General features: G+C 40.5%; 1 protein-coding gene and 1 long non-coding RNA gene across 3 annotated transcripts; one reads left to right on the top strand and one right to left on the bottom strand.

The window, feature by feature from the left end:
- Window positions 1-7,949: 7,949 nt before the first annotated feature.
- Window positions 7,950-9,992, bottom strand: LOC134485864 (uncharacterized). Its single transcript, XR_010064153.1, has 2 exons — window positions 9,854-9,992; window positions 7,950-8,234 (listed from the first exon to the last, which is right to left on the bottom strand). It is a non-coding gene; the product is annotated as an uncharacterized LOC134485864 (long non-coding RNA).
- A 458-nt stretch (window positions 9,993-10,450) lies between these two features.
- Window positions 10,451-111,822, top strand: Marchf11 (membrane associated ring-CH-type finger 11). Of its 2 annotated transcripts, NM_001101828.1 has the most exons (4): window positions 10,519-11,247; window positions 12,391-12,546; window positions 91,495-91,687; window positions 111,336-111,821. In NM_001101828.1, exons 1-4 carry the CDS (start codon window positions 10,723-10,725, stop codon window positions 111,656-111,658), a joined length of 1,197 nt encoding a protein of 398 aa, NP_001095298.1. In that variant the 5' UTR covers window positions 10,519-10,722; the 3' UTR covers window positions 111,659-111,821. The 2 variants fall into 2 exon arrangements, with proteins under 2 accessions (XP_017446509.1, NP_001095298.1); XM_017591020.3 differs by lacking the exon at window positions 91,495-91,687 and having other exon boundaries at window positions 10,451-11,247; window positions 111,336-111,822.
- The last annotated feature ends 32,357 nt before the right edge of the window (window positions 111,823-144,179 follow it).

Genomic DNA, 144,179 nt, shown 5'->3' on the forward strand with positions numbered 1-144,179 from the left:
TGTGGCTTCGTAGAAGGAATTCGGTAGTGCTCCATCTGTTTCAATTTTGTGGAATAGTTTGGATAATATTGGTGCGAGGTCTTCTATGAAGGTCTGATAGAATTCTGCACTAAACCCGTCTGGACCTGGGCTCTTTTTGGTTGGGAGACCTTTAATGACTGCTTCTATTTCCTTAGGAGTTATGGGGTTGTTTAACTGGTTTATCTGTTCCTGATTTAACTTTGGTACCTGGTATCTGTCTAGGAAATTGTCCATTTCCTGCAGATTTTCAAGTTTTGTTGAATATAGGCTTTTATAGTAAGATCTGATGTTTTTTTTTTTAATTTCCTCTGAATCTGTAGTTATGTCTTCCTTTTCATTTCTGATTTTGTTAATTTGGACACACTCTCTGTGTCCTCTCATTAGTCTGGCTAAGGGTTTATCTATCTTGTTGATTTTCTCAAAGAACCAACTTTTGGTTCTGTTTATTCTTTCTATGGTCCTTTTTGTTTCTACTTGGTTGATTTCAGCCCTGAGTTTGATTATTTCCTGCCTTCTACTCCTCCTGGGTGTATTTGCTTCTTTTTGTTCTAGAGCTTTTAGGTGTGCTGTCAAGCTGCTGACATATGCTCTGTCCTGTTTCCTTCTGCAGGCACTCAGAGCTATGAGTTTTCCTCTTAGCACAGCTTTCATTGTGTCCCATAAGTTTGGGTATGTTGTACCTTCATTTTCATTAAATTCTAAAAAGTCTTTAATTTCTTTCTTTATTTCTTCCTTGACCAGGTTATTGTTGAGTAGAGCATTGTTCAAGTTCCACGTATATGTGAGCATTCTTCCCTTATTGTTATTGAAGACCAGCTTTAGCCCGTGGTGGTCTGATAGCACGCATGGGATTATTTCTATCTTTCTGTACCTGTTGAGGCCCGTTTTTTGACCAATTATGTGGTCAATTTTGGAGAAAGTACCATGAGGAGCTAAGAAGAAGGTATATCCTTTTGCTTTAGGATAGAATGTTCTATAAATATCTGTTAAGTCCATTTGGCTCATGACATCTCTTAGTCGGTCTACGTCTCTTCTCTGTTTAATTTCTGTTTCCATGATCTGTCCATTGATGAGAGTGGGGTGTTGAAATCTCCCACTATTATTGTGTGAGGTGAAATGTGTGTTTTGAGCTTCAGTAAGGTTTCTTTTACGTATGTAGGTGCCCTTGTATTTGGGGCATAGATATTTAGGATTGAGAGTTCATCTTGGTGGATTTTTCCTTTGACGAATATGAAGTGTCCTTCCTTATCTTTTTTGATGAATTTTAGTTGAAAATTGATTTTATTTGATATTAGAATGGCTACTCCAGCTTGCTTCTTCTGACCATTTGCTTGGAAAGTTGTTTTCCAGCCTTTCACTCTGAGGTAGTGTCTGTCTTTGTCTCTGAGGTGTGTTTGCTGTAGGCAGCAGAATGCAGGGTCCTCGCTGCATATCCAGTTTGTTAATCTATGTCTTTTTATTGGGGAGTTGAGTCCATTGATGTTGAGAGATATTAAGGAATAGTGATTATTGCTTCCTGTTATATTCATATTTGGATATGAGGTTTGAGTGTTTTTTTTTTCTCTTTGTTTTGTTGCCAAGACGATTAGTTTCTTGCTTCTTCTACGGTGTAGCTTGCCTCCTTATGTTGGGCTTTACCATTTATTATCCTTTGTAGTGCTGGATTTGTAGAAAGATATTGTGTAAATTTGGTTTTGTCATTGAATATCTTGGTTTCTCCATCTATGTTAATTGAGAGTTTTGCAGGATACAGTAACCTGGACTGGCATTTGTGTTCTCTTAGGGTCTGTATGACATCAGTCCAGGATCTTCTGGCCTTCATAGTTTCTGGCGAGAAGTCTGGTGTGATTCTGATAGGTCTGCCTTTATATGTTACTTGACCTTTTTCCCTTACTGCTTTTAATATTCTTTCTTTATTTTGTGCATTTGGTGTTTTGACTATTATGTGACGGGAGGAGTTTCTTTTCTGGTCCAATCTATTTGGAGTTCTGTAGGCTTCTTGTATGCTTATGGGTATCTCTTTCTTTAGGTTAGGGAAGTTTTCTTCTATGATTTCGTTGAAGATATTTACTGGTCCTTTGATTTGGGAGTCTTCACTCTCTTCTATACCTATTATCCTTAGGTTTGATCTTCTCATTAAGTCCTGGATTTCCTGTATGTTTTGGACCAGTAGCTTTTTCCGCTTTACATTATCTTTGACAGTTGAGTCAATGATTTCTATGGAATCTTCTGCTCCAGAGATTCTCTCTTCTATCTCTTGTATTCTGTTGGTGAAGCTTGTATCTACGGCTCCTTGTCTCTTCTTTTGGTTTTCTATATCCAGGGTTGTTTCCATGTGTTCTTTCTTGATTGCTTCTATTTCCATTTTTAATTCCTTCAATTGTTTGATTGTGCTTTCCTGGAATTCTTTCAGGGATTTTTGCAATTCCTCTCTGTAGGCTTCTACTTGTTTATTAATGTTTTCCTGTGTTTCTCTAAGGGAGTTCTTCACGTCTTTCTTGAAGTCCTCCAGCATCCTGATCAAGTATGATTTTGAATCTAGATCTTGCTTTTCTGGTGTGTTTGGATATTCCGTGTTTGCTTTAGTGGGAGAATTGGGCTGTGATGATGCCATGTAGTCTTGGTTTCTGTTGCTTGGATTCCTGCGTTTGCCTCTTGCCATCAGATTATCTCTAGTGTTACTTTGTTCTTCTATTTCTGACAGTGTCTAGTCTGTCCTATAAGCCTATGTGTCAGGGGTGCTATATAACTGTTTTCCTGTTTTCTTTCAGCCAGTTATGGGAACAGAGTGTTCTGCTTTCGGGTGTGTAGTTTTTCCTATCTACAGGTCTTCAGCTGTTCCTGTGGGCCTGTGTCCTGAGTTCACTAGGCAGGTCGCTTGGAGCAGGAAGGTTTGTCTTACCTGTGGTCCTGATGCTCACGTTTGCTCCTGGGGTGTTGCTTAAGAGCTCTCTGCGGTGGCAGCAACCAGGAAGATCTGTGCCGCCCCTTCCGGGAGCCTCCGTGCACCAGGGTTCTAGATGGCGTTTGGTGTTTTCCTCTCCAGTCAGAGATGTGGGCAGAGTGTAGTCTTCTCTGGTTTCCCAGGCATGTCTGCCACTCTGAAAGTTTAGCTCTCCCTTCCACGGGATTTGGGTGCAGAGAACTGTTTATCTGGTCGGTCCCTTCAGGTTCTGGCAGTGTCTCAGATGCAGTGGACCTGCTGCTCCTGGGCCCTCCTCTACGGGAACCCAGAGGCCATATACAGTTTCCTCTTGGGCCAGGGATGTGGGCAGAGGTGGGCGGTGTTGGTGGTCTCTTCCGCTCTGCAGTCTCAGGAGTGCCCACCTGACCAGGTGGTGAGGGCTCTGTCCCATGGTGTTTGGGAGCTGAGAGCTACTGCGGGCAGGGATCCGCGGGTTTGGGACTCCCGCTAAACACTGGAAGTGCCCGGTCTTAGAGGAATTTTGCCTCTGTGTGCCCTGAGTTCACCAGGCAGGTTGCTTGGAGCAGGAGGGTTTGTCTTACCTGTGGTCCCGAGGCTCAAGTTTTCGAGGCTCAAGTTTGCTCGTGGGGTGTTGCCTACGAGCTCTCCATGGTGGCAGCAACCAGGAAGCATAAATGAAGTTTTTATAACTCCTGCCTTTGTACAATGAATAGCTAGTATATCTGGGAATGCAGTCTCATGCTTTAGCTTTAGCTGACTGATGGGTCCAGGTGTTGGAATTTGGATGGACAGTAGAAATCATGAATTAGTAAAAGCTACAGGATACATCCAAGAAGTGGGCACACATGGTACCTTTTTATTAGCTATGCAGCTGATGTTCTGGGAAGAACACATCCCTTCCTTTAAGGAGTTGCTATTGATTAACAGCAACTTTGTGTTTTCCTTGATTGGGTCTTCATTCTTTTTCTGAAGCCATGATCTATATATGATAGAGGTCCCACAAAAGAGGTAGGAATTGCAGCAGACAGGATTTACATCCACATGAAAGACAAAAAAAAAAAAAAACCAAAAACTAATATTGCTTTTTGATTCATATCTCCACTCTTCTCTACAAGATCTGATGTCCTGGCTGTGGGATTAGGAATTTGGAGGAAAGTAGATAGGGACAGGTTAAAGAGTAAGGAAACTCATGCAAATTATGGCTCTTGAATGATGATCCCTAGGGACAGAGTCTTCGTCAAAGCTAGTTACAAGGTGGTTATATCTGCATTACCAAGTTCTATAGCTGACTTCTCTGCTCTCTGTTCAAGCATGATGTGATCAATCCCTTTTTAAGTTGTTATTTATATAAAAGTAAAATAATAATTTAAAAATAACTTATTTTAAATTAATGTATTTTTTGGTTTAAAAGTTACTGTTTTTTAATGAATATAAATCTCTCATTAGGGTTTTTGGTACTCATTCTTTTTTTTGTTAAATCTATTTTTTATTAGATATTTTATGTATTTGCATTTCAAATGTTATCCCTTTTCCCAGTTTCCTCCTCTCCCATGCCCCCTTCCTCCTGCTTCTATGAGGATGCTCACCCTCCCACTCACCCACTCCCACCTCAACACCCTGACGTTCTGCTACACTAGGGAAATGAACCTTAACAGGATTAAGGGGCTCTCCTTCTATTAACATTTTTTAATATTAACTTTTAGTTCAGACATAGTTCACATCATAGTAATTATAGCCTTCAGAAAAAATGGGTTGTGTATGCATAGATAGACTCAATTCGAATGGGTTAAAATGTAGAACAATGAGAAAGGCCCAAATAAAAACATATCTAATGCCATAATGCAAGGCATGGCATTCAAGATGTAGCATAAAATCCCATGTAATGTATGAATTTGGTAGAAAACAAGATTAATTTCAGCTGAACGAACCCAGAAATGGCTTTATTAGAGTTTTGGCTGCCCTGTCAAGTGACATTGATTTTACTGCACTCCATATGACAGGTTGCTTCTGGATGCCCTATGCATGCAGACAACCACAGTGTTTTAATTAGGCACTTAGGGCATTCATCTCTCTGATGTGAAGAACTCTTTTGTATTTCCAAGGTTCAAGGCAGGGAAGAACACAAAGATTCCTTATTATTTTAGTGCAATATAATCTTTTGCAAATCAACACGCTCTTTAAGAGACCATTTTCTTGTTTAGAAGGTCCAGAACATTTGGAAAGTGGGCTGAAGTGGGTTGGCTTTGGTGGCAATCTGTAAATTTTGGTGGCCATTGTTTGGTACAGAGTTTAGGTACCCTAGAGCTTTTAGAGAAGATACCAACTATCTTGAGGACTATAGGTCAAATTTATCAAGTTGATGAAGACCAGTGAACACAGTAAAGGTAGCAAGGACCTAGTTATTTTAGATTTGGAAACCTTTAAGAGTGAAAACACTACTAGGGATAGAAAAGTGTTGAGAGTTGTAGGAAGAAATGCTAGAATGATGGAGGGAAAGAATGTTCTTAAACTATGGGTAGAGTTGTCAGATACTAAAAAGTCAATTCATGTAAAATCAGAGGACACAGCAGGTCTGTAAGAAGATTAATTGGACTGGCCGTTATTTATTCTTTCTCCTCCACTTTGGTTCCTTAAGACTAATAGTGTGAATTTTAAAATCAGTCATGTGTCTTTGGTGAATATGATGAAATATCCTAAGATTTTGATTTCACTCATACCTAGTAACAGAAGACTAAATAGACAGTAATAAACATGACTGAAAATAGATTAACTCAGTTAAGAAGTGGAGAGGAATAGCTTGCATGGAAGCCAGTGGGAGCTATTGGAAGCTCTGGAAGAAGCATATTTCTAGAGGTGATTGCATTCCCACCTGAGAATTTCAACCTAACCATCCACATAGTGCTTTAAACACAGAAACTGATGAATACTTTCCCACACAACAGACTTTTGATTGATTGATTGATTGATTGATTGACAGTAAATATTTGCTGTCCACTACTCTGTTCTAGATACTGATAATAGAACCCTCAGTAAGACAGTTTCCTATAGGGCAAGAGTGTCAGTCAAAGATGCTAAGTGAGAAAAATATGAACAATATGAATATATGAGTGGATGTTGGGTAGTGGGAAGAATGTGTGGATGTTGGGTAGTGGGATAAATGAGTGGATGTTTTGTGGTAGGATGAATGAGGGAATGCTGAGTAGTGGGATGACTGAGGGAATGTTGCATGGTTGGAAGAACGTGTGGATGTTGGGTAGTGGGATGAATGAGGGAATGCTGCGTAGTGGGATGAAAAAGAACAGAACTAAGGTCAGACCTATAATGACAGTACAAGATCTTATTTCATTTGGAGGTGGGTGAAGTGAGACAGGACTGAGTCTTAAAGACAGGAATAGGGAAGAAAGAGGTCCTAGGAAATCACAAGCTTGTTACTATTGCAAGAGTTAATAGGAAGAGGTAAATTCTGGGCAGGGTATACACAGATGTCTTCAGAGGTGGAGGTGGGGCTGGTTTGACAGCATGATGGGAAGCTTAGTCAGGGTTTCATTGCTGTGAACAGACACCATGACCATGGCAACTCTTATAAAGGAAAACTAATTGGGGCTGGCCTACAGCTCAGAGGTTTAGTCCCTCATTGTCATGGCAGGGTACGTGGCAGCATACAGGCAGACATGGTGCTGGAGAAGGAACTGAAAATTCTACAACCAGATCAGACCAGCCAGCACAGGAAGAGAATGAGCCACTTCCTCCAACAAGGCCACACCTACTCCACAAGCTTACACCACCAATTGCACCACACCCTGCGAGCCTTTGGGACCACTTTCATTCCAAATACCACAGAAGCCATTGGTGCTACCAAGCAGGGAGCTGAAGTGTTGAACTCACACTCGCATGAAATTGTATGGCTGCTGCAGGGAATGGGTTTATGGTGAGAAACAGAGACCCACCCAGGAAAGCATGTTGATGATCCTAGTGCCTGAGATGGCAGTCTGAATTGGGACAGTGGGTACAGCAGTGAGGATAAGTAGTAGGATATGGTATGTATTTTGAAAGTACACTTGTAGGACTTTTTTTTTTTTAATTTCATACACAAATGTGAGAGATAAAATGCAAGGATGGTGTAAAAGATTTTGGCTTGAACCACGGAATGAGTGAGCAGCTGGCTGCTGGCATGATGGGAATGATGTATCTTGGTATATGATACAGTTTGATATACGCAGCTAGAGTTAAGAGAACAGGGAGGAAGCTGTAGGTTGTGGACCTCTCTGCACATGGAACTGTGCTGACACGAGGCTGACTGACAGACACCGTTTCTGGTACCTGACAAAGCTCTACTCCACATAGGCAAGTGCTGGGTATGATGCTTGCAGCTCTCAGCTATCAAGTACAACATAGCCTTGTTGTTGTACAGCATAAGGCAGGGAAAATGACTCCTGGATGAAGTGTAGGCTGGAGTCTTAGTTCCTTTTCTTGGGTATGTGAAGACAACTGGTAACACTTATGTATTGTATCCTGTCTCCATGGAGTTATCCATGTATTCTAAATGGGCCAATGGAATAATCTTGGGATATCTGTAAGAGCTACAATTAAAAGTTTGGTTTTTTTTTAAAGAGCAATTCTAAAGAGCTCTCCAGCTTTCTTTATTAGTTTGAAGGGCATATCAAGGTCATTGTGCCTAGTTTAGATTCCTGATAAATCTAAAGTCTCTCTCACCTACCATAGCCTGCCTTAACTGCTGTCTAGCTCCATTTCCCTTCAAGTGATTCCAACATTTAATCCCAGGGTTTGTGAATTTCAGGGAAGCTTCAGGAGAAACTCTTAGGGTCATACATTGATGCCACCGAAGGACATCTGGGGTGGACGCACTTGCCTGGCTCTTTATCATTTTCCCCATCATTCTTCCATTCATTGACTCATATCTAAAGGGTCTGCACATCATAGTGAAACAGCCCACGTAGTGAAGTATGTGTGTGAGGAGTATAGAAATGGGTATAAACAAATCTGTTGTTTAGCTTTCTCCTTTATTTCTGTACCACATACATGTCAGCATTCACTTGGGTTTGACAAAACTTGACTTTTCAAAACTTCAGTGGCTTCTGGCGGCTGCTGGAAGTCAGATGTCTTTCCTTAGCCCTTCTTTATGTTTCCCTCCTCTCTTCCATTTGGGTGTTGGCAGCCTGTCGGATACACTCTTCTTTCCATGCCTCTCATTACGCCACACTTTTACAGTAGAGGTCAAGATTTAGTTTCTACTGATCCATTGAAGACTTAGTAAGTAGGTTGAAGCCTTTTGTGAATGGGGACAAGAGATCAGCCTCCAAGTTCAATGAAGCTGGGAAACAATGTTTCTTTCATTCTTTAATGTGGTTAGCCATCATATTAAGAAATGAAAATTTCTATTATTGGAGTTATTTTTCCAGAAAAAAGCAACTGAAAGGACACACCCACTGCAGTTTACCTGGTTAACTACCTGCACTATCTCTGCTGTCATTTTGCTCTCTAATAACATATTTTGTCATATCCCATAGTTATTTATTAGCAACACATTGAATTACCTGGGATTATATATAAAGTTTGTCCCTTTTGAAGAATTTATGATTCAAGCATTTGAGTATATGAATAGTTATAAAAATCTTATGAATGGGATATATACAAATGCATGCTGTTTACTTTTGACAGGTGAAGACCCAAACAACCGCTATCTACCATCACATTTCTTCAGTGTGGTAAGTTGCCAGGGCCTGCAAGGATTATTTTAAAACTGTTTGCTGCCCGCCACTGTGCTACCAAAAATAAACTGGTCTGAGAGAACTATGTGAGAGGACATTCCTGGAAGCTCTGAAAAGCCTTCAGCCTCCTCCTTCTCCTCCTCCTCCTCCTCCTCCTCCTCCTCCTCCTTCTCCTCCTCCTCCTCCTATTCCTCCCCCTCCTCCTTCTCCTCCTCCTCTTTTCCTTCTCCTTCTCCTCCTCCTCCCTCTCCTCCTCCTTCTCCTCCCCCTCCTCCCCCTCCCTCCTCATTCTCCTCCTTTTTTTTTATTTTTGCAACTTCATCCAAGCTACACTGACATATGTCAAAAGACCTGAGCCCTTTTGTTTGTTTGCTCCTCCCTTCCTCCCCCTCTTTCTTTTTCCTTTTTAAAGAAGGCAAAGGTATAATTGAAAATTCTTCTTAAGCTTGTATTTTGGCCCAACTACTTCAGAGACACAAAACAAACCACATACTACAGAACTATTTTAAAGAAGATGAAGAAAGGATTGAGTGTGAATGCTGGCATATGTTTATGTGCCCCCCCACCCTGTTCCGGACAAGTGCTCGCACGCGCACGTACACACACACACACACACACACACACACACACACACACACACACACACACAGGTGTCAGATCCATGAAAGCTGGAGTCAGTTAAAAGTCCTTTAATAGGCTGGTGACCTTGAACAATTTAGTTTGCCTATCTGGTCCTGGGTCTACAGCTTCTATAAAATGTAGCCCCAAAGGAATGTTTTAGGGCCAGTCATGTCTGTCAAAGTCATTAAGGCTCCACTTCAGTCGCAATTGATTTGCATAGACACCTTACAAGGTATAATTCCAACAATTTAAGAGTTCACACTGCTGTGTTTGGAACAGACAGGACTAGAGCACAGGAGCACAGATTTCTGTCCAGCACCCTACTAGAAAGGGGGTGGGGGAGAAAGAGGGAGAGGAAAGGTAGTGAGGAGGAAGGAGGGAGGAGGCCAGGGGGAAGAGAGAGGGACACAGGGGGAGAGATGGGAGGGGATAGGGAGAAGGAGGGTAGACGTCTGAGTCAAACTACCTTTTACTGCAAGTAAGAAGGAGACCCATGAGCCACAGAATGAGGCATTGAAACCCTCCAACCTCCGAAGCATAGGAAAAATTTACAAACCCAGGATGTATATTCAGGAGAGGGGGACAGGAGGATTGAAGCATTCGGGGATGACAAAGGTTTCAGAGATTGCTTGAAGACTTTTGAGATGCAGAGTCCTCTGAAGGTGTGAGGATTGGGATCACCAAAACAACAGTGCAGCAAAGAGCAGTTACATCTGTCCCCAAGAGTCCTTTCCTTCTTGCCTCTGTTCCATGGGTTCTTGCACCACAGGGATACCTGCCTCGCCCTCTTCCTTACTCCCACGCGGGTCTCCGCTTGGCTCACCACGCCACCGCCCGGCCAGTGTCTCGGAATTCCCCCAGACCCACCCAGTAACGGTTTTTGGATCGGCAGCTTCCGACCCCTCCCCCCTTTCCTTTCTCACTGGAGCCGCAGTGCCGCGCGCTTCTGAGAGGGGCAATCCGCCCCGGAACCGACGTGAGCGGCCCGGGGCGGGGTTAGAGATAGCGGCTCAGGGATCCCCCCAGTTCCAGCAGGGTCCTCTCAACACCCCACACCCTCCCTCTCACGCACGACTTGCCCACCACAATTCCCTAGTCCCGCACTTGTATCCAGCCCCCTTGCCCAGCTCTGCGCTCCTCCCCGCCTCCCACTCCCCCCCCACCCCCCGCGCGCCTGGCACGCTCAGCCGAACTCGGCGCCGCCTCCATCAGAGCCGAGCCGGCGGCTCCGCTGAACAGCCGCCTCTGCCGCCGCCGCGCCGGTCCTCCGCGTCCTCTCCTGGTCCCGCCCTCCTAGTCCCTGCGTCCCGGTTCCCCTTCCCGCCCTCCTCCCACCTCCCTCTCCAGCCTCCCTTAGCGCTCCTCTGGCTGCAGTCCGCGCCCGGCCCGCCACCGGGCGGGCAGGAGGACGGCGGCGACTCCACCATGAGCGACGAGGGCAGCAAACGGGGTAGCCGGGCGGACAGCCTCGAAGCTGAGCCACCTCTGCCCCCGCCGCCCCCACCCCCGCCTCCGGGAGAGTCCTCCCTGGTCCCCACCTCCCCACGCTACCGGCCGCCGCTACCCGCGCCTCTGGAGCGCATCGTAGGGTCGGGCGAGCCGCCGGTAGAACTGGCCCCGCGGCGCAAGGGTGAGCCGCTGCCACCGCTGCCGCCGTCTCGGTTGCCCGGCGACCAGGAGGTGTCAGCGGCGGGCGACTCCTGCGAAGGTCCTAGACGCCTTCCGGAGGTAAAGCTCCCGGAGGCTGCGGCGGGGAAAGGCAGCCCGGCGGAGCCCGAGGCCGGCGCGTGCGGGGAGGGCGAGCGGCGAGGCACCGGAGACCAGCCTGAGACACGCTCCGTATGTAGCAGCCGCAGCAGCAGTAGTGGCGGCAGTGGCGACCAGCGCTCGGGACATCAGCACCAGCACCATCAGCCCATTTGCAAGATCTGCTTCCAGGGCGCGGAGCAGGTAAGGCCGGAGGGACCCGGAGTCTGTAGGCGGTGAGCGCTGGGCGGACCGGGCCGGCAAGGGTAGAGCTTTCAGCACCGCGGACAGCGCACGCCTCTCAGCTGAGCTCTCCTCTCGTTCTCTTTCTGAGAAGGCAGATGAAGTGTCCCAGTGACAAATACAGAAGTAAATTAACCTCTGCCTTTTCTCTCTACCTTATTTTGAAGTCAAGTACTCTCGGGTACTATAATGGTAACATAATTAAGCGTTTCTTGTGAATTACTCACAGGATTTTAGTTTGTAAGTAGAATCAAGCCTATAGGATGCAAAGGTGAAGTCTGTTTTTTGTTAATGTATCCAGAGAACTTAGTCTCAGAATACAAATGAGGTGGGGGATAAGTCATTCTATATCAATACCAATGAGATATGCAATAGAGGGTGTTTTTTATTGCAAATTTTTAATGAGAAAGGTGCTATGGTCCTTGCAAAGGGAAGTACTTGAAAAGAAAGGGTTTAGCCAACTGGTGTCCTTGACGATTTGTAAGAAATACATTTTAAAATTATAAACATCATTAGAGGCACATGCAAACTTCCACGAGAATCATCACACAGGGGAAATGATAGTGCATCTCCCTTGCAAAATGTGTGAAAACATTAGCTTTAATGTCTTTGAAAGTTAGGAAGTTGCATAAGAATATGCAGGCTTTCAGGAAATAGTGCCCTGAGTCAATATTTATGATGCTACATTTAGAGAAAGTAAAAGCACAGGCTTCTGTGAGTTGCTTTCTGCCGTGCACTTCTTTAGCAATGATTAAGAGTAACTGCAGAGGAAATGCATCTGACCATCCACTTAAGTTATTAAAGAGATTTAATAGTGGAGCTTTCCCCAAGGGCACTGGGGGCTATATCTTGCAGACATTTTGTATGTCAGTAGAACGTTTATGTCATAACTCAAAGCACTATTTTAGAAATAGTTTTTTTAAGACTTTAGTATCATTCCCATCAGAGATATAAAAATTTAATTTGGTTTTCTGGGATAGAGCTTGATGCCCGTATCCTTCTTGGTAGACTGAGTAGACGGAGAAGAAATCAAGCTTAGGGCTTTTAAGTAGAGGCAGAAACACAGATGTCCACAGTGGCCTGCTTTTGTTTTCTCTTCCCCAGGGTGAGTTGTTAAATCCTTGCCGATGTGATGGTTCTGTTCGGTACACACATCAGCTGTGTCTTCTAAAGTGGATCAGCGAGAGGGGCTCCTGGACCTGCGAACTGTGCTGTTATAGATACCACGTCACAGCCATTAAAATGAAGCAACCTTGCCAGGTAGACACAATGCTTACTCTTCTAGGAACAATTTTGTTAGCATGGGCATACTTGAATTTCATTTTGGCTTAAACAACCTCCTTATTGCTATGCAAGAATGTTTAATGCAAGCTGCAGTAAGACCAAGATGTAGAATCTGTAGGTTGTGCTTAGAGAAAGCCTTGACATTCTATCTGAGAGATCCCAAGGGCATTTTAACCAAATGATTTCCTTTATAATTTGTTATTTACTGATTAAATTATACCCAGTCCTGTTTCTTAAAGGCTTAGTTGGTAGAGATGAAACCATGCGAGTCTGTTTTATTAATAGGAGATGCTATACAACTTATTTAGTAGACATTTTTACATTTTTAAGCCATACCCAGCTCAGTTTATGGAAAAGAGATGCAAATGAAGTGGCTGATTACCAGTGTGGAAACTCCCGGTTGAACCTGTCAGCTCAACTCTGAGCATTCTTGCTGCTTGAAGTTTTCAGTTCTGTAAGAGTTTTTAAAATTTTGTTCGCATTAATTTTTGGTGCCCTTCAGTTACATACCGGATGCAGGCATTTTCCCCACAGCACGGCTGTTCTCTGCAATACTGTTGAAGTTCTACATAGTTTCAAAGCTTTGTGTAAAACCACAGTGACACAGTATCATAAGTAGTTAAACGCCCCCTTCCCTGCCCACTGCAATAGGCCTCTTTTTCCCCCATCTCCTTATTTTTTCTGGGCGGAAGTGACTCAAGTTCTTTGAATAGGCTGATAGAATATCAAATACAGTATATTAAGATAGCTTAGAGGAAAGTGGGGAAATACATAACAGAGATCTGGTAGGAGATGAACCAGAGGTACAACAACTATGAAAAGGCAATGGAAAACTTGAAAGGAGAAACACAATGGAACCCAGTGGCCCTCACCACTAGGCTTGCCTATGACCATTAGGCTTGTTCATGACCATTAGACTTGCCCACGACCACTGGGTTGCTAGGCTTGCCCATGACCACTAGGCTTGCCATGACCACTACTATTAGGCTTACCCATGACCCCAAGGTTTGGCCATGGCCAAACTCAATTTACATTGAGCTATATAACATTCCTGGCACTGTAGTGCTTCTGAAGGAATACACTTCATGAGTTATTGTTGCATTGAGAATTTAAATTTCTTAGTATTCACTTGGTACCTTATATAAAATTAATTGACATTGCTGAAATTTGCATTTATTAGCAATCATGAGATGAAAATGGGAACATTCTCCACCTCAGTCTTACAAGTTACCTGAAAAGGGGAAAGAATCTAACAAGAGGTATGGCCACATGGAAGTCAGTCACAAACCTTTTCTGGATCAACTTATAGATAAGGGATCAACTGTCCTGAAAACAGTTGGGGTCATATCCATAGGTCATGGCCTGGTCGACATTGTTGTATCCATGATAATCTTATGAACAGAATACCTCAGAGGCTAGACCTAGGAAGTTTTTCTCACAGTAGTTAGCCTAGTAAGAACAATGTGTGGAGCTATAGCAGAAAGTTAAGTATGTCAAAAACTTTAATTAAGGGCTACTATATATATTCATTCCTTTTGGACATTAATTTTGCAGTAAATAGAAATAGGCTCCTTATTAACACTAAATAGACATAAAAGTCTAGGGCAAATAATACTATTTATAATAATTGTATTCCTGTGGCAAAGGGAATTTATGCATTTACTTTCATTAATTTCAAAAATAGTAGTTATTTTAACAAAAGCAATTCTCCAAACACCGTTTCCACAAAAATTAAAAATCCTCCAAATTGACCCAACATGCTTAATGTATTTAAGATTACGTATATGATATATGATCTGTAACATTGTCTGACCATTACTCTGAGGTGGAAAGTAATATTTAGAAACAAGGTTCTTGCATGCTATGGTAGCATTTGTATCATGGCAGAGGTGAAAGAACCTTAAAGACTACATCTAACACATATAAAGCTTGGTACTCATATTTTTAAGGTGTTAGGGAATGACCCAAGACCACACACATACACAGTGAATACCACTGAACTGTACTCCAAACCCATGCTTGATACCCTTATCTAACTGAACTTGGCCATAAACCCAAAGAATGGGCCCAGATGCAAAGACATAGCTTCGTTCCCAGCCTGTCACTTGTGTTATGAATGACTCTCAGCCTGAGCATTCTCTGGCTTTTAATGTGAAGTCCATGGGAGTCCTCAGTCATCATTTCCATGTTCCTATGGCCTGAAAAAAGTCACATCCTCTTAGGGCAGAATCAAACAGGAAGTCTGTGCATGGCTCCTCTTTTCCCTATTCTGTTTCCTGTGAATAGGGTCCTCTCATTATCAGGAGCAGACAGTTCACTGGCCTCGAACAGAATAGAGAATAAAATTGAACACGGACATTTACTGAGCCGTTGGTCTGTGCCGGCCACTGTTCTAAAGCCTTCCACACAGAGATACCACTGTTTAGTCTTTGTAACATACTAGTAATATGATTGACACTGTTTTCTTGACATTACACAATGTGAAACTGGAACATAGCCAGCCTCTTCTAGGGATATATCTGGATCTGGATCCTAACTCAGTCAGCCTGGCTTCAGGGCCTGTGGTATTAAGTAGGAATGCTCGTAAGTTCTTTTCATCATTCTTCTGCTAGCATGTCTTGATGTCTCAGAGCCTTTTGTGAGTTTCCTATGTGGTATTTGAAGCAAACAGAAGCTAGTGTTTTAAGAGTAGAAAGTCTTTTGCTGCACAACAAACTTTCTAAATTCTTGCTGATTGAAACATCCACTATAACTTATTACCTCATGAGAGTCTATATCTCAGCTGAGGTCAATGGGAGGCTTTGTACCATATAAGGATTACCTGCCACTGTAATCCAGAGGTTTGGCCTTGTCAGTATACTCGATGACTTGCCTGTTTGACTTGTTCTTGGTGGTGGCTGTTCCTTGGGGCTCAGTTCCTCTGGTATCTCAGTTCTCCTCCCATATGCTATGCTTCTAGCACAATGAAATATGGGGTTTTTGGAGGATGCAAGTGGGCACTATGAATGTACTAGGACTTGACCTTGAAAGTGACATGACTTCATATCTGCTGCATCATCTTATTTAAAGCAAATTTAGTCTGAGGAAACAGGCAAACTGACTCTACTTCTGGAGGCTGACTTGCCTTTAAAGAAAGACCATTTCCCCCACACTTCCCAGGAGAAAGTGTCTAGTGTGACTCACATCCCTATCCTGATCTCTCCATTTGGTCTTCATCAGGTCCATGTGGACCAGACTTGTAGACATTGCTGTAACTTTCTTTTTGGAGGCTCTGAACTGAAGGAGGCTGTCAGTCCAGGGAAGCTTGACTCACCCTTGCTGTTAGATGCGTTCTATCAAGCACTTTCCAGGACTCTTTGTTAATATCACGTCTTCTTAATTGTCCACTGGGAGATGGGGACAGTGAAGGGCAAGGAGGGGGTAGGCAAGAAACAGGCACATGTGAGCAAAACCTGCTGCAGGCTGCCTCACACTTTAGTTTTAATTGTTTCTCTCTCATCGAGATTCCCTTCTGTTTCAGTTATGCTCGGTGGTAGAACCTTGGAGAAAGTGAGCAGACACATTTACATCTTAATTATTGCATCATTAGTAGTGGGAATTAAGACACTTGAGGCACTAAAAATGCATTTACCTTCCTCCTTACTTGCAGAATCTACTTCAGTAATCTATCAAATGGTGTAATATTAATTGATATATTTTTATACCATTAATAAGTATGTCATTATATCATTCTTCTATTCTATATATCATTGTTAAATGATACATTAATGGCATTTTAAGAGTAAAAGCTAATTCTGTCTTGAAGCACATAGTATGTCTGAAAACTGAGATGCATGAGCATATAAAATGACATTTACTTCAAGTTGTTGGTGACATTGTAAACTGACAAAGCAACAGTGTATCTTGTGAAATGCTGTGTATGATATGTAGCTTTGAGGGGGGGGTCACATTTACTAAGTAACCTGCTGTGTGGGACACTGCACCCTTGATGTAAAACTCAGACTGCAGTGCCTCCAGATAGGAAAGCATATGAGAAGCCCCAACAATAACATTAAAGTACATACGAATTAACTGATGCCATTCTTATAGAGGTTGGAGGACAGACCACCTGTGGCAGTTGGTTCCCTCCTTCAGGCATGTGAGTTTTGAAGATCAAACTCAGGTCACCAGGCTGGGTAGGAGGTGCTTTTAGCCTCTGAGCCATCTCTCTAGCAATAACTTTTTTAAAAGGGAGATGAGAATGGCACTTCTGCCATATCAGTATTTTGAGGATTTATGTCCTAAATATGCATGGCATGCTTAGAATGGCTCTGCCTCCCCTTGGTCTATCATGACTGTAACCAGTTCATCCTCTAAGAGAATGGGGCCCCTTGTTCCTTCTCTGTACTGTCACAAAAGTGTGATTGCCACCCTCTTTCTATATAGTTAAGTTTTGTTTTTAACTAATAAAAATTGCATAAATATTCAGGGTACTAAGAGATGTTTCAGCGTGTGGATACATAGTACAGTGAGTAAATATAGCTGATGGTTTCTCATCAGATATTTAACCTGTTTTTGTTTGTTGTTGTTGTTGTTGTTGTTGTTGTTGTTGCTTTTCTGCTAGGATTATGTAAAACATGGCATTTTAGCTCTTTTGAAATATACAGAATGTAGTTGGAACTACTCCCTGCATCTAAGTGCAGCTTCATACTCTGTGGCTGCTGTCTCCCCTCTCCCATATTCCACCCCTAGCCTGTCTTCTGATACTTGCCATTCTGCCTTCTACAGGTAATAAATCAGTATCTTGTGGATTCCACACACAAGTGAAGTCATGTGCTATTTATTACCTGATTCCAGGCTCATTCCACTTAACATAATACCCTTAAGCCACACCCATATTGTGGCAAATAACCAAAGTTCTTTTTGTTCTTTTGCCCCCCCACTCGCCCACCCAAGACTGAATAGTGTTCCTTTATATATACACGCCATCTTCTGTGGGCATATAGGCTGTGCATCCTGGTGATTGTGAATTCCATATTCTGTCGTTTCTTTTTTTCTTCTTCTTCACCTTCATTTTTGCTTCTTGTTCTTTTATATTTTTATTTATTTATTTTTTTGGCAAAACTAAACCCATTATCATAAATTATTAACCAGTATTTTGAAAGCTCTCCAGATGTCCCTCCCTGTTAGTCTAATTTATCTCCGTCTTGAGTCTTCTTGTGTTTGGAGATCTGAGATTTAGAGAATTTCCAATGTGGTTATTTCACGGGACAGATCTACTCCAAGTTAGAGTCATCAGGAATTTGTAGTTTGGAGTGGCCGCCGCTGGACGGAGTGCATAGGACCAGTCAGTGGGAAGTTAGGGAGCCTGGCTTAGAGCTTGTGGAAGGGTGATGACGCAAGGTGGTCTGCCAGAGCATTACAAAGCAGCATATCAACAGGTAAATAGACACCCCTCCCTCTACTCTCATTCCTCCTCTACCCTTACTGGAATAGAGGGGAAAGCACTGCCTACCTGCCTTGTCTACCTGGGCTTGCATGCTGGCCAGTTACCTTTAAAAGCATTGGGCCCCTGGCCGCTTTTAACCTACATGTCCTGCTACTTTTCCTTTAAATATTCATAATGTGCTCTGGGCCACAGGTCTTCTCAGAGCTGTTAAGAATAATGAGAATGTCTTCCACAGAAGGTCGGGGACACAGAGTTGTTTTTTAGTTCTAAATCCTTGTTACTAAAATCCTGCAGTTCCTTACAATAGGTACAAAATAGAATTATTTGTACCCATCTTAGACATCCTTTCTCAAGACCAACTTCTAGACAGATTTTAAGGCCCGTCTAGATGTCATTACTTTCTTAAATGGGGTATGAAGGGGATATTTTCATCTTCACGGCACCTCACGGTATAGTGCACTAGGAGAAGCTGATGAATTATCTCTAAAACTGATGGAGATTTTGAAAACTGATGAAGAAAACCTGAGAGTGTGAACCCTATCAGCCTGGTACAGACTCCCTGGGAAGCATCACCAGTGCTTGGTGATGACTTTAACATGTCCATGTGCATGCAACCTCGTCTCGATTTGTCTAGTATTCTAGCTGTTGATCCTGTTGTCATTTCCAGTCAGTTCAACAGTAGAGGAGGAGCTGCAATGAAGCTTTTCAAGAGCATGCCCAGTGACAAAAGTAGATGATGTTCAAATATCATATTTCATAAGTTGTAGGCAACTAAAAATGCCAAGATAGACAGTAAACATGCCACAAGATGGTCTCTGTTCCTTCAATGCTGGTTCTGTTTCATTTATCCACTCATTCTCAAGACATGTGAATGCACATGTCACTCATTAGACACAATCCGTGACTCTGTTGAATGGCATATGTAGATGGGCTTTGTGTTCTGCTACAGTCATCATGCTTCCCGTACAGCACTCAGTTCTGCTGATTCTCTAAATTGTCCCCAAGTTAGCTGGCTCTGAGACAGGAGCAATGGGAAGGAGGTAGTGAGCTTTGGGGGCTTCATGTATCCTCAGATCCCTCAAAGGGTGAGGCCAGGAGACAATGTGCTTCATGTCAACGATACTTTCCAGAAATTTCTCCTTCACATGTCTCTGCTTTTTCATAGTTTATGGCTGTTTTAAAGTGTGTCCTTCCTTTGTTTTGATATGTTTTCCTCCTCTTCTTGTCTCTGTGTGTTCACCTAGCTGCCTCTAGGGGAAAGGATCTAGAGTATAGGTGTGGGCAGATCTACCTCTTGAAACAAGTTTGGGGGCAGAGAATATTTGAGTAAAGACCACAAATATAGTTCCAACATGTCTTCACTTGATACCTGCTTGTTTAAATCAGGAAGCCAGAATAGAAAATTCATGAAGCTCCCAAGGGTCATTGTGACGATTGTGCTAGCGCAGAAACAGCTGCAGACACCATATCGATGAACAGATGTAATACAGGGAAATGACACTGAACAACACTGAACTTTGAACTTCAGTCAATCAGAGTGTTTCAAGAAGTGCTATTCCAGAAGCGCTTGCAGAGCTGGATCTGACCCACCGTGTTCAACAGTAGTTCAAGCAAATGGAAGCCTGATACAGACTTGTATATTTCCTAGAGAATCACGTGGGCAAATGTATTAAGTTTTAATGTTTTCAGCTTTAAGTGAAGCTATGATTAACTTACATCCTTTAGAAGATGCTGTCTGCTCAGCTCCATAAAAGCATTAAATATTACTGTCGACTATTACTAGCTATTCAAACCATTGTTCTTACCAGTTTCTTAGTTGTTTCAGACCCCAGGGATAGTTTCCATCTCATCAGATGGAAGGCAGGACTACAGAAGCCCTCAATGTTCTTGGAGCAAGCTGCCCTCTCATTTCAGAGAGCCCTGCATGCATGTGCAGAGTTCTAGTGGGCCCAACCCTACCCAGATCCTTCCAGCATCTGCTACTCACCAGGTGTATACAGTTCTGACATTGAATTCTTTCTGCTTCCTTAGGGTTTCTAGAATAGAACAGGAATAGTGATGTCTGGAACAAGTTTTATAACAAATCCCAGAATGCAGCACAACATTGCTTGAGATTAGATTTCTTTTTGGTCAGTCTGTGACCATTCTATGAATGTTGGTGATAAGAATGAGTGAATGATTGAGTGAGTGTTTTCACAACACTCTGGAATCACAGAGACTCTGACTTAAGGAATCAACATTGTTTTCATTTCCTGAATACTAGTTTTCTGCTTGGTCACTTCTTGTTTTCCATTTTCTTCTTAGATCTACTATCAATGAGAATCAGAATATGTCTAGACAAATGTTTTCAGATTTCCAGACCATAACAAAAAAAATCTCAAAAGTAATAAAGAGATCAAATTTTAAAACCTAGAGAGGAAAAGAAAGAGAGAAGGAGTGCAAGCTTCCAGTGAAATACATCCACTCTTTTAAAAACATAAAAAGTCATGGAAAAAGACTTAGTAATTGCTACCGGCAACACACTTTAAGATTAGATTGAGATTGTCACTAGTTGCAGGGTTCCACATAGCATCTGCTTGGGGAATTTAAATAATTTGTTGGAAATTTCACTATGCACTCATGGCTGCAGAAGAGCTGCTAAGATAGTCTACTGCATATAAATGTTTGCTGTGGAATTTGCTACCGGACTGAGAACAGGCTACATTATGTTGATGTGTGGTTTGTATCATTATACTGTAACTTCAAAAAATGACAATTTTCGGCCAGCTGGACACCACCGCAGCACGGGGAGCTCCAGCAAAGAGCGGACTCTTTCCTTTTTGCTCATTTCCTGCTTTACCTTGCCTGTGGCTTTGCTATGTTATGACTAAAGGGATCAGAACAAAGGAAATTCAGCTTCCTTCTATTCTTGGACTTTCTAATAGTAGAGAGGATGACTCGGAGGGAGGATAAACTGGGAGTGCATTGGACCATTCAGAATGGCAGGGAAAGACCTGATGAGCAGATAATCACCACGATTACAAGTAAGCATGGCCAGCTCAGAGGTCTCTGCTGAGAACGTCTGTACTGTGGTTTGTGTTTTCTGTATCCTTGGATATTTGACAGCCTTTCCCCAACTCATAACTCAACAGCTGTTCCCAGTGATTTATGCAAATGAGGTTTGATATCAATAAAAGTGGACTATAAATTGTATGGGAGGATATGAGGGAAACCTAGAAACGTGAACTACAGGCAAAGGCAATACAGGGACTTATTAAAGAGATGGTTCTTATTCCATCCATCCCTTAGATTTTGCCTGCTGTGCAAACTTCCATCTAATAACTTACCCTATTTCTTTCTTCCTTCCCTTCTTTCTTTTTTATCTCAAGTCAGCGTATCTGAATTGGATTAGCAGAACTGCTTTCCTTAATGTGCCTTTTGTCTTGCTTCTCTTTTTAGCTAGCTGACTATGTGTAAGTGGCCACGAACATAATTTAGGCACAGGAATAGAGGAGGAGTGGGCTCCTAAAGTGTCTAGCTATTATTCCAGGAGCTCCCTGGGTACTCCTTTGCTATATATGGTCCTGCAGTTGTGCCAAATGGCATCTTCCTCCTCAATTAGCATCATGACACGGAGCTACAGAATAGTGTAGATGAATAGAGAACTATTTCAAGACACACAGGCTCACTGTGGTTTGTTGGACCTGTTGGAAAAAGATTTTAGGAAAGGGTAACATCTTTTATAAATCGGGGTACTTTATATTTTTGTGGAAAATATTCCAAGGCATGGAAACTCTATGTTATATCTACAGATTTTTACATAAGTATACATTTAAATGGCCTGTTAGTTTTTTGTTTTTGTTTTTAAATAAAATGTGTGGAAACTTGTTAGTTGGGTACAAAAGAAGACAGGCTCTCTTTTTATACATACTTGTTTTTCCTTTGACCCCCTCTCTTTCTTGCTTTTCTGAGCTTATCTTACTATTACTTTTTTATGTGGGAAAAATAGCTGGGAATTTTCCAGCAAATGCTCCCAACCCTTGGAGAGAAGGGCACAGTGAAGAGATGTGGTAGAGTGTTCCCCAGCGTTAGACCGGGAGGTTGAGTCAGATGTTGATTGCACAGCACCTTTCTCGCCTCTCTCTAGTGTCTTTCTGTGTCTTTCGTGGCAACCTGTCCAGAGTAGTACAGCAGCTTCTGTGGATTTCACTTCAGATCTAGGTGACTTGAGTAGCTTAAAGAAGTGAAAATAAAAACAAACACAAAAATGCTAGGCTGGCCAAGAGGACTGCAAGGAACTTATTTGAAATCTGTTGGGTTGCCATGGGCTATGTGGTTCTCTAGCTGTGCAAAACACATAGACACTGAAAATTTCTAAGTGATTGTCGAGGAAGAGTGGTGACTCCCCTTTCTAGAATGCTCATCCTGTGACCTGCTACAGATGTGGCTGAAGGTTGTGCCTATGACAGAAAGGACATTTGTAAAAGAATTATGCCAGCTTATTTGGGACATGATTAAGTTCCATTCCTCTAAACTGAAAGGGGAAAATACCAGTGATTTCTCAAGGGTTCTCTATGGACACTTCACCAAGACGGATTATTTATTAATGTGACAGAACAAGGTGATAATTTGGGCACGGATGTGTGAGTATTAATAGTGAGCATGGTGATAATTTGAGAGTGGATTTGTGAGGATTAATAGTGTCAATGTGACAGAATCTAGAATCAACTAGAAAACGACCTGTGTGCATGCCTGTGAAGGACTGTCTAGAGTAAGTTAAACTCTGGGATGTATATAAAGCTGCAAGGAGATGCCAGGATCATGGGACCTCTAAAGAAAGGAACAAACTGGGTACAAGGGTGCTTAAGAGCTTACTGGGTACTACAGGTAACAGCTTGAGGGGTGGGGACACAGATAATTTTACCAGGAACTCAAGATGCTGGACATGTATTAGCTGCAAGATTTGTTGTTTTCCTTACTGGGAGCTAGTCTTGTTTGTGGTCTGACCCTTGCTTTGCTCCATTCTTCCCTTTGGAGCACAGTTGTTACCTCTATGCCACTGTACACTGAAGGATACAATTTGTTTCTGATTTTATAAGAACTTACCATTAAGATATTGCTTTGAGTTCATATGCAAGACTTGTTATTTGATCTGTTAAACAGGGTTGGAAGTGTGAAAGACTTTGGAGGCTTTTGAAGTTGTATTAATTAGTTGCCATTTGCACTGTAAGAATGCTGTGAGCCCATGGAGATGAGGATGTGTTTGAGTTTCAAGTTGATAAAGAGTGGAGTCGTGATGTTGATAACAATCCATTTAGGAGGACTTGGGATAACATAAGAGACAAGCATCTGGGCATGGCTGCGAGGGGCAATAGTGCTTAAGATATTCTCTGGCCATGTTTGTGACAGTAACTGAGCATCTACCTTAAATGTGAACTGAGGTCCTAGACTGCATAAAATAGAAACCGTGAGCTAAGTTGTAACCGTGATCTTGTTCTGCTTTCTGACTAATGATGCAGTGTTTCGAGCTGCTTCAAGCTCTCATCACTGTGGGTTGCCTACCTGTGTGGTTAGTGTTAACTATCAGCTTGACAAAAATCTGGAATTACCTGGAGGGTAGACCCCTGAGCCTGCCTATATGCAGCTAGGCTAAAGCTAATTGATGTATGAAGGCCTGTCCTAATTGTGGAAGGACTACTCTATGGTTAAAGGATTCACAAAATTATAAAGTGGGAAAAAGCTGAGCATTATTAGTGTGTATGAATTTATTACTCTCTGTGTATCAACTGTTGATATGATGTATCCAGATTATTTGAGTTCCTGCTGCCTTGCCCTTCCTGACAGATTGACTCTATCCCAAAACAATAATCCTTTCTTTTTCATCTTAAATTGCTTTTGTCAGAGTATTTTATCAGAGCTACAGGGGAAGAGACTAATCCTGTATTGTCAAACTATAAGTCAACATGACCCTTTCTTCTGCCAGTTGCCTCTGTCAAGCATTTTGTTAGAGTAGCAAGATAAGCAGCTAATACACTTGTGGGGTTCAGGGCCTGGGAGATGGGTGATCTTTCCACGTGCCCCAGAGGTAACCATAGAACATTCCATCATTGCTATTTTCTATTGTGTACTGTATAATCAATACTTCATGATTGATTCTTTTTATTTGTTATTGTGATTAAGCGCGATTGGTCATTTATGTAACAACTGCTTCACTGTATAAGCACTGTTCTAAGCCTTGGAGGTGACAGGTTTATTAAAGCAAGTAGGATTTCTGATTCTAGAACTGACAGAAAATAACCATAAGGCCTGGTTAATTATATATTGTGTTAATAATTCAATGTGAAATAAATCAGGTTTAATGGCTAGTTTTATGTTCAGATGCACTGGACAAATTCTTAGACATTATTCTGGATGTGCTGTGAGAATGTTCCTAGAGAGACTGGCATTTGAATCTGTATGTGGAGTAAAGCATAACACTGTTCTAATCGGGTTGGACCTGTCCTATACATTGGAATCCTAAGTAGAAAAAAAAAGGCTGACCTTCTCTTGGAAGGAGAGGGAATTTCTCCACCTATCTCTTTCCAAGTCAGAGAAATGATTTACTGTCGTATATGAACAGAAGCATTGGCTCGCCCTGGATTGCATCCTGACTGTCCTTCAGATCCAGGGGCTTTCAGTGCTACTCCATCAGCTCTCATTTCTCAGGTCTGCAGATGCCTCCTAGGATTGCAGGGTCTACTCTGATGAATCCCTAGCTGCACTGATTAATGATCTGAGAACTCATCAGCCTCAGTCATATGAACTAGTTCCTGGTCATTAATCTCTCAATACACACACACACACACACACACACACACACACACACACAAAGAGAGAGAGAGAGAGAGAGAGAGAGAGAGAGAAAGAGAGAAAGAGAGAGAGATACATAGAGACATATACACAGAGACACACAAGACACACAGAGACACATAGATACACACACATACACACACACAGAGACACAAACACCACACACAGAGACGAAAATGCACAGACACATAAACACACACACATACACACATACACACACACACAGACACACACACACACACCCTATTGGTATAGGTTCTCCTATCAAATCCTCAATGTAGTTTCTGGGTTTGCTAAAATAGATCATGTAGGACTTGAGTTGAGTGGAGGACACTTAAAGAAATAAATGAACAGACAAACACACAAACAAATGTGAAAGAGGCAAATCTGTCACCAAGAAACAACTTATTACACCCCCCAAAGGTATCACTCCCCTCCTTCACCCTTTGAGTGTCGATTATACTCAGTGGTTTAATATAGGGTGATGTGGCAGTCGAAAGTGGAGAGAGGAATAGATTTATGTTTGCAATGTCTAGCAAATGCTGCTTTAGTCACATGACTAAGGATAACATTGTCCTGATATGAATGATAGCATGTTCAGTGACAGGTCATGTTGATAGCATGTGCCTTTGGTATGCTGTGATGAAACTGTTTCACCTTAATCCCAACACCTTAGTATAGTTATGAAAAACACACAAAAACAGATGAATTGAGAAGCCTACCATGCACTTGAGCTAAAGTTAATGAATGAGACCATATGAGACAATTAGAGACAAAAGAACAAGATGACTAAAGGTAATGAGTTGAGGCTGGAGCCTAGGATAGAACATGGAGACTAAGGAGAACCAGCGTGTTATGAAGTATGGAGACTAGTGAGCAGAAACACCCCGGTGGTGGTTGGTTCATCAGTCGCTGTGAATACGCAATGGCACCATGGAAAGTTCACAAGAAGAAAACTGTATGCAGGGTATGTGGGAATTTTACATTTTGTAAGCAAAAGCATTCTAACTTAAAGTGTGTAAGGAGAAGCAAATCAGCATGAAGTGTAAGTTTAGGGAAGTCAGAGGAAGTGACACCTGAGATTAGATGCTGATGTTGATTTTGAAAACTAGTTGAATTGCATTCTGAAGGGCAAGTAAATGAACAGACAGCATGATGATAATGTAGGTATTTCATAATATGCCCCAAACATACTATTTTATATCAAAGAACCAGAAAATTTGGAGTCACAAGTCTCATATAGTACAGTGTTTTAGATGAGACATTTTGGCCTAATATACACTATGCTCTGAAGAGTGTTCTACGTGGATGATTTTGGTGGTGATGTTAAAGTCTTCTATTTTCTTGTTGATTTCCTTTCTAGTTGAAACGTGATCCTTGATGTTTCCAACTGTTAGTTTTAAATTGTCTGTTTTCTCCTTCATGCATTTTAGAGCTCTGGTATAGAGTACCAATATGTTTCTAAGGAGTTTTACCCTCCTGACATGCTAGCCTTTTTATCATTACAGAATGTTCTTTGTTTAATGTTTTTAGTTTGTCTTTAGTTCTGTAATGAAATACCTCATGTCTAGGGGTTTGAAAAAAATAGAAGTTTATTTCTCATAACGGAGGGTTATACTCTAAGACTGAGGCACATGTAGGTTTGGTGGCTAACTCACTATGGATGCTGTGTTCCCAACACAGGGGCAAAGGGAAGAGAGTAGAACTTACTCCTTCCAGACCTTTGACTAAGTCCTGAGTTCCATGTATGAGGACTACAGTCTCATAATTTAATTATCTCTTCAAAGCCCTGCCTCTTAGTAGCTAAACTGGTGATTCCATTTCAGAAATGTGAATCTGACTATAGTTTGGTTGCATGTTCCCATGATACAGATCCCTATGCATTGTTTACCCTTCCATCCATTTGATCTTCTAATATGAATTTGCTCTCTTGGAGAGACAGTATGTTTGGATTATTAAGTATGGAATTTTGGGTCTATATGAAACTATTCCTATAATAGAAACTTAAAAAACAACAAATACTTCATAGGTTGATTTCTGATTATGAAGCTGTCAAATTAGAGAGTTCAAGAGTCTATTCTCAGGGCTCATATGTGCTGCATTGTGTTTTCTTAAATTCCTAATGGACTTTCTGTAAACTCAGGTTAACTTAGACATTCATCCTGTTGGTTTTCATCTACTATTTGTGAGGAACTGTCTGGGTTCCTCCTCCTCCTCCTCCTCCTCCTCCTCCTCCTCTTCCTCTTCCTCCTCCTCCCCCCCGCTTCTCCCCCTCCTCCTTCCCCCTTCTTTATTTCTCTTCTTCCAATACAGGACCTGGAATGAGGAATTAAGGATTCAGAGATTAACTTTTTACTAGTACATCAATACACAATGCTTTTTACTATTTTCAAATGGCTGATACCCTCCATAACTGCATATTCCAGAGGAGGATAGCAAGTTGACACAACTAGACTTTGCCATTTTTGGCATGCCCTGTTATACTATGCCACATATCTTTAAGAAGGGTTGAGATGCTATGAGGGTTGCTGGAATATAAGTGAAAGAGCATGGACTTCAGTACTGTGTAGATCAATATAAGCTCAGCCACATGCCAAGCTGTGTGGTGAGCACTGATATCATGGCTATCAATTCCTTAATGCCATTAGGTTGATTAAATCAAATTAAACATTTACAGATGCTTAATTATGGTGTACCTTAAAATTACTTTCAATGTTGATTTTATAAGATGGTAATAATAAAGCAAGTAAAAACCAACTTTGAAATGATCTCTTTTTTAGACAAGTGCATTTTTTCTCACTGAAACACAGTTTCTAAGATGAATAGCTTTGGAGAGAAGTTCAGTCGTCTCATCTAATGTCGCCTGGAAACTTGGCTGTTTGGAGAATGAATGTTTGATGCCCTGATGTTCAGCATACTCTAATTGAGATATATTGAGGTGTCTTGAATGACTTGGCCACTGTGAAAGACATGCAATGACTTAGAGGGTGGGGAATGACTTTTTCCGTTGCTCCTGGAGCTGTGCAAATTGATATTTGTCCTTCCAGAACCCATTTGGAAATAAATGGGTTTCATTTATCAGTGCAATGGATTCTGGACAGCCCATATTATTTTTGCATCTCTGCCATTGATAGGGAATGTGAATATAAAAGGTTCTGAAGGGTGAGGATTCCTTCTTTAGAAAACTTTTCATAGCATGGAGGGGTTTTGTATAGTACTTAATTAACATAAATGGAATACTTGCTACCCAAAATTTGGTGGGACAAACCACTAGTAACTTAGCACCTTCACCTTTAAGTGCCCATAAGTATGCCTTGGCTGTTAAGAGTCCTTTATTCAGAAGAAAATCAGCAATCAGGGAATAAGATGTTCATTGCAAGAAGAAGGAGGAGCGGCCATTCATAGGACAGCATTCTCCATCAGCCCTTCTCTAGGTTCCTTGTGTTTTATTGTTTAGATTCACGTTGTAAATGTTTAGGCCACAGTTCAAAAGTTTAGAAACCTTTTCAAATAAATATAAAGCAAGAAACCCCCCAGATACATCTCTTTCCTGTTTGGTGGCAGAAAAACTTCCCTGTGCAACTCTGCCCTCTAGTGTCTCACAGGAACCACGGACATATTCTTGGTATCCTGCTCAAAGTTCCCTGAGTTGAGATTATTTCTGTACTTTTTCCATGTTCCTTGGAAATGAACTTGATCAAGAGTAAATTCATTTGTGTGTGTGTGTGTGTGTGTGTGTGTGTGTGTGTGTGTGTGTGTGTGTGAGACGTATATATGTATATGCATATGTATACATATACGTATAACAAAATATATATACAAATAGAATATATATATATATCTTATTGGTGAGGTTAAACATTAAACTCTTAGGCATTTTTCAAAATAATTTTACAGCAGTTTAGGACTAGAAGGCATGTGAACTCAAACGGAGTGAATTCATTTGCATTTATTTTAGAAAGAGCATTCAATTATGAATGCTTATTATATTTCTGGCTGTGGTCTTGTTTAAAGAGAACATAATTATAACATCTAGCAGTATCAGACTATGTATGTTTGACATACTGAAAAATCAAACCCTTTGCCGAACAAGGAATAAATTTCTTAAGCAACATAATTATCTGGTTTCACGTGTACAAAGGCAACCAATGACGAATAATTACAAAAAAGTTTATTATTTGAAAGAGAAACTGGTCATATGTTTGCTTCTGTTTTCTTACATTTTCAAAGAAAACATTTCACTTTGCTCAGGGCCACATTTCAAAGAGAATTAGATGAGGCACCATTTTTGTGATGTAAAGCTTATGAACTTTATTTGAAAATTAGGTTTTTCATTACTACTGATTATTTTATTAATGGCATGCCATCATGCTTGAGGGGGGACTGTCTTCCAGGCAGCTTAGTTAACAGGCATCTGAACATTAATTAAGCTGTAACTGTTGAGGTTACGACCATCCCAGAGACTCTCTCCTAGGGAGAGCATGTGTGAAGAAGAATATTTTCTATGCAGTTGGGACTCCCTAGTGGCATGTCCTTGAAACAACAAAGAAATCAAAGGAAGAAAGGAGGAAAGACATGAATTTTATTTTCCTAGATGGGAAATAACATTTAACTTTAGAGTTACAGTGTATTTTTAACAACTTGGTCAGTTGGATGCAGGCAAAAAAATGTTTGACTTGGAAACACATATGAACTTTCCCTTTTCAGGTTAAGTAAGCCAAAATTGCTCTTGGCTTGAGACACTAAAAATATGATCTATAATGATGGATGTTCTAAGGAACTTGTGTTGTCCCTGCCCTCACCTTACTAACCCATGTGTCAAGAGGTCTATGGAGGCATGACAAGCAATGGAAGGGATGTTATCTCTGTCAGGGAAAACTACTTCAACTCTGGTTTTCAGAATGCTGTAGGGGAAACTGAGCAAGTGCAGTGAAGTTTAGCAACAAGCTTCAGTTAGATTATATATAGTGTGTTCATAAGTCATTGAACCTATTTCACTTATTTATGTAACTCTTTCAAGATAGACCACTGGGCTTCCATGTTACTGAAAGCATTTGTGTAGTGGAACCACTGCATGCTCAGTAGAACCCTGACAAGCTTACAAACAAACGAGATTCAGACTATGCTTATTTTATTTGGCTCTGACAACTATTGGGGGGTCACCCCCAATCTACTCTTCTAACTGCTGTCCTGGCTACATGCCCAATGGTGGACCCCAGATACTTGCTGTTTCTCCTGGCCATGGTCCATCTCTTCTTGCTGTGTCTTCCTCTTCTCTCATTTTTCCTCTTCCTTCTCCTCTTCTCCTTCTTCCCACCCTCCTCCTCTTCTCCTTCTCCTCCTCCTCCTGTTCTCTTCTCATTCCTTTCTCTTCTCCCCCACAACCAGGTAAATCAAAAGCCATTTATCGCTAATCCATCCAGTAATTGGCTGTAGCCCATTTTATTTAGCCAAAAGTTTTAAATTAAGGAACAAGGTTTACATAACAAAAGCTTACAACTGTGAGAATTCACTTGTAGGTCTAGACCTTTCCTTTAGCATTTAGAATTTAGCATTATTAATTATATCACATGGCAGATAAAGATTACATATGTTTATCTTTTGAAATATATTTTTTAAGATATGCAAAATTATGAGGCTAAATCAAGTGCCAACACACACACACACACACACACACACACACATATATATATATATATATATATATATATATATATATATATATATATACATGCATGCATGCATCACCCTACTTACTTGTTACTTGTTGTGAGCATCCTTAAAATCTACTCCACATTACTCAGCTATCAAAAACAATGACTTTATGAAATTTGTAGGCAAATGGTTGGAACTGGAAAATATCATCCTGAGTGAGCTAACCCAATCACAGAAAAACACACATGGTATGCACTCATTGATAAGTGGCTATTAGCCCAAATGCTTGAATTACCCTAGATGCCTAGAACAAATGAAACTCAAGACGGATGATCAAAATGTGAATGCTTCACTCCTTCTTTAAAAGGGGAACAGGAATACCCTTGGCAGGGAAGGGAGAGGCAAAGATTAAAACAGAGACTGAAGGAACACCCATTCAGAGCCTGCCCCACATGTGGCCCATACATATACAGCCACCCAATTAGACAAGATGGATGAAGCAAAGAAGTGCAGGCTGACAGGAGCCGGATGTAGATCGCTCCTGAGAGACACAGCCAGAATACAGCAAATACAGAGGCGAATGCCATCAGCAAACCACTGAACTGAGAATAGGACCCCCGTTGAAGGAATCAGAGAAAGAACTGGAAGAGCTTGAAGGGGCTCAAGACCCCATATGTACAACAATGCCAAGCAACCAGAGCTTCCAGGGACTAAGCCACTACCTAAAGACTATACATGGACTGACCCTGGACTCTGACCTCATAGGTAGCAATGAATATCCTAGTAAGAGCACCAGTGGAAGGGGAAGCCCTGGGTCCTGCTAAGACTGAACCCCCAGTGAACTAGACTGTTGGGGGGAGGGCGGCAATGGGGGGAGGGTGGGGAGGGGAACACCCATCAAGAAGGGGAGGGGGAGGGATTAGGGGGATGTTTGCCCGGAACCGGGAAAGGGAATAACACTTGAAATGTATATAAGAAATACTCAAGTTAATAAAAAAAAATCTACTCCATAGCTACATCCAGAATCTACCACTGTAGTACTGATTATAGTGCCCATAGAGCGTATAAACTTGATTCTTCCTAACTTAAAATTAAATCCTTCAGTCAACACTCCTGGCCCATGGTAACTATATTCTGTTTTCTGATTCTGTGTTATATGTCTCCAGACAAGGAGAGATCATACGGTATTTGTCTTTGTGTATGTGTATGTGTATGAGTAAGTGTGTGTGTGTGTGTGTGTGTGTGTGTGTGTGTGTGTGTGTGTGTGAGAGAGAGAGAGAGAGAGAGACTTATTGTCTTCTTGATTGATCTCTATTGTTATAAATGGAAAATTATTTCTCTTTGTTTATACAAAGCTGATTAGTATGGCATTGTTAGATTTTGGAAGCAGGTCAATGATTCAAGACAAAACTGGGATGAAGTACTGGAGACTGAAAAGTTTATTATACGTGTTATTAATGCTAGTCATTATGTGTTGCTGCCCCATTTTCCCTTTCTGTTCCTCTGTAAGAGAGAGACACAAGTGGATTCAATTTTTGGTTGCTGTGAATAATGTAATGGACTTTGGTGGTGCTGGTAGCCCTTGTCGATAGTGAGTTCATTTCCTTTGGAGCATATGCAGTGTTGAGATTCTTGGGCCATATGGTAATTCTATTTTCCATTTATAGAGCAGCCCTCATGCATTGATACAGCTGTGCCAACTTACATCCTTAAACACTGTGGAATTTGCCTTGCCTCTAGATTCTTGTCCACACATAACCTTTAACCGTTTTGATAATAGTCATTGTAACAGGTGTGAAGTAGTAACTCATTTTTTACATTTCCTTGATTACAAAATTGTTGAACTTTTTGTCATATGTATTTTGGCCATTTCAGAAATATTGATTTTGGTCTTTGAAAAGCAGGGTTTACTTCCTTGGTATGGTCCTGCATGGATGCCCAGCTTACAAACGTTTTCTCTCATTCTGTAGATTGTCTCTTTATCCTGATGACAGTTTCGTTTGCTACGCAGGACCTTTCGATATACTTACTATTTATCCCTTCATTTTTGTTGCCTATGCTTTTAGGGTCACATCCAAACAAACCAGTGCTAGTGTAAGCAGCTCATAAATGTAGTGGGTACCACACACAAAGCAGACGTGGAAGTGGAAGAGGGAGGTTGTTGAGAAGAGGCTGTCATCAGGAGAGGGGGAGATGAGAAAGGATGAGGGGGTGAAAATGACTAGAATTCCTTATATACATGTCTGAAACTGTCAATGAATGAAAAACCCTTCTGATAAGTTGGATGGTACCTTCGAGACAGCCATATTTACCCTCTGTGGTACTAAAGGATTTCTTCCTGTGCTTAACCTTTTTAGTGTAGAAGCAGGTTGAATTTTATCAAGTATATCCACGTCTACTAAGATAATCATATTTTTATCCTCCAGCATGGTAATGTGTTGTGTCATCTCTAAAGATCTGTATATGTTGAGCTTTTCTCACATTCCAAAGATAATCCCCACTTCACCATGTTGATATTTTGTTGAGTCAACTTCGCTGGTGTTTTATCAATGATTCTCATGCCTATATCCCTCAGGGATATTGGTAATTTTCTTTCCCATGGTGTCTTTTTATTACTTGAGAATCCCAGAAATGTCAGTGGTGAGTATCTAACATTTGGCTTTTGTCATAGAGTATTAATGGATTGGTAATTGTATAAATATTTGATAGATTCAACAGCCAAGTCATCAAGTCTTTGGCTTGTTTAATTATTTATTTGATTACTGAGGCAATCTCTTTACTAGTTCTTGATCAATTTAGATTTTCTATTTCTCTGTCATTCATTTCTAGTGTGCTCTGACTAGGCACTTACCCATTTCTTGGGTTATCTGTTTGTTGGCACATAATTGCCCAAAGCCATCCTTTAGTCCTCATCCCAGCCATCGGAAGCAGCAATATGTCTTCATATTGCTCTTGGAGACCAACCTGCATCATCTTTATCATTCACTGGCACTCCAAGTTGCAGCAAGAATTCAACAATTTCTGTATGACCAGCTGAGCATGCCCAGTGCAATGCTGTTCTGCTTTCCTGATCAGTTATAGTGGCCAGAGATTTATCAGCCAAAATGCTTTCCTTCAACTCATCCAGCTTCCCGTTGTAGGCCAGGTTACAGATCATGACGTTAGATACACACCCCTCCATTTCGCCTTCCCAGGACCTCCGTGAGACATTTTATTTTTCTGATAGAGAAGTTTATCTCACTATAAACATAAACTGTTTACGTTTCCTTCTGCTGCTCCATACGTATTCATATAGTGTCTTTTGTTACATGTCTGAATTTCACTTTTGATTTCTTATTTGACCTATTTGTTCTTCAGTGGCCATGTATTTTGGAATTTTGCTAAATTTAACAATTAATGATTTCTGGTTCCATATGACTGTGGTTGAAAAAATACACTCGATGCTATTTTAATTTATGAAGATTGCTATATGGCCGAAAATGTAATGCAGTCTGGAGAAAGATGCAGATATCTTTGAGGATTATGTGTGCTGTGTAGATACTATATGGAAATTATTTATTTGTTGGTTAGGCTTATTTTTGTCTAAAATGTAGCTGAAGTCTGATGTTTTCTTATTGATTTCTATCCCAGTGTTGCTTTATTGGAAGTGAGTTGCTAAAGTCCTCAATGAGCGTTGCAGTAATCTAGCTTTCTAGACTTATTAATAGTGTGTGTGTGTGTGTGTGTGTGTGTGTGTGAGAGAGAGAGAGAGAGAGAGAGAATGTGTATGTGTGTGTGTGTGTGTGTGTGAGAGAGAGAGAGAGAGAGAGAATGTATGTGTGTGTGTGTGTGTGTGTGTGTGTGTGTGTGTGTGTGTGTGTTTTCTGGTATAACTGTGTCTATATTCTAATTGTTAAACACTTTGAAGAATTAATCCCCTTTCAATATATGACGACCTCCTTTGTCTTTTTTTATAGTTTTATATTAAAGTCTGTTTTAAACCCATTTAAAGTAGATGTACCCTATGAGAGTTTAGTGAATATACAACTACTGTATTAAACACGAAGAGATATAAGTAATGATTCTGTTTTATTGAGAATTAAAATATGTTTCTAGGCCAATATAAATTTTACAGCCTATTTAGAAAGTTAAGCATAACATTATCATAAATTGATACAGTTAATTCCTAGTCAAATATTCTGGTGGGCATATGTTTTAGTTCAGAGAGCTTGAAAAATATTGTCCATCCTATTTTGATAAGAAAAATGGCATGACACTTAATACACAATGGCTCTTTCTTTCAGTAGCAAACAATAGGTAGTAAATGAAATAAAAACACAGTAAATTGAAGCATGATTTGTGTGGTCAATAAAATGTTTTCAGCAGTTACGCCTTCTTCCCAGTGCACAGCATACTAATTTGTATGGCAATAATATAATATTCCAGCAATTTATGTTGTAATAAAGAGTTTGTGCCAAACTGAGGAAAGTTTCAATGACATAGCATAAAATTTAATTGAACAAAGAAAAGAACACTTAAATTAATGTTCACATGAGTAGCACACTTTGTGTTCTGTATTAAACTTAAATGTCTGACCATTTCTAGGTAGATCAGATCCTCAGTGGCATCCGCACGAAGAACTAGGAAAATGTTACATGTTGGAAAAGGCGGTTTCATTTTATAGTTCAGAAACCAAGCCCTTCAAATAAACTACTAACTATGTGTAGGTGGTAGTTTTATGACAGGAAATTAGTGCAGAACTTCTTATCAGTTCTAAGTCAGAATCTGGTCAATACTTTAGAAGTAAGAGGGCTCATTTCTCATATCCTATAAGAGAGCCCAGTAAAAGAATTCCTTCTCCATGTTTGATCAAAATCACTCACATGCATGCAGATAGTCATGGGTTAATACTTGCTAAGCAGGTGGCAGTGGGATTTGAGGGGGTTAGGCAGGTGTTTGTTGTTATTGGGATGCTGTGTTACTTTTAGGACTGAAAACATTTTAAAAACTACTGTTGAAAGCCATTTGTAGTGAAAGGGTTAGGGCATGTATGTGTATTCCACTTGCTCCAGCAGACTGGGCTAACCTTGGTGACCATGGGGAAGAGGCTCTCAGATTACATACTTTACAATGCAAAAGAACCCCTGGCTCCAGAGGTGTTGTCAGTGGGCTTAGAGAGCTCTCCTGTGCTGCACTTGACTTGGTTAAGGAGGACCAGCTCAGGAATGCTTGCCTTACTTTGTTCCAAGAGCCATAGTACTAGTCGGAAGTTCTGGAATTAAAAGGTTAAATTAATTTGGAGATTCCCATATATCAGTTAGGAAACCACTACCCTAATTCATGAGGCACTGCCTAGCACTATGAGAGCCAGGTGAAATCTTGTAATAGCTTACTAAGCCCCTTTTAACTACACAACTAATTTGAGCCAGTGTAATATTGGGGGCATTTAAAGAACCAAGAAAACAGGTAAGCCCATACAGTAGACATGTAAGACTCCTCTTTCTCTCCCAGGCCCTACCTAACCTATGATTCCTAGGGAAAATTCTGGGGATTGAATGGTCCCTAGCCTTCTCAGACTTTTCAGATACATTTACATGTGTATGTATGCATGTGTGTATGTATGTATGTAAGCATTTACATGTGTGTGTAGGTGAGCATTTGTGCTATTTGTTTCTCCCCATGGGAAACCTCTACTTGCTTTGTTCTACAGCTTTAGTCTCCTGGCAGCTTCTCAGTACATATGTTCCTGATTTTTTCCAACTAATTCACTGTATTATTTTGAATGAACCTGGCAATTTAAGCACTTTCCTATCAGTGGTTTCAAATTTTCACTGTTATAAAGGCAATGTAGTGAATTCTATACACACATGCCGTCCGCTTACTGTGGGACCACATCAGATGCGGGAGTGCTGGGTTTAGCCCAGCAGCAGCAGCACTCTGTGTGCCTGCTTTCTCAGCAGCATTGTAGGACAGTGCTCATCTCCCATATCCTCATGGTCAAGGAAGTCATAAATAGTTAATTATTACCAAATTATTAATGTTGCCTAAAAGTGCTACTATGTCATTTTAGTTTTCATTTCTCTGATTGGAGAGGTTGAATGTTACTTCCTGGGTTTATTGATGATTAGTATATCGTCATTTTGAACACATTTGTATAAATTCCACTCTTAAAAACAATCTTTTATTAAGTTTCTGGTTTGACAAATGTATGTGCATATATCATACTTATGCCTCTGAGCCCACCCTCCTCTCCACAAGTCCCTTTCCCACTTTATGCTTTTGTTGTTGTGTTTTGTGATCTGCTGAGTTTAACAGAGTCTATCTGTGTGAATGTAGGCTATCTCTTGGTGCATGGTGAGCTCTCCATTGGGTACACAGCTGGAGACAATGCCCGCCTCTCTTCCAGAATCCTTACCACTCCTCCATGCTGGACTATTGTATTCTGATGAATTCCATTTTTCTATCATTGTGTGGCATCCGTCCTCAAGTTCATCTTCCTGGCTATCTTGACTGCTTTAGTGCCAGACCCCATATCCATGTTCCTTGTTGAGACATGAGGAGGGTAAAAGCAATACTTCCAGGTAGATCTAGAAATGTCTAGGGAATATTTCCCAGAAATTGCCTATAGTATTTTTAATAAACCATAACCTATTCATACATCATATAGAGAAGATAAGCCTGAATGTGTTGTTTGTTCTGGTTAACACTGAAGTAAACTACTGTATTTCTGCACTAAACATGGGGTGAACAGATATCACACAATAATTAGCTCTCCCCACTATAACCAGTTCTATCAATATGTGTACCCGTCAATTAGCATTTTCCTTGATACCTGCGTCTCACAAGTATAAAGAACACTGCACTTAGCTTTGGGCAGAAACTTTGTCACAGTGCTTATCATTTAGCTTTTCTGCTTCTTTCTTTTTTTTTTTTTTTTTTTTCAGAGCTGGGGACCGAACCTAGGGCCTTGCGCTTGCTAGGCAAGCGTTCTACCGCTGAGCTAAATCCCCAACCCTGCCTCTTTCTTTTTAAATTAATTAGTTAATTTATTTATATCCCAAATGCTGCCCCCTCCCAGTCCCTTTCCCATCCCTCCTCCTCTTTTCCTTCGAGAGGGTGGGTCTCCCTCCCGAGGACCCCTACCCTGGCACATCAAGTCCCTGCAGGGTTAGACATATCTTCTCCCACTGAGGCCACACAGGGCAGCCCTATGGGGAACAGATTCTGCATTCAGGCAATAGCTTTAAGGACAGTTCTTGGGGGACCTACATGGAGACTGAGCTATGGGCCCAGGGCATCAGTCCAGCTGTGTATGCCCTTCTGCATCTTGAAAACTCAGCACCAGGCATCATGCGTATTCCTGTTTTAGATCCTTCAGCTACACTCAGTTGACTGTAGAGAGACAGCCATATTTCTTTTGCATGGTAATAAGGCCTTCACAAAGCTAGCCATATTGAAGCTACCAGGCTTGTGCCTGATCCTTCTGTGCTTCCTGTGACTTGTGATTGGACCAGTCACTCTCGCTTTCCCAGCCACAGAAAGATCCCTGCTTTCCTGAGGAGGCTTCTTCCTCACCGTGGTGCTTCACCCTCAACTCCTCAGCTCTTCATTTCTCATGAGCTTCTTTGTATGTATGTATAAATGTATATATGTATCTATAAATGTATGTATGTGCATATGTATGTATATTTTTATGTGCTTTGGTGTTTTGCTTGCATGTATGACTGTGTGAGGGTGTTGGATCCCCTGGAACTGGAGGTACAGACAGCTGTGAGCTGCCATGTAGAAGTTGGGAATTAACTGCTGGGCCGTCTCTATTTAAATTATGCATGTTGTGGGCTCACATGAAATGCAGGTGCCCAGACAGTACAGAAGGTGTTGCAGTCTTTTGAGCTAAGTTATAGGTGGCTGTGAGCCACCAAAGTAGGCACTCGGAACTGATCCCAGACCTGCTCTTAACCAACAAAGCCTCTCTCTGGCCCCAAGCACTGTACTGTATCTTTGTTTCTGAAACTGGGTTTCATTATTATTATTACTATTACTATTACTATTACTATTACTATTGCTATTACTATTACTATCATCATCATCATCATCATCATTTTAATTTGTGCTATACTGTGAGGCACCTGAGGACAAGATTTGTGCCTGGATTGATTTCCTATTCTTGGCTGTGTGAAGAACACTGGATAGCACCGATAACAGGAGCTGCGAGATGATTTAGTGTGCATAACATTTATTTTATACAACCCAAACAATCATAGTACACCCATGCAACTCACACTATGTGTGGTCCTAATGACATTATTGGTGATTAATCATAATAGTAAATGGGGAGAAACATACATCTCAGAGATAATACAGCCAGGGGCTGGTGGCAGGGGAACAGTGAGTCCCCTCGGAACATCTATATATCTGTGGACGCCTTCTTAGCCAAGTAGAGGAAACAGAACTCAGGAATGATGCCAGCTTCTGCAAACAGATTATCCAGGGCAGATTCTCACAGACTGTGGGAGGGGCTGTTGAGACATCATGGCTGCATTTGTTTCTCCAAGTGGGGTAGGAAGTTGATGTCTGATTCTGCTCTGAAGACATTTGGAGGTGATTTATTGGTTCTCCCGCACCTGTCCTTGCCTCATTGGTGAATAGATGCTTTCAAAACAAAACAGGATCCTGATAAAAACCCAACTGCATCCTGAGGAAATGTGGTTTGGGTTGTTTTTAAAACATGAATTAATCATCAGGGCTTGTAATGATTTATGACATGGGCTGTGATAAAAATTTTTATTCTTTTTCCAAACATATACTAAAAACTCACTTTGTTTGTACTTTGTTCCTTGGCTTAGGAGCCTGGTTTAAGTGTCATCATTCAGCAAGGATAGACTTCTGTGGCACAGCTGGTCACATTGGAGCTGTGTGGTCTGAACAGCGCTGTTGTGTGTAACTAGTCCGGGCGTGTGCACATGGATATATGCAAAGAGTGCATTTGACAGGACTATTCCTTCACAGTAGGATGGGAAAGTGGAAATTAAAAATAAGAGCTCAACTACAAACATCCTCACACTTAATGAATGGAATATGGGAAATATAGCTGTCAGTGCTGGCATCACATTGTTCTGGAAGAGCTAGAGCTAGCTAATAAGGGAAAAACAACAGAGACAGACAGACAGACAGACAGACAATTATAGACTTGGGGAGCCTTCAAAGAAGAAGGGAATGAGGTAGAGGATGAAACCAGGAAAGAAGACCACTGGAAGGCTTGCCTGGCAGACAGGCTGTGGGACCCTGATGGTTGAAGGGGACATCTGACATCAAGGAATGAAGAAAACCAAGGCCATGACAGAAAGAAACGAGGTTTGATGTAGTGTGATTTGAGGACTTGTCCTCCAGCTCCTCTAGCTGGCCTGGCACACTGCTTGTTGGTGTGTACACATGTGAGTGTTTGGGACATTTTCCAGTTGTCAGTGGTGATCTTTGATCATTTAAAACCTGACTTTTATTTTATAGTAGAAAAGACAGAAATCCCGCTTCGGCAAGCCCTTGGATGGGACACTGTAACTAGATACTTTATGACCTTAAACTACTACTAGAACCCAGTTCCTTTCATTGAGTTAGACTGGGGATTCAGTTCCTGCAACAGATTGGTAGAAGGCATCTTCAAACTAAAACAAGCTGGCTGCAATAGTGTTGGTCACCATGAAGTCCTCCCCAGTCCCATGATCTATTCTGGGAAAAGAAGTCAGCATGTATAGTCTGTACTCAAACTAGAGGACCTTTGATCATTTAAAACATGTTAAACTCTCATCCACTAACCTACATCACACATTCCCATTTGAACCCTTAATCCAGCAGTCCTCAACCTGGGGGTTGAGACCCCTGCACATCAGACATTTATATCACGATTCATCACAGTAGCAAAACTACAGTTAGGAAGTAAAAGCAAAAATAAGTTTGTGGTTGGGGGGCCACCACAGCATGAGGAACTATATTAAAGAGTCACAGCATTAGGAAGACTGGGGACCCCTGCCTTATTCTAATTCAGAAGGGGAAACGTCACCATGGGTCTCCCAGGTGGCTTCTTTCCCATCCTGTCAGCTGTCATTTCCAGCTTTGCTTGTTCTCTGTGTTGAGCACATGACGTTCAAAATCCAGATGAACACTGGAAAGCCTCACCAGTTACCCCCAGCTTTCTATGCAGTTTGGATGCTTGCCCAACAGACTGAAAACTCAGATAAGGAACCAAATGCTTTATTCTCATAACACTCGGAGCATTTTGCATTATGAATATATAGACTTTCTTGGGCACCATAAGATCCTCACGTGGCCCTCAGATTTTGATAAAATTTTACCTGAATAAGCACCACATGACTCATCTCTGGGTGCTCCCTCTGGGTGCTCAGGGCACAGATTGCAATGGGTTGCTTTGATGAAGAATCAGGATGCATGCTTTAACTAAACGCTAAAGCCCTCGAATCAATCAAACAGGCTGATGGGAGACAAGAGGTAGGATTAAGGGTTGAGAAAAAGAGAATGCCAATGAGCACATGTTTAATAGTTTAGGGCTGTTGAGAAGTGCTGTTAGAGAGCACCAGGGCTGAAGAGGGGAAGGAAGAGCTGCTGGAGTCTGTGCTTCAGATGGACATCGCCACACTGGGAGACACACATGGTCTGGGCACTATGGAGCAGCTAGCTAGATTTCATTTTAAGAGGCAGTAATGGTCAACTTAATTAATATTTGCAAGTATTTATACACATCCTAGTCTTTTTGTTTCCTAAACTCATTTCACAGCATTTATCTTGAATTTTCTGAGCAATACCCATTAATACTTAATTGGGTTTTTTTTTCTGTGTATAAAGTGCTCTCGCATGTATTGGCTCCATAATGCCTTATGACAATCTGAGCTGTTGGTTTAATCATTATTTTCCTTTTACAGATGGGTCCACTGGGCCTTAGGCAAGCAAATGATAAAAATTGTTTTAGTTTGCTTGGCAAATGACAGTGAACCAGGAAGTTAGCTTGGTAAAATTCAGTTAGTCTTATTAACAAGGGAGAGTGAGCATGGTGGCTTCGACAGCATGCTGGACCCAACTCAGAGCTGTGCTTCTGGGATGGGTTGATTATTTAATAGTAATTAATTTCCACAAGCATGGATATAGTACAATCACAGTGTGGTATCAGATAGCACTATCGCGGATGCTATGGTCCAGAGGGTGGTCCTTAGGTAACTGGAAGTCTGTTCTCTAAAATCTGGTTCAAGTTATGCCCATTTTCTCATGAGGGCCTGCTTTTAACCAAAGGTCAAATCCAAGTGGTCAACTGATCTTGGACTTGAATCACTAAAGTATGAGCCAAATCAATGTTCTGTCCTTTTAAACTCGGCTCTCCTCAGTACTGTGTTGTTATGACACAAAGTTGACTAACCCATGGAAGTGTTAAGAAGTTCCTAGATGGTAACATGTCACACTGCAAAGTGTAACAGCCCATTCAAACTTCAAATTCACTATGTTTACATCAAAATCAATGCAAAACCTGACCCATCCCAATGTCTGAGACATGTTCAGTAGTGACGTGATGGGACAAGTGTGACTCTTCAAAGTACTCACATTGGGTAAAGGTTGTCAACTATTTGCCTTCAGTCTGTGTGTATGGTCTATTTATAAAACACAAACAAATTTGATACGTAATCTTGTGTTTCATGTCCAAGAGTCCTCTTCATGCTCACATAAAGATTCAGGTTGTGAAAGGAAGATGTCAGATCTGAAACCCTATGGGCCTAAACATTTCATTTAGGAATCCTTGGCCTGTATTTCTGAAGCCCCACTTGTGTTCTGAAGAGGTTTCATCAGCAGGCTGTCCAAGGTGAGCCTGTTATTGAGGGACTCACACAAACTCCTTATTATTGTCCTGGCTGCATTGTCCTACCTCTAATACCCCACTCCACTCGGACCCAGACAAATTTTCCAAGTTATTTCCCTTCATGTCTTTGATCTTGCTCCAATTAATAGTTAATGTCTCTAGATTAAAGAAAAAGATTGAATTCAAGTGGAGGAAGCACCTTTATTTATAGAGTGCTGGCTAGGGCTTAGTTTTCTTTCAGACAGTGTTCTTTCAAGGATACTCACTTGTACCAGACAGGTAGCTAAAAGGCAGGAAGCCTAAAGGCACAGGGCAAGAGAAGTCCTTTCTGGAGAGAGAGAGAATATTAATATTTGGTGACATGGAGAGCTGTTTCTTAAAAGGTGCCTAGAAAAGGAGAAATTAGGCTGAGTGGGCCAAGGGCAGCCAATTTGCCCTGCCCAATTGTTATAAAATAGCTAGAAAAGGGCTGGAAGATGGGAGTCAAGGTCAGCTGAGCTGTGTCTCCCCACCTTGCCCTGCCTCCTGGCTACACCTACACATTCATGGGCACTCATCCCTGGCTCCCCATGGGCCTGTGCTATATCAGAAATGAGAAGCCAGTCAGAGCAAAGGATCAGAAGTGCTTGAGTCTGTGTGAAATGCCGAGGAGCAATAAGGGAGCAGAGAAAGGGCATGGAAGGCAGTATGGGTAGAGAGCATTCTGTTCCAGTTAAAGCTGATGCACTTCTCGTCAGTACATTCAAACATGAAATGCAAAGAGTGTAATTAGAGCTTTCCTATAAGTAGCCAAAAAAGAAGAGAGGCGAGGGCAGTGAGAGCCATAACTCTGAACTTGACCCGGCTCACCGAGTTACACTGTGTACCACGTTCCTTTGAAGTGCTGGCATCCAGAATGTGTGAGCAGTGTGAGTCTTGAGGTTAAAGACAAGCTACATCAGAGATCCTCTGTGATCTGTTCTGTCATCTGGTTGCCTTAAAAGTCATCCATTTGGAAACACCACAGTCTCAGGGAGAAGTTTTTCTTTTTTAGCTCTGTTCCATCCATAAGCGAGTAGAGTGGAGTCAGTCTCAGTGCTGTTATATCAATAGGAAAAGGGCCACTGCAGTTACATTATATTACATATTGTTAATACTCCATAGATGATTCAAATAGAGGATTGAAAGGATATTTCAGAGAATAGGTTATAGATCACTAATCCACCATTGTCTTCTGTAAAGAACCCGAGGATTCATAGAGTCTAGTCTCCAAGGAATTGGCACATGTTGGAACCAATCCTCATTGATATCAAGATTGACTCTATGTAGGTTGAGAATGTCTACTATCTGCTGTGTTATTTTTCAGCAGGCACACAATGTCTCCAGTGCATGCTGTGGAAGGTTCGGAGACATCTGCATGATGGCACAGTTGGCATTTCTTCATCTGTTGGTTTATTTAGACTAGATCATTCCTCTATCCTTGAGAGTAAATGGATTCCCTCAGCTTCAGATCATCCCCCAAGCTCCTTCCTTTGCTAGGCTGTGCCACATATCACCATGACTTCAGGACAAAATAGAAAGAATAGTCTTGGCATTGGCACACATCTCCTTACGATGCCAGAAGTATAAGTATCACATAGCCTTAGTCATTCCTGTGGTGTTAGCTCACTTCTCTGTCTCTCTTTCTCTCTGTTCCAGTCTCTGTCTCTCTGTCTCTCTGTCTCTGTCTGCCTATGTGTCTCTGCCTCTCTTTCATTCTATGAAGTTCTTAAAAATCAAGAATACAGCTAGGTAGTGGTGCTGCACACCTTTAATCCCAGCATTCAGAAGGCAGAGGCACACAGATCTCTGAGTTTGAGGCTATCCTGTTCTATAGGATACATTATACATCTGCAGTTACATTATATTATATATAATATAATGATACAGAGTGAGTTGCAGGACAGCCAGTGCTACACAGTGTAATAAATTTTTTCTCAAAAAAAACCCCCAAAAAACAAATAAGCAAAAAGCAAGAAAAACATATTTAGCTAAATTTGCCAAATTCATTCTCGGTGTGAATGGAGAAAATATTGTTTCTCACCTCTGACTTACTAATACGAAGATTTCTGCCTGATTATCTACTTCTAACAATATATAGTGGCTAGCCCCCTTGATACTGAGGACAAGGGCCAGGTATATTTCCATTCATGACTACACTGAGTGTTTTGGATGAAAGGTAACATAAAAGTTATCTTTCAACCTCAGCCCCAGGAGACTTACCTCTCATCATGGGCCTCCTTCTCTTCAGCCCTCTTCTAAGGTTCTGTGGTATCTTATGGCCGGATAAGACTGGCTCCCACCTGGACAGTTTCCTTTAGTGACTGCCCCATCATTCCAAGTCCCCTTGCTGGTCCAAGTTCTTCCCAGAAAACTTCAGTGGCTGTCATATTTCCAATAAAGAGGAGGTCTGTTGCTTCCATGTGGTATCTGCTTCTTGAAAAACTCAAGAAGTTATATTGGCATGTGTGTTTTAACCATTGAACGCTTCTATTCAATTTAAGTTGTAGGTTTAAGGCTTTTTGTAGCTGTAGTGTTCTCTGTATATGTGCATGAGAACACATGTGTAAGGGAACATGAGCACCCACACATGCTGGACGTTGCCTTGGAGACTATGCTGGTGTACAGGAAGACTCAGAGGCTCTCTGCCTCTTCTGTAGCACAGCAGACACTGGCAGCGTCTGTCCTTGAAGGATTTGTCAGACTCACTTGTGTGAAGCTGATGATATCTATTGCATTTGGGGAAGATTATGCCTTGAGAAATCACTGCACCTTCATTTCTAGTAGTTGGCTGTGGACATACAAAATCCACTCATCCAAGGTTCTATAGATCATCAGTTACTTTTCAGGAGCCTAAAGGGATGGTTGGAAGGTTATGAGTGCTTCCGGCTTTTCTGGGTAGCTGAGTTCAATCCCAGATCCACCTCTGGTTGCCCACACCACATGTAACTCCAGCTCCAGGGGATCTTACACCCTCTTCTTGCCTCCATGAGCACCTGACCTCAAGTATATATGCCCTCTCCACACATACATAAATACGACTTTTTTACAATTTGGAAAGAAAACAAAATAAAATAAGGCAAGTAAATTGTTTCATGGGTACTCTGTGATGTTTTGCATTTTCTGACTTTTCTATTTTGGCTACTTAATGGTTTATCTTACTTCTTGACTTGGAAATTGAGTTCTTTTACATAGTCTTAATATTTCATATTTATGAATTCAGTACTGTATGCAGTGTGATCAACATTCTTTCCTATGAATATCTTAGGAGACTGTGGATATTTCTAGAGATATTCTATTGTTGTTCAGTATTATATAAATATTCTGTATGTTTTTATAAGGATAACATTTAATTGGGGCTGGCTTACAGGTTCAGAGGTTCAGTCAATTATTGTCAAGTTGGGAACATGGCAGCATTCAGGCAGGCATGGTGCAGGAGGAGCTGAAAGTTCTACATCTTCATCTGAAGGCTGCTAGCAGAATACTGGGTTCCAGGCAGCTAGAATGAGGATCTTAAAATCCACACCCAAAGTAATATATCTACCTCAACATGGCTATACCTTCTAATAGTGCCATGCCCTGGGCCAAGCACATACAAACCATCACTTTAGATATCTCTATATTTCTACAAACACTTGAAATTTGTTGTTTTTTTACTATTATTTTGAAATTTGATTTCAAATAATAGACTATGTAAGATTATAGAAACACTTGGAAAGCTTTATAATTATAATAAAATTAAAAGAAGCAACAATATAAATGGTATTCCTAATCTGTGGGATTAATCTTGTATATTTGCACATAAACAATAAATTGTAAGAAAACTCTAGAAAGAGGAAACTGAAATGACTGACTCACAAAAATATATTCAGCATCCTTAATCATCAGGGAAATGTAAATCAAAACTATTCTGAGTTTCATCTTACACATGTCAGAATGGCCAATATCAATAAAACAAATGACTGTTCATGTTGGTAAGAATATGAAATAATGTGAACACTCATCATTGCTAATGGGTGTGCAAATATGTACCACTGTGGAAAGTCTTGTGGCAGTTTCTTAAGAGGATGAGAATGGATCTACCTAACGATATGGTCATGCCACACTTGGGCATATAAGCAAAGGATGTTTCATCCTACCGTAGATATCCTTGCTCAACATTGTTTAATGCTGCTCTATGAATAATCACCAGAAATGTGAAACACCCTAGATCTCTGTCAATGGACAAATGGATTCGAAAAATTTGATACACTGGCACAATAGAATATTACTCAGCTGCCAAAAATGAAATCATGAAAATCATAAGTAAATGAAAGGAGCTAGAAAAAAACTAATCCTGAGGTATCCCAGACCCCAAAATACAAATAGGGTATGTGTTCACTTATATGTGAATGTTAGCTTTTAAGTTTTCAATAAGCAGGCTACAGCCCATAAAATCATAGAGGTTAAGTTTAGAAAAAGAGGCTTGGGATGGGGCTATGGATCTCCCTAAGAAGGGAAATGCGATTCCACATTCCTCTCATTGCTAGGGTGAGTGAACTCTGCTCATTCAGTCAGATGAAACACTGGATGCTAGGCTGCATTTCACCATTGGGTGTCAAGCTGGCAGGAAGTGCCAATGCACTGCTCAGGGATGGGAGAACGCAGTCTAAGATGGGGCCCAGCCCAAGTGAGAAACCATGCAGGCTGAGGCAGAAGCTTGGCTACAAGTGTCCAGGAGCGTGGAAAGACCTTCTGCAGGAGACTTAGGCTACCCGGCTCTCCATGAGAAAGGCTTCCCCCTACAGTGGTTCTTAATGGGCTTTCCCATCAAGTGCTTGCTTTTCCAAATTGTTTATTAATGGTGAAAAATGGATGCATACAATTTACTCAGGGTGGAACAGAGATGAAATACCTTTTGCAGGAAGGAATGTACAGGAAGGGAAGCTTTTGGGCTAAAACCTTGGGTCCAGCCCATTTGGATACCTCATTGGCATGGAGAATTCTGTGCTACATGACTACTGGTCATGAACTTCATGTGGGGTGTTGTGGTCATGTACTCCAGGACAGGAACCAGGTTGAAAGCCTACAGTCTTAGATTAGGGAATACCTGGGTTTCTGAATCTGATTCACCTTCCCAGTTTTTGTCAGGTGACACAGTTCAACTTACCCACATGAGAAGTAGAATAGATGGTTATAGATGAATGTGGAAGAGTAAGGAAGAAGGGGTTGGTGAGGGAATGGTAAAACTAAAAGACAATTTGAAGGCGTGTATGGAAAATTCATACAGTACATTCTTAAAATACATGCATGTGTGAAAGAATTATAAATGGAATCACCAAACAATGAGGAACGATAGTTAGAACCAAGCAGTTCTTGTCACCAAATGAAACCCCAATTCTAATTAGATCTAAATTAGATCTAATTAGTTACTGGTTCTAAAGATACCATGGAGAATCTCAGGGAACCCACAATATTGCCAAGGCTATCTGTTGCTCTTCACAAACTGGTGACAAAGCCCTATTATTGCAGGCAACACCTATACAACCCATAGAATATGCAAAAGTATCATTGGTGCCTATTGAAGACCCTACTGACCAATTTTAGCACTCTGCATGCCACCAAAGGAAAAAGCTAACACAAATCTAGCCACAAACCCTTTGATGTACAAGGATGACCTGTCTGCAAGATATTATCAGTGAAATAGTGGCACGAGCTCTAGAAGTAATAAACAATTATCTGATTAGATTTAGGGCTCACACCATGAAATGGAACCCAGTCCAGCACTGCCAAGAACCTGAGCCTAGAGAAGGTGAGGACGAATAGGAAACTATAGTGCTGCAGCTCTGCTAAAGGGGCACAGAAACCAAGTGACTCCAAAAAACGTTCTTCTATGCACATAGATCAATCTTGATCATGCATTATCTGAGAAGCTTTCTCTTTCTGTAGATAGTAACAAAAACAGAGAATCACAATAGGACACTGTGAAGATACTGAAAGATCTTGGAACATTCAGCCCCAAATGGGATCAAATCCCTTCTCACAGAGCACAGGGAACCATGTGGAAGAAGAGGTAAAAGGACCAAGACCCAGTGGAGATGGAAGATACCAAGGATTCAGTCTTTGAAGCTCAGTAAGACTGACACACAGTTGGAATCGCAGAGATTGTAGCACTCTGAGAATGACAGAAAGAACAAAAACATATGCATATGGATGGGTGTGGATTTGGAAAGGATGTTGGAGAAGTTGGGAGGAGGGAAACCACAACAGAATATATTGTATGAAAAAACATCTCCATTTTAAATGTAAGAAAAAGCAGTATCAGTATCTTCTTCCTAATATGATGTGCTTAAATAGTTGTATTAAATTTACTCAGGTATTGACAAGCTATGCGAATTATTTTTATATCATCTATCTGTCTATCTGCCCGTCTATCATCTATTCTCTATCTACATATCTTTATATATACATACAGACATCTTCATAGTATATTCTGGTGTGTCTAAAGTATTCTGAATTTTAAATTTGGATTTATTTTTTGACAACTAAGTTTTGAGAATTTCCACTTTGTGCAGATGTTAGATAGAGTCTTTCTCTCTCTCTAGTTTTATAGATTTTCCATTTCACTGCACTGTGAACAAACAGTATTGTCTTCTTCTATTTTTATAACTTGCTGGGGATTTTTTTAGCCTAATACATAGTAAAGCATTCAGTAGGCATTTAAGAAGTCTCACAGTTGTTTTCTGATATGCAGTTCTATTAATGTCTGTTTGAGTGGCTGTGTAACTTTATTCTTACATCTTGTTCCTCTGAACAAGTTCTCCAGGAGAAGGATTCCTCTCAACTCCTCAAGGTTCTTTGCTCTGTTGCGGTTCATAATAGTTTTGCTACATAAATACCGAGGTCATCTTTGTAAGTGTTACGTACACTGTAGGTACATGCTACAACCTCACAGTAGCTTTTGCTACTTCCTGCTACCTGATGCTACTTGCGATGAGTCCAATGTGTCTCATTCAGATCAACATTACTGAGTCTTTAATTGACAGATACATGTTTATATATACATTTTAGTCATTTTCATGTCCCATTTTCCTATGTCACTACTGCCTTCCCCCACAGCCCTTTTCTCAAGGATTCCTTTCTCCTACTTTTATATCTGAGTAGTCTCTGTATGATATGCTGTTCTCCAAATTTTTATCTTTATCATTTCTCAGATGTATTATTGTGTTTCCACATATATCTATACTATTTTTTCTCATGGGGACAAAGATGGGACTCTTTTTTATAACGGGGATTTTTATTTGTATTTATGTGTCTAGTCTCAGTTCCATAATCACGTTTTATGCTGTCCTTTGTTCCAGTGCTTACATTTTTATGACTGAGTCTGGATTTAGTTTTTCCTGTGATTTGGAAAGGTTATGTTACATTGTAACTCTTCTAGGAACAACCTTTACAACTAAAGTGTCATAGATACGCTTTCTGAGACAGTATTTATTCATTCCCCCTTAAGGCCTGTGAAGAAATAAGTATTTTCCCCATTTAAGTGTATCTTTTCTTTTTACTACCTCACTGTAGCAGGTCATATCCTGCATTTTCAGTATTCTATTGGTACCTTTTATACTTTTACTGTATATAATTTTCCTTTCCCTACTAGATTTATGTTTGGTGTTTGCGTCTCAGCTCTCTTGGTTGAGCCAGTTTTCTGCATTTATCAGAGCACATGCTGCTTCTCTGTGTTTCAGAACCATGGTTCTTGCAGTTGTTTTTACTTTTATTCATTAAGTGCACTCAGTGGCATCCAATTGCTATTTTCTTGTGTGTTTTTTGTTTCTTGATTTTGGCCTGAGGACTTCGGGCTACTCCTGGGAGAGTCACATGGTGACTGGAAGCTCTTTCCTCCACGGGAGGACTACCTTGTTCTATCTTGATATGAAAAGGTGTTTCCATTTTCAGGGAGATCTGCTAATTTTGTGTTTGTTGTTACCATCCAAGCTTTATTAGGAGTGTGGACTCTGGATATTTCTTTTATTTCTCATTTTATTGACTTATGCCTTATTCACTTATTTGTCTGCTCTCTTTGTTCTGCTTTTGTATTCTGGAATACCACTTAGATGTTTAGTATAACTAAGCATTATTGTTTCTCATAAGCTTTTCCTTTTCCTTTACACCCTTCTCTGTGACAAAGTCTTTCTAGGTAGCCCAGCCTAGTCTTGAACTCATCGTCCTCTTGCCTCAGATTCCTGAGTGTTGGGTATCTAAGAACAAGCCAGTGTTTGTTGGGAACAAGTGTGTGCTGGTCTGCTCAGCTGTTCCCTGAACTCAATAGTGTATGGTGTATTTCACTGACCACACCCTTATGTTTTATCTATGAACTGCTTGGTCACAGTTAGAGACACAGGTGGCTAGGACTAAACTCAGCTGGGTAGGCACTGCATTTTCAGCGGGAGACCTGTGCTAGTGTTGAAAAATATTTCCAAGTTACTCATATTTATCTTCTTCCCTCCCCCTCTCTCCAGCTCTTTCTCTTCCTTCCTTTCATCTTGTTGTTTCCTGATACCTTTCACTGTGGTTCATACTCCTCACGCAGAGGAACAAATTCCAGATGAAATACAGTTATCTTTGTGCATGTAATATTAGTGTGGTTTATTCACACATTTTTGAGTAGACATGAAGGATGTTCCATACCTGAAATAATACCCCCTTTCCCTGATCCGAAAGACTTTCGATCTCTTTGACAATGTTTTCCTATTAAGCTATGTGATCTCATCTCTTAAGATATAATTATTTGGGTTGAGGATTTAGCTCAGTGGTAGAGCGCTTGCGTAGCAAGCACAAGGCCCTGGGTTCAGTCCTCAGCTCCAAAAAAAAGATATAATTATTTACAGTGTTTAATATGACCCCCCCAAATTGTGGCAGGCAAAATAGAGAGAATTAATCTCATGGTTTTTTTTTTCGATTTAGGTTTCAATAATGCACTTAATATTTGTGCCTAAGCTTCCTGCTTCTGTGGCTTAATAGGGCATAGCTGCTTTTAGGCTTTTAGAGGCTTCCAGGGCATCTTCTGAAATGTCCTCTGTGTCTGTAAGTTAAATATCATCTTTCTTTTCCTTGGCCTCCAGGCTCACATGCCGCATTCTCTTGTTCTCTGATGCTTTGAATACAAATTGTGCATCTTTGAGCATAGCCCTCATATCTCTGTTACTTGCACCTTTCACCATGTTAAAAATCTCTCTCTAGACAATTACTGCACAATTATCTAAGTCTCCCAGACTGTGCAGATCCACATCCTGTAGGAGAGGTTTCTTTAAGAAAGAATGAAATGAAGACAGGTGTGGAATGGATGTTCTCAGAGCAAAAGGAATGGGATCCTGTTGTTCGGAGTTGGAATGATAAGGATGGGTGTTTCTTGGTGGTCCATTGAGGTCAAGCCAAAGGCTTCCCTCACCACGGCGTCCAGTCTTTCACCACAATGTAGTCCATTACCCATTGTTTCTTCACCATACTTTGCCTTTGGGCTACTCATACCTCTCAGACAGAACTGACCTTATACATGGTTCTGAAGACTATGACTAGCTGTTCCTGTGTGTTTACCACTCAGGATGCGATCCCCTGCATCCTCTGGACTAATTCTTTAGCTACCTGAGCTCCTGCAGTGGCCCCATAAACCTGGATAAAATGAACACTCTGCAGCCAGTCTCTTCTCTGTCTTTTTGTATTTCTACCTTGGCGAACTTTCCCTTATCACAGAGTGCCGGCTACGTGATGACTGGGACTGTTTAAATCGTGCCTGTTCACCAAGATCTAGTTTCTTGGAAGCCAAAACCCAACAAAAATTAGAGCTGAGTGAGTAGTTGATACAGGAGGTATGGAAAGTGGTTTTTGGCACACAGTAAAGTGATTTTTCTGTTTAAGATGTCCATCAAAATCCATCAGTGGGTATAGAATATTAGAACAGAAAGGGATCTGAGACACAACAGTCTAGAGTGAGTAACTGACTCATCCCTGGCTATGGCAGGTATGCTGGGGCCTCCTAAATCACTGCCCTGGTTTCCCTCCTCCTACCCCCAGCTCCTTGCTGACAAAGATATATTTTGTTTTAGAGCCCCACCTCCCCATTTCTATTTGCAAGGTCTACTTTTATACTTTCATTCCAGCACTGCTATTCCACACCGTGTCTATTGTTTCAAGTTTGATTGAAAATATTTCCAGAATCTGTTTATTGTTGTATAAGAAGTAGCATATGCAAAGCTGGAGACCATGGCTTTCCACGTGCTTGTCGCCACAGGATGCAATTCTAATGGACTGTAAGGCCACTGACTGAGCAAACCAGCTCTTGCTATGTTCCTCCTGATGGCTGGTCACTCTCCCGTGAATGAAGTATTATTGCCACTATGGTTGGAGCCTTGATTGCTCTGTTTTGAGCTCATCTTGGTTTTACATGAGTAAAACAAGGTAGATGTGTTAGCTTGCTTCTCCCCGCAGGCTACCACTTCAGACTGACCTTTGGTTAATGGAAAATGTGCAGTGCTGATGACCTTACATATACAATTAAAAGCATGTGTCTGTTTAAAATGGAAGGTCTACCTGAGTTCATCATCCTAATCAATCCTTATAGGCACCTGTGCTAAAATAAGTGTGCCAAATGGGAAAGTCTTAGGAGTGAACTATCTTCCGTGAGGGTGGAATCCATCTCTGATAAAACTGCTATAAGAATGTTTGAATTTCCAGTGTCCACTTATGACACACAGGGAGGCTGATTTGTGGTAATGAAGCTTCTCTCCTACCTTACTTATGCCTCAATTGTGAATCACATCCTGAACATTTTTTGACTCTTTTCAGTAATGACTTTTGTATTATTTTCATGAAATAATTGAGTAGTTGTCTTTTATGCCTGGTTTCTTTATGTGTCCCACCATTGGAACAACTGCTTTTTTCTTTTAAATCAGAAATAAAATTCTTTTCTTTCCAAAGAACAATATGTCATTTCTAGTTATTAGCACTCCACCAGTTATATTGGTTATATTCTATGAGCACCAATGGAGAATTCCTGTAGAGTCTGTGTGACAACACAGCTATATTTAAAATATATAAAATAAGTGTCACCAGGACAGCATTCAGCACTTCAGTATCCCCAGGGTGTTAGCATATGTTGCATAATACAAGTGTTGAAATTCAAGGTCTATGTACAGCCAGTCTTGAAGCACTGGTGATTTCAATTGATTTATGACATGGGGTGACTAAAGTTACTCAAAATATGTCTATGGGATGATATGGGGTTTACCACTTTCCCACTACTACAGCAATCAAGATGTGTTGTTAGCTGAGAGGTTGACCCAGTTTTTCAAAGTTGAATCTGGATACAACATTAAAACTTGTTAAAATTAGATTCCACCCATATTTGCCATTTGAGTTGGTATGAAATCTCAGTAGGCAGTAAACATCAATCTCTCTTTCCCTGTAACTGGTGAAATATGGTGATTCTATTGATGTTTTTAGTAAATAGACTTTGAAACATGAAAAAGAGGAAGAGAAGAAAACACCTATTTTGGATTTCATATCACAAATTTAACTATATACCTGTCCTGCATTCCCTTGTCTCTGTTTTGATTCTTGCTTTATTAACACACGTAAAGGTAAAGTATGTGAGAGCATTTAGAGCCGGTATCAGAAAACAGTCTTAAGCCAGAGAGGTAGATAACTCATTGGAACTCAACTGGGGGCCACTATTAACTGAAACCTGAAACCAGATCCAGAAAGGTGCCTCCCCACTCATCTCTACAGCTACATTTTATACAGCCTTTTCCAGAGTTGCTGAAACTCAGCATAGAAAGAAAGAATTGCTGAGCCAGCAAGTTGTTAATTTTCTTAATTAAGGCATAATGGGACTATAAAATAACTCTAAAATAAATATTTTATTTGACCATCTTATCATTAAATTAAATTAAAGTTGCCAAAGCTACTTCAATAAAACATTCAAAAATAAGTATTTTTTTCCTCATTGTAATCTGTGACCTGATAAGTTGTTTAGTGTTTTATTTTATGGAAAAGAATAAAAGCACAAACTCTCTGCTAGAAGTTTTGCCTAGTAAATGCCAATAAAATGTAACCAATAGAATATTACTGATATTGAGGTGGTGATTGGGAATATCCGTAACCCCTTTAGGACCTTAGTTATCCATAAAATGCTTCTGGAACGTTCCAACATTAACATTTTAAGGTGCTGGTTACTTCAGAAATGAAGGAAGCATTATAACCTCATTCACTGCCAGCTGTGTCAGTCCCATGCTACTTCCATAGCCTGTGTGAATAAGTGATAAATTCCAGTGATGAACCTAAGAGCCCCTCCAAAGCAAAGTCATCTTCTTGTCAGCTTGGGCCTGGCAAGGGGTGATGTCACTTCTTTATATAACAATGCTAGTGATGAGCCTGGAAGGCTCTACTTTTTAAAGGACAGACCTGTTTCATTAATGAAAGGAAGTAGGCATCAAACTCCAAGGCAAGTTCAGTCTCTAAAGTGTAGGTGCCCATATGGTACTCAAATGATTTGTGATTTCCTGGCATGAACAGATGACAAAGTTTGTTCACATATTTTTTTTCTGAAATGTCTTGAACACCAAATGTATTTCTTTCACAGACATGGAAGGATTATCTTGAGAAAGTTGTGTGTGCATACAGTTTGATACATGATCAATGGAGTTCATTCCAATTAAGTTATGTCTTTTCTGAGGGCACAGTCTATGTTCATGGCTCTTTCCCACGCAAGCCTCTCCTAACGATTCTTTCCCGGACATTTCCCTTTAGAGTCACATGCCTGGTGGTGTGTGCTTCTGGTGCTGTGATAAGATATTGAGACAAAAGTAGCTTAAGGTGGAAGTGTTTACTGTGGTCAGCTCAAAGGCATAGTCTATCAAGATGGGGACATCAAAACCGAGGACCTTGAAGCAACTGTTGCAGTCGAATTCTCAATTAGGAAGTATAAAGCAATGAATGAGTACAGCCATTAGGGTATTATAACCCCAACTGATGCAATCATGGTAGTAATTCATAGGCATGCTCAGAGACTCATCCCATTCCACCCTGCCTGGTGGTTGCTAGATTGTACCAAATTAACAGCACTAACTGTCACAGTTGGTAATATAAAGAACATTAGGCATTACTTCTCTGGCTTTCCTTTCTCCATCATTGCAGTGCGATCCTCTCAATTTCAAACTCATATCCTCCCTGTACACTTGGTAGCCAATGGCTACTTATCAGTTTATGAAGCTAAACAAAAGTATTCAGCCATAGCAGTCATCCACAAGGGAACTGCCTACAGACAGGCATTGATGGAGTGCTACTGAATCACACCCACTGTGGTCCTGGTGTGACTGTGTGCTTTTGTGGCCTTAAGAAGCCAAGGGAAGGGGGGAGGGGGATGTTTGCCCGGAAACCGGGAAAGGGAATAACACTTGAAATGTATATAAGAAATATTCAAGTTAATAAAAAAAATTAAAAAAAAAAGCCCACCTGGACTGTATGAAAGCATCTCGCTCCCTCAGGATACTTGTTTCTCCTGTGCTGTTTTCCTGTAGACATTTCCATACAAATGGTTTTAGCCTTTTATGCTATATGTGACTTTCCATCAACCAATGTGGATCATGGATTGTCTGGTGGGTTTTGTCTATGAAGTAGGTAAGACCAAGAAAACCAGCAAGAGTTGGTAGCTGCAGTAGCAGGGCCTAAAAGATCAGGTGCTGTGGCTATGGAAAAGAATATGGGATATAGGGGAGTGTAGAAACAGCCACATTCTTGGGCAGGCAGGGGGGTTTATTGTAGCTCACTACCACGTGTGGATCAATACTCCAATTTTATTGTTTCTGCCCTCTGATCTCCTAAACTCCCCTCAATTGACCCCATTTATTTAGAATCCAGAGGGCAGGTGGGTTCATGATATTGACACCAGAGTAGGAAAGATTGAGACAAAGGTCCAATCAAGAGTATTTAGCACATGACCTCTTCCCTAGATCTTCTAACATAGCAAACATAGTACTTAGAAATTTAATCAGAGTAAAATTCTACAAAGCAGGTGTATTGCTACATGTGGGATAGCCTCTCTCCTCTGTAGAACAATAGCAGATTGTAACTGGTATCGAGACCTTGTCCATATGGCCAGCTACACATGCAAACGCATGTCTGTTGTGCTGACTCATGTGGTTTACAGACCTTCTCAACATGTATTACTTGTCAAGGAAGTATGCTAATGTGAGCAAGCCTCTAAGTCTCAGTGGCTTCGTCAACAGTGACTTCCTCACTCGTCTAGCTTCTGTCTGTTGCTGTGATAAAATGCTCTGACCAAAACCAACTTGAGAAAGAAAGGTTTACTTCATCCTACATTTATAGATCATAGTTCACCAGTGAGGGAGGGCAGGGCAGGAACTCAAACAGGGTACCTGGAGACGTGAACCATGAACTTACACTGGTTGCTAGCTTTCTGTCTGATTCACATTCTGCTTAACTTATTTTCACGTGTAGGCCCAGGACCACCTACCTAGGAATAGTTCTGTCCACAGTGGACTAAGCCATTTCTTATCAATTAACAATGAAGACAATCCCTCACAGTCATGTCCACAGACAAACCTGATAAAGAAAATCCCTCAACTAAGACATCTTTCAGGTGATTCTTGGCTGTGTCAAGTTGACTATTAAGATTGGCCAGTTCACTCATGTCCCTGTCCTCTGTGTTGTAGAGGTGCCTTCTGGAATTTGGAGCCTGAAGGATCATCAGAAAGGGAAGAGATGATGAGGATCATCCTTGTGTGATGACATCTGGGCACTCAGCTCTAGTTGACCAGGTGGTTTCCTTGCTTCAACCTGACTGTAGAGAAGGGCAGGTTTGAAGATTATCGATCATTTGTGCTGAGCATGTGTGTGAAACTCTGCTGTAAACATGACTGAAGTGAGTTAGGACTAATTGGATATTCATCCTATATATTATAATATTAAGTCCTGCTGTCTCGGAAATTTGCGTTATACTCAGTAAAACTTGAATATTTAGATTACCCTCTAGGTATATTGCCTTATCAGTCATCATTTGAACAAATTGGGAGAAATGATTTTTCTCCTGACTGAGCTATGCCAATATAAGTAGGTCAGACGCGTGTTGTTATTAAAGGTTTGACTCTTTAACTACATCTTCCCATTCTTAATGCTTTAATTAAGTCAATGCTATTTAACTTGTTAAGTTAATCTGACTCTTTATATCTAGTCCTTTGAAGAGTACATGCTAAGTGAAGCAGAGCATTTCTTAGGGTCAGAGGTTAGTTTTGTTAGCAATGGACAATGCATAGGATGTATTTATTTAATGTCAGTACCCATTATAGTCTTGACTATGTAGATCTCATTGTATGAGAAACTTAGAATTATTTAAAAACCTTGACACGGGACCAAAGCCCAGAAAATAATGCAGCACCATTTAGCTTTTATTGCCCTAGGAAATATAGCACCTCCATATAGTACTGAATTTTTCTACTATTATGAACTATTGATTCTTATTTTAAAATGTGTATGCAAGGCATCAAAGGTATCTATTATAATGCCAGTGATTAACAGAGATTTGTAGTTAAGAAATGAAGCTTAACTTAATATGCAAAAGTATTAAAACTAGGAACAAGGAACATAATAATTCATGTGTTATAAATTAGTTTATCTGCCAACATAATGCATGACTACATTGCTAATTAGTGGCATTTATATAGTACATTCTTGGCATACAACTTCTTGGAATCAGTAAGCTTTATGTAAGTCAAAAGCTGTTTAATTATTGATTCCCATTCCTTTATATGCTGTATTAATCAATTTTGTGTTGCTACACCAAAACAACTAACAAATAATCAAATCAACAATAAATTTATTGAAGATAGACATCCTTAAAGAAGTACAAATGGCAGATATGCATATGAGAAAGTACTCAATAGTCCTAGCCAACAGGAAAAAGGAAAGTTTAGGCACCCTGAGATGACATTTCACCCCAGCCTGGATTTATCATCAAGATGAGGAGGAAGGACATGGCTCCCCATTACCTATTAGTAGGCATGGAAACTAGTGTAGGCATGGGGAGAAGTCAGTATGAAGAATCCTTAGGAAACCGAAAGGGGGACTTCCACATGACCCAGTAATACCACTCCAGTAGTAAACCCATAGGAGTTCATGTCACATGCTACAGGCATTCCTGTGCACCCATGCTTATTATAGCCTTATTCACAACGCCACATTACATAACCAGCCAAGGTGTCCATTCTATTCAGCCAGAAGGAATGAAATGGTGTCATTTACAGGAAAACATGTGGAACTGGAGATCCTTTCTTTCTTTTTTTTTTTCTCCAGAGTTGGGACCGAACCCAGGGCCTTGCGCTTGCTAGGCAAGCGCTCTACCACTGAGCTAAATCCCCAACCCCTGAAACTGGAGATCCTGATATTGAATATAATAAGCAAGACTCAGAAAGACAAAATTTGCATATTTCACTTGTATATGGAAGTTAGATTATACATGAGTGCAGAGGGGTAGAGGGCATTAGTGGGATGTTGGGTGTAGGACTGGGAATGTGGGGCTGTGTGCAAATGGAATGCACAAGATAAAAATGTAATGAAATCCATCACTCAATAAAATAGAAATGAGCTAGTACAAAGTTAAACAAATCTTAAAAACAGAAAAAGTTCTTTTAGCTCGGTATCTTGAAAGTTCAGGAATGTGGATCCAGAACTTGGTGAGGGCTTCCTTGGCTGCATCACAACAAGGTCAAAGGCATCCTAGATGGAGTACATGTGAGCAGGGGAAATCCTGGTGTGAAATAGAAAGCCAGAGATCCGAAGACATTCCAGTCTCACTCCCCATGCTGTGTTGGGGGAGGGGATAGTCTGTGAAAACAGACAGATGTGCTCTCTATAGGAAAGTCTGATGTTAGTGTCCTCTCCTGTTATTTATCTACCTTATTTTTTCAGACAGGCTTTCTCACTGAACCTGGAATCCATCACCTTGGCTAGCCTAGCATGGCTGCAAGCCCTTCGCCTGGCATTGAGGATACAGGCTTATGTCATTATTCCCAGCTTTTTATATGGGCTTTGGTAATCCAAGCTCATATCTTCATGCTTACGCAATAAGCATATTACCCACTGAGCCATCCCTCCACCCTCAGTCTCCTTTTTATAGCACTGTCCCTCCAGGATAAAAACTTGTGAGATATTAGCAGCAATTCTGAGGGAGGGGCCCCTTCAGCAACTTTATTACCTTGAACTACATGTCTGAGAGGCTTCATCACCATGCTGCATCCAAGCCTCCAGGAGAAAGGGTGTGTGAGCTAACACACTCAAACCATATACAAACCACAGATTAAAGATTGCCTCTTTAATACATCACCCCAACTTCAAATCTTAGTCTTAGATGGTGTTGAGATTGTGAGTCCTTTATTCCCCCATCAATCACTACTGATTTTAGTAATTTGCAATACTGATTTGTATACAATGATTCCTGACCAAAGCAATATTATTTATGAAATCTAAACCAGCAACGATAAATGATTCATCTAAATCCAATTGCATCCTAGAGAGTTTCAAGTAAGAAGCTATGTTCATAAATCAGAATGAGAAAATTCTCCTGACATTGACTAAGTCTCTACAGATTTCGAGGGTAATATATCTTTGCTGGTGTCTTCCTTCTCATGGATCAAAGTGAAAATTGAGGCTCCTTCTTATCAGATTATCTATGAAGGATTTAAGTTAAATTTCTTTGCCCTTACTTGGATGAATTCTCCTTCCTTGTGGTGCAGATACAGTAGGATTTTCTCCTAACTGGGCACTCTAGGCTGCTGAAATGCTTCCTTTTGGTATTATATCTAAGCATTGGGTACCATGAAGCTATCAAAGGCATGGCTAATGACTGGATGGTCTTTGTAGAGAAGCCAGTCCTGTACTTTTGGCAGGTTTTACAAGGTCTGAGTCCTTCCTGGGGCGAGCCTGGAGACTACATTCCTCACAGCAGTGCAAGCATTGCTGGGAAGTTAATCTCATGCTTTGAAAGCCACATGGCTCAAGGCCCTTTGGGGACTGTCTTCATCACAGTGGACTCAAGGATTAGGCTACACACATAAGTTATTGAATGTGAACCATGTGCTCTCCTATTCTAGAACAGCTATGCGTATTATCTCCAGTTCACACAGCATCAGTTCACCAATGTTTAGTTGGTGGATCAGCTTTGGGATCTGGTTCACATTCAAGGCAGATGGTCATGAATATGCTGTGCTCACCCACATGCTGCTTTTCGAGTAATGTGGCCCATCAGAGTTGGGAGAGCCCTGCTGAATTGCTACTGTATAGTACAGCACCTGGTTTACACTCCATGTCACAATCACACACCTGACACAAGGGGGCTAGAGAATACTCCTATAATGAAATTGTTGATTGAAAATCATCTTAATAATCTTAAAACGGTAAGAACATAACAAGGCTGGCATGCTTTGAATGAATGAATGCCATAGTTCTAAACAAACAAACGAACACCCCAAATCAAAAACCACCCCCAACAGTCTATCAGCTCTGATCAACATCAGACAAAAACCAAGAAATAGTTGACGAAATTGCTGGTTTGTGTTGTCAACTCATGTGCATTAACAGATACTCAGGACTGGAGAAAGCACCTCTGTGTCTGTGGAAGCATTTCCTAGGAGGACTGCCATGTGGGACATCGAGAACAGACCCAGACAGATAAGGGCTGGACCCTCAAATGGGCAAAGTGTTTGGGTGAAGAAGGGATATGTGACTATGACTGCCTGGGAGCCAGCAAATTTCTCCCTGTTCTGAGTGGGTCTGTTTATGGCAACTGCTGCCTCTCCTGACATCAGACTTCAGTTTCACCAACACAGAAACTTCCCAGTATACTTCCAAGCTTACAGCACTGGGCTGAAACCAGTGACTACCAAACCATCCTACTTCCTGCCTTCCAAACTTGATTCTTTGACACTGAAGCATGCAGACAGCTGTTGTACCACATAGCACCTATTCCTGCACCTGGCACCATCTTGGTTTTTGTTCCTGTAGAGCATCCTTCCTCAAACAATTGAGGTGAGAAATATAGACTTGTGTCCTCTGTAGTTAATTAACTATCTTGTCTCTAAATGTGCTTGTTTTACAAGATATTAATTAAAGATTCTGTAAATTCCTGGAATCTGAACACTGAGAGTCTATGGGGAAGTATCAGGGAGCTCTGTGAGCTCTGTGGCTATGGTAAATCTTATAGACAGTTCTGTTGGCAGTTGCGGATAACTCGTGCTTCCCCCATTAGTCCTCACAACATCTCTTTCCTCTTGGTCTTCTACCCTCTGAATCACTTCGCGGAAGTTTTCATCAGCATTCTGAACTCAAGTTTCTAAGTAGCAACTCCTCATTTCCTTCTTCCATTTGTTTTTCTTTAAAATTTCACCCTATGGCCTTTTCTGTCCTAAGTCAATTCTTACCTCCATCCAAGGTTAATTTCATGCTCAGTAATTGCAACAAGCCTGCTAGATCCACATTTCATTCTCCTGATCTCCCGTGTTCAGATACGAGCCTAGTTTACACTTGATAGCTCTGTAAAATCCAATACTGACTACGTTCCCAATTCTATTCGTGTAAGAAAAAAGGTCTGGGCTTTCCCCAGGCTGTCCATGCTTCACCCTTTTATCCTGTTGACTCTTGGATGTCTGCCCATTCTTATGCCACATAGTGGCATGTAAAAAGCAAATTTTTGTGCTTATACCTTAAAAAATAAGACCATGTCTTATTTTTTAAGATGACAACAGTACTTACACTTGTCTTTTGTAAATCCCTTTTCATTGGTGTAGATTCTGCCAAATGATGATTCTGATGACAGGTAATATGGGAACAAATGCCTGTGCTAGTTATAAGAACAAATAGCTTCTGATTACTGACCCTGTTGTAAGGGGGAGTCCACATACGGCTTTAGTACAGGACACCATGGCTCCACCATGAAAGCCAGTGAAGTGGAAAATAAAACCCAGGAGTTCACTGACAAAGTATCATGAGGCACATCCCAAGGCTGTGGTTAGCATACTGGTTCACTTGAGCTGCTTAGACAAATTGTTTAGACAACAGAATGTTACTATTTCCAAGTTTAGAGGCTAGACACTTTAGACTAGGGTGCTGGAAAGTTCTTTCAGAGATGTGGGAGAAGAGTCTGTTCCAGTTTTCCTCCTTGGCTTTCAGTAGCCATATTTTCTTCTCTTTACAAAGTTGTTTCTGTGTACCTGAATTCTTTTTTCATTAATTATTCACTTTATAATCCTGATTGCAGGCCTCTTCCTTCTTCTGCTCCCAGTCCCACCCTCATGCCCCTCCCACATTCCTCTTAGGGCATGTGGAAATGAGTGTGTGATCTCACCCCTCTGAACATCTCTGCATCATTCTCCATGGATGAATACCCCTTCTCTTTTGAAGTAAACAGAACCTACCTCTGAACCTGTCTCTGTCATACCTGGTCCCTTCCTGGCTGCCAAGGAGGTGGTGAGGAAGGGTTAGGCGTGGTGCCTGATGGAAATGGAAGTCAGGGAGGGCTACAAGCATATGCAATGGCACAAGGGAGGAGGGAAGAAACAGGGATGCAGGGGTGGGGCATCATACTTTATATAGCAAAGCCATCATTGGGCACACCAGAATACAAATGTGTCAACTTTTGTCATGTGTGTAATTATTCTTATCCAAAAAGTGCTTCCCTTAAATGTTGCTTGTTTCTGCCGGGCTTTCAAAAGGTATTAAGCAGATCTACATGGCTGCTGAGAGCTAGTATGTCAGATTACTGACCAAGAAAAGATCTGGGGCTCAGGCAGTCAGGCAACAGTGGCTGGCTGACTGCCTTTCACTGTGCATGTGGCAAAGCCCAAACCAGCTCTTTCCTGGAAAGAGACTCTTTCCCTGTGCTTATGATTGGGGAAGAGGAAGAACTAATTGACTGGAAGGATCCCCAGGGAGAGCATGAAGCTGAGACATCTGGGACCAGAAGATTCCTTTGGTTGCGATTCTAGATAAGGCATTGGGATCCATGTGAGGGGATACACGTGGGTGGGGAGAGACCGGAGCATTGGAGCTACATTGCCCAGATCTCAAGACATGGCTTTTTATCCATATACCATCATACAGAGTCTCTGAGTTTCTAGGGATTAGTAGAAGCACCAAGTAAAGACAATGGTAGCCTTGATCCAAAGCCACTGTTTCTCCATTTGTGCTTAGAAGAACAGGTACTCACAAGGGTTGACACTGTCCTTAGATGTGTGTGAGCTATACCTGTAAAGATATGGGTAGCAGGACATTGACTGCATCTGGTAGAAAGGATACTGCTTCAGGATAGGTGAGTTCATTTCATTGGGTGTAAAAGCTTTAGTTCTGCTCTTTGGATCTGCCAATGGAGGCTGTCCTCTGAGCTACTGTAACACAATCAAGTGCCACTGTTAACAGTCGCATTGTTAGTGCAACTTGGATTTTCATTATTGAGAAAACCTTGAATTTATTTAAGTATCCGCACCATGGTTACCTCAATTGGTGGCTCCTAATTTCACCTCTAATGAACCCTACTAATCAATAGTTTGTTACCCTATTTTAAATCTCTGTATAGTTGTTACTGTTAATTTTTTTTTTCGGAGCTGGGGACCGAACCCAGGGCCTTGAGCTTGCTAGGCAAGCGCTCTACCACTGAGCTAAATCCCCAACCCCGTTACTGTTAATTTTTATTTATTTGTTTGTTTCATTCATTTTCTTGTTTATGTCACCAATATGTATTACGTTGTTACCACGTCACAGTCATTGTATGTGCTAATGCAGTGAAGGAAATAAAAGGAATTCTTTGTGATTGCGGGCAAGATGGATTGAAAATAGATAAGTAAATACATAATAAATTACTGTGGCAGATGGTGGTAAATCTTATGCACAAAACCCAGGAAGTGTTTATCTGGAATGTGGCATTTAGACTTAAAACTATATGGCCTGCTGTAGAGGGCTTCGCCTCACTGATGGATTGCAACGAGGCAGGAATTTGAAGGAGTGTCTATCTGGGTGACACAGGCTTCCCAGGAAGCATGAGCGCACAGTATATATGTCATGTTCACCTCAAAAATAAGGAGCTCAGCATGGCAAGATCGAACTGTGAAGAGGTGTTATAGTGATTGATTTTGCCAACATGAAAGACCACCACAAAGTTGATGATTCCAGACAACTGCTATTTGTTTAATTCAGTAAACTACGTATTAGCAATTAGTCTGGGCTCAGCCAGGCAGTTCATCTGCTCTTCTCAACCAGGAATGTTTCTGGTAGATGGCAGGAAGCTGGACCCTGGTCAGTCTTGTGGCACTCACTCACGTGGATTGACATACCTGTGGCCCATGTTGATCTGTTGACCTCTAACCACTTGTCCTATATTTGTCCTCTTTATGTCTCTTTTACCATGTTGTCCTGGTCAGAGGAGGCCTTGCAGCAGGCCTGACTTTCCCAGGATAGGAACAAACACTGTTTAGCCTCTGTTCTTTATACCATTTTCCTACATGAGTTCTAAAGCTTCCTGAAGTTTTTGCAGCTGAGCTCTAGCCTGAGATGATGTAATGGTTGAGAAACATTTCCAGGCTGCTCTGTTTAAAAGAGACCTGGAAGCAGAATCTGGATGCCCAGGAAGGAGTCTATAGTTAGCTAAGTGAGAGCTGGCATATAGGCAAGCACTGTCTTACTTTTCCACGATGTTTTCAGTGTGTAACTGGAACATCGTGAATTTTCAATATATATTGGTTATGTAAACGTGTGAAAAGATAATAGCCACTTGAGATTTGAAGGTCATGGGAAGGATTAGAAAGGAGGGCATCTGGGAGGGGTGGAGGAGGGAAAGTCATGTGATTCTATGCCAACTGAAAACATTTGAAAAGGAAGAAAGTGAATGAATCAATGGGAATTTAAATTTCCAAGGTGAACTTGCAGAGACCAAATAGGACCTGGAATTTCTGTAGGAGGTCTCCCATAGTCCTTGAGTGCTGCCCAGAGGCTGGCCTAAGTTTGCTGTCCTTGGACTGACTGCTTAGCAGAAAATGTATGGGCACAGAGGTAAGGAAGTGGGGTGGGAGAATCCACTTGTGGAGGGTTATTTAGTTCTGTGTTTCAAGCTCCTTCTTTTTACACCATTGCGTTCTGCATTGTTTCCTTGAACCCATGGATTGAGTTTTTATCACTGTAAGTAGAAGTAATGTAGAAGTAATGAAACAGAGCTTTGTGCTTTTTGTTCTATCCAGATAATTTGTAGAATAAGATCAAGAACTTGAGGATTCCTAAAACCTAACGAGCGTGTGTGTGTGAGTGTGTGTGTGTGTGTGTGTGTGTGTGTGTTTTCTGTCTGTGTGTGTGTGTATGTGTGTGTCTCATGGGACTTCAGTACCTCCAAACACAGGGTTCACTGGCCTCCTTTTTTAAAAATATTTGACAACCTCAAATATGAAGTCATCTAGGGCTTTGAGATATTAGTCAACCCTCCCTCAAATCCAATAGGATGTTAGACTTGTGGTCCCTGAGTGATAGTTCTCTGTCTGGCACCAGAGAGGAAATGTCAAGTTACTCAGGATCTAGCTTTCCATTTTGCTCCCAGGCTCAGACCAGACACTGCCCCGGGCTTCTGTCCTCTCTTCTCCTTCCTATTTTTCCCACTATCATGTGTCACTCTCTGCTTGGATTATTTTCAAAATCTGAGTTACAGGGACTCACATAGCTTTGCGTCTCTGTTATAGAAGCTGACAACAAGCCTTCTGTCTACCTAGCCACTGCCACACTCTGTCCACAATGAACTGTTTCCGTCTCTTCACTTCCTGATTGTTCTTCACTCCACTCAGTGCTGTCTTGTCCTGCCATTACTATTAGGAAACTGTTCTTGAACCCAGCCACAGCCCCAGCCTGGAAGGGGCTCTGGACATCCTGTGTGACTTACTTCCTGTTGATTTTTCTCAGGAGATCTCTTGGACTCTCGGAGTGCTCAGGTTTATTTTGATTGTATGTTTTGTTTTGTTTCTTAAATTTTGGTTATTCCTCTGTTGCATATGAAAGTTCTTCTTTTATTGGATATTTTATTTATTTACATTTCAAATGTTATTCCCTTTCCAGTGTCCCCTCCGGAAACTTCCTCTCCATCCTTCCTTCCCTATTTCTATGAGGGTGCTTCCCTACCCACCCACCCACTCCTTCCCACCTTCCCGCCCTGATATTTCCCTACACTGGGGCATCTAGCCTTCATAGGACCAAGGGCTTCTCCTCCCACTGATGTCCAACAAGGCCATCCTCCTCTACATATGCAGCTGGAGCCATAGAAGTTCTTTTGTGCTAATAAATAACTACCTATCAATTGACAATTTCCTCTGCATATCTAATGGTATTAGACTGTCAATGACACAGTAACAGAACTCATGGTCTTCCCCCAGAAATGTCCCTGTTTTCTAAGTTCTTCAGTATTTTGCTCTCCTGCTCACCTGGGTCATATACAGCCACCCCTGGTGCAAATCCTCACTTCACCTTGTCCACACCAATTGCATCATCTTCTAAATGGCATTTCTGTTCCTTCTCTGCTCAAGTTCATGTTGGATATAGCAACAAAGGAAATGTCACTTTTAAATTCTTTAGTGGTTGCTTTTCCCCCAGCTTGGGGGAAACCTCAATTCCCTTAAAAGAGCTAAGTTTCTTTTTGATGATGTTGGTGCCCACTTCTTTGAGCTTATTTCATTTTGCTGGTCAGTCTCTTGGTACCTGTGTTCTTCTTAGGCCTTAAAATAGCCCCCAGGACACAAGTGCTCTGGCTTCTGCTAAGCACACAGGGCCTCTGCTCTTCTTGAGATGATTCTTACTGGTTCATCCCTAGTGCTTTGGGTAGAAGATGGTTTGATCTTAAATTTCTTCCATGTGCTAAAGGTGTGATGGCTAATTTATGATACACTGTGAGGTCTTGTAACTTTGTAGGAGGTGCGGTCTATGGAGGGAAGTTTGGTCACTGGGTACATACTCTTGAAGGAAGTATTGGGACTCACTTCCTCGTTCTCTTTGCCTCACAACCATTGTGACATTAAATCATTGTCTTTGCCATATGATCATGTGATGTCTCACTGTCTTGTCCCAGGTCCCAAACCAACAGAATTAAGTACCATGAACCAAAGCCTCTGAAACAGTGGGTAAGGCAAATCTTTCCTCCTTTAAGTTATTTGTATGCCTAATTACTCTTCCTGTTGCTGTGACAAAATGTCATGACAAAATAAAACATAAAAGAGAAAAGGTTTGCTTAGCTCACAATTCCAGTTTACAACCCATTCTTTTGGGGAGGTCAAAGTAGCAGGACCCTGAAGCAACTGCTCACGTTATACTCATAGCAAGGAAGGGTAGTTAGCAATGGGTCAATGCTTGTATATGTGTGCTCAGTTCACTCTCTCCACTTTTATACAGTTCAGAGTCCTCTTCCTAGGGGGTGGTGCCACCCACAGTGAGCAGCTCTTTCCCCCCTTAGTTAGGGTATATACCCAAGACAGTCATCCACAGACATTCCCACGGGGCCAACCCAAATTTGCATGGTATGTATTCATGCCCTCCTCTTAGGTGACTGAGATTGTCAACTTAGACAATTAAACCATGCTCTCTTAGGTACGTTGTCACAGCTAGTAAACAGTGACTGACACCAATACCTTTTTTGGATCAAAGAGGTTCTTGGGATTCCAAACCCTCCCAAGTTTTCCCTTTCCCTTCCTTCAGGTTCACTGGCCTGGACTTGCGTGTGCACTTGACATGAGATGTAGTTACGTCCTGACTTTTTATGCCACTTTCAATCCAGTGTCCATGAGGCTAAGTGCAACGTGAGAGGGCCTTCTGTGACCTCTTGCCTTTGCATCAATATATGAGCAGTGGGACAACTAAGTTGATGCAAGAACTATTTTATTTTGCAAGATAAGAGAGTTTAAATTAAAGCAGCCATAATTTCAGTGCATTTTTCCCCTTCCTGAGGGCCAGACCCTCTCCTGCTTGAGAAGGCTTTCTATTGTCTTTATCTCCCATATATACATGTATATGTATGTATATGTGTATATACATATATGTGTATATGTCTGTATGTTGTATGTGTGTATGTTTATATGTGCATATGTATATATGTGTATGTGTATATATCTACATGTGTACATTCATATATATTTATATATTCATATATCCCATATAGATGTATATATTCCATATACATGTATATTTGTGTGTGTTCATGTGTATATATACATATATATATGTATATATATATATATGAATGATAGCTGTTTGGAATGTCTGCATAAATGAATCAATTTAAGGAAAATTTGTTCCATTTTACCATCCAGCTTTAAAGATTAGTGAATAAACAGGCAGCATAGAGCATAGATAGTCAGAAATAAATAATTCACAGCACCCCTGATGAATCATGCTATAGGAAAGCCAATGGAGTCATATTTTATTCATCTCTGTATTAAAGAAAATCAATCTGTGAATTTCCAGAGTGCTCAGCCCTGATGTTCAGCTTCTTGCCCTGAGTGTGTGAAGTGTGTGTCTCCTGAAGGAGGGCAGCTTCAATGCTTGTCCATTCTTTGCTGTTCTGACTAAGCTGCTAAGATCCCCGCTGCGGTGACCACTGCAGTGTTGGCTCATCTGTTCTCAGTGGATTTCCATCTTGCGACTTAAGTGATCCCTCTGAAATTCCAATTGCTGGAGTGACATTACCATTCATATTTCAGTCTAGCTCTCTACCTCTCTGTTTGTCCTGCCTGGGAAGCACTTTTTCGTCTTGCATTTGTTATACTGTGCTTGTAAAGTGCCTTAGAACATGCCACTGTCCAACCCTATGTGATCAGAAGGAAAGGAATTTCTCCTTTGAAGACACTCTATTTGCCCAAGTCAAGCTTCCTAAGCACCTGTCTGCAGGGAAAGATATTTTCGTGCAGTTATAAAGTGCTATACCTCTAGGATCTTTCAAGTATTCCAAGATATGACATCATCGAGAAGGGTAGGCAAACAATGATTTTTTTCATTTGTTTGCTTACTTGCTTGTTTTGTAGTTACAAGTTTACAGAGTACTGTTGACTATTTTCCAAAACACCTGTACTAGCCATTGTCTGCAATTCAGGAGGTGGAGCGACTCTGCACTCTGAGCCCCTTGAGAATCTGGTTTGATGAAACTGTGAGCTTGGGCAAGGGCCTCTCTACCCCTGTTTAGATGGGTGCAGGAGCAGGGGCTGATATGGTGTGTTGTGCCTTGCATTTCTGCTGAGAGCTAACCGTTCGTGATCAATTTGATTTTATACATGTGGTCCCATTCTACCATGGTATCAGACACATAGAGATAGCTGGGAATCACTGAAATGCCTTGTTTGAAGATACATCCTATGCTAGCTAGTCAGTGCTCTCCCATTGAGCTGTGTTTCTGTCAGTATAAGATTTAACTCTTCCAGAGGCACTTCTGAAAATACTGTAAGCAAAAGTCATCTTTGCTGACAAAGGTAACTATGGGGAAAAGTAAACATCTCCAAGTCTCAATGTAATGGTACATGCCATTTTTGTGGAAATCATTAGAATTAGAGGAATGCATCCCTGCTTCCTGCCCAATATTGTAACAATTCTCTCTGCATGAGAGCATGTGGGCTTACTGAATATGCAATCTTGAGTATCTTTCCAGTGCTCCATTGCTCATTTCTCTGGTTTCCTGGGGTTTGGGGGTGGGACTCTGGGTTCAGGTTTATTGATGAGCTCACTCCCTTCTCCTAAGCGGATGAGGCTGTGAAATCAAGAGCCACTTGACCATGATCTTCAGCTGGGGAGGAAGCTGGCAGCACAAAACGTGAGTGGAGCTTGAGACAGCACAGGAAGAGCAGCTAAGTGCACGGCTAGGCTAATGCAAGTGCTATGAAGGAAATTGACGAATTAAGGAACTGGAGGGCACTCATTACAAAATAATGGCTGGAATTAGACTCACAAATTTTGCCTTAATAAGGAGATGGGCTAAATATTTCATCTTAAGTTATTCTTCTTTCAAAATGCCCTTTACAAATTCCCGTCTCAGCCTCGATTAAAAATATTACTGTAGAATCAAGAGTCATAATCTCATTTATGGGCCTGCCTGATGTTTTCCCGTGCAAATGAAGAAAGCAATCACGGCGGCCCCGAGGCACACAGGACAGTTAAGTGCCGCACAACAGAAATTCTTAGATGATTGCTCTTTTTTTTTTAATTTTCAGGGTACAATTTTAATTCTCAGGATGAAAATTCAACTCATCAAATGGATGTTAACCCATAACAATGAACAATCATGTTGAATTCAATTTTTATATTAATAAGTATGAAGGTCATTTCATTCTGATGGCAAAAGTAAATCTCCTAAGGGCTTGGATCCTTGCACCCAGGCCAGGGGCGTCCCTCAGGCATACTGGAAGAAAAATAGAGATTACCACCTGCACAGGATAATGACAGTTTCTGGGAGATAAAAATCTCTGTGAAAAATAAAGTGTATTGGAGACTGACCTCAAACCTCGTTTCTGTTACGATAAAACCAGGGACATGGCAGGGTTTTCCATAGTATCTATTTTTCCTTTAGTTTTCTTGGTAGAAACAAGATTTCTGCTACTTTTAATTTTGGCATTATAAGCTATTTCTGTTTTGCTTTTTTTTAAAGTCTGATAATGGCTTTATTTTGAAAATAAAAATACCCTTTTGGTTAAAAAAAATCAGAATTAGAGGAATATATTCCACTGCTAATTCCCTGAAGGCAGCAGCCTGATGCTGGGATTCTAATGAGTGTTGTTTTCTCGTTGAGCCCCTCAAGACATACCATGTTTATATTGATATATTTTGTATAATTCAAGAAGGTAGAATCTATCTGGAAAGATTATCTTGCTGGAACTGTCTTCTGTAAAGTCAATGTGTAATAAGCCGAAGGTCCCTCAGTGCTGGGGACAGGTTCTCTGCAGTGTAGCTAGGCTTTTCATAGGTGTACAGGTCAGCTTTGGTGATGACTGTCTTGGTGGCATAATGACATGGACCTTAGGTCTTGGTGGTTTACTTCTGGGATGGGCACTTCCTTCCTCTGTTTTGTCAGAAGGAGAAAATAAATCATGATATGTGTTGGATGTCACCAATCCAATGTGTAAAGGGAATTTGGTGGGTCACATTAAGCTATGCTGATGTGGAGGAAACATTGCATGTACACTGAAGCTCATTTTATTGTAAGTGTATCACACATTGCCATTCTTCTGCTTCCCAGTGTGCATGTTTTTGTTTTTTTCCTGAGCTGGGGACCGAACCCAGGGCCTTGTTCTTGCTAGGCAAGTGCTCTACCACTGAGCTAAATCCCCAACCCAGTGTGCATGGTTTTATGGGTAGCATCACACTGGGCTTTGTATTTCTTTCATTTTCAGTTTGGTAGCTTTTGATGGGTCCTCTCCATCCTCTTGTCAGACCTCAAGAAATACAGTAATTATTGCTTCCCAGACTGAAAAGATCTTGCCTTTTCCCGCATTGTCTCTTATATGACATTTTGGACTAGTGTATTTCTGAACACTAACCTCGTACTTGAACCTCTGCAGTTCAGATACACACCTACCCTATCTACATCTCCTGTTTGTATTGTACCATGATTGTTCTTTCCTGTACAGAAGTGCAATTCCTCCCTCACAACCAGACACCCTTGAGTCCGTGGTAGACACATACCTAAGCAGGTTTGCAGGGCAATTGTCTGGGGTCCACCAGGCCTCCTTTCATTCAGTAACACAGAACAATTATTCCCTCCTAGAAAACAGTTGTGAACACAGAGAAAGAACTGTGTGAGCTTTGTTCCAGTGGCTTATAATAATGGACTCTGCACGGTCACTTATGTCTTTAAGGGATGGGGCTTTTTAAATGATCTCAGTGTCATATGTGCAAGACTAGTTTTGACAGCATGCTTATGGGTCTTGGCATCTCGTACTGATATTTCAAAAGACAGCTTGGAGGGCTGGGAGGTGTGCATGCAAGAGCTCCAGCAGTCGATCCCAGAGAGAGGGATTTGGGAAACTGTGAACCTGATACCAACACTCCATCAGAGACCTTGGGAAGTTAGACTGCCAGGAACAAGGATCATCTGCTGGGGGAAGCTATAGGCAGAATGCAAAATCAGCTTGACAAGCCACTCAGACAGCAACAGGGTATGATGCCCAAGCACTTGGCATCCCATGGCCTAGTGTGGGATACTGTATACCACCTTTACATCCCACACATGTATATATGTGTGTATATGTATATATGTGTATGTATGTGTGCATATATGTTTACACACACACACACACACACACACACACACACACACACACACACACACACACACATACACACACACTCCTTTTATGCTTTCTGAAAAGGCCCACAGTTGAATTTGCTTTGAATCCTCTCAAGGAGATTTTGGTTGCTGAGCAAGGTTGGGACAAATAAGACTTTGGCAACTCTTAAGGATGAGATCATTACATTCTGAGCTGTGAATTGGACATGGAACTTTGTGGATAGGTACAGAATGCTGCAGTTTTGATGTTGATTATCTTTCATTCATTATGTTAAACCCCTGTTAAGGTTTGTCTCTATAGTAGCACTGTCAGGTTAGATGTGGAGCCCAGGTGAAGGGTGTCTTGTCATTGGAGAGTGTGTTCTTTAAGGGGACCATGGAAGCTTGATTGCTTCCTCCTTCTCTGTTTAGTTGGTTTTGGTTTTGCTTCCTGTCCAGAAAATGTCATGCTTCATTTCTTGCCCCACTTCCTGCTCCTCTTTGCAGACCTGTACCTTTATCTGACATCTAAAAGTAACAGGTCCATCTGATCATAGACTGGGCCTCTTTAATCATAAGTAAAAATGTTGTCTTCTTCTTTGTAAGACAGTTGCCTCAACTGTTTTGCAATAGTGACAAAGATGACTAATACAGACACTACATTTAAAAGTCCACTGTTTCTTCTCTGTGTTCTTTACTGCTGACACTCGAGGAGTGTTTTCCTACATCCAGTGCTTCTTTGTTTCTCTGTAGACATGGACTGGCTACCCCATGGCTTAATTCAATCCGGACACTATCTGAATTGACTTTCATGAATTAAATCTGATCAGATTAAGGATCAGGCCTATAAGACAGTACCCACCTTGGCTGTCAGTTTTCAGTCTAAAATAAAAGTTAAATTCTCTCTTGTGTCTCTGGACGCCATAGAAGAGGTTTCCAAACTCTCTATCAAACTGCAATTTCAGGAATTTGCTAGAATGGCTTATGATCTCAGGAAAACACCATAACTACTTTTGCTTAGTGGTATATCAAATACGACTCAGGAATAGTCAGTGAAAAAGATAAAAAAAAAGTCAAGATACAGGGTACAAAGTCAGAACCACTCCACAGTTCTCTCTCTATATTAGATTTTACTAGAAGTATCTTTATGGGGAGAATATTAAGTATTTCACTTCTGCTTCATGGTTAGGTCAGCTTTCAGTTCCTTTTCCCCACTGAAGATCTACGGGCCGGATTGGGAAGGATACCATCCCCTTACATAGTCTGACTCTAGGATCTGATGTGTGAGTTTGTCCCATTTCTCATCCAATGGTCATATTGCTCACATGCACATGTGAGATCTGAAATCAGATGCTGTGTTAGATTGTTGAACTTAAGGAGTTCTTCTCAGTCCCCTAACCACATGGTTTGTTCCCCTGGAGGCAGTTCTATTTGAGGCTACTCAAGAACTCCCAGCCCTCAGTCTTCTTATCAATATACAGAGACATGTGATTCCAGAGAACACAGTGGCTTTAAGAGCATGTCAGGCAATGGGAGCAGAGACTAGGCACTCATATTTGTGTCACAGATGCTCAGAGCAGAGCAGCGAGGTCGGAATTCTTATCTTCATTTCTTTTCAGCTAGGCCATGGAGGCTCTGATGGTCAAGCACATTCCCAAGGTTAAATAGAAAAGGGAGAGTTAGAAATGTTATCGGGGCTTGCTCCTTTCTCCACAGCAGGTGAGGAAGACAGGCGAGTAACTATATCTGTACATGCCTGAGTAAGCATGAGCATGAGTGTGTGTGTGTGCGCGTGTGCATGAATGCGAGCGTGTGTGTGTGTGTGTGTGTGTGTGTGTGTGTGTCGGGGGTCTATGTGTATGCTCACAGATGTCTGCAGGCACATTTTACAAATACTGTCTCCATGATGTCCTCTCTGAGTACAGCTTGGCTTCCAGAGTTGCAGGGAGAAAATACTCTGTGGCTTTCTCAGGTGACTCAGCTCACTGGAAAAATCCTATCCTTGTGTTGTGTTGGGTGTCCTTGGAGTGCAAGAAGAAGGAGATTTCCAGAGAACACTGTGGGCTGTGGCCTCTATGCTCAGTGAATCTTGCTTTGCAGCCCCCCTGGGTTGTCACAGCAGTTTCTTGGATGAACACAGCTGGCCCTTCTTCTGCCCCCTCATCCCACTCTCTACCTGGCACTTGTTCCTACCCTGGCAGCAGTTCTTACCCAGTCACTCTGCTCCCTTCCTCTCAGGGCAGAAGCCATAGTCCATGCCTCCAAGATCATTCACTGACAACTGCAAACAAGCACCTGCCTTCCCCCTCCATTCTCTTGGCTCTGAAATGCCCAGAAGCTCTGGCTTTCCATGGAGGGTGCAGGAAAGAACCGTCACATTCAAGATTGTTGCCTCTATGCCACAGTGCATCCGTGTTTCCAATTTAAAGGTAGTCTGATTTTGCTATTATCACTGCAACCTCAGTCTTCAAAGCGTGGCTTCTTTTTTTCCTCAAAGAAGTTTGTTGGAGAGCAAATTGTCCTTTAATGGGGACATAACTTACTGAAAACCAATAATAGGGTGACCTGTTTTTCAGAAAAAGATCAACAGTGCTCCCTTCAAGCCTCCCTCTCATAGCCAAACCACTCATTTGTTCTGGGCCCTTTTCTCCAAGCATCTAAGCAGAGGGGCATTTCACAGAGCATGCCCCCACATCTGTGGATGGATAAATTCCTGCTTAATAGACTGTTAAAGAGCCAGTTACCAGGCAGAGGGCTTCATATTCATTTTGTTCTGTAAAGTTCATTACTTTGGAGTGTTTTTCAAGATAAGCAAAGCTTTCCCAAGAAATAATACACTACTCCCTCACTTGCAGCCCAAGTCCTGACTTAGGGGCTCTCCTGAAGCCAACTTTGATGTTGATGATGCAGGTGCTTTCTGTCACTGCCAGCTCCCTGGTGTTGACAGGAAAGAGCTACAGATAGAATGGAGCAAATGCATTTTAAGTTCACCCAGAACTATGGTCAGGATTCAGTACTTGTTATAGTCCTAATTTGTGGCAGACAAGGAAGGAGTTTCTTACACTTGGTATTCTTGATAGTATGGTTTTGCTGAGAGGTCTGTCTTGTGTGTCACAAGGTAAAAAGTCTTTGTTGATGGTGGTATCATCATTTCTAGAAATGTCAACCAAAGACAACTGTTGAGTAAAAATGGGCTGTTGGGTAGAGCCCAGGCAATACATGCTCATCTGAGAGAGGGGGTTAGGAGCTAGAGTGACTCTGGAGATACTTTCACGCTGTCAAAGTCAGGTCCTCAAGGAAAGCAAGTAAGACGAAACTAAACTTCCCTCCCTGACCGAGGGTACCTAAGTTCTGATGCTATTCCGTATCAGGGTATGAAGTTACAAGGTCTCAGCACTGATAAGTTATTGTCCCTGCTCAAAGAGTTTATGATGCTATGGGGTCAGGCATGGGGATGGATAATCCTGTGGCAATGGCAATTACAAGAAGATATTTCATCCTGCTGCTGATGCCATGGAAACCAATATTAAAACCATCTTGTTGACTGTACTTTTACTGTTGAGGTGGCTCCTTTGGAGTCCCATGGCCTCAGGTGTGTTTTAAATGGGGCAGAGCAGAGCCAACCACCTACCTACCTACCACCACCTGCTTACTACCTTTCTCTTACCACACCACTCACCTACCACCACTCACCTACCACCACTCACCTACCACCACTCACCTACCACCACTCACCTACCACCACTCACCTACCACCACTCACCTACCACCACTCACCTACCACCACTCACCTACCACCACTCACCTACCACCACTCACCTACCACCACTCACCTACCACCACTCACCTACACCACTCACCTACCACCACTCACCTACACCACTCACCTACCACCACTCACCTACCACCACTCACCTACCACCACTCACCTACCACCACTCACCTACCACCACTCACCTACCACCACTCACCTACCACCACTCACCTACACCACTCACCTACCACCACTCACCTACCACCACTCACCTACCACCACTTACTTACCACCATCTACCTACCACCATGCACCATTTCTTCCTAATAACTTGAGCTTGTGTTAAGTTAACCCAAAACTAGCCATTATACCTTCTAATGTTTTAAAACTCTACATCACACGTACTTCCCTGTGTTTATGTGTCTTCTTCACTTCTTCTTCCCCTCCTTATGGGGGAGCAATGAGTTGCCTTTTTACACATGGGAGGTTTCAGTGTTTGTGTTAGTGAAGGGTACTTCCTTGGGTTCAACTACAAGTCATATGATATCAGCGAATGGAATGTAGATTGAGGTCTACCTGGAAGCTGGATGGTGTGGCCATCACCAGGCCTAACAGTTATTACTCTTTACCAGATATTATCTAGAAACAGGGCTCAGGAATTTCCATTTTTCCAGAGGTGTAGTATGGAACCAAGTGTAGCTAAATGCAGCCCCTGCTTCTGTGTGTGTGTGCGTGTGTGCGTGTGTGTGTGTGTGTGGGGTGCGTGTGTGTGTGTGTGAGAGAGAGAAAGAGAGGAGAGAGAGAGACAGAGACAGAGAGACAGAGAGAGACACAGGAGAGAGAGATTTTACCTCTCCTTTACTACAACCATATGAAATATGTTGCTCTTTTGTTTTATATGTTTTTTTTTCTTTTTGTAGTATCAGAATTGAAGTCTAGGTTTTATGAATGCTATGTAAGAGCTCTATCACTGAACCACACTCAAGTCTCTACTATTATTCCATTCTAATCGTGAGCAAAATAAGGTCCTTCGTGCTCAAAGTCATTCAGCAAGAGGGGAGGGAACCTTAGATTCCAATCCAACCCATAGTTCCAATCTGCCAAGACAGAAGCAGAATGCACTGTGCTTAGGCCAATGGTTCTTTTCTTCAGTTTCTGCCAGGAGACTAAGTGTACTTCAAATATTTTGCAGTAGAACATAGCACACACCAACTAGGTTAGTAAGTTGAAAATTTCACATGTTTTTCTATTTTAAGGACATACATTTATTTCAGACTCTGAAACTGTTTTATCAGATATAACTTGCGTACCTCCGTTTGTGTGGGTCTCTGTCATTTATAGGCTGGTGTAGCCACCGTCTATTTTAAACACTTCTGTCATCCATGAAGCATCTCTACTGCTTTTAAGAGGTTTGTTTTGTTTTTATTGTTATAGAATTGCTAAGGTATGGGTAAAAGGAGATGGGGAAGAAAAATCAGGTTAAGTAGTAAGTTAGTAAACTCCTTGGTACCAAGGAAATTGTGAATCAAAAGTTATGAATTGGGATCTCCTATAAAAGCAAAGAAGGGGGTGGGGTTGAGGAACTGTGCAGCTCAAATTCACTGGTGGAGTGGTAAGAACTCCATGGAACCCAGTGTGTTCCCGCTGGGAAGAAGACCTGACTTGACGCTTAAATCTCTCAGCAACCATCTTCCTCTTGCACTTCATTTTGAGGTCTGAAAAGTTTACATGTCTGTGGCCAGCACAGTGTCTATTGTGTGTCTTGGATGCAGAGAATTTGTTTCCAGACGTATGGCTAATACCAAGAAGATCCTTCGTACACAGTGACACTTCCACTTACCCAGACCCTCCCCAGGTAACTTCAGCGAAGGCAAGAATTGTTAACTGCTGTGACTTCCAAATGCCAGGAAAGTTACCTTGGTTACAGAAGGACAGCCGTTTTGGGGGGTAGACACTCGGTCTTTTCTGCCATGCGCTCTTGGTCAAATGTGTCCTCTTCCCAAGAGGGGTAGGGAAATGATTGCTACTGCATGGTTGTAAGATCCACAGGACAGAAGAGCACATGGACTGGGGTGCTGTACTTTTGCTCGTCCTTGGAAAACAGAAGAAGCTAAGCAGGAGACCATCTCTGAGTCACCACATCCAGAGGCATCTTTCTTATACTTATGCAATGGTCAGTGCTTTGTGGCAAAGAGTCAAGCTCTCTACTTGATAGTGGAAACCTCCTAGCACTTTCCCACTCCATTCCTACTTTCTGACAAGAAAAATCATAACGTTTCCCCAGAAATGTCTTCTTTCCATATGGTTCTTCCTTTCTCACAAGTCTACATCAGTTTCTTTACCTAACTGTCTCTTACTCATCCTGCTAAGCTCCTTTCCATATGGTTCTTCCTTTCTCACAAGTCTACATCAGTTTGTTTACCTAACTGTCTCTTACTCATCCTGCTAAGCTTGACTCAAGGTTACATGATCTGTAAGCTTCCCATAATTTCCACAGTGAATGAAATGGATCCACCCACAAAGCATTGTATTCACCTTTTCCATAAGTATATCTTGACCTCATAAGAATAGGAGTTTTTCCCAAAATTAGTGATTTTTATGCATATCACACATGCCTAGCATCCAGTAAATAAACATTGAATATGTACATTACATATACATATACATATACATATACATATACATATACATATACATATACATGTACACACATACTATACAATACACACATACTATACATATATATATATATATATACATTTACATATATATGCAAATTCCTGTTCCGGATAGTAGATGCTACAGGATCAGCATTCAGTTTCATGGATTGTGTCTCTCTCTGTGACTCCTGCTCTTCGTGGTCTTCAATCTCAAGGACTCTATTTTAAATAGAGAAGGAGAACAACTCATTAAGATGTGTAGTTTTTTCCTTAGACAACTGTCTTAAGTCTTAGTTCCCATTTATTTACTTACTTGATATAACAAAGTGCATGAGGTTGGGCACTTTACAAAGAAAACATTGAGCTTATTGTTTTGGAGGTTGAGGCTCAAGATCAGGTAGCCTTGTCTACTCATCCTCTGGAGAGGCACTCAAGGTAAATAGAATCACTAGTCAGGAGCCTTTGCAGAGGAGATCACATGACAAAACAGGAAGCTGCAGAGACTCTGGGGCCTGGCTCACTCTCATTCATCATTCATTCATTTATTCATTTTATATCCTAATACACAGCCCTCATCTCCTTCCAATCCGTCCACCCAGTTTCTCCCCTCATTTCCCCCTCCACTTCTCCTCTGGGAAGGAGGGGCACCCTTCAGGTATCACCCCACCCTGGCACATGAAGTCTCTGTGGGACTAGGTGCTTCCTTCCCCACTGAGGCCAGGGAAGGCAACCTAGTTAGGAGAATTGTATCCACAGACAGAAAACAGATTAAAGGACAGCTCCCACTCCAGTTGTTAGGGGTCCTGCATGAAGACCAAGGAAATTTGTTACATATATGCAGGGGACCTAGGTCTAGCCCATACTAACTCTTTAGCTGGTGGGTCAGTCTCTGGAAGCCCTCAAAGTTCAGGTCAGTCGTCTGTGTTGGTTTTCCTGTGGAGTCCCTATCCTCTTCCGGTGCCTCAATCCTTCCCTCAACTCTTCTACAAGACTCCCCGAACTCCGTCTAATTAATGTTCAGCTGCAAGTCTCTGCTTCACTTCCCATTGTCTGCTGAGGGTGCGGGACTCTCAGAGGACAGTTACGCTAGGCTCCTACCTGTAAGCATAACAGAGTATCATTATTAGTGTCAAGAATTGGTTCTCACCCATGAGATGGGTCTCAATTTGGAGAAGTCATTGGTTGATCATTCCCTTAGACTGTGCTCTATCTTTGTCCGTGAATATCCTATAAGCAGACATGTTTTAGATTGAAGGCTTTGTGAGTGGGTTGCAGTCCTTTTCCCTCTACTGAGGGTCCTGTCTGGCTATAGGAGGTAGCCTCTTCAGACTCACATCGCTCAGTGTTAGGAATTTCAGGTATAATTACCCTTATAGACTCCCTGGGGATTGCGAGGGTCCTTCCCCCTCCCCTGGGTCCAAGAGGGCTTACTCTTATACCTACCCTCACTCAGGAGAACCATCCCAATAGGACATGTATCACTCCTCTGGGAATGAATGGATCTCCTTCTGTTTTCTTCCGCTTCAAAACACTAATTATCTTTTGAGATTATAATATAATTAGATCATTTTTCCCTTTCCCTTTCCTCCCTCCCACCCTTTCATGGACCCATTCTTACTCTCCTTCAAATTCACAGCCTCTTTTTTCATTAATTTTTGTTACATACATACATGTTTGCACATATATTATATATATATATATATATATATATATATATTCCTAAATACATTATTATGCATAGTTCAGTTGTTATCTTAAAGGCATACTATCTTCCAGCATTTTCACAGCGAGGACCAAATTTTCAGCACATGAAAACCATATCCAAACTATACCAATAGCTAGTATCAAATGCCATTTACAGGGAATACCACTGTGATCTTTATGAGATGAAGTAGCAGGGCCACTTCTTAGACTCATCTTTGTTTCACACACATGGTACCTTCCTATCTATAGGCAAGGGACAAAATGGTAAAATCTCCACATTTTGATCCCTGCCTTTTGCTATCATCCCGTGTTACCAAGGTCGCCGTTCTGCCCACTATTAGAACACTCAATGCATGTTCTGCATTAACTGAGATGATAATGCAGCTGTCAGCAATGGAAATTCTGTGAAAGGCAAACTTGAAAAGCCTGAAAATCTTTTCATACTCTCCTTTAGCAAGGACAGTTCTTACATCTCTGTGGAGAGAATAATTCAGCATGTCTATAGTCTCACACTCTTTTACTTAGGTTCCCGGTGCCCAGCATGTAAACACAGTGCACTCACTATTTAGAGGAGTAGCTAGATAAACATACATTAGGCACTGCTGTATACCTATAAATCATGTGTGACAAAATTAAGTCACTGAGGTCAGTGACATTAGGCAGTTTGTACACAAGGAACATTTATCTAATAGGTCCTATTTTGTTATAAAAAATTAAGGAGAGACAAAGTAGCATGAAGTTTCAACAACTGAATACATGAGATACATGTATATTTATCTCAATAGCATCTTGTGCAGTGTATGAAAATCCATAAAAGATTGGAACAATCAAGTGAGAGAAGCGAGATGTGGATAGCTCTTGAGGAATTAGGAAGGAATTAATAGAGGAATGCAAAAGCTTTTTCTCAAGCAAGCTCCCAAGTCTATGGTCATAGACTGTTCTTAAATAATGGGCCTGTAAAGGAAGGTCCAGTTCCCTTGGGAGGAACTCAGGTAGACACTTCTCTGCACTTGATCTTAGTCAAAAGGCCAAGAAGCGATAGACACTACTCTGAAAAGACTCAAACTTTGACTCCTGCAATGAATGTCCTGGGCTCTGGCCAGTCACATATATTTCTCTGGATATCACTTGTCTCTGCTCCAAGTCCAAGTTCTCCATTTGCCTTGACTCGTTTCATAACCAAATCTTCACCTCACATTGATGCCTTTCGTCTAGAGTTGAATTTAGAACTTTTCAGGTTGACAGATCTCTTTTTCCATGACCTATATTGTGTGTCCCATCTGCTACTTCACATGGACCTGAACCAGATTCCCGATGTGTCCTGCTGTGAGATTTCCAGGTATTTAGAAGAAACTGTTTCATTGACTGTCTGGATTTTATCCAATAACTTGGAGCCCTCATATATGCTGAAATACTTGAGAAGCTACCCATTACCCTGTTTAGGTTTTGCTTGGTTTTGTTGTGTTGTTGTTGTTGTTTTGTTTACATGATTTAGGTCTAGATACTTTACTTAAATGAAGTGACAGTTTATGGTCAGTATAGTGTCAGTCAACTATGTGATTTTCCAGTAACCAGGAGATGACAGTGAAGACTGTTCTCATAGAGACAGTGGGCTCAGAGATTTTCTATCTGATTTTTGTAGAAATTTCAGCCCGATCAGTGATGTGGAAGTTTGCTTTTGTCAGCCAAGAGAATAAACATTGGAATGATTGGCACCACCTGACAGAAGATAATTTAAATGAGTGACCTTTCCTGTAAATATATGAACAATAGCAAGGAAACAGCTTTCCTGATGATATTTTGATTCTTTCTTATCTAGAATTTAAGTTTGGAGAGAATGGCTTACTGAACAACAGTACATCTTAATTTATAGTCTTAATTACTTGAGTCTTTAATTTCTTTGTAATTATTTCTTTGTAATACATTTAGTGTAAGTCATGTTTTAACACTTTGGTTCATAGCTGGGTATGAAGACAATAGTGCCCAAGACACTAAGACAGGATGATCTGGATGGGGAAGTCAGTGTGAGAGGCACGGCAGGTACAAAGGGTAGCCTGGACTCTATAACCTAAAGAGCTATTTATGTGCTCCGTTTCTTCACAAGTCAGTTTTAAGAAAGTGATTTTCTTTTCTATGCTACCTATCTATTTCCTCTATAGTATGAAGTTGATTGGCATAGAGTCAGTGATTTCAAACCCTCTTTCATTCTCTAAGTTGTTGTTAACTTTTCCAAACACATGGTTCTATTTTCTGATGATTTCTAGAGGTTGCTTAAGTTTCAGCTTTCTTTTCTCTGATTTTTATCTCAGCTCTAAAAAAGTTTATGAAGATGACTTTTTAGCAAAGAAGCCCCAGTCCAAACTATGAAGCCATTTTAATCTTGCAGCTGACAAAACCACGCTATTAAGAACAGACCTATAACTGAGGGAATCTTTTATTTTCTTGTCATTCTGATTTCTCAGTAGCAACGTTTTTGTCCATTTTCCCAATCCTAACTAACTCTAGGACTACAATCTAAACATTATCTAAAGATGATTGGACATAGATTGTATTTAAATTCATTTCTTTCTGATGAGGACACTCCTCAGGACAGATGTTCTCTTGGGTATCCCTGGTGAGTAATCCCACCTATCATCTTACTACAGACCCATTAGCTCATGATTCCTATCTGGCCTCCCTTGTAAAAACAAATACCATGCAGTACTTTGGGCTCAGTGATTTAATGCTCACCAAACAAAACACCACTTAAGTTCAGGCTGGCGTCCTCTTAGCACATGTTATTTTCTAGGAGCAAACTGGGCTCTTAACTTAGAAAATGTTCTAACTCTTTTGGATAGCAGGATGAAGATCATCACATCTCTTAGCTGATTTCCTGGATATCCAAGTGGTGTGTCTTACTGGTTGGAAGTGATTTACCCAGAAACTTTAGATCTTGTTTTGGCTTGGTCTCCTGACATGTTTTATAGAAAACTCCTAGACTTTTCTCTGTATCTTGTCTTCTCTGTAGGCAGTAATAAACCCAAGTTAATCAGTAATAATCTTTTTGTAAGACTGCCATCATTATGGTTTCAGAGATATTAACATTTTCTGTGAAGAGGGACTGGCACGGACCCTCACACAGTGCTGCTAATCTTGACCACGTGCATTGTCTGTATCTTTTTTGGAACAGACAAAAGCACTTCTAAAAGAGTTCATGTTCAGAGGAGATGTACTTTATGAGGTAAGTTGAATCTTTTTCTAAATTAGTTCAAATTAGAGTGATTCAAGTCCCTGAGATTATCTGACTTTTGTGTCTGTATCTCAGAAGCTGTAATTTCCAGGTTCAAGAAGCACCCATGGATGCTCCTGAGCAAGCTCATGCCAGTCTTAGCTGGCATTAGCTGAGAGCCCTGGCTGCTACTGGTTTTCTTTCTCTCAGCCTTTGTGTGGTAGGTGTGATTGTGTCAGTGTTGTTCTTCCAGGAAGAACAGCATGCTCAGGCCATGGCTGCTTAAACAAGTAGAAGAAGGATGAGAGCAGGATGCAGGAAGCAGAGAGGGCGATTCAGAAATAATTTAGGTATTGGGGGACAGATCTCGACTTGACTGGTGGTTTGGCCAGAGCAGGGACCTTAATGACAGATGTGAAAAGAATGGCCACTTGGCAGTTCCACGGATGGCAGAAGCCACTCTTAGTCTCCCACATTTCCAGGCACTGATGGGTGGGGTCAGCAGTGTGGTGAGTATAAAGGGGTAAGTTTCAACTTCAAGCATCTGTGCAAAATGTAGAGACCGCAGTGCTGCCTGTGATCCAAGTGAGAAAGTAATGAGCACTAAGCAGATGTATAAACAGTGGATTCGAGGGCCAGGGAAGAAGAGCCAGCTTCAGAAGAGGGAGAACAAGAAAGGAAGACAGGGTGGTTTGTGTAATTGAGGTGGCTTTAGAGCCCAGTTGGGAGGAATGAGAGCATCCATGAGAGGGAGAAGGAACATGCTCAGTGCCCAAAGTAATAAATGATACCCGAGAGAGAAATAAAATGAACAGAGAGAGGTTCATCTCCTTCCCTTCCTCCCCCATCCCTTCCTTCTCTTCCTTTTGATCTCCCTTGATCACTTTCTCTTAAATTCTATAGCAACTGTGTGCCAAGCACAGTGACCTGAAAACTGAAAAGCCCTTTTTGATGGTATTTACAGGCTCAGTCCTTCTTCCCTTTGGAAAGTGGACCTAGGATTACCCAGAACTGGTTGTGGGAGCTTAGTGTTCAGCTGCAAGTCCAGGTAGAGTCCTCTTTTAACAGACCATAGGGCCCAGGGTTGGAGCATCATCGGAATCATGGCATAGGGGTACATAGAAGAGGATATATGACATTGTCATTAAAGCTCACTAGAATTGTAAGATCTAGTATGTTAACAATATGACCACAATATAAGTCCCAAATGAGATGAGCTTGGGCAAACTGTTAAGCTTACTGTCCTGGCTATAGGGATAAAAAGGTTTTCTTGTTGCTTGTTTGTTTGTTTTGGTTCAAAATTCAGGGGTATAATCCTGGCATCAAGAGTTGGAAGGAGCTGGTTATGTTACGTGCACAATGAGGTGGTAGGGAATCATGAATGAATGGTCAAGGTCAGACACAGTTTTCCAGTTTATGCAGCCCAGGACTTAGGGCAAGTGAATGCTTTTTCCCACTTTATGGCTGGATCTTCAGACTTCAATTAACCTAATTAAGATAATTACTCATTATTCAGTCTAGAAGTTTGCCTCATTAATACTCGGGACTACCCCTACTTGCCAACATCCAAATACATCATCCTGAAGTCAGAACTTTCTAACCTTGTGGCTCATGGCACATGTTATAAGGCAGAAACACAGTCAGTCTAATTTTAAAGGCTATTGCAGTCTTTATCACTTCTAATATTGTTTACAAATCCAAAGTCCAAATCTCATCTTATATACAAGGCAATCCTTTAATTATGAAATACAAAATGAGTTATTACATATTTCTTATGTGCAATAGCATAGAGTTTCCAAATGGGAAGGATGAAGGCATACCAAGTAATAATGGGAGTAAAAGTAAGATTGAAACCCTGCGAGACAAACACTAAATCACGTGTCTCCAGTTTTAGCATATGATGCCTTCCATAGAGTCATCAGTCCCAGAAGTATTCGGTAGCCCCACTCTTCAGCTCTATTGCCAGCAAAACACAGAACCTCTGCTGTGACTTTGTTCTACTTCATGAACCTTTCCTCAACAGATACCTCTTGGTTCTGACGTCTTCATCTTCCTAGGGTCTCCACTGAAGTTTAGATTTCATCTCCACAACTTTGCGTAAGAGCCTCTAAGGCCTCCTTGCACCAACTTCTGACCCTATCACACATTGCCTTACCTGCTCTCCATGATTCCCTCAATGTTGTATGTTTCACATCTGCCAATATTGTATCACCTTGTTGCTGCTGTTGAATTCCATGAGTTTGACATGCAGCCTGGCCCTAATGGACCACAGATGTTTAAGCTTCTCGGTGCCAATCATGGAGAAACACTTTGCCTAGGAGCTCAGTTCCTTTGGTAGGCCAGGGATCTTCTCTAGCTCTGATTGGTTGGTGAATGTCTGCTCTGTGACACAGATCCTGCTGTCTCAGTGCAGATCAGAATATTTTGCTTCAACAGTCACAGCCTTCTTTTCAACATGTACCTTGGCTGCATAGTTCAACTTATTAAAGCTCTTTTCCTCCTTAATAATGTCTTTCTGCTCAATGTTTTGTTCTTTGTTTAACTACAGAAATGCATAACAGCCATAGAACGTAGCCAGCTATGCTCATACCTGAATGTTTTACTGTTTTGAAATGCCCTCTATCAAAGAGAGTAGTCCATCATATTTAAATTTAATTTTATTCATTCTTTTTAAGACATGAACGGACTGAAGGCAGATTCTTGGCCAAAATATCACACAGTTGACCCCTAGTCCTTGTTCCTCCTGAAACCTCATGAACTGAACCTCCTCTAGGCACATTTGTTTTAGCAACCTTGTCTTCCAACCTTACACCAGAATAGCCAAGTACACTCGGGTTCTAGCATGCAAAGGGTCTTAAAGGCCAAAACTGTCAGATTCTTTCTCATCTTGTTCACAAAATAGTTGTAGCATCCTAAAATCCTCAGGGTCAGGTTTAACAGAGCAAAAAACAACTGCTGGTACCAATTTTGTAAAGTAGTTATTTTCTTCTGCAATTATGATAAAATACCAGTCAACCTCAACTTAAGGGAGAAAAGGTTTATTTTGACCAACACCGTACAACCATACATGTCATAGCAGATATGTGAGGCAGCTCTTCACATTGCATCTGTAGTTAAGAAGTAGAGAGTGACCAGATGTACTCAACTAGGTTTTGTTGGTGTTGTTAGGTTGGGTTTTTGTTTTGTTTTGTTTTTTGGGGGAGTTTTGTTGTTCGGTTTTTTGTTGTTGTCATTGTGTGTTGTTGTTTTTGTTGTTTTTGCTAGGAGCCAAGACCTGGGAATAGTGATTTCCAGCATAGCTTCAGGGTGGGCCCTCCAATCACAGTTAACATAATCCCTCACAGACATGGCCAGAGACTTAACCTAATCAATATAATCCTACATGGTCAGGCCCAGCGGCTTGCCTCTTAAATGATAATAAATCTTGTCAAGTTGCTAATCAATATAATCCATCCCATCATCTCTGATTACATTTACTTATCTTTAAAATGATGAGTGTAGCTCTCTCACAGGGTTGTATGGTAATTCAGTGAGTTGATACCTATAATTTAGTAAGATGACTGGCGTTATATTGGTCCTATATGAATGTAAGTTCTTATCATTAAATTATCTCCATGACAGTCAATGAGGCCAAACTTCCAAAGGAGGCACTCCTTGGTCCCAATTTTCAAAGAGCAATAGTTTAGTTGCTCAGATATAACCAGTTTTTCAGGATTTTGAATTAAATGTAGATAGAGTGAAATAACAGTAAGTTTGGATATTCAGTTTAACTAATCTTCCTTTCCATTCATGGCATGAGCTCAATGAAACTCACATACTCCCTCTCTGTCTCTGTCTCTCTCTGTCTCTCACTCTTTCTTTCTCTCTGTCTCGTCTATCTCTCTGTCTCTGTCTATCTCTCTGTCTCTCTCTATCTCTGTTTCTGTCTCTCTATCTCTTTCTCTTTCTCATGCATGCAGGAAATAGTATGTCCAAGGAGAAAGAGATAGAGACAGATAGATAGATAGGGTAGAAATATATGTAGAGGGGAAGAGGAAGAAAGAGGGAGGAAAAAACTTTTGAGACAAGATCTCATTATGGATTGATAGTTATTCAGGAGTTATTCAGGAGACCAGGTTGGTTCAGGCTTGTGGCAGTTTCCTTCCTTTTCTCCTGAGTGCAGGGAATTCAGGCATGCAGTAGTATACCTGTGTCTCCAGAGGAGAAAACTGTGAATAACTATTGAAAAATGTAACTCAAGTTCACATTGTTTTACACAATGATGTTTAGCCCTCAGATACCCTGAGTTGGAATGACAGGCCTCAAGAAATCATGATTTTTCATTTTTACTGTACTATCTAGTGTCATTGAGCTGATACTAGGAATAGTCTCTGACTTCTGAGATGCTGGTTGAACTTCCTACCATAGAAGCTAAAGCTATTTTCCCCCTATTAGAGGAATGAGACAGCCTTCCTTTCTCTTATACTTAAGGCTAGAAATATGAGGGAGCTGTTAAGAGAGGCCGAAGAAATCACCAAGATGCTGTTGCTCTATAAAGGGAAGCCCCAGTGTCCATGACTACATTCTATAATCTTCACTTCAACAGTGTTTGTCCCCACTAGCCTTCAGTAAAATGATGTTACATTTAGGGTTCATCATCACATGAAGGACATCCATTTACTTGATAATTTGTTTGTGTTGTTAGTGGAGAAAGTTGATTTACTCACAGAATGGTACCAGAAAATTTGAGAAGATCAATTGTAAAATATACACAGTTTATCCTTCTTTAAAACTAAGTTTGAAAAATAACCAGCAACAGAAAATATCTGTAATAATAGTCCATAATTAGCCCTCACATTCCAGCACAATCAGATTATTTACCTTTAGCTTACTAATATGACCTTAAACACATTTATTCAGAACTACAGGCATTCACATGTTAAGCCACCCTAAATTTGGCCTCAATCAAACAAAGATGAAGCATCCATATTTCTTGCTCCTGACAAGTATTCCATTACTCCATTTCTTCTCTGCAAAGGAGGGGAATATCTTGTGGGTTAGAAACTTGACTACAGAAAAGTTAGGTGACTCTTCTGTCAGAGACTATGTGACCACTCTCTCTCCTACATCCAAGCTATATCAAAGTATTGCAAAAGTCTTCCCACAACCAAACATCTATTAGAGATACCCACACTGTGCCTATAGACATCACCTTGCCACTGATCTTTGTAGGTAAGCTTAAATCAATGAGTAGGTCTAATTGAAGCTGAGTATAATGACTTAACATGAAACTATTCAATTTAAATGTTTATTCTTCTATCACACTATTGGCAAGAGGAAAATTTATACCATTGAAAAAGAACATTCCCACTGAATCCCACTCACTTATTTTTGATTACTCAGTAGTCGTGTGATTCAATCCTATATACTTAGAATATGAGCCTCCAGATGAAAATCAAATACATATACACAAAACACCCTCCCCACACACACCCACACACACCCACACAGACACACACAGACACACACAGACACACACAGACACACACACACAGACACACACAGACACACACACAGACACACACACACAGACACACACACACACACACACACACCACCAACACCACAACCACCACCACCATCACCACCACCGCCACCACCTTGTAAACTTAAAAATGTGATTCACTTTAGAGCCAGTTGTGTTTGTGTATTCCTCAGTGGTCAGGAATCTGTGCAGCAAGAGAATTGTGGGCTCAGTGCCATGACGGTGAGTCCATCTGAAAAACGGAACCTCTAAAACTTATGCTTTGGTTCGTGGCTTATTTTTATCTAACTGAAGTGACTGATACAGGGTAAAATCATACACGGAAATATGGCCGCATCCATTTAGAGTGCATGCCAGCATTCTGTGTTGTACAGACAGCAAGTTTTTGGTTTTTTTAATCTTTATTAACTTGAGCAAGTTTTAATATAAATCCACAGTACAGGAGAACATGTGGCAGTGACACTCCACATTAGTTGAGTGACAACAAGCTTAAGGAGCTTTACCACTAAATACATAGCAGGCAGGTTAACGTGTCCTAGTTACATCAGGAAGCTAGCGGGAAAAGCAAAATTACACTTGAAATACAACCTTGCTCACTTGTAAAGATGAAATAATACACAACAGCTTATTATTTATTCAGATTTTTCAGTGAATAAAGGAAACCTCACCTTAAAATGAAGACTGTGTTTATCACATTAAAGAATCGCTGACTGGTGGTTCTGCCTTTTGTTAAGTAAATGATTGCAGAGTATTAGTTTAAATGCATGCTGACATTTAATCCATGACGAGTTTAGAATTCAACAATATATCTGTGAATACTGGAGGTCAAGTTCAGATTTAAAATATTACAAATTGATTATTTGGTTATCCACTAATGGAGTATATGTGAGAGAGGGAGGGAGGAGGGGAGGGAGAGGAGGGAGGAGGAGAATATGGAGGGAGATTACAGGTGAGAGTGGAGTCACTGTACATTCAGTGAGTGCATTCAGAGCATGCTCAGACTTAAGGTAAGTATGAGTGTTAAGCAAACTCAGATTTATTGAATGGACATATCAGGTTGCACGCCCTGGGGGAAGGTTCTTTGATGAGCCCACCCTGGCAGCAGCCAGGCTTTCCCCCACAGGCTGAGTGTCTGCAGGTACTGTGTTATTCATTGCTTATGGAATGTGGTTTTATTGCTTATGATTCAACCATCAGTTCTTGTCTTCTATATTTCTCAAGCATATATAACAGAAGATGATTAATTGACCTCAAACTAATAGGACCACTGAAGGGTGTCTGGAGAGCTACCATTCCTATCAAATATTGATACATAAGATATTAACTTACATTTTGTTGGATACTGTGTGCCACTATGGTTTCATGTGTTTCTAAGATCCACTTTGGTATTCTAAATCTCGATAAAAGTGCCCCAGGGCTTACCCACTGATAATGAGCCAGTTACATCTAAGAATTTGAGGTTAACAGATAAGAACATAGATAAGAACAGTTTTGTAGTTTCTGTAGAATTATTTTAATAGGCATTACTGTCAATGATTGTTTTTACTGATGATCATGTATAATTTATTTGTCAATTGACATTCTTCTACAAGAATAAGAAAGGATTTCCCCTTAAAAAAAAACACTAAATATGTGAAGGGGGGAAAAGCATGAGGTAGAGGAGCCCTCATTGTGTGCTGTCCGAATGGATTGAATTTCATGTGGGTGTGCGATTTCCAGGTACCCAATATTCTCGAGCCATTCACACTCAGTATTATTATCTGGACTAAAACCGTATTAAATGCTGAGAATGGTGAACTGGTGAAAATAACAGAGTTCAGGGCAATTTGTTGATCATTATCTGCTTGTGTGATTTTATGTCCTGCATATAATGGAGAAACTCATTTGGGGGTGGTCACATGGAAACGGGAATGGCATCATGACGAGAAACACTAACCATGTGATGTTCCCTTTTCCTTTTTAACTCTGCACAGCACCTTTTCCTTACATGCCTCTGTTTTTCTTTTAGTGGCAGAGCATTTCTATAACACTGGTTGAGAAAGTTCAGATGATCGCTGTAATCCTAGGATCCCTGTTCTTAATAGCGAGTGTGACTTGGCTCCTCTGGTCAGCCTTCAGCCCCTATGCAGTGTGGCAGAGGAAGGACATCCTTTTCCAAATCTGCTATGGAATGTATGGTTTTATGGATCTAGTGTGCATAGGTAAGACCACAGTATTCGATATTCACAAACTGTCGGTAATGCATCTCTTTCAGCATCTCCACGTTTACCAGTGTGTCTAATATGTGCAGACTGTTGCTGTGTCCATCATCTTCACTTCTGGTTAATTACTGGGGCAACGAGGAGAAGGTGGCCACAACTGGGCTGCTTCTAGGTGTAGTTTGAAGAGAAAAATAACAAGCCAGTGTTCATTTAATGTGGCATATTTTGCAGCCAAGAAGAAGATGGGGTTTGAAAATAATTACTTGGCATGAGCTACGTTAGGAATGTCACTTGCCTAAGGGGCAAGAACACATCAGTTCCCTTCCCAAGGCTAAGGAAGCATGGGCCGATGCCAACAGCAATATCCTGGCTTCTCAGAGATGATTGTGCCCTAAAAAAACCTACGTCATAGTTGGAACTCAGATTCCTTCAGGAACATAAATGGCCCCTTGTAAAGTTGAGAACATGGGTCAATTTTCCTTGTTTAATTTCCCTAAATGTAGCTAAAATAGACTTCATGAGAAAAGTTATGCTCATTGTTCACTTGTCTGGTCAACAGAACATGCAGCATTCAATGATGTGTTGGTGTGACGTGTTCTTCCAGGCACTGTGATGGTGACAGTTAATGTCTTGTCATAAAAGCACCTGGTGAAGGGCACCCAGGCGAATTTGCCTGCTCTAAAAGACTCCTGGGGTGTAAAATCGAACCAAAGGGGAAGGTGGCCATGATTTAAAGCACTAGTAGCATCTCATTACCTGCTTAGAAATGCCCATTTCCAGGCTCAACCCAGACCTACTGAGTCTTGAGAGGTAGAGTTGGAGTCAGTGTTGTGCATATTGTCTGCAGTGTTGATGAACACTGAAGCCAGAGAGTCAATGGTCCTTGGCCAAAAGCAGCATGCATGATCAGATGACTTGGTTTCTGATCCTAGCTTCTGCATGAGTAGTTCTGCTTTATCTGTCCATTCTGCCTTTCTCCCCATGGAAATAATGTTGACCAGGCAGTCAAAACAAAGACGACCATGATTATGAAAGAATCCTATTATAGTTGGCAATGGATATGGATATGTTGTGCATAAGTCAGAAACACCAAAGTGTTGCTAAGTCACTTGAATTAATATCTGTATATATGAGTGTCTTAATTTAACTAGAAATTTCCATATCCCCAGTTCTTTTATAAAAGGAAGTTTACACACATTTAAAATACAGTCACCCAGGCTTTCCTTGCTTTCTTTCTTTCCTTGTCATGAATGCAAGGTTAAGAAGAAAGAAAATGATGAAACATCAGGCCTAAAATGAGAGATGAAGGATTTCTCCTTTGTCTGTTATGAAAGTTGATAATCTAAGTACAGCTTGCCTGGGTAATTAGACACATGTGAGCACTCTTACAGTAACCATGCAGATGGAGATTTAATGTCTAGGTCCTTGCTGTAAATAAAGAGGAGCCATGAAATCGTTCTCCATCCCTCAAGCATCTCAGAGAATGTGTTTATCCCCTGATGTCTGTTATTTAAAAAAAAAAGGTATACTTCCTTAGCCTGGAGGAAAGGATTTTAAAAGTCTTTACCATAAATAAAGGATAAATTCAGGAGAAGATAGATCTATTTACTTGTTAATATGAGCATTATGTGTATACCAATAGCTGAAGTTTTGTGTTTTTTTTGTACCAACAAAAATAAATTTAAAGAAGAAAGTGAAATACAGCAAATGATCATCATGACTCACTTGGCTTAAAATTTAACCTGTAAGGTCTGATTGCCTTTCCTTGCCTCTTTGTAAAACTAAGAAGGACCAGATGCCTCCTAGGTAGGAAAGCATTTCCACGAGCTTCACAGTGTGCATGTGTTGCTAAGTTATAACATATTACTGTCAGCATTTTAATTAAGACCATTAGAACTCTGCTTTCAAGAACACAGGCATGTGAACTAGTAATCTTTGGGAAATCGGTGCTATATTTGGGCTCCTCCTTTGAAATTTGAATGTTCTCTCATTTTATAAAAATCAAGTCTCTTAGAAACAGAAATACTTGCCATGTTTTCTAGAGACATTTTAGAGAGTAAGTTTGTATCTGTATTATAAATATTGAAAATACGCTCTGTTGTCTTTTGCTTCCTCAGTCTGTACTCTCTCATTCAGTGATCTATTTGCAGAGTTGGAAAAACATCAATTCAGATCAGACATCACTTCCTTTGGCAACCTTATTAATTAGTATATTTTAGATCTGTGAAAATGTCAGGTTCTTTTACCCCAAGAAATTGAGAAAGCAACATAACAAAGGATGCATTAGCCAACTGGATTAATGCCAGAGCCAGCCCCTGCCAACATTTCAAATTAATTTAAAAGTCTCCTAATTAAAAGTGCATACTAACAAAAATCACATAGATTACACCTTGGAAACAATTGAGTGGAAGACAAAGACTTGGAAAAGAAAGGATTGTTACAATTTTTCACAATATTTACAATTGTGAGTTTAGTTTGCTCAACCTAATTATTGGACATGTTCTGTGTCTAGGTACTAGGATTAAAAGTGAGGTCAGTTGTTTTTCTGCCTTCAGGCAGGCCAGGGCCTCATGTGGATATAGAGGTCTTCAGAACCAAAATGAGGTATCTTGTCAAGCCCTAATAATCAATCAACCAAGCAAATTAAGTGTTGGAACACTGAGGAAGAGATCTCATGCTCGTGCTTGCTAAGAACTGTCTCCAAACACCGTAGAACCACAGCTTTGTACAGAGACCACCACAACCTCACACCTTACTTGTCTCACCTTGAACTGGTGTCTCCCTTGGGCATCATTATATTTTTAATCCTCTATGGCCAAAGATTATTTCAAAGTATTTTATCCACCTCCCTTCATTTTTTTCCCTTGAAAAACTTTTGCTGGCCTCCATATCTCTGAAGACACACCTAAGTTACCGAGGTGCATATATTCCCAGTGCCATTTCAAAACCTAATTCCCTGGAGATTCCCTGTCACTATTTGTGGCTTAGTTTGACAGAGAACTTAAGTGTGTAAACATGTAGTTGGAAATATAATAGGGTGTGACATCCTGGGCAGGCAAATGGTAGTTCAATGGTTCAGGGAGTGGTCCCTGTCCCAACACTGCCTGGAGGGTAAGTCTCAAGGAAATTTCATGGAGGAAGAAGTGACAGGCAAACAACCTAATAGCTAATGCCTGGTGTGAGCAGAGATGCTGCCTTACTGGTACTGAAGGAGGCCTCTTCATTTCTCCACAGAGAGGGCTTAGAAGCAATTGGAAGGGTTTTTTGTCAGCTTTCCAAACTTGATTGCTTTTTAAACAAGACAGAACAGATTGACAGTTTGAATGGAATGTTCTTTTAAAAATAATCCAGAAAAATACCCACATGATTCTTCTAGGGGAAAATATAAAATTCAGCTATTTTATGAAAGTCTTAAGAAAACAAATCATTGTAGAGACATTTTAAGGTTTGTAGAACCTGTTTTCTGGGCCTAGGAATAAATCCATGGCCTTGTGCTTGCTAATGCAGTCCTCTACAATAGAAATACATCCCCTACCCCAGAAAACATCCGTAACTGAGAGCATTTGAAAATTCTTTACCTGATACATTGAATGTTGAACTTTTTGTTGATATTTTAATCATTAATTTTCTTCCTAAGGGTTGGCTTATTACTTGTTATTACTTTAATGTTTTAAATTCTCCCAGGGGTCTACGTTGAAATACTGAAAGCCAGCCTGCCACATAGAAATTTCCATAGATATAAAAATGGTCCATATCTGCACTGTTGAGTACCATACACATAGCTATGCTTGGCTGTTTAATGTGTAAAAAGTGTCTAGTGAGAATGAAAAAAGTAGATTTTTAAGTTAAAACTCCTTTAGATTAATTTAAGTACACATATGTAGTTGATGACTAACATATAGTCAGACCACAGAGTGGCCAATGTGTAAATATTCTATATAAAAGTTTCTCCTCATCAAAATAGATGGACTGTAGTTCTTTAACAATTAAAGGACTTAGTTCTGAGAAAGGAGTAAGGTAACAAGAAGTTCAAAAGGACTAAGACTGTGAAGGAGACTAAAAGACCATTCTCTGGGTTGAGAGCCCCAGAGAGACCAAGAGCCACAAAGTAGAGACATGCTTTAAAGTTTATACATAAACTAAAATTTCAAGCTATATTTGTTGAACAACCTGTGTTTGTTTGTAGGAAGTATAATATGAAAAGGTATTTGGGGATCACTTTCAAGAACCTAAATGGATGTCATTCAGACTAGCATTATTCACAGGACAACCTAATCCTCTGAGATATACCCCCAGAGATAGTAGCTTCGGAAGTATAAACTAACATAGGCTTTTGCTGACTTTTCCAAGGAAGATTTGCACATTGGACTAGGAAAGATTAGAAACCCAGGAAGGAAGAGTCAGTGTGGGAGTGGGCCAGGGCACTTGTTAGAAGATTTGGCTTGTTACATTGCTCTTACAGGGATTGGAAGATTTTAATCCTCTGACCGTGTGATCCAGAGGGTGTGTTGGGAGAGGAAGATATTTATTAATGAGCACTTGGACATTTTAGGAGATGAAAGGACAATGAGTCGGTTTCTTACCTTGCAAGTAAAAACTGAAGGTATTAATGTGAACATTGTAGAAGTGACGAACTAAAGCCCTGTTGTGTTAGTGAGATTCCCACAACTTTCTTTAAAGAGAAGCCCCTTTGTCATTAAATAGGCATCCCTGGTAAGAGAATTATTTGTGGTAACAAGGACAAATAATCCTGGAATGCCTTCCTGCCAAAATTATGCATCTTTACTTGTGTAATATCACAGAGTTAGAAAACATACTTTAAAAAAATTCTAATAAACACCATAAGTTGGTAGCAAATCCATGTCTGAGAAAGACAGGTTTTGATCTTTCCCAGGACATAGTGGAAGGCACTGGTTATTGTTTCCATCTTTTAAAAAGTGGATTTACACTCTTTTCAAATATTTCTAGCTAGGCACATTATCTGCACATCTATTTTATTTGTGATTGTGAAAAATCTACATTTATAAAAAGGACACCTGACTCACAACCCTTTTCTTGAAGTGACACTCCCTTAATGTTCTAAGAATGAACATCTCAGCATTTTAATATATATCCAGATCATTTTGTTCTTAATGATACCGGATTCTGAGGAACATCACTTTCGTGCTCTACAAATGAGTGCAGGATATAGTGCTTTCCACCCAACAGTGTGATCGCCAAATCTTTGCTTGTTGGTTCTACCAGGATTTCCTTAACTCCCATCTGCTGAGGGCTATGTAAGCCATTCAATGCCACTTTTGCCATGAGGGGTAACGCTGTAGTACACACCTGTTTTAACTGTTTCTTCAGACAGATTCCTGAGATTGGAGGGTCTGAATAGAGTAGTAGGCATATGTATTAGAGTTTAGAGGATCCCTTTCAATAATCCACTACACATCCTTGGCCGTTTAAAACCCACCAAGGTATGACTCTCCCATACCTTGGTTGCTATCACCTCGCTTTCTTATTGCTACTGTGGCTTTAGCAATACTAAGACTCTTGGTACTTTTTTTTCACATCACTTCTGTAACTAATCAGTATGGCAATTTTACCTAAGAAAATAAGTACGGCCACCTGGGGTCATGCCAGCAGGCAGCCTGTCTTCCCTACAGTTTTGAAGAACAGTGGTGCAGTGTACAGCATCACAAGGGAAGGTTCCTGTGACTTACTTCCATGTTTTCTCTCTGAGGTGAGGTTCAGCAGGGATGATGGAGAACGGTATCCACTGACTCACACACTCCGGATGCCCCAGCATGCTTAATTGCTCTGGGGTCAGCTGCTTCTGCTGTTGGACACCTTTGTTTTTTGTTTCTGTGAAGAATATTTCGCCTGAAAATAGTTGAAGAAAACAGCATCCCTCTGTCACTTGGCTCATCAACAAAATTACTCGTCTGTGACTTTTCTTCTCCCTGTTCATTTCTGAATTTAAAGCACAAGATCAGAGAATGAAGGGGTGAACATTGGTACGCTCATCCACCTTGGTACACACACTCAGATGTACTTACCAGGAACCAAGGATCACTCTCAGAACTCTTTTGAAATGACATAAATTTACAACCACCCCACCTTGAATGCTACTGATCTCATCTGAAATAATGACATGTTTAGTTTAATATAGCTCTTTACTCTGTACTGCTTTTAAGCGCTTCCAAATTTAGGGAATTCTAAAAAGTAAACCAGGATATGCTAGAGGGATGAACAGATCAAAATATTTTCTTCTTACTGTACCAATTACAGTCAACACTGAAACATATGCTTCTTTAACAGAAGGCTCATATCATCCCAACTAAATTTTTATTCTCCTATATTTTTAATCAAAACAGTTATTTAAATTCAAACAAGTCTCATAGTCGTGAGGCTAGCTATATTGAAATGTACTTCTCACTGTTAAATATTTATCAGTTTGAAGTTTCTTGGGCACACAGACTTCTCAGGAGTTACATCTGAATGTATTCACACTTCATTATAGAGCATCAAAATGATAAACACAATTTTAATGTTTGGTTGACTGTATTAGACATATATTTACATTTTAAAGAGCAAAGATACTCCTTTTGTCCCTTTTGTCTGGCCTTTTAGTTTAGACTAGCATTCATTGTACAGGTGATTTTGCTTCAATTTGTAATATTTTCCAGGTTTAAAAGTTAAAAATAGGGTCAGGACGATGGTTTGATGACTAAATGTGCTTGTGACACAAGCCTGATGACTTGAGTTGAATACTCTGACCCCCAGTAAGTGGCAGACAGTGAGAGCACTGTGACAGCATGTGCTAGTAAAGTCAGCAGTCCTGTGGGAAGTGGAGGAGGAGACAGGAAAATCTCCATAAAACTCATGAACTAGGTAGCTGACCATGGCAATGGTAACAGTAGGAGACACCCTTCCTCAGACCCAGTGTAGATAGAGACTGCAGAGATTGATCCGCAGTTATGAACATTCCCTAACTTGTGGAGAAACTAGATCTCCTTCTTAGCACCAACATCACAGCTCACAATGTCTGCAATGCATATGGTGCACATACATGTATACAGAAAAAAATCCCTCTTACATAAAATAAAAATAAATCTTTAAAAAGTGTACAAAGGCTAGGATTGTTGGGATAACCCACCTTTATACATGTTGAAGGGAGGGTATGTCCCTGTATTTTCAATTGTTAATGGTTGGGCCTGCATTATCAGTCTAGCAGAATATGTAACTGCTTGTCACTTCCTCACCTGGCCCCAAAGAAAGGCAAGCAATAGCCTCCAAAGTCAACTGGATGACTAAGGAGCATGGTTTTTGCATAATAAAGAGCTGGCTGCTAACACAGAAGGACTAGCAAAAGGAGGGAGGGAGAGAGATAGAGATGGATGGATGAATAGATGGATGAGTGAATAGATAGATGATAGATACATATATAGATACCTGATAGATGATAGATAGACAGACAGACAGACAGACAGACAGATAGATAGATAGATAGATAGATAGAATTGTGGGTTAATATTCTGTTAATGGGAAATTTTAAAAGTACATTTTCTCTGGGTATTAAATGAGTAAAAATGAATAATTTCAGCTAGAAGAAATTTCAGTACTACCATAAATAAGTTTATCAGGGATGGCCATATAATCACAAAAGGTCTGTGGGCCATCTCTATTGCTTTCAATAAATACGAAGCAACTGACATAAGAAAACAGATCTCCTGCCCTGGAAACATAAAATTCTAGTAAATCTCAAGCAAAAAGTAAAAAAAAAAACCAATATATTCTTGTTTTCTGGTACCTTTGGAATCACTTAAACATTGAAAATATTTTTAAGAATTTTGTGCGGGGGCTGGGGATTTAGCTCAGTGGTAGAGCGCTTGCCTAGGAAGCACAAGGCCCTGGGTTCGGTCCCCAGCTCCGAAAAAAAGACCAAAAAAAAAAAAAAAAGAATTTTGTGCGAAGAATGAATTTACAGAGGAAACAGAAGAATTAAAAATATCACTAGAAGTTGAGACAGGTCATAATTAGAAGGCAGCAAAAGAGCCTCCACTGTTCATCATAGATAAGATGTGTGTGCTTGAAGCAGATGCAAGGTCATTGTCTAAAAGATCACACATGTTAAAGCTATGAAACATATGGAAACATGAAACTCATCAGATGGCTCCAAATAAATAATGTAAAATTACTAAGGGAGGACCAGTATGTTTGCTCCACTACTTATGTCCTGTGGGAGATGTTGTTCTACAGGCCTGGGGTCGGGATGCTTGAATGGAGGAGGCTTTTTCCTAGACCTAACTAAAGTGAGGCTGGACTACCAAAGTCTAGCATATTCTTGCATGGGTTAACATTCTTTGTTGGAAGTAATAGTAAATACCCTAGATGCCAGTCATTCTCCTGTCCCCTCCCTAGACACCAGCATTCCAGAGTGACCTGAATTTAATGAATGTTCTCCATTCAACACTATTAGCAATTCCCATAAAAAGGATTTAATAAACTTGTGGAAGTTTTCCTATGATAAAACCCTCAGAATCTAGATGCATTCTTCATCATACCCCATCCTTTATCCAGGAACCACCATCACTTTCCAGTTTGGAACTAAGCTCCTGGAGCTATTTAGGAAAGGAGCTTTGAAGTCAATAGTCAACATTCAGCCATAGAGTGGGCTGCGCAAGGCTGCCTCCATTCTATATTTGACAGTCTGGGTTTTAGTTAAAGGTGGGCTGGGGGAGGTATTGCTTCTTTTTGTGTACTGCTGAGCTATGTAGGAAGCACAGACATGGTTAAGTCTGCCTGAATCATAAGACATGTGATAAAAGAAGCCCAGCTTAATACTGCTTGGCGTAACAACCACAAAAGTTGATTAGCTTGTATTCCCTTTCTTGAATATCTGTCTCACTGTAATTTTCAGCTCCAGGAAATTCCTTTATTTTTCTTGAGCTATAATTTTTTTCAGGGACCTACAATGTGGCTCTTAGGAGACTTTCACCCTTCTACTTCTGTAAGGACAGAACAGTCTTCTCTTCTAGCCCTGGGCCCCTCTGGGTTTCCCCTCAAACCCATCTTAAGTAGATGATAGCCTGTATGGTTGGCTGCATTGTCAGTCTGTGCCATGTCTGACTTCTACTACAGAATGCACATTCTGCTAGTTCACTAGAAATCATTCTTTAGCTGTAGTAGAATTTATTTATATGGACATATCATTATTCTTTGACTTCAGAATCAGCTAATTGCCCTGGACTTTAGGAAATGCCACTGTTTCATTCAGAAAGTGTCCAATGGCAGTCAACTGGAAACACAGTCCGGGTCAACCCCGAACACCAGCCCCAGCCTCAAATGCCACAGACTGTGACCACAATTTGAATGCATGATAGGGGCAGAGAAAGAGTGGATCTGAGCTATTTGAATTGGTTAAAATAGGAAAAAACTTTCATACTTTCTATGATATGAGAAGTAGGTCATTTGCCCTTTCTTGGGAAGTTTAAATTATAGGATTTTTTTCTAGGCCTTAATCATGGTGATGTTTACCAATTTTGGCTATACCATGGTTGGCTATTAGTGATGCTGTTGCATTTTGAACCCCAGAAATTAAACTAGGAACGAACTCATCTCTAATACATGACATTATTGGCTGTGCTGGAATGGTCTCTCATCACTAATTAACCCCATAGGTCTCCTATGAAGGGTAAAATTAAAGATACTGTTTTAAGAAAGCTGTCATCTTAGATGACTGTGTAAAAACCTAGTTCTTCTAAGGAAATATTAGCAAAAGTAAAAGAATAGCAGACCAATGCTATTATTGCTAACTTCCATTTTCTTCATAAGAAGTTGAGACCCTCTCTGCTGGGTCTCTCCATGGAGAGCTGCCTACCCAGCTTGCCTTTTGGCACACATATGCCACTTGCATTATGTATTGACATTGTACTACTCCTGAAGTACATGGCAGAGGAAAAAACACACACACAAAAAAAAAAAAAAAAACAGAAAATGGGGTAGCACACAGGGCCTCAGGCCAGATACAACACATTGCCTATTTTTGACTTGAGATTAGTTGGAGTGGTTGATATTTTTTTGCATTTTCAATGGCTAAATATACCAAAAGATACATAAAAATTACATTAACCTGAAGTGTAATATTTGTAATATTGTATGGAGATAAAGCCACATCCATGTAAGTGTGTGCTATCAATGAGAAGTTGTAACAGAGATCAAAGGGTTTTCATAGCCTGAAAAGCTCACTATTGGGCCCCCTTTGCATTTTTTAAGCAGGGTGTAGCTTGCCCACTGCTTTGTCTACTTGCTGTAGAGAAACATTCACTGAAAAAGATTAAATACAACCTGGAAAGTACCAGGAGAGAAGCTTCTGAAGACTGATGAGAAAATGGATCATCAATTTAGGGTCAGCAAAGCCTGTGTGCAGGAAAAGTCTTGAGCTAAATTTGGAATGAGAGCAGAAGCATGGAAAGGGTCTAGAGTGGGAGCAACTGCTGGGACTAAGCAAGATGCATATGGTAGTTCATACCTCTTCATTTCATCCCTTCATCTCTATCTCTCTCTCGTTCTCTTTTTCCTTCCTTCCTTCCTTCTTTCCTTCCTTCCTTCCTTCTTTCTTTCCTTCCTCTCTTCCTCTCTTCCTCCCATCCTCTTCCTCCTCCTCTCCCTCTTCCTCTTCTTCCTTCCTTTCTTCCTTCCTTCCTTCCTTTCTTTCTTTCTTTCTGTCACTTCATTATATAGCCCTGGCTGGACAGGAACTTGATATACAGACTACACTAGCCTCTAAATCCAGGAGATGAGGAGACCATAAGACAATTTAATGCATATAGTTGAACATCCTGATACTGAAGAAATATCATTGATAATCATAGGCATGAAGGAAGGGCTGTCATATAGCAGAAAGCTAATAAAGATATTGCAATTACCTAAGCAAGTGATTAGGGATTCTTAGGTCTGGTAGGAAGCTGCCATAATGGAAAGGGATACATCGGATGAACCAGTGATCACTGTGGAGCCAGTTGGAAGGGATTGCAGTTGTGGATTTAGGTAGAGCCTCTCAGGGACTCATAGAGGCTGACGTCATTTCCCCGAAGGGTGGGGCATCAGAAGATGGTTAAAGGAGAGAAAGATCATGGATTCTTCTTGATCATTATTAGAATTTCTGGGGGAATCCTAGGGAATGTGGCCAGCAAGCAGCTGGAATTAAGAGTCTGCTACTGAAGATAGACATTGGAGGCAGAGATTTCTATGTGGTAGCTGAGACCAGCGTCTACAAGGAAAATGATTTGGGCAAGATGAGCTGAAGTTTGAGGAACATAGGGAGATGGAAAGGGTGGACTATCATGGCTAGAGTAGGAAAGGTAAACAAAGGAAGAGAGGGGATTGTGTGGTCCAACCAGCAGTCATTCCAGGTAAGGAGAGCAAAGCAGATGTGGCAGAGTGGAGACACACAGAGATGACAAACACTGCAGCATCGTGAAGAGGGCCACAAGAGGGCTCGAAACATACATTTCTAAGTCTTGCCTGACAGAGGATGCAGTTAAAAATGGTGCAATCTAAAGGGGATATGGACTTGAGAAAGATAATGTTCCTTGCTTGGCATATTTGGACATAGACAGCTAGTAAGGAGAGATGCTTGTTGGAAGTCAGAAGAAAGAGTGAAGATCCAACTTTAGAGAGACCCAAATGTGTTCTGTGGTATTGTGAAATATGACAAGATCATGAAAGAAGATAAATCAGCTTAGAAAGAGAAAGAAGAAATTAGACCACATGATGATGAGGCCAAACTCTTGAAAGCAGACTCTATTGTCCTCATTCAGAAAGACACAGAAAAAGCAGCTCCTTGTGCTTCTCAAACCCACAGACCGATCCCGAGAACTTTGGGCATTTCCTGGCTTTGTACTATTTTGAGATGCATTTGTCACTCAAGGGAATGTGACCGTGACCATTCCTTCAAATGTAATAATAAAAACAATTGATGAATGAATTGACTTCTCAGACTGCAAGGTTGAGATGAATAGGCAGCTTGTTTTTCATTCTCTGTCTTTTTCTTAGAAACAACAGAGAGGAAGCCATACTTTCCTGGGGCTCTAGTCCTGGCACAGTCATTTCTAAGCATCTGGGTTCATAAGTGTTTTGATTCAGCCAAGTATTGGTGACCAGGTTGACAGGAGGAAGGAGGAAGAAGGTGTACAGTTTCTTGTCGAATACAAATCCCATGTGACTCTTTTGCCACCAGTGATCCCTGTTCACGCCCCATTTTCCTTGAGGGCAAAGCCTACTGTCATAGAACATGGGCAATGATGACCCCTTAAGCTTTTTCCAATCTAGTTTTGAATCACACACTTGAATTCCTCTGCCAATGTTTTAAAATATTACTTTAATATTTGAAAGAACTATAGTCAAGGTTTTAAGCACACAAATTTAGTCCGTGCTTCTCAGGCATTCTGGAGATCCCACTGGTGCCTGCTTTTCTTTTTTTTCCCATTCCCTGGAATTCAGCAAGGACTGAGTTTTTACCATATGTCAGGAAATGGAGTAGGATTAACATCCACCTAAAGGGAAAAGAAGACAGGGCTCAGACAGGCTAGGAACACACAGCAGATTAGGAGCCACAGTGTTTATACAAGATATTATAGTACACGAGATTAGCAGTATAGATCTGTCCTATGGGAGCTGAAGATGATAGGAAGGGAAGAGCAGCTGACAGATTGTGTTTAATAAGGAAATGGAAGAATCTGGCCTTCAAAGATCCATGTTTGCTAAGCAGACAATGCAGGGAATGCTCATTTGCTGGAACAGTGATGGGTAGACTAGAGTAAGTATAACCTGCATCTTTTTGGAAAAGGGTCTGCTTCACTCAGGTCAGCCAGTGAAAGGTGACTTCTGCATCAAGGTGGGCTTCACAATCTGGTGTGATCAGCCTTGGAGATCCAGCCTGACAGGGCTCCTCCCATCCACCTAAAGAACAAAGATCTTACAGAAGATGTAGGCATTGCCATAGAACAGACATGAACTTTATGTAGTGGATTCTGAGGAGCTTCATCAATCCTTCATCCATCACTATTAGGGTCTCTGATAGTATAATGTTCACTTCTTGATGTACACAATGATCCGCATTAAGGGTGTGGTACTTTTTGTAACAGCAGTATCTAAAAATTAGCCAGTGTCTATGCCAAGGCCTTTTTTTTATCATGGCAGAATTCTTTGTAGTTATCAATTTTCTCCTACAGGGGTCTCCTAAGAGGGGTAATGGTGGATCTATGCCTGCTGTTGGTTATTAGAACCAGCACCACACTCTTAAATCAGCTGTAGATAATTCTGAGAGAAGTAAAGGTCTCTATCATTCATATTCTACAATGGGAAAATCAGCACATCTTTTGTAGATAAACATGTGTTTTATATTGACTATTTCTTTATATAATTTATTTATGTCTGGACATCACAAAACACCCACTTATGATTAGCACATTGTGGTTTACAGAGCCCTAATTTGACATCAATTTAAAATAACTATTTTGTGATGGTGTATATATTGTTTGACTTCATTTAACTTCTGGCATCTGGCTGTTTTGCATTTTTATGTTTTTAGCCTTCATGCATAGTTCTGTTCAACAACAGAAATGTTGTAGACCATAGATAAGTAACTGACTTACTGTTATTGCTTCAAGATACTTTCGAACAATACTCAACAAGGAGATGCCTTTTTAGCAATGGCTTCCAGGTTTCTCTAAGCACTGGGAGCATGACTTGGGAAACAGCGCTAGGAGAGCGAATGGACTTCATGGCATTTTGCACTTTTTTATTGTCATTAATAAGGGTGGACACAAGGATGAACATAGCACAGTGCACCTTCAAAGGTCAGAGGACATCCCTTTCCACTTTTAAGTGGGCTCTGAGGATTGAACTCAGGTAGTCTGGTGTCTACACCAAGCATTCTACCCACTAAGCACCACTCCAGCCTTGCACAGAATTTTAGCAAAGTTTATCACCATCAAGGATATAGTGGACTACAGTTTCATTTTGAGTATTTTTATTCTTCATGCATAGTTCAATTCAACAATAGAAATCTTTACATCTTACCATTTTGCACGTGATCCTTCTAAAACAACAACACTATTGCTTTCACTAACTCCTGCCAAAAATAAAGGCATCAGAAGCAAGGCCAACTAAAGCCATTGACTCCAAACTGCTCTACCAAATAAGGAATAGACAGATTCAAAGCTTTAGGCTGCTTTTGGAGCCACCGACTCTTCAGGTTGGTTGTCATACTTGGTTTTGTTTTGTTTTATTTTGTTTTTTGTGGGTTTTATTTGTTTGGCTGCTTGTTTTTGTTTTTGTTGTTTTTAAGTAGATTCTTCTCACATATAATACATGTCAACCACAGTTTCCCCCTTTCTCTACTCTGCCCAGATCCGACAACTTAACTTTTCCCCAGATTCCTTCCCCTTCCATCTCCCTATCTCCCTTCCAAGACACACAAACCAAACACACACACACACACACACACACACACACACACACACACACACACACACACATTGCAAAAGCCCTCGCACTGGACAAGGCAACAGAACAAGGGAGCACACAACAGGAAAAATAGTCCCTAGAACTCAAATCTACAGCAAGTACACAGAGGACCTGGAACAGACAGCTGCAGGCCCCGCCCCATTTTTGCCACTTATAGCATTTGAACCCATACTCGTGCTTGTAAGTGTTCATGTGCACACCCACACATACTGGGGTGGTGACATCTTGGCCAGGAAAAAAAGAGAATTCGAAACTAGAAATTTTAGGGAATTTCAATCAAAATTTCCTTGGTCCAGGTCTCTGCTGCACTTCCCAACCTTTCCCAAGGACATTTGGGTTGAGCAGAGCAGGGCAGTGCACAGGGATTTCTCTTTTTGATGACTGAACTTCCTGGGAAAGGAAAGATGAGTATAACTTGTCCAATAGCTTGGCAAAGTTTTCCCAGCTCATGATATTGCCTTCCAAAAGGACTCTGAAATCTGGTTTTCCATGAAGTAGATTGGTGTATGCACATGGGTGTTTGACTACTATGATTCTGGTTTGGAATGTTCCATGATGGCTCATGTGTTGTATTGAAGGTTTTTAGATCATGGTGTTGTGTTCAGAGGCAAGGCTCTAGGGAGGTGACTGGATTTGAGGGCTCAGACCTACTCATTATGAATTCATCACTTGCTGGTCATTATGGAAGGTGATAGAAAATAGGGAGTAGTACTCTGCCACCTGAATGCCATGAGATCAGCTGCTGTGTTCCTTCCAGCCCTCCCTGCACCACCACGGAGTCCAAATAAGTGGAGCCACACAGCCATTGATAGGACCTCTTGAAACTGAGAGCCAAACAATCATTGTCTTCCCCAGGGATTTTGTTTTAGGACAGAAAGCATCTTAGTAATATCAATCTGTATTATTGAAGCACAGAGATGCTTATGATAGCAACAAATTATATAATGTCTCTCAAATCACAACCTCCAGTATTTAATTTACTTAAAATTTAAATGAAGATAATAGTACCTTTTCTATAATATTGTGGTCAGGTTATATGCTATAACAATACTAGAGATTGGATGGTCAAACAGGAAACACTTGTTTGTCATGCTTCTGGAGGTCAGATAATTTATGGTACTGTCATACTTTATATCCCATAGAGCCTTCAGGACTGCCATCTCCTAGTTATTCCATCACACTGCCTTACCTGGTTGTGGGCAGTGGGAAAGAGGGAGGCATGGAGGAGGGAGGGACAGAGAAAGATAAATGTTGAGCCAAGGGGCTAAACATTAATATCAGATAAAATTTGTTTGATTATAAAACTTAAAAGCATTCTCCATCCATTTTTCCCTCTCTCTGCTGTGTGGTATTAGGTACTGAACCCAACTCACGGCAGCATACTTAGGCTAGTGTTTACCACTGAAATAGATCCCTAGCCCAATTCTTTGTTAGTTAAAACACTTTGGGTATGAAAGTAACACTTGGGGTGTGAAATTAGAAGTCAAAAATGTGATGTGTGTGTGTGTGTGTGTACATGTGCACGTGCGTGCAAGCACATATGTGCGTGCACACATGGCCAGACATATGGCCATATGAATACATGGACCTTGATAATCTCCTTCATCTCTTATACTCTGTTTCCAAGACAATTACAAGTAACATAATATTTTAAAATTTGGGATTGATTTTACTTACATAACTTTTTTATGTCAGTTAACCCAAAATCTGTTTGTGCCAAGATGATTCCTTAACAAAATGTTCCCTTGCATATCAATATTTTCAACTAAATATATTGTTAAGAAAAAAACTATATGCCTACCACACTCAGTTCTCATACTCTGTTGGCATCCATAGCATTGAATATAACAAGTATATTAAAATAGTTAATATATATGTTTTATAAAAATTATCACTGTATTTCCCTGCAAGGTTAATGGCTCAAGTGAAACATAAATTTAAGCTTCTATTTTTGAGACCTGAAATATCATAAAGTTGTACCACTGATACAGTTCTTTAAAGTTTGGCTTTTCAGCAAAGTGAGCTAGATTTGGATGACTCCTAAGTCTTGGTTTAAGTTTGTGGTGGTCATGTTTTCTTGTAGCCACCAGCTCAAGCAGCATTTTCCATGGCTTCATTGAAATTGAAGAAGAGAGGGAACGTGCCTTGTGGGTAGCATAGGATATAGTCTGTTTAGGAAAATTTAGCCTTCAGAAGGCAATGGGTAACTCTGAAAGCTCATGGGGGAATAAAACAAAATCTATGCATTATTCATGACTCAGTGCAATTGATAAGCAGCAGCCCATGGAGGTGGAGAGACAACAAGAGTGTGTCTTCTGAAAACTGGGATTGTATGACCTATTTCTGCACATTAGGTAGGGGATGGTAATTTTGAGGAAGTGTCCATCCCCTCTAGTAAATGATCTGACTTCTGGCCTTTGGAAGAAGTTTAATGGGGAAAAAAGGCTGAAATTTGAGTAGTTTTCTGTGATGAAGCCATCACGCAACCATCATCACCACTGTACTCACTCCCAATGAGCCTACCTTGGACTGAAATTGCTTTTTGATCAGTGCAAATGGGCTCTCACATCACATAAACTCACTATTGATTTTGTAATTAATAGTAATGTCTTGTATTTATATACTTCCCATCGCAGAGGAAATCCTAGTGTCTCAGGGTTGAGGAATTACGATTTATATCCAAACTCTCCTTCCCAATGCAAAAATTGCATTTTAAGGAAGAAAAAGAAACACTAAATCACTGGCCTTGATGAATTCTGAAAGCTTAATAATAGAAGCAGCAATTAAAACTTAGTCATCTTGACTTATAATTCTGTAGCTCCCTACAAACGACTGGTCAGTTGAATCAACCCCCTTCTTTCCTTTGTGAAAAAGAGCTTCAACATTGATTTTATGCTACTGTCATGATTGACAGAGCACATTTCTCTGGTTATTTTGAGACATAGAAGACTTGGCCTCAAAGACATGTTTATTTAACCAGGTCCTACATGTTCTTAGCAGATTGGTAAACATCTCTGCAAGCTGTTAAGTCACATATACAAGAAACTTATCTTCAGCTAAGCGGGTAGTGTAAATAGACAAAATTCTGACCTCTTTTTTCAAGGAAAAGATACTCATCTCCTGCTTGGCATTGTATTAGCTGATGAATGTATAAAAGGGAGGGAAGGAACAAGGAAGAAAGGAAGACAAAACAGAAGGAAGGAAGGGAAGGAGAGGAAAGATGGGAGAAAAGAAGGGAGAGAAGAGAGGTCAATGTTCTTGGCATAGGCAGGCTCCCAACCCTCCAACACTGAGCTGCTGGTAAATAAGTACCCTTTTAATTACTTGTTCTTTCAGCATCAAAATCATTGGGTTGGCTGTAACTCCTTCCTGTTACTACAATCCCCACCATTTTTCCTTCTGTGAAGATTCATTTTTTTCCTTTTATAGTCAACTTATGACTTCTTTTAAAGGTTAGAATAGCAACCTCTTTGTTTTTCCCAAAGTTTTCAGTTTTCAATACACTAGATTACTAATAAATTATCTGTTATCTCAACTTAGGAAATTTGAATTTCTTTGGTGCAAAAAAAAAACCATATAGAGAATGATAGCTGACTATCTCCATCCCTATATCCTTTACTTGAATTATAATTCAAAGCACATTTATTACTGCCCCCTCCCCCAACATTTCTCCATTCTCTCCTTACTATTGAAACTTAGAAGGTAATCTTTTCGCCATTTTATACATACATCAATCAATTATTTGTACTAAAAAATGTACAGTATTTTTCATTTCATCATGCCCTTGAGAAACTTTCATCTCTCTCCACACTGGCTTTGAGATTTTTATTATGAATCCATGGTAATTCATAAGCCTTTGTTCTTTTATGTCACTGCTGTTGTCCACCAGATCTACATTCTCTAATCACCAACTCTTTTAAGGATAGAAGTTCAGATTGCTTGTGGTAATTTTGCAGTAAGCACTTTTAACCACATTTCCCTGTGTTTTGGGGCAGATGGGCCCAAGGAGTTCAAGTGTTGTGAAGAGTAGGTGTTCATCCTCAAACCCATCATCACTGACAGGTGTGCACCACTCCCATCTCATACACCACCCGATTAAACGACTCTTCCTTGGCCAGTCTGCTGACTGACTTCCAATGCCATTTAGTCTTCTTGGAGGTCAAACACACAGACCCCCCCCTTGTTCATTGGAAGGGTTGTCTCCTCCAGGGTTTCCTTTTACTTCTGTGCAAGTCACAGGGTTACAATCTCCTGGAGCACATGCTGACATGCAAACCCATGGAAAATGTCAGCTGTTCAGTGGGCACGGTATCTGCAGTGACGATGGCTCTATGCTGCCCTGTCACATCTGGTTGATGATTCAGCAGTTTATGGTCCCTGAGTTTCTCACATTGCCTTGATTATTTCCCTGAGAGTTTGCTTCAGAGCAATGTGATTATCAGTTTCAGAACAAGGACCCTGCAGCCAGCCTGCTTGGGTTTGACTCCTGACTCTGTCACTTCCAGCTCTTGTGTTCCAATCAGTTCTTTACAACATCTTCATAGCTTGGCCCTCTTGTTTGTAAAATGAGAACAATATTTACTTCACAAAGCTGTGGTGGGAGTTAAATGAGGTAATATATACAAAGTTATCAAGGAGTAAAGGTGTTTAATAAGTCTGTGTGGTTGCTGGATGTAAGAGAAATCTTTTTCTATCTACTGTGTGTCAGCTATTGTTTTACTATTACTTCAAGAGCAGTGGAAATGGTGATCCTATTATCTACCTCTTAGATTGTCAACTCAGTCTTAGTTCTCACCATCCTGCATGGTATACAGTTGGCACAATGTCAAGTTTAAAAATTAAGCTAGTGATTGAAAACAATGTAGACACTTGAGACAGATGATGGAAGGGAATTACATCCATGACAGCCAACCTCTTCACAGGCTAATCAATTATTTTTCAAAAATGAGCACTTCTACCTGACATGGAGTAGTTCGCCAGTAGCCACCTTGTTAGTCAGAATCCTGTGTTCTCTGATAATGATGAGGGATGGAGAGAGATGAGGCCGTGTCTTAAATGCCTGACCTTTATGCAAGACAGTGTTTTTAACTTCAAACTATAACAGTCATTTTGTTTCTTTGAATTTTAGGCCTCATTGTCCATGAAGGAGCTGCAGTTTACAGAGTGTTTAAGCGATGGCGAGCTGTTAACTTGCACTGGGATGTATTAAATTATGACAAAGCCACAGACATTGAAGAAAGCAGCCGAGGAGAGTCATCCACAAGTAGGACTTTGTGGTTACCATTGTCAGCTCTGAGGAACAGGAACTTGGTCCACCCAACGCAACTAACCTCACCACGGTTTCAGTGTGGCTATGTGCTATTACATCTATTCAATCGGATGAGGGCCCATGAAGATGTTTCGGAAGATAATGGCTCTGGTGAGGTAGTGATGAGAGTGACGTCTGTGTGACAGATGTACATGGCAGCAGAGTGTGGAACCCTGCACATTTCGGAATGTAATTGCAATGAATGGCAAAACCATAGCACTTCTAATTGTACATCCATGAACTTTTTAAAATCTATGCTTTTTATATGAACATTTGAATTGCAAATACATTTTTCTGAAAAAAAAATGAGGCTCCTTGTTTGCTTTGTGACCTGTCGCATCTTTTTCAATTTAGTTACTTACTGAAATTGTCATATGTGTCATTTAACTCTACTTGGTCAAAGGAATAATGAAAAAAATCATTAAGACCTAAAGTATTTTTCTTGCTTATTTTAAATATGTGTGTATCAACATTTTTGCTTCATGTACATTTCAGGCACAGCAAAATAGGTCAGTTCAGAATGCTGCAGGCAGGTTCTACGGAGCCACAGCCTACATATACTCCACAAAACTTCCTGGGGCATCTATCCACACCTCTCAGTTAGAAAACTTGTAACAACAAATATCTGTCCCAAGGACTGCAAACTCTAGGCATTATGGCTTGCTTTTCAACTTCTGGATCAGCACAGAGAGTGTCAAGGGGGAATAAGGGCATGATTAAAATGGTTAGTTTCCTGTTCATGTTAGGTAGACAGCCCTAGTACATCGAGCCCTGAAAAGGCGAATTCACCAAATGCTTCAGGTGCTATAATCACAGAGACACAAAAACTAGCCTCTTCACATTGGCACAGCCTAATATGCTATCATCATTACTTAGTGTCTTGAATTATCTTAATCAGATTTTTCTCTTATAAAAAGCATATACACTTTCTTAATAGCCTAAATGCTACGCCACTGAATGAAATTCTGAGGAATATCTTAACCTACAAGCAGTGCAGATCTTTCTGTTCCTCTGGATAGACTAGATTTTTTTTTCTTTGAAAAGAAGAAAAAATTGAGCTTTTGGCTTCTCAGAAACAGGTTCTAACTAATGGTAGCTGACAATTATCTATAATTCATCTTTGTAATGAAATGATTGACACACATTGCAGGGCAATAATGCAATGTACAAGGATGTAGGCAGGCATGCTTAGAAATGAGTCTCCATGCCTGCTGGTAATAAGTTTAAGTTCACGATCTAAAGGCTTATGAAACAAAGCATTCTGCATTCTATTTTCTAAAATTAATGTTGGTGTCATTGACAACATCACTGTTTGTGTTTACAAGTATGACTGTGATCACTCCATGGAAAATTCTCTTCATTCTGGAAACTCTATTTTTCCAGTTACAATTCTGTGTCACAAACAATGAAAAGTGGACAGTTTATAGAAATGCGAAGAATGAATCACAAAGCTATCTATGGAGGAGTCTATTTAGAGGCAGAGCCAGGGAGAGAAGTTATCAGAATTCTATTTCAAAAGGAGGTTGTTTGTTTTAGTCAGATGCTACATGGTATAGTTCTAGGGGAGGCTCCTGGTCAGTTTAAGAGCACAGCATCTAATGGGGAACAATTTTGGTTACTGTTGGTATCCCAATATAGAGCAATATGTTACTAAGACTTCATCAATAGTTCTTCAGCCTAACAGTGCTCCAGCATACAGCAAGGCCTTTAAGGCAGTGTATATCTGTGAAATTGTATCAACACCCTTGCAGAAAAAGGACCCTGGGATAAGAAATTCTCTGCAATATATTTGTGGAGTACAGGAGAGAGATCTGTGATGATGAGAGTACCTAGTGCCATGGCAAGCCTGACAGCCCTGCCATTAATCATTGTCTGCTTTCTATGTCTAACCCTTACCGTCTCTAATGATTCCACACACACACAAATACACTCATATATACACCCACCCACCCACACATATACATACATACATACATACATACATACATACATACAAGTATATACATGCATGCACACATGCACACACACATGCATGAGCCAAATTAATGTTGGAATAAGAAAATTATCAGAATTTCCACACAATAAATATATCACCCATGAAATAATTTCATAGAAAAAATGTGGTGTGTGTATGTGTGTGTGTGAGTGTATGTGTGAGTGTGTGTGTGTGAATTTGTGTGTGTAAAGAGAGATTTAAACTCACTGTTTTAAAACAAAAACCTTAAAACTCTCAATATCATCTCACAGATTATTATGACAGAAACAACTTTTCAATTTCAACACCATAATTCAAACTAAATCTTCAATGCCAAAAATATTTATAATTAGGAAATGAATTGGAAATGCCTTAAATTATTATTTTCAAAATCACTTCCAGAATGATAAAAACCCAGAGACTGTAAGCAAGTTGTCTCTTTTGAACGTCTAATTTGTAGCATGAACTTCTTTAAATGTGCTTGTAAGTACCGGGCACTGTTAGTAGCATGAGCTGAGGCATCTGGACAGGAGATCATCTTTGGTCCTGCATCACACATGAAGAGTTCCAGGTGTGAGGTGGCAGCCCTGAGGGGCAGGAAGGTGGAAGAGTTGCCCATGAGGCACCAGGAGAGGTTGTCACTGAGATAATGTAAAACCTGGCTCCTGAAGCCTCAGCAGACATCCGAAAATTAGAAGGGAGGTGAAGGGAACACTCTAGGAAGAAGAGGACATGTTACAAAAGTAGGTGTACTGTATGAACGGGAATGCAGGGTGCATGTCAAACATGGTCCCTCCTTACACAGGTAACTAAGTATGGGACTGAATGCCACAAGGATGAATGAACAAAAATAACACTTGGCAAGACAAATTCTGGGGCACTAGTGTCCTCTCTGTATCCACTGCAGTAAGGCAGTAAGGAGTATAAGACAACAGAGGTGACAGAGCACCATGTAGGCCAGTCATGTTTCCTTTCTCTCTTCTCCGGAGACATCAAAACCAGAATTCAGGAAAGGAAAGCAGCTTGTAGTCTCATGAAATAGAAGATGGCGTCTTCATTATTAAGAGGTCCTCAAATTCTTCAGAGTAATTATATTTTGTCATCTGATATTTCTTTTAATAAAAATTTAATTTTTTATTCTTTATATTATACCAACTAAATATCTACTAGAATACAGATTGAATTATAACTCATTGGTAAAGTTTCTGTCTCACACAGGCCTTGTGTTCTCTCATTAGTAACAGACTCTGGAAGATGGGGTGGGGTTGGGAGTAGGGAATGGAAAGGGAATGAGGCGATGGAGGGGAGGTATGGAGGGAAGGAGGAAATGCAGGAGAATCAGGAGAAAAACCAAGAATATAAATGTTTAAAGGGAGAGGGTGGGGGTGAGCTACTTCTGAATGGAAGACCTAAGAGTTACCAAATATGACTAAAAATTAAGATGACGAACAGAGACGCATCCACAAAGGTTAGCAGTAAGCAGAGCTTCGGTGCTTTGAGCAGAAAGGGATTCCAGTAAAATTTCAGGTGAAAGAAAAGCCGCTAGACTAACCATGAACTACTGTGCTAAGCAGAAGGCAGCTGTTTTCTTAAGGCTGGGCTACCACCTGCTTCTCCTGTTGTTCCCCTCCCTATGTGTTCCTTTTGTCTCTTTCTCTGCTTCAGATGAGATCACTGTAAGCTTGTGTAAGTAGTTTAGGAAAGGAGCTGGAATACCTACAGTGTGACTGAGAAACTAAGACTGCAGGTGCTCTTTATAGTCTCCGTATAGAGGGCCAGGAGGAAAGGACCTTCTGTGTGCACTTGAGCTTCAATTGCAATAGGAGGCAAAAGTAGAGACAAAACACAGCTTCGTGAAAGCAGATCAAAGTCCCTTCACCCAATGTCTCCCATTTTCTTTTCTATTTCTTTAGTCTGTTACTAAGTACTTTCTTAGGGATTTTATGTATGTTTGTGTTTTGATTAAATCTACCCTCATTTCTTCTCCTTTAATCTCTCCCCTACTCCAGACATCACTATTCCATCCAAACTTCATATGATCATTTTTTAAAATCCCCACTGATTCTGCTGCCTGGATGTGCACATACGGAGGGCCATCTACTGGAACATGGGTAGCCTCCCAGGGGCTGCATCCCTGAAGAGAACCGACTCTGCCTTTCCCAGGGGGCATCAAATGCCAGTAGCTCCTCAGCTAAAGGTGGATTTCATGTCTCCTCACATCATCTGGGCTGCACTTTGTCTGGATTGATCTTGCACAAATTTCTTGCATGCAGTAAGAAATAAGGCATCTATCTTTGAACTAAGAATGGGGTCTCCATTGGAGGAGTTAGAGAAAGAATCAAAGGAGCTGAAGGAGTTTGCAACTCCATAAGAACAATAGCAACCAACCAGGGCTCCCAGGGACTGAACCACCGTCCAAAGAGTACACAGGGACAGACCCATGGCTCCAGCTGCATATGTAGCAGAGGATGGCCTTGTTGGGCACCATTGGGAGGAGAAGCCCTTGTCCTGCCAAGGCTGGATCCCCCAGTGTAGGGGAAAGTCAGAGCGGGAGGTGGGTGGATGGGTGGGGGCATACCCTTATAGAAGAAGGGGGTTGGGATAGGGGGGTTATGGACAGGAAACCGGGAAAAAGGGTAACATTTGAAATTAAATAAATTTTTAAAAATCCAAGAAAAAAAAAGAAACAAGGCATCTGACATTCACGTCAAACAAAAACCCTTCCTCTTTAAGACCCTGACTCCTCTTCCCATTGCCTGTAACATTCCTGCAGTTAGTTGTTCAGACCCCAAAAGTCTGATGTCATCTCTTGTTGCTCCATTTCTTTGTATCCACATTCAAACACTCAGCTTATTTAACATTTCCCTCAGGTCTAAGCACTGAATGCCACCTCCCTTACTGGTCTAAGCTTCCATCATCTCTAATAGAGACTGCTACAAGAGTTCCCCAAGGCCAATTATATCAGGTTGACCTACTTCCTCCAAAAATGAATAATCACCTAGGACATCAAAATATGACTGGACTTGGAAATAGTGTTTAATATGGCTTATTAAAATGAAGACAGAATTCACAAGGAAAGCCCACAATAGCAGAACCCATGTCTTTGTCTGGTACATGAAGTCATGCAGATCTGCAGACGTACACAGAATTATTCCATATAATTATAGAGACATACTCTGGAATGATGTTCCTCCAAACCAGAGAACATTTGCACTATTCACAGCCCATACCAGAAAGAGTCAAGGAAGGATGCTCTCTGAGTGATTTAGAGCAAATAAGGCCCCAGTAATTCTGTGGCTTGGAGTTGTATCCTCCAGCACTGAGACAGTGAACTTGTAAGGTTTTAAGCCCCACAGGCTTTGCTACTTTTTTTTTACTTATTTTATTGACTATTTTATGTACTTACCTTTCAAATGTCATCCCCTTTACCCCTTGTCCCATCCGCCCCCTGCTTCTATGAAGATGCTCCCACTCCCACCCACCCACTCCCACCTCAATGCCATGAAATTCCTCTACACTGAGGCAACAAGCCTTCACAGGACCAAGGACTTCTCCTCCTTTGATGCCAGACAATATTATCTTCTGCTACATATGCAGATAGAGTCATGGGTCCCTCCATGGGTACTCATTGGTTTGTGGTTTAGTCTCTGGGAGCTCTGGGGGTCTGGTTGGTTGATATTGTTGTTCTTCCTATGGGGTTGCAAACCCCTTCAGCTCCTTCAGTCTTTTCTCTAACTCCTCCATTGAGATCCAATGCTCAGTCAGATGGTTAGCTGCAAGCATTCTCATCTGTGTCAGTAAGGCTCTGGCAGAGCCTCTCAGGAGACATATCAGTTTCAGGAAAACAATATACTCTTCTTTCCCCCAATAGAATGAACAGCAGAGACATTTCAGAATGGAATTTGAGCATATTACTCTCTCCATCACATACATTTCTCTCATGAGGGCCCATCTCACTGAGAAGGTATTCACTGTCCTTACAATATCCCATGAGGACCTGCTCCTGGTAGCACCTTCTCCCTTATCCCCACTCTCCTTTCTCCTCGCTCAGCCTGGGTTTTCTGGCTTTCAAACCTGTCAAGAGCATCTCTGCTTTAGAGTTCTGTGCTATGTAGATGAAGCCCATGTGTCCGCATGATATCATGCTTCTTGTCACGAGCTCCTCTCAGACCTCTGTAAAAATGGCACCATCGTCTCATTCTCTGCTTTCCTTTCCTTGTAGAACTTAGTCACTGGGTATGATATATGCCTATCTGTTTCTTACTATGTTCTATTGCTAAAGCACAAACTCCCTGAACCTGAGCTATATTAGGTTTACTGTTGCTCCCACGATGCCTAGTATAAGGAAAGGTATGACACGGGTTCTGATTAAATTGAGGGTGGTGGTGGTGGGGCTTAATGAATGAATCTGTTAGAAAAAAGTACATGGCATGTAGGGATCAGGGGAGAGTATCGGAATTAAAAAATAAATTGAAGAAAAGAAAATGTGGGAGACTGTAAAATAAAGGATTGCCTAGAACATCAAGGTGAGAGTTAATATCGTGAATAAGTTCATGAGGGGATCAAAATGTACATGTCTATGTTTTTGATTAAGCATAAATTCTTGCCTAGAGTAGGTTATGAAATATATAATAAAATGTCCCTGATTAACCTGATTATATCATTAAACACACATCTTAAAAATAATGAAGTTATGTGAACAATTTGAAAAAGAAAGAAAACAGCATAATCTGTTCACTAGGAGACTGAAGAACAGGCATCTACACTGGCCAGACAGAGTAATCTTTATTACAACATCCTTTCAGCTCCACACTTGTGTTATCTTTATTTTCTTCTCCCCTCCTCTCCTTTCTGCAACACCAGCACCACCATTACAAGCATCCACAACTCCCTTGGTTACCTCAACAAACTCTGAGTGCTATCATTTCAGAAACAAGGAATAAAACATATAGGATATAAGTTATAAATACTCTCAGGGGATTCAGGACTAAAATAAAGTCATAGCCTTTCCGAATACATTAAGATAAGTCTGTCTACAAGTTCCTAGTGAATATGATAAAAATACTATATGTAAGCATGAACTCAAAGAGTTATAATATTTTATCCTGATTCTTTTATATTTAAGTATACACACACACACACACACACACACACACACACACACACACAGAGAGAGAGAGAGAGAGAGAGAGAGAGAGAGAGAGAGAGAGAGAGAGAGAGAGAGATTGGTTTGAGTCCCACTTCTCAGCTTAATAAGTGGTTCTTTTAAATACTCCTCTGCCCTATAAGGTAACCCAGCTGTCATGGACGTCCATGTAGCTGATTGGCCTTCCTCCCACAACTGACTTGATTTTTCATACCTTATTCCAGCATAGTCAATATCAGGGGAAATAAAAGTATAGTAGTAAAGATAGACCTGAAACCAAACAAAATATTTCCTACCTCTGAAAAACTTACAAATAGCCTTGAAGAATGGGAAAAGGTGTTTTATTATGCTGTTTATCTTCCCAGGGAAATTAGAAATGGGGAAAACCATTAATTACTAGTTCAATAAATTATTTTTCCAAGTTATAGGTCATCACCTTTAAAATTTGCAAAAACCTTCTTGAAGTATTTCAACAATTAAACATCAACATCTGTAGTTCCTTCTCATCATCAGTCAAAGTGGGGAGCACCCTTTATGAGTGTAGGAAGATTCATAAATGCTAAATGGAGACAAGGGAAATGCTAAATGGCAGATGAAAGGCCCAGGAGAAAGTGCAGTATCTGTTGCTCACTGATTCAAACTTTGTTGTTTATTAGAATCTGAGAGAATTAACAGGAATGGAATTCTAACTGCATTTTTTGTTTCTCACCAAGGAAAATTATACTTCAACAACATCTGTTCCACCGGACATCGTTGGGCACATGAACACTTTGCATCAATGTCCTTTCAAATAAAAACAAAGTAAATTTACAGACAGACATTCAAGTTAAAAATGGCCTTCTCATCTATTCTTTTAAAAACAAACACTCAAAAAATCATTTAGATCCATCTCATTCTGTCACTGGAAGATCTAAGTTCATAGGGGAATGTCAGGGAGGGCAGGGAGGCAGGAAGTGAGGAGGTGGTTGGGTAGGGAGGGGAAACACCCTTATAGAAGAAGGGGGAGGGGGAGGGGATAGCGGGGTTATGTATGGAAATCTGGGAAAGGGAATAATATTTGAAATGTACATAAAAAATATCCAGTAAAAAAAATGTTAACTTTAAATTTTCTCTTGAACCTTATGACTCAAGTCCTTTATGTTTGAGGAAATTAATTTTAGAACACTTATTTTCAATTATAGCTGAAGAAGCTTCTTTCATATGTAATGAGTTTATGGACCTATGTGTGGAAGTGCTTGAAAGTACATTATTAAAACTCAAGTAAATTGGTCTGTGTCTGCAATGCACACAAACTTGAAAGACCTGTGAGTAATGGTGACTGTCACTGGGGCTGGACTTGAAGGTTCTGTGTACCCTCAGACACTGCTCCCAGGATATAATCAAGGACTAGTTTTTTTGAAAATGAATCTCTGAAGTGTGAGATAACAATATTCTATAGGACAAAAAACAATCATTAGCTCTAATCACATTCACTTTTATAGATGGTTTTGGCTAGAAAAATAGAGGTTCTTAGTTGAAGGAAAGAGGAAAGATGATAGCGATTTGTCACTAGCTGCAGAAATGTCACATTCAGAGTAAAAGATTGGGATTGTGCTCAAAGTTTTATTCTCCAAATGTCTGGCATGTGCTTTGTGCTTCCAGTCATTGAGCCAAATCTAATTCTCATCCATCCTGTTTACTCTTTAGAGCCACCTTGAATCAATTCTGGATCTGTTTAGAGGTGTGCAGAAAGTCTGGGTTCTATCTGAGCTTTATGAACTCAGTTCAAGCTGACAGTATTATATTCCATCAATACTCAAGATTCAAAAAACTGTTACTACTATCTTTATGAATTTTATAATTGACACAGTAATTTTACATGTTTGTGAGGTGAAGAGTGACTGATGTATGTATATAGTATGTACTGATGGATTTGATTATTTCTATTCCCTTAAAGCTTTGTCATACTTGGGAAAAACTTCAAACTTGTCTCTTTTAGTACTTTATGGATGGTGTAAGAAATTGTCAAATATTATTACCTCTCTGATGTAGAATATTAGACTTACTTGTCCCACCAAAGTGTACTTTGGGACTCATTACTAAATCCCCCCATCTTTCTCCTTCTCCATGTTATAAAGATTATTATTCTTCTACTCAATATTTCTATGAGATCCAACCTAATTTCACATATAAATTAAGATGGGTCATAGCTGTTTCTCTGTGTGTGGCTCATTACTTTTTAAAAACATTTTACTGATTGTTTGTGAGTTCCACATCATGTACCTCAGTCCTGCTTATCTCCCCATCCCTTCACACCCACCCTTGGCCCTTGCAACCTCACCCCAAAATAAAACACATACACAAACAACAACAACAACAACAACAACAACAACAACAACAACGTAGAAAACATCATCATGGAAGCTGTAGTATGTTAACAAGGTGCCCCACAATATATCCCACTGTCCCCACATCTTCACTTGCAAATGTTCATTGCAATGAGTCATTAGTCTGGTTTGAGATCTCTGGCTTCTGTGATACCATTAACATTGGACCCTCATCTGGACTCCTGGTTATCCTGTTCTTGCCCTGTGTCATGGAGATCCCATGGCTTTGGAACAAAAGGACTGGTCCTTTCATGAATCCAAACCATTTGCAGATAGATGATATAGATTTTGAAGTCAGCCAATTTAGACCTCTGGATGTGAGCCTTGGTATTAGCAGAATGGGTCAGTGCACCAGCTCTTCCCTTATCTGAACCCCCAGGGTGAGCTCTCCAGCACTGCTCTGGGTGTTCCACCTGATGGGATGCTGCCATCAGGAGGAGGCAGGTTCAGCTCTCCCACATTCACACTCTCAGGACTGGCTCATCCACACCCCTGTGTGACTCATTACTTTAAAAAAATAGTATTCTCCAGTGACATCCATGAGCCACAAACAGCACTATTTCATTCTTTCATTTTTAAATTTTAACTACAAATATAATTACATCATTTCCCTATTTCTCTCCTCTCTAAACTCTCATGATCTCCTGGTAACCTCTCAAAATTAATGGCTTATTTTTCTTTAATTACAGCTGTTGCATTAACACATACATTGATATACATACGTATGAATGTATACTGTGAATACACAGTGTGTGTGTGTGTGTGTGTGTGTGTGTGTGTGTGTGTGTGTACTGACTGGTTTTGTGTGTCAACTTGAAATAAGCTGGAGTTATCACAAAGAAAGGAGCCTCTCTTGAGGAAATTCCTCCGTGAGATCCAGCTGCAAGGCATTTTCTCAATTAGTGATCAAGGGTGGGAGGGCCCATTGTGGGTGGTGCCATCCCTGGGCTGGTAGTCCTGGGTTCTATAAGAAAGCAAGCTGAGCAAGCCAGGGGAAGCAAGCCAGTAAGTAACATCCCTCCATGGTCTCTGCATCAGCTCCTGCTTCCTGGTCTGTTTGAGTTCCAGTCCTGACTTCCTTTGGTGATGAACAGAAATGTGGAAGTGTAAGCTGAATAAACCCTTTCCTCCCCAACTTGCTTCTTGGTCATGATGTTTGTGCAGGAATAAACCCTGACTAAGACTGTGTGTGTGTGTGTGTGTGTGTGTGTGTGTGTGTGTGTGTGTGTGTGTGTATTATCCATAAATACTACTAGGTCAGTTTAGTGTTGCTCATATGATTTAGGTCTGGTCATTTGTTATTGGGTAACCAATTAGGGGGCGGTCACTCATGAGGAAGGAGTCATTACTTACTTGTAGCTTGTCATCTTCAGGTGGGATCCCATCATGCCTCCCATCCATACTGATATGGCAAGTTGAATTGTTATTGTTCTGGTCTTATTTGGGTAGTTTTATTGTTTTTTTTCCCCAGAATCTGTTTTTTTTTAATCTTATAAATACATTTTTAGGGTTTCATTCATTCATTCATTCATTTTAAAACATGCAACAAAATATAGTACGATAAAACAAACATGATCACAGCACAACAGTAATTGTGAAGCAAATGCAGGTTAGTGACTACCACATGTTAACTACCACTAAATATATGAAAAGAAAGTTGTTACATGGCTTCCTTATAATGGGTAGTCATATTGTTGAGATTGCATATACATACACATGTGGCGGAACCTTCCCCTAATGAATAAAGATTTCAAGAAGCTAATCACTGAACATGTAGGCAGGACTTCTGGGTGAGAGACATGGTGGGGAGGGGGAAGCAGGAGAAAAGACACGTCTTTTTGACAGGAAATGAGCATGAAGGCCAAAATGGAGGCCCGTTGGGATCCGCTACTGGGGGATTTATAGTTTACAAATTAGGATGCTAGTTACTGTGCCCAGTGATTGTGTTATCTCTTTATTCTAAACTAAGTTTGTGTGGTGTTTTCCTTCACACGGCAACTCAACTGGGTTCCAGAGAGAAAAGTACGGCAGCAAAGTGTGGGTTTGTGAAAAGTGCACCCCAACTAGCCGTGGGAATTTGGAAGTGTGGGGCTGGCCTGTCCACTGCCAATGGTGTGGGATTCATATTTTTTATTTCATACCACACACACATATTTTAGGATGTGGATATAGTAGAAGGTAAGTTTCTGTATGACTTTTTGAGGGTGTTAAGAATCATTTATTTCTCCTTTTATTCCCTCCTAAACCCTGTCTTTCTCCTTCCCTCTCAAATCTCACCCTAGATCACCTATTAGTCCCACTAACTACTGATTTTTAATCTCTCCTACTTTTAAGGTCAGTCATAAAGACCCTGTAGTCATTTCCTGACATCCAAGAGTATTTCAAATGAACTCCATGAATCTGAAGATTCAAATAGTGTCCACAAATGAGAGGAAAGATCTGACATTTGTCCTGCTGAATCTGTACTGCCTCACTCTGAATGATTATTCCCAGATCTACCTATTTATCTGTCAATTTAACAATTCTTTTTCCTTAATAGCTGATTAATATTCCGTTGTATGGATATACTACATTTCCACTATCCATTCATCTGTTGGACATCTAAGCTATTTCTGTTTCCTCAGTATTTTTAAGAGATGAGTAATGAAATGCATGAACAGTAATCTCAGTAATAGTATCTTTGAAGTATCTGTCCAAGAGTGATACATCTGGGTTACAGGGTAGACATATTTTTGGCTTTTTGAGGAATCATCACACTAATTTCCAAGGTGGCTTCACCAGTTTATACTCTTACTAGCAGTGAATAAGCTTCCTCCTTTCACCACAAATATGTTAATTTCTCTTAGGAATGGCTGCATAAACAGACTAGAACAATGGCTTATCAATGGACATGTTAACATGATAGGCAGGTTTCTTGAGGGGTTTCACCTATAGACAATGAATGATAGACAATTAATGACTGAGGAGGAGAACTACCTCTCCCAGGGATGAGCCCCCTTATTGGTTTTCCAATACAGAGTAGTCATCTTGAAACCATATATATACCATCACTAAAAATGGACCCAATAGGATATAAGATATATATGCGTTATATACTATATGTGTGATATACATACACATATACATATTAGAGTGGGGCTGTGATATGTGTATATATAAATTATATAACACTTATACACATATACATATATGTATGTATATAACAATAATAATCAAGTAAAATGAGTGTATCAATTTAAGAGTACAGTGGACATAGAAGTTTGAAATAGGGTCACTGGGAAGGGCTTGAGGGCAGAAATGGAGGGGGAAGTGATATAGTTCTTTGAAAATTAAAGTTATATTTAAATTATTTATTAAAAAGAAAGCTTTCAATGCATTTGATCCATCTCTTCTCTTTTCTTATTGTACAATGGAGATCATAATTATATACTTCATAGTTTTTTAAAAAATTACTAAAAGAATTGATTTAAATATTTAATCTATGGTATACATTTCATTGTAGTTATTATTAGTAGTTCTTATGTTACATGAATGAGGGAGGTTTGTGACAGTTGGAGTGATAGAGATTTCAAGTATCACTTGGAGATATGTGTATGGCCAAGAAATGACCTCACCTTCCCCCCAGTGAGGAGTCAAAAGGCTTGGAACATCTCTGAAGATCATCAGCTGCTTGGAACTCTTTTGTCCTCTCTGTTAACTGTACAAACTGGGACCTACTAACTGAATGATTCATTCTCAAAGGCTAACTTCCTTTTCTTAATCTTTCAAAGGATTACCTGTCTCAATTTTTTTCCTGCTTCCTAAATTACTCTTCAACTTCACCAGACAAGCCTCTTGCTAGGTTAGCCATTCTTCTTTCTAAAGCAGAGCATTCTTATTTTTGCATTTAGCTACCTTTCAAACCTGGGCCTTTCAAAGCTGGGAAGTAGAGTTCTGGTTCAGTCCATTGTATCTATGTTTGTTTACTGATACAAAATAGGACAGCAATTCACTTCCATTCTGAGTGTGGAGCACTCTGGAGCATCAGTGCGTGGCTGACACTCAGCTTGTTGCATAGTAACACTTAGCTGGAAGCTCATGCATAGTGTCTATTCTGTTTGATTGGTTTTAGGACCCCACCAAAGGTCTTCATAATCACCCTTTCATGAATATTATTACGTAGAAGTGAAATAGAAGAGAAGAGTATCGTGTAATACAACATGAGTAGTAATGGGCTATTCTATTCGTAGAATCTATTCTCCATCACCCTTCCATACACTTATTCATATATACATGCACAAACTCATGCACACACACACACACACAAACACACATACACACATACTCAGACACACACACATATAATTATATAATATGTACATATTCACACACTAACATTTACATGCACACACTCACATATACATACACACATTCATACAAATATACATGCACACACTCACATATATATGCATGCACACACATTTGCATGCACATACTCACATATACATGCACACACACTCACATTTACATCCACACACTCACACTTACATTCTCACACTTACATGCACACACACTCACACACACATAGCCCTTATACATGCACACTTTTCAGTCTAACCACTCCAAAATTAGTTCAAAAGAGAAGTCATGCATCATTATCGTAAGATGTTTGCTCAGAGTACTGAACTGAGGAGAGCAGACTTGTGGATAGTGGACCTCCACACGCATTTTGTTGTTCTCTTCCTCCTGGGGTTGATGTATTCGATGCTTCACAAACACATATATGTACACATGTGAGAGTATTACCCCCCAAGAAACCCCTAAAAACATGAGAATTAAAACCATTTGACCAAAAAAGACCAAAATGCAGAAAGATTTGCTTTCTGTGTTGCTTAATACTTCAGCGTTCTTCAGTCTTTAGTGACTATGGACATTCTGTTTTTAGATCACAGGTAGAACACACTATTCCAAAGGGGATGCAAAGAGACTCCATCTGGAATCAATTGTTTAAAATGTTCAGCAAAACCCTCCTTCTCTTTGGAATGTTCCAGCCCTGTAAATAGAGTTAAGATTAAAATAACTCTCCAATATCTGTTGGCTGGAAAGTAGGGGGGAAAGGATGTTCCAATATAAAGAATTCCTGCAAAATATCCTGTAATGTTGTTTGACCATGTGGTTCTTTCTACCTTGTACCATTGTTTTTTTGAAGTTGTCCCTACGTTGCATGGGATTAGCAGTTCATTTCTTTTTTTAAATAGAGTGATGGAATAGTGAGTTTATCCCCAGAGAGAACAGATAGCACCAGAAAGTGAAAATAGAATAATCTAGTTGGTCATCAGATTAGATGTGACTCTAAGTGTCACCTCATCCTCAGCCTCAGCCTCAGTCTGATGCTTTATGTAACACAAGGAAAATGAAATATTAACCCAAAAGAGCCATTCTTTTAGAGGGCATGGGAGGAGTTTATGATTAAAAGAGAGAGAATTATATGTATGTATGTATATATATGCATATATATATACATATATATATATATTGCGCCAGTATGAAAGTCTAAAAATATCATTATAACTAAAAAAAAAAAACATCAGCGCCATTCCTTTTCTTCACAAATATGGCCCATAAGCCTCTTGGAAGTAGTTTGTCAGAACTATCCTTGAGTTCTATTAGGTACAAACTTTAAGGTGTTAGTAATGGGCCAGGAAGTGATTTTCAAGGCACCTAGAAAAATACACTTCCTATTGTCAAGTAGCAGTTACAATCTGCAACTCACAGGTTCATGTCTCCTCAAGGCTCTTTTTATTCACCCTAATTTGAAACAACTGAGTCCAGTGTTATTCTTTGCCTGGCCAATTGGCAATTAGATTTTCTGTGCCCTTCAAGATGGAAGGACCAGCTCTCTAATCGGCCCTCTCCTGTGGGCAAGCAGTTGACCCCACAGGGGAGAAGACTGAGTCTGACAATGCCTACCTGGCTCTTCTTAAGGTTCTCATTTTTGAGACATTTTGTAACATTTTGACTTGCAATGGATGCCCATGCTTGCTTCACTGCTGTGCCCTTATATGTTGTGTACATGAGGATCTGTTTTTAAGGAAAAGCTTCCAAATATCACAAAGGGTCATAGAAAAATCCACTCACAAAGGAAGGGCAAGGATGCTTCATTTCTCCGGATTGTCAACTCAGAATGCTCATTCTGAGCTAGAGTCAAACATGATTCTCCTGTGTCCCAAGTTAATGACAAAAAGTTATTCGAGGCCATTCTCTGCCTCTTTCCTTCTCCATTTTCTCAGGTTGATGTGGTAGTGGGGTCATAACTACTTGTATAGGCAAGAATGAACATGCTCCCATGTATGATCTGATTTAACTCCAAATCTCTCTCCAGATCAGTGCCATAGTATCCATTACTGAACAGTCATTGTAAAATTACATATGGTTGTTTTACTACCTTTTCCCCTTATGTATCCCATTCTGATTTTAGACTGAGCAACACCTGAGACTCCTTAGCTGCTTCCTAGAGAATGACGGCACCTCTTATAGCCCCTCCAATTATTCTCATGGTAAACACATGATCTATGAATAGTAGGCAGTTCTGTATTCTTCAGGCAGCAGCATTTCTGGATCCTTGATGTTTATTCTCTAAATGGGATAGCTTCAGGTGTTTGCTGGCTTGCTTAAGTGGTAGCCACTACATCCCTTTCAGAGAGATCCACTTGGAAAGAGTTGCAAGCCAAAAAGATCTTCTGTGTCAAGTCCAGAATTTGACCTGAAGAAGCAAACTCCCATTATACAGTCATTTGAACTAAGCAGCCAGGCAGATTGCCCTCCCACTGTCCCCCACCAGCCCCCACTCTCAAATTCATCTGCTTCATCTTTCTGTCAGCTATGGCAATGGTAAGGACTGCAGTGAAATGCTTCTTGCTCAATCTCAGGTTTCACATGAAAGTCATTGTCTGGAATAATTCTATACTAGCCAAGATCTTGTCATCTTCACAGAAGGTGTTCCTGACAATGGTCATTTGTTCCCACTGGCTGTAATGTTTCTAACTATCCTATAAAAGCTGCTAACTCAGATGCCACAGAAAAGGCTCCTGGAACAGATCCTATGATTTTGTTTTTCTATTGATTTCTCTAGAGTGTGAACACTGAAATCCAAGATCTCTTGATATCTCTTTGTCAAAGTACCAAGAATTAGCATTAACTGTACTGTCTTAGCTAGTGTTTCTAGATCACCTGTCTTGCAAAAATCCTTGGTGGGTAGAGGATGAGTGAAACTTAGAACTGTGTTTCATGCACTTATCCTAAATATATATGTAATGAACATTTATTATGGGTCAAGATAAGACAGACACATAAATGACAATATAAATGAAGACACTGGAAACTCAGGGGTTCAGCTACTATCCAAAGGAGTAGCTATGGTCTTGAAATACTAAAAATAGGGGATTTGGGACACTTAGTAGATGAGAACTGGCTAGGCATTACCAGTGTAAGCAGGACATAAAGAGGATTTTTATATCCAATGTTGCATCATGGGTTGTGAATAACTCCTGCAGCAGGCATGCTGTTTTTATCTGTCTGACATTATATTAAAGTTAACATAAAGTCTCTTAATGCACCTTGGTCCTTCTGTGACTCGTTCTTCAGAAAAAACATACCTCATATCCAGAGAAGGCATAGCATATTTGATATGAATAGGGACAGTTGAACTAGACTGCCTGGGTTCATGTCTAGAGCCTCTTGTTTATGTGACTTTGTGTGAATTACTTCACTGTGACTTGAGTTTTCTATCTTTGAGATGACATATTATCATTTATATCATTGGGGTGGAATTATTATTGACAAAATCAATATACCAGAAATCAGTTAAACAGTGCCTGGCATATGATAAGCCTTCAAAAGTGTTAGCCTCTGTCATAACAACATGGAGGCAGATATAAAACACCTTATGGCTAACAATGACTTTTGAATTATGGAAGGTTTTGTTGCAAAACTTTTTCTAGGAGTATGTCTGGCATGAACTGAGCCACTTCCATTGTTTAGTGTGAATCCCAGATGTTATGGTCTCTAGATGCAGGGTCGTTAATACCTGGGCTTGCTTTGCTCAGGCAAGTGTTCATTCTTACCTGAAGCCTCCTGTTTCCTTTCTTCACTGTAAAAATATATATGAGATACTTACCTGGCTTTAGAAGATTCAGTTCATGAGTCCAGGCACTTGTCTCCACCATTCTTCAGCCTGTGATAATGGACAATGAATGGTAGGACTGAGCTGCTCATCTCAGACTGGATGGGAAGGAGAAAGGGGAGCAGTGGGAGGGAGAGAGGGAGGCAGACAGACAGTCAGATAACAGACACAGAGTCAAAGAGACAGGGACAGAGAGACAGAGGAAGGCAGAGAGAGACAGAGAGACAATAAGACATAAAATGAATTACCACTAGGGTGGTCATTGCCAAACAATGAAATATATTCTTCATCTACTTTCTTCTTTATTCCATCTTCCTTCTTCCTTGCTTACTTACCCACCTCTATTTTTCTGCCATCCCCAAATTGTCTGTTAATATAAAACTACCATTTGATTAAACCATCCATGAGGGTGTTAACCACAGTAGAACATCTCCAACTTTTGAAATCTGCCCTGCCAAAGACCAAGCCTTTAACACATGATCTTTGAGATACATTCCAGATCCAAACTGTAGCATTCTGTAAACACAGAAAATGTCAGTAAAGATGCTGGTACCTGGGGATGTTCCTGATAAAGGAGTATAAAACATTTGCCAAAGCAATTGGTCTGGACAAGTCTTGCCTCTTAGGCTTCCTCTGGGAATTCTCCTGATTCCACCCTCTACTCCTCTTCAATCAGATTTAAATTTCAGCATTCGTGAGCTCCTCACAAACAGTAATTTTAGTTACCTCCCAGATACATGGTAATAGTTGAAGTCATGAGTACTTTTGGCAGGGAAGAGGAGGTATGGGGGTGAGGGGCGTGGGCATCAATGAAATCATGACAGAGTTTGGGGACTTGAAGATGTACAATCAGAATAAGGAAAATATAAGTCTTTGTTTTCCAGCTTGTATTTGATCCCAATTTTAGTATCTGAGTAGGTTTAATTTCTTTTTACTATCTGCTAGTTCCATTTTCCTGTGATGTCTCATTACTCAGTAACAAGAAAACATATAAATAACCAGGACTTTTCACACAACTTCTTAAGTTCAAACATCACTTGCAGTTACTCAGGTTTTGATCCCAGCAAGATTAAATGGTAATGTCTCGTAGACTATGTGTGGGTCAAGAACAGTACTTCAGTTCCCATTCTCTGTGGAGCTCAATTTTCCTCCCTGCATAATTCCATCCCTAGGCTTGCCTCTGTCTATCTTCTTATACCTACACATGAAAGCAATGTACCTCTAGACTGAAGAAAGAAGGATCAGATTGTTTGAAGGGACTTGGACTTTGGGGACCAAGAAAGTTTGGGAAGAATATACTCTTAGTTTAAGGAAAGAGGAACACAAGAAATACATTCTTGAATGATGTCTTTGTACCAGGAAGTTTATCTCACCTCTCCTCACCCACGCCATGCACCATGCATGTTTCAGAGGCAGAAAGATGAGGCTCAGAGAAATTACCTCAGCATACACAGCTAAGTAGCTATACACTGGTCCCAGTGTTACTACCTAACAAATTATAAAATGCTTTCAGGTGAAATTATTTTTTAAACAATCATAAAAGCCATAAAGAAGCAGATATGGATATATGTAATTCTCATGGTTCCCACAGAGACATATCATAAAACGTTCTTAGCACAGATATTTCACATCTTTAATACCTATCCTTCTTTTCTACAAGAATTCCTCTACCCCTCCTTCCTCCAAGACAAATTTCCTTCTCTCTAAAGACAGAACACCTTGACTATTCACACATTCATGTTTTCTACGATCTAGCAATCCTACCCAGGTAACCTTGTCTTGAGAATGTCTTTCTGGAACACAAGACTCCCGGAAGCTCCTGAAAAATACAGTTCTTACGACATCTCCACGCTCAAGCCTTCATTTAAAAAGGAATAGAAATATCTACTTTTTGTAAGATTTCAGTGAGATATCATTTAAAAATATCAAATATTTCTGAAAGGTTTATGTTCTTAACAAAACAGATACCCCCTGAAAGCAATGACAACAACAAAAATCAGGACTGGATTTTGGAAGTTATAGTCATGGTTTCTAGCTTTCAGTGTGCTAAGGTGGGGCTGAGTCAGTTGGGGGACATCTTTGCCCTAGGGATGGAAACAGTGTCACAGGGCACAGGAAGCAAAACCCTACCTGAGGACCCAGCTATACCTCTCTTGGGCATATACTCAAAAGATGCTCCAACATACAACAAAGACACATGCTCCACTATGTTCATAACAGCCTTATCTATAATAGCCAGAAGCTGGAAAGAACCCAGATGCCCTTCAACAGAGGAATGGATTCAAAAAAATGTCGTCCATCTACACAATGGAGTACTACTCAGCTATCAAAAACAATGACTTCATGAAATTCATTGGCAAATGGAATGAACTAGAAAATATCATCCTGAGTGAGGTATCTCAATCACAGAAAAACACACTTGGTACGCACTCATCGATAAGTGGATATTAGCCCCAAAGCTCAAATTACCCAAGATGCAGTCTACAGACCACAGGAAGCTCAAGAAGAAGGATGACCAAAATGCAGATGCTCCCACTCCTTCTTCAAAGGGGAAAAATATCAATAGGAGGGGATATGGAAGCAAAGTTTAGAGCAGCAACTCAAGGAATGGCCATTCAGAGCCTGCCCTACATGTGACCCATGTATATACAGCCACCAAAACTAGATAAGATTGATGTAGGTAAAAAATGCATGCTGAAAGGGACCAGCTATAGATCTCTCCTGAGAGACACATCCAGAGCATGTCCAATACAGAGGTCAATGCTAGCAGTAAACCACCGAACTGAGAACAGGACCCCTTGTGGGTAATTAGAGGATGTATTGAAGGAGTTTAAGGAGCCTGCAACCTCATAAAAACAACAATGCGAACCAACCAGAGCTTCCAGTGACTAAACCACTACCGAACAACTATACATGGACTGACATTTGAATTGTAAGTAAAGAAATATATCTAATAAAATATTTTTTTAAAAAAGAATAAAAGGAAGAGAAAAGAACACAAGATACATGGGTCTGCCATTAATTGGTTTAACTATATGACATTGACCAAGTCACCTTCTTGTCTTTCTGTTCTTTCCAGGTCATAAAACCCCAAAGATGCATCCCTGGTGACCCCAGAAAGCTATGCCATCAAATGAAATAGTAGGTGTGGACGAGTTTTACAATTCATTATGTACAAGGAGTATTACATATTCTATAAACAAACACGGCTTCCATTAAGCTAAGCACTGAGTCACTGAGACTGGCAATGAAGCAAATGGGGAAAAAATACCATGGAAAATCTGGATGGATGCTGAATCATTCTCCTTGAGCCTCATGACATTTGGGTAGGCCATTGAAGGTGACAGAAAGGAAGGCAAGCTAGGTGAGATGCAGAGGAAAAGGGGTGAGGTGGGGTTGTTTTTATCTCTGGAAAATTACTCAAAGTGTAGCAGGTGAACGACGCAAGGGAATTTTGTGGCAGCTAAGGACAGCCCATCAGTATCAATGTGGATGAATCATTCACTCATTCAGGAAGACTTGCCAGCATTCAACACCCACTGTGCGCAAGGAAAAAAAATGCTCTTGGGTGATTCAAGTTGTATGATGCAATTCTTGTCCTTGTCAAAGAAATGACAAAATCTAGTAAAAAGCCAGGTGAAATGAATATCATAAATTAGGTGTGGCAATCTGCCTCCACATGTATCTGAATATCTGTGTTTACTGCACATTTAAAATAGCACCTGCAGGGAAGTAGGGCTATTCTTCCCATTGTTTGGGAAGAGTTAGATGTTTTGTTTCCAGTTAGGTTGTATGAGGTTGTGAAGCAGATACTCATCTGTGCTGTACATATTTAGTCATTTGTAAAGAAGATCATGAATTCGGGGCATCTGAATTAGTTACTAAATATGGTCTAGAATTTCTTTCATGTTATTCTAGATCATGTTACTATTTAGATTCTATTTCCTTTTAGTCTGAGCATTCAAATTACCTGATTGCTAAGCCTTTAATTAATCTACATGTGGTACTAATAGTCTAGTTTTCAATTTCAGATTTCAATATCTCCTTTATAAAATATGAGTCATGATATTGACTCTTCTAGAATTGTGTGCCAGTTGACGCCGTGATGATAAAAGAACAACCCGTGTTCAGGGTAACACATGGTTCTTTCTGCTAGTTCTCAGCAGAGTGCTGACACCACCCCAGTCATTGTCTTGTGGAGGTTATCATTTCATTGTCCTAAGATTTTAATAACACTTATCTGCAGACTACAAAACGTTATCTCAAGTGCTACATAAAAGCAAAACTTCCTCTTTTCTGGCATTTTGAATATTCTCAGCACACAGACATAACCCTTCCTGTGAAGCTCTGATGTTCATTGCTGGGTAGATCGCACAATTGTTTGGGTTTTTGAGCAGAGGGACCATGTCTTGCTGCCTCTGAATTTGTCTGAACAAGGACAGATTCTTTGGATCAAGGGTATTGGCTGTCCTTTGAGTCCTTAGCAGGCTGCAGCAGATGAGAATAATTTTACTGACAATATTTAGAGCTGTGATTAATGAATCTTCATATCTTTTCAAACCCATCTATTCTGATTTAAAAGCAATGAATAGCAGCAGTTTGGAAAGATGTACTTGTTCATGGGCCTAATAAAAAATAGATGTCACTGCCGCACAAAGTTCTTAATGTCCTTTCCCCGGGGGAGAAAATAATTGCTACAAGGGATTAAAATTTAACTCCTTGCTCTTATTACTTCAAAAAAGATTTTCTGTCACTTTTTAGGTCCCCCTCCTATTGGTTTGTCCAATTTAACTGCAGGATATTTTATATTTCTATGTTCATTAATATTTTACCTGTATTTGGTATCAAAATAAACTTAGATTTTATTGTACTACTTTTCCCCAAAGAACTCAGAAAGCTTCAGAGGTTTGAGTTGAACATCCAGAAAGCAGACTTTGTGCTTCTTCCAGATTTATAGCTGAGGAACAGTATATAAACAGGTCCCCATCTCGGAATTGCTCACCAAAAGCTCCTCAGATGAAGAGGACCCCGCACAGTTGAAAAGCAAGAATGTTAAAGTACAAAGCCTTGTTTGTATTAGGGTGGGAAGACTGATGGTGGTGCATTCTGGATTGCAGTCTCATTGGAGAATGAAGTCCAGTGTCCCCCACCGTCAGACAGAATGACATTCTACTCATGCACTGGGCTCGGTCAGTGTAGTGCCGGAAGAGTCTGGATGCATGTGACCTCATGGCTGTCATTTAATGCTCTTCACACTCAGCGTTCTCCTCTTCGGATATAGAGGTGGAGAGGTGCACAAAGCACCAGGCTCAACCTTAGTACTGGTATTTGCCGTGCTCACAGTTGGCACTAGCACATTTTTCAATACTATGCTTGCTTCTTCTCATTGTCAGTTTAATAGCATTTAGATTCACTTAGAATAGACCCTTTGGGGCAGATCAGAGCATGTTTCTAGAGAGGTTTAGGAGGAAGGAAGATTAAGGCTGAATGCCGCCAGCACGATCTCTGGGCTAATGTCTCAGACTGAATACAAAGTAAAAAGGGAGAAAATACACTGAGTCCCAACATCCATCCCTCTCTGCCTCTATACTGTGGATCCAATGTGATCAGCTACTACATATCCTGATGCTTTATCCAGTACTTTTCTGACTACCAAGACTTCCCCGCCATGATGGGTTGTACCCTCAAACTATAAGATAAACCCTTCCTTCTTCAAGTTGACTTTTGTTGGGTATGAGAGAAGTAACTAATAGTTTGCTTTAGGTAGCCACCAGCAACTGTTATTAGTTATGAGTTAACACCTGGGGTAACATCTACTCGCCATCCCATGTACTGGAAGATTTCAAAAGCACCACCTAAAATCCCAGGATTCTATTCCTTACACAGCATCTAGATTTTAATAACAATGATTTACAACAACCGAACATTTGGAAAGCACCCATAATATTCTTTGTTATATGGGAGCCCTGGGGAGTACGGCCTCAGACTAATGAAGTACTTAAAATGTCACACACATAGTCCATGGCAGGCAAGTGCTAACTGATGGGCTGTTGGGGTCTGACCTCAGGATATAGAGATATCATCTGGTCTCTCCCAAACATAAGCTGCACTACGTGATTTTAAAAGTATGCTGCAAGAAAAGGAGAAAAAGAACATTTAGCAATAAAAATGATCGAGCGACTGGCGGCAGTACACCATTAGATCTCTGTGGAATTTTTGATGCTGTTGTGGTTGAGATGACATTGCAAAGATACAGAGATTTGAGCGGGCTCTTAGCCTCTCATTCTGCACTGGCACCTTAGCAGTTTGGGTCTGTGGCAAGGAACTACATGTACCCTTTGCATATATTACTCAGTGTCAGGGACTTCCAGAGAATGCAGTGTTTGGTGGTTTCCCTGATTAGTTCTTTATGTATACATAGGCTGTCCAGAGATGTTTCATTTCACTTCAGACTCTACATTTCTTTGCTGGAAATTCCAGACTTTCATAAAATAAAGCATTCTGAAAACACAGTATTGACTCCCATCTGCAGAGGGACAATAACTTTGAGGAGACTAAGGACTCATTTTGGGGAAACTAAAGACTCCTTTTGGTTCCTGTGTTAATTTTGGATGATTGGGCACAATCACCTTCCAAAATAAATCTGCAAACAGACACAGATGTCCCCTTTCTCCTCTGTCTGTGGTAAGCTCACTTCTTCCCAGTCATCCCAGCATGTCATTACTGATGTAAGGCTCTGCTATGGTACTGGAAGGATCTAGCTGCCCTAGACACTCTGAAGGACAAGCTGCAGCCACGTGTGTTCATGTCCAATGTTCCCTGAACTGGTGTTCTTCCGCTCTCTTCCTCTTCGTGATGAATCATTATGGAAACTCCCATCATTTTCCTTCAGCAGGTCTAGGAAAAGATCGCAGACTGGATGGCTTAAACATAGTTCTGTAGTCTGGAGGTCAAAAACCAGTATGCCAGTATGGTGATTCCTTTGAAGGTCCAAGGGAAGGATCTGTTGCAGACGTCTCTCACTGGCTTGCAAATACCATCTCTGGTTCCAGCCACATGATTATCCTGTGCGTCTTGATGTCTTGATGTCTTTGTTAGCTGAAAGAGATAAGATACAGGAGGAAAGCTATTCTTCCTCCAAGGTCACGCACCAGAAATGAGAGATACATAGTGTCAGCCTCCAGCACAGCATAAGAAGATATATTTTAAAGTAATTTCCATCCAACAGGATTTAGGTTCCAGTCTCTGAATTTCTTATGGGGTCACTTTCCTCCAATTGCAAGACCTGTCAGGACAGAGGATGCTTATTGTTATCTGCCCATATATAGTCTATATGGAAAAGAACAAGCTGGACATAGATACTGAATAGTTACATAATCAATATTCAATCACTCTTTTCTGTTTGTTTGTTTGTTTGCTTGTTTAGATAATGGATGCATCCAGATTTGAAGCTGCCCTCCTATGATTTGAATGTGAACGAACTCCCAGAGGTCCCTGTGTTTGGGCACTTGATCTCCACTTGGTGGCATTGCCTTGGGAGATTGTAGATGCAATTGCTGGCCATGTGGTTTAGCTGGCAGAGGGTAGAGTATATGTGAGCCTGTGTGCAATCAGGACTTCCTGGCTTCCTCATCCACTGTGAGGTAAGGAGCTTCTCTGCTACATGTTAAACTCACCATCATAAACTCCATTGTACCTTCCCCACTGTTCTCCCTTGTGATGGGCAAGAGCTGGGTGCCCAGACAGACTCTTCTGTCAGTTAACATTGCAAGGCATTTTTGTTACTGTGATGGGGTGTAATAAATGCACCCCCACTCCACTAGTGAAGTATTCTTTGTTATACAGAAGTCCCAAGCATAATATTTTCTCTTCCTTACCATTGTCAGAAGAGGTTGCTTAAGTCTGCTTTAAACAGAGCTAACGCACAACTGAAGGCTCATCTTTATGCCTCAACAACAAAGTTCCATAGTGTATTTTATATTGTATTTCCTAGAATTTTATAATGTATTTCCTAGAATTTTCTTGGCTTTGGGTTTGCATAGTCCTTGTTTTCACTCATTGCTAAAGCAAATAATTCAGAGGACAACCAGTGTTGGCTCTCCCCCACTGAGATATGAACTCAGAGGATAAAAAAGGAGACCAAACTCCAGCCTCTGTGTTGCAGATATCCTGAAAGTGACCAATGATCAGACAACTCACTGTGAACAAACCCAACAGACTAGAAATGGAGCCTTGCCACCATGTGCTGCTAGGAGACTTGGCATAACCTTGACAGAAAGCTACATGGATGAAACCTAGTCTGCTATCACCATTTTAATGTGTGTTTTGATTTGAGACATATATTTACGTATTGTATACAGATGTGGCTCTTTGTTTTAAAAAAAACTCTGTGATGATGACATATGTTTAGTTTTGGAAAGAAATACCTCATGCATTTCTCCATAAACCTCTAATTTCTGTCTCTGTAAAACAGCAGTTTTATCTAGTCTTTGGGTTCAATTTATACTCCTTCTTTGGTTTTGATGGGAGGTAGAGAGCTTCTTCAAATCTTATTTTCCTTGAAGGTGTTTGTCTGATCTCTCTGTGAAGAAATAGCGCTGTCTCTCTGCTAGCGTTATGCTAAAACCCCTGAGTGAAAATCCCCAAATCTATCTGTCTTAAGAACACAGAGAGCTGTGAGGTAACTCTCAGCAAGATGCTCCTTTATGGCTTACATGCCTAGAATTAAATATGAGGATATATTTCAGAGTAGTGAGCCCTGAAAACTCTTCCAGCCCATACACCTATGCAATTTTAAAGTATGTAATTATGAAGTAGGGTAAAGACAATCATTGTTTTCCTTTAAATTTAGAATTTATTGTTCTGGTCTCAATAATGCAGGGGAAGTCAACAAGCAGAACTATTACACAAACTCTTGGTAACTAGGATGATACTTTGTGAAGGCATTGTACTAGCCTTTGGATAAGACAGTCATCCCCACTGAAGACGAATGCTTGCTGCTTAAGAAAAGAGGATCACTATTACTTAAAATTATAACAATTACAGTCAGAGCAACTGAAGCTTAGAACATAATCATCATGATGATGATGGTGATCATCATAGGCTCTATGGTGATCCTAGTCTGGTTCACTTATTTATTTAGTAAATGGACAAGTGTGAAATGCAAGGCTCACACATAAAATGCCTTATAGTTCCAAAATAGGAAAACAAGAGGAAAACTTAGGGGTAACCTCTTATTTAAAAAGTAAAACCACCCCCCACACCCCACACCCCCAGACCCCCACACATGTATATTTGGGGGTATGATGCAGTTATGCCAAACAGGGTGATAAGATTCCCCCAAGAGCCACAGATTATCTAGCAAAACTCCAGTACAATAAATTTCATTCCTCATGAAATAAGCACGTGGAAACTATACACAAATCCACAGCTGGACAAATTCAGGGAATGACTGACAGTGAGGTGTCCAGCTGCAGTTGGTGCATCTGCAATACAACTGGTATGCCTTTGGCTCAGGAAACATTATGCAAAAGTGAGAGGAGAGATGGTAAGGGTCAGAGGATCAAGCTGTGAGATGGTATTTTCTGTGTCTGCACTCATGAATTCTCAGAAGGATAGTTGCCTCAGTAAGACTTGGAAAATTACAATGTCAATTGACATGTGAATGAGGAGATGTCACAAAAAAATCCCATACATAGATGAAGAGCTATAGGAAATCAGTGGGTACTAAGAGAGTGAGAGTTAGTTTTCTATATGGATAAGCCCTGCTGAGATTTCGCTCAGTCCCAAGTGAAGCCTAAAAATGCAAGTGTAAGATCACAGTAAATGGCTTCAGTAATACATGCATGCGCGCGTGCGCGCACACACACACACACACACACACACACACACACACAAACACACATCCAGAGAGAGAGAGAGAGAGAGAGAGAGAATGCACACACAAACATACATACACACATTTATGATTAAAGAAGTGTTCATGAATTTGAGGAGCGGGAAAATGGGAGGAGAAGGTAGGTAGAAATAACATAAATCTAGTATTCATTCACAGAATTCACATATGAAACGCCCCACCCAAGTAAAACATTTCCCTCTCACAACAGTTCTATGAAGTGAATGTTATAGAGGAGAGAGTTTAAATCTAGGGCCATAGGCTAACAGTTAACAATCATTTAAACTGTGGTTATGTAGTTAAAATTTTATGCTTTCAATTTCTTTTAAACATCAAGACTGAGTAAATATGTCATAATTTCATGTGTACATGTCATCATCAAATAAAATTTAAAAATAATTAGAATTTAACTAGTAATTATATTTAAGACAGTGTCACACTCTCAGTAGTACTCTAGTCTTGTCTACAATTTTCTATCCTGTCTCAACCTCCCCATTATTGGGATTGCAGGTTCAGCGTGGCCATTTCTGCATCTAGTAATAGTTTTTTTATTAAATTTTATTTGTTATTATTAGAAGGGTGAGTGTGTATGCATATGTGTATTGTGTGTGCATGCTTCTGTGTGTATGTATGCATGTGAGTCTGTGTATATGCATGTATTCATGTATGTATATATGTGTGCATATGCACTGTATGAAAGTGTGTATATGTGCATATGTGTGTGTGTGGGGGGGTGTTATACAAGTTTGTGAAATCAATACTCTTCTTCTACCTATACAGGAGTTATAGGGATCAAAGTAAGGTCATCAGACTTGTGTCATAGTGTCTTTACCCACTGAGACATCTAGCTAGCACTAGGAATGACTTTGTAATACAAAAAGCTAATGTTTTGACATAGAAAGAAATTGAGGAACAATACAACACAGTTCTGGAGATGATAGAATAAACTCTAGTTGTAGTCTCAAAGGTGAAAATCTTTACTTGAAACTAAAATGCTACAATTGGAATACTATATGATATCTTCCTTTCAGTCATTTTTATTCTTCCTTTTAGGCGACACCCATTTTTGGGCAATCCCACTATAGAGTAGGAACTCATTGGGTAGTCAGATCAAGAAAACCAAGAGACTAATGGAGGGCATGCACTCTAAGTAAGCCACCTTCCAATGTATGTAAATGACTCTCTGCACTTGTCCTCTATAAAGGGATTTCCCGGATGAAGGACATAATCATTTTGCCTTGATGATATAAAAACTTTAAAAGCACATTTGAGAGACTGAGTTAGTTCACACTGGTAGACAGATGCCAGAGAACATAGTGACTGTGTCAGTGTTTCTGGATTAGAACCCAATATCTTATTTTATTAAGGATTCTCCAATGATTCTTCCATCAATGATGTGTAGGCCCAGCTAAAAACATAAGTGCTCTACTAACTTTTCATATTCAGATTTATCCTTTCACCCCAAACTCCAGAAAGTTCTACATTTGAATTCAGCACATTAAAAATAATAATGCTTTCATAAAGGTGTTATGCTAATTTTACATGTCAGCTTGACAAGGCCACAGGTTACTCTGGGAGGGTTCATTTGTCTTATTTCTTGGTGTAGATGTCAACGTGTTTGTGGAGAAATCAGTTTGATATTGGTAGGCTGAGTAAAAGAGACATCCTTTCCCATTATGGGAGGAAGTCATCGCAGTGAGTGCTTGGAACGAGTGTATGGAGGAATGCCATCTTTGCTCTCAGACCGTCAGCATATGCCTGGAGCAGAAACCTTCAGGTTTATTCTCAGGTCTCCACACTGTAGCAGCAGGCATATGACTCTCCAGCATGCAGAGGGAAGATCACTGGGCTTTTGTAGCTGCCACAATGATTAGTGCAAATGTCATAAGCTACATCTAATTTTTATGTCTACTGCTAGTTCTCCTCATCTGGAAACATCAGACTAGCACAAAATTGAATGCTTCTATTAAATGGGTATTTTGCATAATGTATTCTGTTAGATATGTGCTGTGTGTGTAGACCAGCTCCCTAACTACACTTGAAAACCATATAATATCTTAACTTCTCCTGTCTAATCTTGAGTTTTATCCACTTCTATGCTCACTTTAGAACTTCTTCTTGAACAAAGAACCTCTCAAGTTCCCACACTAGGAAAACCCCATTGAGAAAAATATCAGAGCAGCAGAGAATCCTGGTCACGTGACATCATGGTCTTGACACTGTACTCTGGGAACACACAGAACTAAGAACATGCTTCCATTGCTCAAACACCATGCATGACACTTATTGTCATTTCTGTAATCATTTTCTCTGAGCACAGTTCCTGGTGTGTGACAATTTACCTTATTGTAAGTTTCATTTACCTTATTCATATACAATGGCCACATTCAGCAACTGGTCAGCCAATGTCTTCTCATTTAACTCTCCTAAAATGCCCTGATTTTCATTCACTGGGTATTGCAACAGAGCACATACCTGAGGATGACTATGGGGCTTGCTGTGCCTAGTCGTACATGTGTGAGTGCAATGCTCGCAGTCTATTAGCTTACATTTTCAGCTTGGTAATACAGACAAATGAGGCATGGCACTAGGAAGTTTCAGCGCTGTTCAAAAACTATATCTTGTCACTACATGTCCCAATTGCATGTCACAGAGAATCTTATACTTGAGAGAAATATGGGAGGCAATCTAACTCAAAATGTTACATAATCTCTCATGTTACAAAAAAGGCTTTAATCCCCAAGTTTTAAATTCTCAACATTTCCTTTTGAATATAACCCTAACTTCTCTATCTCTGTCTGTCTATCTCCTTCCCCTCTTCTTCCCTTCTCCCTCTGCCTCCATCCATACCTCACTTTCTCTTTTTCTCCTTTGGTGTGTGTGGTATGCACATGTCTTCACATAAAAGTAATGGTACATTCACACATGCATGCGCACATGAATGCCAAATGGTGATATTTAATGTCTTTCTCCATTACTTTGCACTTTATTTTTTTTCAAGGTGAGGTATCTTATATGTAGAGGGCCGCAATAACATTCCCCACCACAAGATGGCGCTGGCTTCCACTGTGCCCCACGTGGTAGGCCAAGATAGTTTCGCCATTACAAGATGGCGCTGGCCTCTGCCGTGCCAGCCGACTTCCTTTCAGGAAGTTAACTGTGTGCACATGTGCAAGAGTGCCTTCCTGCCAGGTCTTTGCCCACTCTGGGGTGTGCCTAATGAGATCATGGGTAAGCAACCAATCAGGTGTGGATGCGCCGCGCTAGGGTGTATATAAGCCGCGCCATGCCGGCGCGCGTGGCCTCTCCTTAAGATTCAATAAACGTTTAGCTGCAGTAAGGATTTGTGTGTCCCTGTATATTCTTGCTGGCGAGAGACAGCGCGGGACACTTATAGATCCCATAGTTCATTTTGGCTAGAGTGGCTAGCCAGTGAACTTCTGTGACCCACTCATGTCTGCTTTGGACTGCAGCACTGTGGTTTCAGGCTATTTTATGTGGGTTCTACTGACCCGAACTCAGAGCCTCATGTTTGCACAAGTATTTTACCCACTGAGCCTTCTCTAGCTCAGGAACCTGGACTCTGCACATGTTGCCTCAGTTCCCCCTTCTTCTATTATTAATCTTTCAAGATCTCATCTTATAGATTATTCTTTGCATGTCCTTATTATTTCTGCTGTGGCTGCTGCCATAACTGACTACAGTTACTATTTTAAAGACATCATTTTTCTTGTAGACACCATTTTCTTCCGTATTGTCAATGCTCTCTTTCCTTTCTCAAAAACCTTATACAACCTAAGGGATCTAATTTGAGAACAGAGAGAATTACCTTCATTCCTTGATAGACTGTTGAATATTTTCAGGACATGAGCAAGTATACATCATTCTATCAGAAATCCAATAGTGACCAATATATACCATGAGACTCACTCCTTCCTCAAGAGATTTCAAGTAAGAGTAATTATAGGGCAGTGGTTTCCATACAGAAGGAATAGTAGCACCAGAGTTAAGGCATTATTCCACATACTCAGTGAAAAGGGTTTACCTTCCAGACAATTATGAACCTCATAATCCAATAACAAGGTATTTCCAATGAAAGAATTAGAAAGCACTCCCTGATCACCCTCCCTCACAAATACAATGGTGTCTCATCTTTTTCTCTCTATGTATATCACACACACACACACACACACACACACACACACACACACATACACACATACACACACATGTTTATAGATCACTTACTGATTGGACACCATCAAAGTAGAGTCATGCTGTGGGGACATTTGAAAGGAGCTGGTAGAGAGAAGAGAATATGTTAAAATATCTCATGAATTTTTGTTTAAAAATTCATATAACAATACATACGTGCATTCTTACACATACACACACATGCATACTGAATAAAATGTTGCCTCTTCTGGTAATAGTCCCATCAAAATATATTATATTTATACATATATAAAGAGAGAGAGAGAGTATGTATATATAAAGCATGCTTCCATATGAGGAGTTTTGTGTCTTTTAAAAGTATTTTCAGGCACCTTTGCACTACAGAATTACTTAAGGAAGCAAATGTGAAGAGGAATCATGCATGGAAGTCCATATTTTACAGGGTTTAAAATTTTTATTACAAAATTTCTTAGGAGGTTTTAATCTTTGAGGTGAAATGAGAACACTCTCGAGCTGGGAAGACATCCCATGTGTTTTGTGCTGCCAAGAAATAAGCCATTAGGATATTCATCAATTGTGCAGATCAATTGGAACCTCTGCTTTGTGGAAGAAGGGCACATTTCCTCCAAGACTCCTGGATTCAACCAGAGAGCTTGTATTGGTTGTAGTGAGGGAAGCATAAAAGTAAGTTCATGGGGCTGGGGATTTAGCTCAGTGGTAGAGCGCTTACCTAAGAAGCGCAAGGCCCTGGGTTCGGTCCCCAGCTCCGAAAAAAAGAACCAAAAAAAAAAAAAAAAGTAAGTTCATGTGTGTAGACTGGTGTAGACTGTCCATGCTCTATCAAGGGTCGTGACATGGTTTATTTCATTTTAATGCACACCAAAAAAACTGGGCTGTAGACCTTTGCAACTTTATTTCATAGTCAAGAAAAGTGAGGATAAAGAA

Source organism: Rattus norvegicus, chromosome 2, assembly GCF_036323735.1.
Source record: "Rattus norvegicus strain BN/NHsdMcwi chromosome 2, GRCr8, whole genome shotgun sequence".
NCBI lineage: Eukaryota > Metazoa > Chordata > Mammalia > Rodentia > Muridae > Rattus > Rattus norvegicus.

Coding starts and splice junctions, on each gene's coding strand:
- Marchf11 (NM_001101828.1), top strand. CDS start 10,723: ATGAGCGACGAGGGCAGCAAACGGGGTAGCCGGGCGGACAGCCTCGAA. Junction 11,248..12,390: donor GCTTCCAGGGCGCGGAGCAG/GTAAGGCCGGAG, acceptor TCTCTTCCCCAG/GGTGAGTTGTTAAATCCTTG. Junction 12,547..91,494: donor AAATGAAGCAACCTTGCCAG/GTAGACACAATG, acceptor TTTTTCTTTTAG/TGGCAGAGCATTTCTATAAC.